We start from the raw sequence: 144,179 nt of genomic DNA on the forward strand, positions 1-144,179 counted from the left end.
AACAATACCCTAGAGACTGACCATAGGTACATATGATCAGCCCCAAAGCCCCCTCTCCTACCAAGCAAGGACCAAGGAGGGCCAGAGAAACACTGCTGAGGACTCAGCAGATAGGCCTAAAAGCCCCACCCCAAACCCCCTACCCTCCTTATCTTAAAAGGATATTGAGGTTGCTGCGACCAAAGGAACTAACGAGTTTGAGTGGAACTCGAACCCCAGTCTGGCCTTCACCAGTCAGGGACGTTACCACATCGGCCACCACAGCCCTAATAATAGAAAAAATGTAGTAGAAAAATATGACCGAAATTTAACCCCATAATAATGTTGAATAACATATGACTGATACCATGATTTACTGCAATCGAAATACTCGTATAGAAATAGTAAGGATCTGTTGTAATCATACATTAGTCAAACCCTACATTTCAGAAGTCTATATTTTCAGATCAACAAGATAAGATGTATCCCAATTTTCTTTGATGTGAATTGCAATATACTGTACAGTATATTGGATGATGAAAGATTTTGTATTTATTCATAAAAAAGGAGAATAATTTTCCATTAAAAGAACCATAACGTAAAATCGACATATAGAAATTAAATAATCCTCAACGAATCTCCGAAGAGCAATTGGCCGTCAAATATTGTGCAATTGATATGCTGAGTCTGGAAAGGATTCCAGGGAAGTAAGTAAGAGGCTGCGTTGGATCTTTATATCTTATTCACTGAAAATGTTCCTTTTTGCTCATTCCAAATGAGCATCATTCAGGATATTAAAATCCAGCGTGCCTTTGAGGCAAAGAATATTGGCTTTTTCGATGACCTTTGTTTCTCTCCTAATTAGTTGTTGAAAAAATAATCAGGATCTGAAAAAGGGAAGAAGCTGATGATCAGGCTACAGCCCAGATACATTGGATTTTGTTTACAATATTTCAAAAAAGCAGACAAAACGTTTTATTTCAAAACGTTACATGACATTTAAATTGTTTCTCTGCTCTAATAACCATAATTATTATAAATATGATGATATGCAAGATAAACTTATGTACATTTTCACTTCAGGAATCTGTATATTTTCATAAGGTTTCCTTCTTCCTTTAATCAGTACTTTATCATTCTTTGACTTAGATCATCCAAAGTGTTTACTTTTGTAGAATGACGTTTGACAATCGTTGTGACTCTGCCACTAACACCAGTCTCCTATGGGCTGTGATTATCATACTCATCAAATCAAAATAAGCCGCTTTGAGTTATTCATACGATATTTCCATTAATTTTCCGAAAAAGACAGAATCTTACCCACTTCAATTCATTAGTGATTGATTAAATATCATTAGATATTCCGAATAATAGAAAAAAAGCTGTAATTTATCACCCATTATGAATTGGCCACTTTTTGCGATGTTCATTTTCACATATTTACTTCTGTCTCTAAAATGTTAATAATAAACAAAGGTTATATGTTCAATGTGAAACAAAGGTTATATTTTCAATATGAAACAAAGGTTATATTTTCAATATGAAATGATCTACTTCATCCTCAATAACAACAAATCTTATCCAACACCTTTTGGACAGTTTGTTCAAAGTAATAGGTTTTGGGTTTATTGAATCAACCGCTGAAAATAAGAGAATTTGATTATGCTGACATTGAAGTAAAATGTAGTCCGCCTTCCTCAGTCAATCATGTTTTTTGGGATTACAAGGTCCAGTAAAAATTATAAAAAAAGGAGAGAGAGAGAGAGAGAGAGAGAGAGAGAGAGAGAGAGAGAGAGAGAGAGCAACAATGTCTCTGATACACTGGTCAAGACAGTGTTATATGATGATATGGAAATGCTATTGTTCTATTACAGATATAATTTTCTTTAGAAACGACGTTTGTTTATCATCGAATATGCTTTTTCATACACCAAACTACTTTTCTTTTCTTGCTTATAACTCTCTCCCTGCATTGGATGATGAATATTGAGCGAACATGAGCAAGGAATTAAAGATTATTTTGAAATGTGTTTCTCTATGAAGACTCTGGTCGAAGCCTTGTGGGATAGGAAGTAATATTTCTTTTGTAGATTGATTCAAATTCTCCTTCAGAAAGCAAAAGGATATTACATGCATTCCTAAATCTCCCAGATGCAAAGAACAGGCTTTTCTAGTTCCAACAACAATTCCAAATATTCCAAGAATACGAAAAAAAATTGATATTATACGTATAGTAACCATTTTATCCAATTCCTATCTTTGGACTTTTAAATAATGAAAATAAAACTCTTCTGTTAGAGAATGAAAACACAATGGGAGTATTATTTTCCATTACTTTCTCTTTTGTTTTCTTTCTTATTTCTTCTTTTGTTTTGATACATTTGCCAACACCATTTTTAATTGGTCATTCTTTGTGTTTCCCATTTCTTTCTTTCTTTTATCCAACATCAAACTTTCCTTCAAATATCTAAATCCCCCTTGGTTTCATTGTATATTATTACATCTCAATGTATCCTAGTATTCCAACACTTTTTCTTATAGGAAAAATTACGCTCCCTTCGAAAATAACACTCGTTCCCGTCGCAAATGAATAGTTACAGAAATATATATACATCTATATCCGACGATAATGGGGGACCCCCAGTGGGAACTCGGGGTTTTGGGTGGGGAAAACATACTGGGGAACCGATATATAACCGTAATTCAGTCCTTTTCTTCTCTATACATTTCTTTCTGGTATTTATTATAACCGTAGAAAAAGACAAATCAGTATACCTGGATATATTTGGGAGGAGCCGTTTCAAAGGTTATTTCTTGTAGTAATACAGTAACCAGTGCTGCCAACGCCTGATGTAGATTAAATGTTAGAATGCCATACCTGATGTAGATCAAATGTTAGCGTTTCATGCTAACATTAGCACCCATTTGTTCGTTTGTTCGTTCGCCCCACCTTCCGTCCTTCGCTTATATAACCCCCCTTCGCAGGAGTTTCTCTCCATTATTACTCTTTTTATTACCGTATTATTTTCTCATTTTATATTCCCATTCAATATAATTTATCATACATTCCATTTTACCTTCCTCTATTGGGTTTATTTGTTTTGTTATTTCCTTTCCCATTTGTACGTACGTTCGTTTCATCAGTTTCCGATCTGCGCATATATCCCCCCGCCCCCTGCGCAGGAGTTTCCGCTCCCCCTTTACTCTTTTTATTAGTGTTATTTTCTCATTTTTTATTCCCATTCAATATTATTTATCATTCATTCCATTTTACCTTCCTATATTGGTTTTATTTGTTGGGTTATTTCTTTATCCCATCCCGGTTTCACATAAATACTTACCCTGGACTAGTTTTTTTATCCAGTTAATTCTCGGTATGATCTCCTCATTTTATATTCCCATTCACTATTATTTACCGTTCATTCCATTTTATCTTCCTATATTGTTTGTATTTATTTTTGTTGGTTAGTTCCTTTTCTCTCCTCTGTGTCTTATAAAACTTTTCTCTCGTCTAGTTTCCGTATTTAGTTCATTCATGTTTTCCCTCTTTTGTTCGTTGTTTTTCCCTTAACTAATCATCACTCTAGGCCTATTCAGATATCTCCCTACCCCCCCTTCCTTTATCTCTGTATGCGCTGTTTTTCGACCCATTGTTCCCCTGCCTTTCCCGTTTTAACCTTTGACCTAGTTACTCGTCCTGCGTTACTAGTGCGTTTTTTTTCCCGTATTTTGAGATGGAACATATTATAGAAACTTGTACCGGTTGCAGCATTCCGTATCTAAAAGCAGTGGCTCAATTCCATGGTGATTTTGTTGATAATTCAGGTTATGTTGATCATTTTCTTAAATCTTACAATGTTATTGCTCAACGTTTAAACTGCCCCAAGTGTCGTGCGCTTTTATCTTATAGGGCAGACATTCACGGGTTTTATTGCTCTACTGTAACCACCATCCGTAAAACTAAGAAGAAACTTCGTTGTGGGTATACTGTTACGGCCTATAAAGGTACTTTTTTGGACCAAAGTCGGCTACCCCCATGGAAGATAATATTATGTGCCAACCAGTTTTTGCATAAACATTCGGACCATGAGACCCTCATGGATGGTATAGACATATCTTCAAAGACTAGTGTGGATTAGAGAAGTTTCTGTTCGGAAGTTACCGAATACTTCTTCGATAACCAAGAGGCGATTGGTGGTGATGGAGTTACTGTTGAAATAGACGAAACTCATTTTGGTAAATGTAAATACAACCGTGGTAGACCGTTAAGTGCCATATGGGTCTTTGGGGGTATTGAACGTGTGACCAAGAAATTTTTCATTATCCCTTTAGTTCCCCCCCTTTCTACTAAACGAGATACTGCTACTCTAATTCCCCTCATCCAGAAGTATATTAAACGTGGTAGTATTATTATGAGTGATAAGTGGGCTGCATACAACTCTTTATCGGAAATTGGTTACGTTCATAAGTCGATTAATCATTCGGAGAATTTCGTTGATCCCCTAGACCCAACCATCCATACTCAAAATATAGAACGTCTCTGGAGAGAAGTGAAGGAGTGGGTTCAGAGGCCTGGAATCAAGACTGAACATTTCAAGCAATATTTTTCCAGGTTCTTTTTCACCCACTACTATCCTCGTCATACGTTGCTGCACCACTTATTCATTACTGCCAGTTGCCTCTACCCTTCTTTACAGCATCAGACAATCGACCCCCCTACCCTCAAGACCCCGATGACCCCCAACCATCCACATCCCAGTCATAGAAGTTAATCCGTCAGTCTCTTCCTTCCGAGTCCAGCAAGTTTCGACGTTTCCTTCATAAAAGTAAGTCATTCCTCAATAGTCATTATTCGTGTTTTGTGACCGGGGTACTTCTAGGCAAGGTTAGGTGGGTTTGTTAGGTTCTGTGGCCTTTCTGTACTTTTTATTTATTTCGTACCAGTTATATGGAGAAATTATTGAATATATCTGAGGAGATATTTAGCAGTTCTAGCTCTAGTAATGCCATCGTGTCGTTGGTAGTTCTGTGTACCATTCGTCTCCGTTGGTAGTACTGTGTATCAAGGTAAGTCATTCCCCCATTCTTATTATATGTGTTTTGTGACCGGGGTACTCCTAGGCAAGGTTAGGTGGGTTTGTTAGGTTCTGTGGCCTTTTCGTACTCTTTATTTATTGTGTAATAGTTTTATGAAAGTATTATTTAGTTTACGTATGGAAAAATTTATTTCTACCTCTAGTAATGACATCGTGCCTTTGGTAACACTGTGTACCATTCGTCATCGTTGGTAGTTCTGTCAACCATTGGTAACGTTGCTAATGTTATCGTCCCCGACATCTGTGGTTTATATATTTTAACTCAGTATATATGTCCACAGTGTTAATATTTATATGGTTCATTTGTATTGTATTTCATTGTGTGATTTCGTACAGGAAATATATGATTTCCTATAGTAGATATCGTGATTTAACTGGTTTTCTCATTCCTTTCATCCGTAATAACATCAACCAATTCGTAAACTTATAACTAACCGAATTGGTTGATCTGTTTGATTGCGATTGAAATGGTCATCAAAATCGGTTAAATCTCGTTATTTGCTATAGGAAATCATATATTTCTAGTGCGTAGTCACACGATGTAATAATATACAAAATTACCAATCCCTTTACCATGCAAAGATTTTTTCTAATATTTTCTTCATGTAAATCTATCAGTAATAAAGAAAGTAAGAGAATGTAGAGAACTTTGGTTTCTTATTTTATAGGTTGTTGGATGAAGTTCGTGTTGGTATAAATCTTGGTAATACAATAATCTATTGGTAGGGTCAAAACCTCGGTCTGTCTACTTCGCTCACTTTGATAACATCATAGATACAACACAAGGTCAAGAAGGAAGCCTCAAATAGCATCAGTATCGTAAATCAGGGTCAAGGATGACCTTACATAATCCTTGGTGAAATCTTAACCATGAGGAGAGTGAGGTTTACGACATCATAATGTCTTGAAGTAAAATAGATTAAGGGCTTTTAAGGATCCATTTTGGAACCTGTAGAAATCCCAAGTTGCATTATTATGACCTCTCTCTCTCTCTCTCTCTCTCTCTCTCTCTCTCTCTCTCCAAACTATAATATTCTTAACACATCAGTCTTCTCTCTCTCTCTCTCTCTCTCTCTCTCTCTCTCATATTTCGTCTTTCACTCTCTCCAAATTATAATATTCTTAACACACCAGTCCTCTCTCTCTCTCTCTCTCTCTCTCTCTCTCTCTCACACACATTTCGTCTTTCACTCTCTTCATATTATAATATCCTCAACATCTCTCTCTCTCTCTCTCTCTCTCTCTCTCTCTCTCTCTCAAAGAGATTAGACAAATAACGAAAAACCAATCTAAAGAAAAATAAAAGTAGTAAATTGATCCTCCACAAGATTCTTTGAACTTCTGAAAAAAAATCTCAGCTGAGAAGTTCTGTAGTTCAGCAAAATGACTTTGACTTTTATTATCCTATGGACTCGTAGGATTTGCTCGCAATGATATAACTAATGTTTAATAATATGTTATGTACTAGTGTATCTGAAAAAGAAATAAATGAACATGTATAGTGGTACAGTCTGCGTATACAGTTCTTGTATTTTCAATACAGGAGAAGAGTATTTTATCTGTATATAATTCACTATAAGTAGTAATTGTAACGCGTTTAGCAGAAGTCAATTTTGGTCATAATACAGTTTGTAGCAGAATTCATCCAGGTCCCTAAACCTCTATTAGTAGCTGCCTCTGGGTCTCCATCTGTGACTAATCGTCTTTCCTCTTTGTAACTGTGGTTTACGTAATAACCATTTCTGACCCTTGACCGTTTACTGTACATGATTTATATTAGTGCAATTTGCTGTACATGATCCATATGAGCACCATTTATTGCATATGGTCTTTATAATACCAGTTTAATGCATATGTTCACTGTACATGGTCCATATAAGTACCATTTACTGTACATGGTCCAAATAAGTACTGTTTAGTTGTACATGGTCCATGTGAGTACCGTTTACTGTACAAGGTCTATATAAGTATCTTTCTTAGGGATTATGTACATCAGGTAATAACTGTCTGTGTGGAATTAGTCTTTCGCATCTAAGACTCCATTCACATGTATATGCAATTATTGTATATGGATATGCATATATGCTTTGCTGCTAATTATTTGTGTTTATATATATATATATATATATATACTGTGTATATATATATATATATATATACACGTATATATATGCATATATATATATATATATATATTTTATATATATATATATATATATATTTATATATATATATATATATATACATATATATATATATATATATGCATATATATATATATATATATTTATATATACATATATATGTATATATATATATATATATATGTATATATATATATATATATGTATATATATATATTTTTATATATATATATATATATATACATATATATATGTATATATATGTAAATATATATATATATATATATATACAGTATATATATATATATATATATGCATTGATATGTAAAGCATATACGAATATGTCTTTAATTATATGTTTATATTGATTATTTTGATAGGGTTATATGTACATTTCTAGTTCTTCCCTGTTCTTTGTTAAAAAGACTCTGTCATCTGCATAGAACAGATATCATTGTGTCTCGTTGGTGACAACCTCCATCAATACATTAAGGATAAAAGCAGAAATGACCTCAGAGTGGATCCCTGATTTAGCCCCAACAAAACTTGAATATCTCCTGTTATGACCTTACATACAATCAGTTACTTCCCGTAACGCTTTCATCTGGCTTGACCTCCTACCTTTGGGTAACTAGATGTTCTGGTCGCTTGATCAAAAAAGTACACGCACACACTCACGCACACAATATATATATGTATATATATATATATATATATGTGTGTGTGTGTGTGTGTGAGTGTGTATGTGACTGTGTTTATGATATATATATATATATATATATGTATATAAGCAACTATATATATATATATATATACATATATATATATATATATATAAACAACTAGGCCTATATATATATGTATATATATATATATATATATACATATATATATATATATATATACATACATATTACGATGCATATACTGAAGACTTTCTGATACTAAAAGATATACATGGAAGCAAATACTTGTATCATTATTATTAATATTATTATGATAAATTATTATTATTATTATTATTATTATTATTATCATTATTAAATGCTAAGCTACAACGCTAGACAGAAAAGCAGAATGCTATAAGCCCAGTGGCCCCAACAGGGAAAATAGCCCAGCGAGGAAAGGAAACAGGGAAAAATAACATTCTTAAGAACAGTAACAACATTAAACTAAATATTTCCTTTATAAACAATAAACACTTTAACAAAACAAGAGGAAGAGAAACCAGATGGAACAGAGTGCCCGAGTGTACCCTCAAGCAAGAGAACTCTAACCCAAGACAGTGGAAGACCTTAGGACAGAGGCTACACAAGACTATAGAACAATGGTTTGATTTGGGAGTGTCCTTCTCCTAGAAGAGCTTCTTACTATAGCTAAAGAGTCTCTTTTACCCTTACTAATAGGAAAGTAAAGCTACTGCACAGTTACAGTGCAGTAGTTAAGCCCTTGAGAGAAGAACGTTTATATTGACAGTCTCCATACCATTGATAAATTCCTTATTTGACTTCATGATTTTGGATGCCCAAAATTAAATTTCTTTTGACCTGTTGTACTTTTGTCCTGCAATCAAAATTTCTTTTCCTACATAGGGTATTCTGCTCATCCCAAAAATGGACCCAAAAGAATGACCACATTGTTTGTTTACATTTATTATCTATTGCTTCTATACGTGATTGGCTAACAAATATTGGTCGTCCAAATGCTGCACAGTTTTAGAAGTGTAGGATTGTCATAATTAATTCTATAAAAAATTCCAATGACAATTTGAGCAACCAATATTGTCCGTAATTCTACCAATACGTACTTATTGTGTGTTGTGTGTGTGTGTATGTGTGTGTGTGTACGCAAAATTAACTAAGCACAAACATGAAGACATGTGTTTTTTTTTTTTGTGGCGGAATAACTCTTTATGGAAATCTACATTAGTAGATCTCATTTAAGAACATTATATTATAGGCTTTGACCAAAAGGTGATTCTTTCGAATAGGATAACTGTCCCTCTCCTTCTACTGACTGAGACGTCCCGGAATTCTTTTAATGCTTCTGTTATTCCCATCGCTTCTAATACACGTCCATCCCATATGTGGTAGGAAAGTCTTCAGCTTCCTCCTTCCATTTCCTTTCCTTGTTTTCTTCTGGACTGGGAGAGAGAGAGAGAGAGAGAGAGAGAGAGAGAGAGAGAGAGATGAGAATAAAAGTGAGGGAGAAAGGGAACAATTGTATAGGATGTTATGGGATAGACGGAGAGTTTTGAGTCGCGGTGACGAGGATTGTGGGGGATCAAAGCTGCCTGAATTTAAGATAGTTCTTAGTAATGATACCCCATATATCAGCGTCCCTGACATTTTTCTCCGCCTATTGCAAGAGAAATAGAAGAGCAGTGTCAGGAGTTAGAACAAATGGGTGTAATAGAAAGGAGTGAGAGTGCCTGGAATAGCCCTATTGTACCTGTAAGAATGCCGGATGGAAGTTTACGTATGTGTATAGATTATAGGAAGGTGAATGAAGTAACTGTTAAAGAACGTTTTCCGATGAATGTAGTGTCTGATTAAAGAACGTTTTCCGATGAATGTAGTGTCTGACTGTGTGTATAAGATGCATGGTATGAAAGTTTTTACAAAGTTAGATTTAGTTAGGGGCTATTACCAGATGCCTCTGGCAGAGGGGAGGAGGCCCATTACGGCATTTTCAAGTAGAAATTGTCATTATCAGTTTAAAAGATTAAGTTTTGGCCTTGCTAATGCACCTGCTGCCTTCCAGAGGGCAATGAATGTAGTTTTGGCTAGGTTTGATAGACAGAAGGTGACTGTTTTTATTGATGATATTTTGATTGCTAGTGAGACTGTTGAGGAACACATGCAGTTGCTTGGAGCAGTATTAGAACGGTTGATAGAAGTTGGTGTGAAAGTTAAGCTTGAAAAGTGTACATGGTTGGCCGGGGAGGTGGAATTTCTTGGGCATGTGGTGAGTGAATCGGGTAAAAGGAAGAGTGAAAAGTTTGTGAGTAAGGTGAGAGAGTTTCCACGTCCTCATACGGTGCGTGAGTTGAGAGGTTTTCTTGGGTTAATTGAATTTGGTCGGAAGTTTGTCAGAGATTGTTCGGGAATAGGGAAGCCTTTGAATGAGTGGACAGGTAAGAGAAATAGTACGAGACTGAAATGGGATGAGCGTATGATTGAAGCATTTGAAAACTTGAAAGAAGAGGCTGCGAGAGACGTCATTTTGGCCTTTCCCGACTATAGTGAGCATGCGAGTATGCTAGAGTTATATACGGATGCTAGTGGGATTAGTATGGGTGGTTGCTTGGTTCAAATGCAAAGAATGAACGGAGATGAACAGTTGAGAGTGATAGCGTATGTAAGTAAAGCATTTAATAAGGCTGAGCGAAAGTATTCCATGATTGAAAGGGAGTTGGCTGCGATAAGGTTTTGCGTGGAAGCGTTGAAGGTATTTTTGTATGGTGTGAAATTTATTGTGCGTACTGACCATCGGCCCCTAGTGTACATGATTAGGAAAGAGTCTGTGAATTCTAGAGTTGCGAGGACAATAGAGGATTTGAATGAATTTGACTTTAAGCTAGAATATGTACCTGGGAGTAAGAACGTGATAACAGATGCGATGTCAAGAATGCATGGTAAGATAGAAGAGAGTAGCGAGAATGATAGTAATTTTGAAAGGTTGCCGGAAGATTTAGTGGTAGTAAAGAATTTTGAAGGGGATCACATGGTGTATAAATGTATTTTGTGTGGGTTAATTAAGTTTAAATTGAAGGGTTTGAATAGGGATATACCTGCTAGTGTAGATGAGCTTAGAATGAGTGTTAGGAATGAAGTATCGAAAGAAATGGCATATAAGGAAGAGGATAGTATGCTTGAGGGTGAATTGTTATCAAAAGTATTGTTGGTAGTAAGTATGTTATATAGTGTCACTGTTTATTTGTATTTTGGGTGGAATCGTCCGATGCAGTATCGAGCAAATAAAGAGACTGAAAGGGAGTATATATTGAGGTTACAATGTAATGAAAGATGTTGCAAGTTGTTGAGTGAGAAGGAGGAAAGTAAATCTGTGAGTGTAAGAACTGGAATGGAGGAAAGTGTGCCAGAATTTGTTAGTTTTAGAGATGCTGTTATGAGAGGACCGATGAGGGTAGCTGATAGTGTAGTAGATAGGAGTGTTAGGGCGAGTAATGTGGGATTACCTGTAAGGTCAAATGGAGGGTTTAGGCAAGGGAATCAGGTTTGGAGGGATAGGTGTGAAAGGTTCAATGAGCATAGCAGTAGGGATGTATATGATTTTTCCAAGGAGTATGAGAGGTATTGTCAGGATAAGTATGGTGATAGTAAAAGAGTTTGGGCTAGGGAGTTAGGAGAATATTTGACTGGGTATTTGTTGACGATGTATGGAGTGATAATGAGTGTAGGGGACGTTGATTATGAAAGTGTGAAAAAGAGAATAATTGAGCAGGTAAAACGTATGAAAGGGAGTGTTAAGTATAAGCGTAAGAATGATTTTGATGAAGCACGGATGAATGCAGGAGAAGCGATATCGATGTATGTATGTAGGTTGGAAACTTTAGCTAGGAAGAAGTATGGGGATGAAGGTATAAATGATTAAATAAGGTAAAATCCAGCATTCAAACACAACTGAATCGAGCAGCAGTCCAATAAAAAATAAGCATTCACCCAAGACATTCACCACTGTCGTAACCTAACTAAAAACATAAACAAACAATCTCATTTGTACCAACAGTCTTTCCCACAACAAACAATCATTTGCTAACTACCTCTCTCTCTCTCTCTCTCTCTCTCTCTCTCTCTCTCTCTCTCTCTCAGGATTTGGCAAAAAACAAAAATTAAAATAAAATAAAAATAAATCCTCCAGAGTCCCGTTAAGACTCGTTAGTGTTGTTCTGGTAACCAGTGACTTTGAACCATGAAAGCTTATTTCTTTCTAGCTACATCGATATTTTAGTCGATAGTAAAGGAATGCTGTGAATTAAAGGTTCAGGTGGAGAAACATTTATTTCAAGATCTATAAAGTAACTGTCTCATGATAGAAACAATAACTTCAAATAAGCTAAATGTTTAAAGAAATATGGAAATATAACGAGAGTTCACAAAAACAGATGGTACAAAATCTCTCTCTCTCTCTCTTTCTCTCTCTCTCTCTCTCTCTCTCTCTCTCTCTCTCTCTCTCTCTCATCCATTATCTATAACTAAAGAATCTTCATAGCACCTCAATTCGACGAAGCAGCAAAACCTTATTAATAAATAAACCAAAAATTAATTAATTTCATTAAAACGTTTCTCTCTATTTGGTGATTTTCCTCCAGAGCAAAGGACAGATCAGCCTTGAAGTATTTGACTGCACTCGCGTGGGGGTGGAATCGTAAAAGAATTTCATTATGATAGGGAAGGATAAATAGACTAAAAAGGAGAAGGAGAAGGTGGATAAAAATGGATAGCAAAATGTAGAGGAAAAGGGAGAATAATTAGTAGACAAAAGTGATAACCAGAGACACACAAACGCATAAAAAAGGCAAACCATTATTTCTGGGTCCACAAAATCTCTCTGTTTTTCTCTGGGTGTCTAATCTCATTACTGTCACATGTCCAACCTCACCTTATCAGATCACAGAATTCGAACATGATTCGCTTTATATGCAGACTGTGATAAATCTGATTCAGAAATTAGAATAATAGTAATGTTATGTTAACGTTGAAATGGGATTTAATACCTCCGAAGCAACTGAATTAATACAGGGAAACATATTGATAGTATTTATTCTCTGATTCCCAGAGATGTTGTATCATATGGAAGAATCTTTGGTCTGATGAACGGAGTTTGGTGACGGAAGCTTAAAAGAAGCATTAGCTTTCGATAATCAGTTGCTGAAGAGAAGGTAAGATCTATAAGAAAGGTTTCCTGATAAGATGAATTCTGCAAGGAAGATAGCGTAATAAATCTTATTTTTCGCATTTTGAAAGTCACTCGTCCCATGTAATATGAGAACACATGATATAATACATGATATCCATAACTGACTCGACCTATATCGCTTTGATTACAATATTCAGTGAGGAGAAACTTAAGCTGCATAAGATATTTGTGTGCATATTCATGAGTGCTGTGAGCGAGAGAAGTTCTTTGTGAAAGGATCATTAGTCTTCAAAGTCAGACAACCTTTCAAAGGATTGCACGTTGTTGGCTCAGCCTCCTCGAATATTTGATCATGTCATTAGATTAGAATTGCAAGAGAAGCTGACGGTAAATGTGTAATGTACTCATGATTCAGTTGGGTGGGTGGCAAGAGGCTGTTTTAAACATTTATTAATGTTATTACTTGTTTATCTCAGGTAAAAAGGTTTACCTGAAGGAAAGACTCATGTTTGTGTTTACTTTATTTTGTTACAGCTTTCATTGCATTAGAAACCTTCAATGTTTACCAAATATTATAAACATCTCGAAGTCGTTTGTTACTTTCATCCATTTGCAGGTCAACGCTGTTGACATAATTTCCATGTTGATATTTGCATAAAACGGAGTAGCATAACCAAATCACCCTTCGCTTAATCTAGCTGAAAGTTGGGCGGTTCCAACGACCTGTTTTTGCATATATGTAAACATCGCTATTACATCCATGAGTCCATGGGAGAAGCTCTACTTTGTGCTTAGCCAACAGGGGTACTACAATTTCCTAATTGAAGGTAACGTATATTATGTAATTGGTTGCACATTTAAGACTTGAAAGAAAAATGGCTTTGACGACATTCAAATGCAGAATTGCATCAGTATTTCATTTGAAATAAGTCTCTGTCTAAACAGAACGGGCTATATAAAAGACATCATGAAAAACGGACAGACAATTTTCGTTTTCTGATTCATTAATGGTCAAATTCTAATCATAAAAACTATTCATTTTTAATTTATTTTACCTTTTCTCAGGGTTGATTTTTTATTTAAGGTTTGAATGAATCATATATGAAAAATACAAAAGTCTATAAATAGCTAATCACTGCTCTTTCTTTTCTCTCGTATAAATGTGGTGGTGTTGAGATTGCATAGCAAGATGGATGTGCCCAAATAAGGACCTGCATTTATGGGAGAAAAAAGTGGAATTGGAACTCTGAAAAAACTGCTCGCTTTTTGGACATCTTCGCGAGACGAAATATTTTCATATTGACAAAAATCCACTGGTGTGTAGCCAGTCTTAAAGGTTGTTAGAAAAGACTGTCTAAAAAAATGTTCTGATGTTGTGTCTTACAACCGACTATGTATAATTGATCATTATCAAATTATCGTTGATTATAATAAACAATTGGTCCTTTGCATACAGATCTAACCAGACTACCATCCTGTACTTAATAATAGCAATGCAGTTAATTCTAATTGTCTTGCCTCAATATTACACAGTATTCTAAAAGTTTTATTCCAGCTGTGACCAGGTTGTGGATTGATCTTCCTAATCTCGCAGTTGAATCGGTAGAACTTCAGAGGCTCAAACTTGCAGCAAAGGTTTTCATGTTGAACAAAATGACATAAGTCTATCTTCGTAGTTTTTATATGACAGGTCTTTTTTTTTTTTTTTTTTGTTACTGATCTTATAACATTTCATACTTTTTTTTCAACACTTCTCATATACAGTTTGTTTATTCCCTTACTTCCTTCCTTTCCTCATTGGGATTATTTCCTGTTGGAACTGTTTGGCTTGTAGCATCTTGGTTTTTTAACTAGGGTTGAAGCTTAGATAATTACAACAACAATAATAATAATAATAATAATAATAATACACAAGCTTACTTTATTAAAGATATTACTGGAAATATTAAGGCGAAACTTAACCTTAGATGAACACAGGAATTCTAACTTTCTAAGAACGAGACTTACATAAGAAGGAACCTTTGGCCTCTTGAACAACATGATGGAACAAACTCTATACATCTCTCGTTCCTCTTTAATCCCCATGGTTAATAAAAAGGTCTAAATAATAAATGATCAACATCTCTCTCTCTCTCTCTCTCTCTCTCTCTCTCTCTCTCTCTCTAGAAACTTTCACAAGGTGACCCCTCTTTGGTACATAAATATTTGACCCTGCTCCATTCAAAATACTCTGGAGGGGAATATTCCATTACCATGTAGCATTTTTTCGCTTCGTATCTTAAATCCTTTATTAGACCTTTTAGTCTAAAAAATGATAAATTTCCACCCAAGAACAAATTGCTTCCTCAATTTCATTATCAATATTTTAGTGTAAAGATAAATGCTTTTACTGACTTATTTGTGCATTGAGAAATTCCATCAATTCTTTTTTTTTTCTTGATTTCATCTCATTTGGAGTCGAAAAACAGAACCAATATAAAAGCGGAAGACAACTTTACAAATGCAATCCATTTCACGATAATCACAAGAATAGTCAAACTCGAAAATATTTCCTTAAAAATTTTTTTCAAAAGTATTTTCCGTCTCCTATTCCAACGAAGAAATCTTGATAATTATGTTGAGTAATGTCGAGATGAATGTGTGTGTGTTTCTCTTCACTTGGTTTTTCGCTTTTTCTTGGTCCACCTGATGCTGTTGGTCACCTGGACTGAACGGATATCAAGGTGAGGTGTTGCTGCCATTGCTCTCATTGGTCTCTTCATAATTCAATTGCATTACTTGAGAAAACAATACACTAATTATACAATAACAAACATTCTCCTTTGTTCGTGATATCCCAATACATTGATACCAATTCCGTGCATTAAAAAACTTATGGGTTGACCATAGCAGACTGGTCATGAGGGGGAGGTCATAATAGAAGGGGACACAGTGTAAGGTCATATCTGCTTTTTATGTGAGTTGGAATATCTGAAAGAGGGAACCTTTGCCTTGGAGATTAACGACATTTGCAATTCATTGAACTCCGAGAGACTCTTACTGACTGTGTTGTACTTGGGACCATCTTAGTCACAAGTCGACAGAGCAGACGAAGGAGGGAAATAGAAACATATAAATAAAAGAGAAAAGGGACAAATCTCTTTAGTGCATCGTCAGGGATGACCAGAGAAAGTGAATCTCATTTTAGGTTGTCAACAAAACATTGTCTAAAGAGAAAATGAAGATGTCTCTCATGCAAAAGAAAAAAAATAAAAGAGAAGTAGAGGCAAGATAATAAGTGGAGAGAATCGATGTTTCTGTAAAGAAGCTAAAAGGTTAGACCGATAAATAATGCTTGATAAGGGGCCCTGTGAAGCAATATGGCCTTAATTATCGAAAGCCATCCAGGAAACTTCAATAAATGATGAGCATTACGAAATTTCTCTCTCTCTCTCTCTCTCTCTCTCTCTCTCTCTCTCTCTCTCTCTTATTCTAGAGTAGTCACCATTTCTGCGTTCATCCATTCCTATTCATCTTTGTCGTTATACTTGGTGCATGTGTTAGAAGTTATAGAATAATACCTCTCAAATTTAAATCTGGAGTAACTCCCTTCTAACAATATTTAGAACATGGTAAAATAGGAATAACATGTAAACGGTAAATACTAACATCCAGTTTGAAATAATGTTAGCACGTCACGTCACCTCATATCGAGCCATTAAAATCTAATGCAAGTAAAGTCAAAGCACAGCTTCCTATTGTCATTCTTTCCATTGGATTCAGAATAACATTGACTCACTGATTACGATGAGGAAATCAAACAGAACATTTTCTTTTTCAAATGCCTGAAATAACCGAACTATAAACTGGAAAGTACTGTTAATTTTTATTATTATTATTATTATTATTATTATTATTATTATTATTATTATTATTATTATTAATATTATTATTATTATTATTATTATTCCTAAAATAACAAATTATAGAATTAGTACCAAAGAGTTTAGGTTAATTTATTAGGCATTTTAGGCTTAAAGACAATACACGTAGAATGGATTGCATTTCTTATAGTGGATGGAATTAAAGTTGAAGGTTTGTGAAGCTGAATCTCTCTCTCTCTCTCTCTCTCTCTCTCTCTCTCTCTCTCTCTCTTTACAAACCCTGAGAAGAAAGCATGAGGTAAGAGGATCCTTTTTATAGTTTGATCACCATCACAGTTTGGCAGAAGCCGTGACCACATCATTACATATGGCCCTCAGGGCCAAAATCCATTTTCTGTAACTTGAAATGACCTTAAAAGCCTATTTCAATAGGCTATAATTAAGAAAAATAAGCAATGCAAGAATAGTGTACTAAAATGTAGTACTTTTAACAACAATATTCAAGTGTGTCTTTTTTCCGAAAGTGATTTATGATCTCGCTTGAAACTGAGCGAATTTAGTCCGAAAGGTTTGATTGAATTATTCTGCAAAATCGAAGTCTTGCAAAGCTACCCTTTTGCATCATAGTGCAATGAAAAGTTATATTTTGGTGAAAAGGAAATGGCAGTGACCCCGTTAAGGCTTAAGCATTCAAATAAGACGGACAAATGACGTAACAAGTGAACTGACTGACAGACTCGTTCAGCTTCCGGCCTTTAGTCTGATACGAGTGTTGAAGAAAAGCTTTGAAATTTGCATTGCGAAGAAAATACCTTTGTGGGCAAAGTCCAGAAGAAAAATAACAATGAATCCAAAACTAGAAAGATTATAAGCAAAATAGCTTAATGAGATTTATGATTCCGTACCAATATAAGAAAATAGTTTTACATAGACATCATTTATCAAAAAAAAAAAAAAAATCATATATTTCAAATATGTGTAGACTTAGCAAAGGCTGGTGCATCCTACGTTATACATTAGATTTGTTTTGTGAAGTATAATTTAACTTCCCAACGCTATAAATAATAACTCTAGTTTTTTTATTCATGCAACGTTAATTTTTGTAATCAAAAAGACGGTTTTGGGACAAACCTTCCTAACGATCGAACGCCTAAAAGTTCCACGTCTCTTATTTAGTGGCTGTTCAAAGGAGATTTTGAAGAGCAACTGGAATAGAAGTTGACAAACAATAGGCGATTTAATGATATTAAGTATTCCCATATTGTTAATTCACAAATAAGGAAACAAGTGTCGTTTAAGCCAAGAATTAAACCTTCTCGGTACTCTTGTTTGGAGTCATTGTAGGATTTTCGTTTTTTAACATAACAACATGTTCTTCAATCTTCAAGTAGGTTCAAAGGAAGGCGTCCAGGAGGTCCTTCCCCTCCTCCTCCTCCTCCTCCTCCCCCTCCTCCTCAATGAGAACGACACCCAAAGGACAGTTGCAACTTCTCTGTCTCTATTTTTATTCAATAAAGATGCATCTTTCATTTTCATTTCTTAGCTGTTGGTTCCTGTGATACTGTGTGATACAGTGCAGTCTCTCTCTCTCTCTCTCTCTCTCTCTCTCTCTCTCTCTCTCTCTCTCTCTCTCTCTCTCTGTAATTAAGCTTTGAATCTGAGGAGGCGCCTTTTAATTTCTGACCAGACATTAATAGCTGGTGTTAGTTATGGAGCATTAAATTTAACCCTAACAAAACTCTAAGTATAATTTTGTGTAAGTCGAGGACAGCGGCTCCTCGACATCAAGATCTCTGATTTCATAATGTTTTATTCACTATATGCGATTTTTTTAGAAGTTTGTGCGAGAGACAGAACTTGGGAAATATATATGATATGTTGGAGATAGAGAGAGAGAGAGAGAGAGAGAGAGAGAGAGAGAGAGAGAGAGAGAGGAGAGAGAGAGAGGGAGGGTTTCCACATTCTATGCCTACTCCCTAATATTAGTTGAATAATGTAAATTCTGATTTTTAAAGTGTAGAATCGACGTGCTTTTTCCCAAGAGTCATTTCAAAATCAAAACGGGAATTTCAATAACCATAATTCCATACTACACGAAAATAAATTGAAATATTAACCACCAAACCTATTGAATAATGCTATAATACATCTTTTAATTAATAGAACTAATCAATGTACGCGTAAAAAGGAGCTTTTGAAGCAATGTGAAGAAGCAACAGAAATTCCATGGAAACAATATTCTCATTTGATGTCCATTCCCTTGTTGTACTCTTTTTAGGGATATGACTCATCGAAAAGATCAAAGAGAGAGAGAGAGAGAGAGAGAGAGAGAGAGAGAGAGAGAGAGAGAGAGAGAGAGAGAGAGAGAGACCGGGGGGGGGGGGATTTAGGGTAGGTATGTAAGTGTGTGAAACAATACAAGAATTCCATATACCCTTACTATTACTAATATCACCAACATCTGAATCTTCATTCTTGAAGTATAGAGGGAAGTGTCTACAGTACGCCATCCTACAGTCTTTCCTCTTTATACAATCCTGTTAGATTTAGCCAAGTACCCCATTGAATATCTTTGCACTAATCTGATATATTCCTTTTAATGACCAGCCTTAGACATTAGGCAAGGCACTTTCCCTTCAGCTTTTCAAACGTCTTGGTAATATTGTGTTGTTTCTTGCACGGTCGTCTGCTTCACTCGTTCTTAGTTTTCAAATGCCAAGTGCTCAAAATGGCGTCTGCCAAATCATTTTTATGATACATGCAAAACTTATTAGTTGCTATTATTGTTTTGTTAGTGTTCTAAATGCGATCCTATGATGGTCATTGACTTTGTTATCATTAACTCATTCATCCAGGCATAATAAAACACTTAGTCAAAAACTCACAGATAGACAAAAACACCAGTTCAGAGTTAGATGTGAATAAAAATTCTTTGGGATGGAAAGTCTTCTCTACGAGTAATATCTCTATTCTTCTTCTGTAATGTGGTATATTAAACAAATCCTTACCTGCTGTTCCCCAAATGGTTACTCGTTATGCAGATCATTGTGTGAGATTCGTGTTGGAAGAAATGAGTCGACACTAATCCTACTTCATCACTTTGATCTCGGCGTAGATGTAGAGATACCATCTGGCCTAATGTAGAGAGAGAGAGAGAGAGAGAGAGAGAGAGAGAGAGAGAGAGAGAATGGCAACGATTAAATTAGCACTCTTCGTACTCTGTTCCATTTCCTTAGTGAGAATTTCTCTAATGAAACCAATACCAGAGAATCAAGGAGGAATTCCCTTATGGGTCCTTCAAATTCCTGTCTCAGTGAATGCTAATTGGGTTAGATTCCTTTTGGAATACAAAGACTCTTTCCAATGGGAATCTATCAAAGAATTGATCAGAAAAAGAAAATTCTATTTAAATCGTATAAACATTTATTACTAAACTTCTGTACGTAACCCAAAATTTGTCTTTGATAAAGGAATTTGGAGGTAGAATAATTGTAACAAGAATAAGTTTACTTTGAGATATTTCATTCACAAAGCTATCTACTATTGAAAAACACTACTTTGGATGTGAAGTTTTCCTCCAACTGATAAAATCTAAATTAAAATGATTTTCTTATCTTAATGTAAGCTGTTCAATGTGCTCATAAATCTCTGGTCTTGCAGACATGCAGTTTTACACAAACGCACACAATCCCCACTCAACATGAATGGCTTATAATTTATTTTTGAGTGCTTCTGTATATACCAGTACTTGTGTGAGTTCATGTTTGTACGAGCAGTTGAGAAACACTACTTTGGAAGTGAAGATTTCCTCCTGTGGATAAAATATAAATGAGAATAATTTTCTTATCTTAAGGCAAGCTATGTTTGCCGTTCTTTTCAATTTGCTTATAAATCAAGGAACTGGTCTTGTGCGCCTCTCGGTATGCACATTGGAAATGGGCGTAATGTTTTTGTGTTACTATATAAACAATCTGACATGCAATTTTACACACACACATACACGCACATATACACATACACAAAATCCCCACTTTGCATAAATGGCTTAGCGTTGATTTTTTAGTGTTTGTGCATGTGTCGACATTCGTGTGAGTTCATGTATGGATGGGAAAGATTTGAAATGTCACTAAGATTCTTCATAGTTTCTTTTTCTTAATTGATGTCTGGAAAAATATATCATTAGCAAGTAAAGGAAGAAGAAAACTCGTGAATATATTGAGGCATAGTTTGTTGATCCTTCATTATGTGTGCATGAGATAGTGAGACACCTCTGTCTGTGTGTCTTTCCCCTCTCAGATGATCTCATTACAAAAAAACTCATCTACGAAAATGTGATATAAAATTAGTTATGTCAATAACTAGAGATCATATAACTACTTATTATCACATTGTTGTCTCCAAAAGTAGAAACACTGTAGAGTTTATAGAGTTTATTCCCTTACTGCGGGTAACTATCTTTTGCAAGACACCCGCATCATTGATAAATGTCTTCTAAGACAAAACTGCTCACATTCCTAAAGGGAAAGAACTGCTCAATCACAAGAGCAGATTAAGGCCAGACGAAACCTGTTATTAAATGAAATGTTTAACTAAACTGAACTATAAACAGAGACTGCTCTTTACATTATCTATGAAGAAGAACAAAGTTGAGCTTTTATGACATTTTGATACTTATACATCGAGTTGCTATTGAGAAGAATACCAGTAGATTGTTTGAAAATGTTTTCATACAATCTTACTTACAGTAATGAAAAAGAGCTATGGCTGCTTTCAAAAAGACATTAACTCATTTATTGCCTAACTACTAAATAGATGAGAAAGAGAGAGAGAGAGAGAGAGAGAGAGAGAGAGAGAGAGAGAGAGAGAGAGAGAGAGAGAGAGAGAGAGAGAGAGAGGATCAATGCTTTTAGCTATAGGATGAGTTATAAGAATTCTGGTTTCCTTCAACCCTGAATAAAATACAACTCAGAAAATCCATGCATACAAAAAGCGAGAAAAGTTAACATAGATTTTGTCTCCTAATGATAAAATAAAAAAAAGATTCTTTAGTACCTCGTTTATTAAACATTAGATTCAAATGATCATGAAAGGAATATGGGAAAGGAATCCTTTGGAGAGTGTGAATGAATCTAAATGATTCCTTGAGGCTTTTGAAGTAGGACTGTAGAGAAAGCACGCAGGCAACTTATTCCAATGAATGAAGGAGAATAGAGTGAAGAAAAAAAAGAGTGTATATATATATATATATATATATATATATATATATATATATATATATATATATATATATATATATATATATATATATTTATGTGTGTATACATATATATATATATATATATATATATATATATATATATATATATATATATATATATATATATATATATATATATATATATATATATATATATATATATATATATATATATATATGTATATATATTCAACAAACAAAACATGATTTAGTAAACGTTATTGAAATTTTTGTGTTCAATCAGTATACACCATATAATACGATATATGATTCTTATGTCCTTAATTAAGGGAACGAAGAAAAAACATTTACATTTTAAAAGGAAGAGAGCTAATTATGATAAAACAATAACGACGAGAGTAAAAAAAGACATGTTATGAAAAAAAAAAACTTAAACCTTTTGATGTTTCTTAACCGACTTCAACGAAACCCTGAGATAAACGGAGCATTTTGTCTCAACAGAATCGAGTCCGTAGTTTTGGACAAACGCTCATCACTTGACATAGGAGATTTTGTCATTAGGAATTCCACATAAAACTTTTTTTTTTTTTTTTTTTTTTTTTTGTCGTATAATTTGAATCCAAATTTATGTCAATGGCCAGTTTCAAAAGTTTATCGATTTTCTAAGAATTATATCAGTTTTTCATTTCAACTCTAATTAATTTACTTTTATTATTAATATTATACAGATGATCCTCTCCTATCAACATTTATTCATATGGGTTCTACAATTGCATACAGCTCTCTCTCTCTCTCTCTCTCTCTCTCTCTCTCTCTCTCTCTCTCTCTCTCTCTCTCTCTCTCTCTCTCTCTCCCTTGGGTTATACAAAGGTCTATAGTTACTTATCTATTTTGAAATAGATACCGGTCCTAATATGTTTTATAATCAATATTCATTACTTCTCATATAATTTATTTATTTCTATATTTCCCATTCCCACTAAGCTATTTTTCCCTGCTGGGTTTCTTGAACTTATAGCATCCTACTTTTCCAACTAAGGTTGTAGCTTAGCTAGTAATAATGATGAAAATAATTCATTAGACACCCACAAACAAAATGTTCTGTCCCTTGGAGACTTTTCAAGGTCCTTCATAGCGTCAACTTCTCTTGCCAGTTTCGTCTTTTGCATTTTGCATTAAATCTTTCAAACTATGTCGGTAGTAGGCAGATTATAACTCTCCTTCACTTTTTCTCTCTTTCTTCAACCCACAATCCATTTGTGTTGGCTGACATCTTTGACTCTCATCCCCGAGTCCTTGAAGACTGTAGCAGTTTGTGGAAGTTTTTTTTCTACTAAAGTTTCGGAATAATTTTTATGAAGTTGTCCCAGATGAATATGAAATACTCCACCAACTGAGATAAGTTTTTCTCCCTATGTTTTGGTCCCTTGTGTTCCAGTGAGTCTCTTTTGCAGCACAATGTTGTGATTTGATAGAGGCACAGAAATGGCAGGTATTTAGTTTCTCTGACTTTTCTTTGCTTTGTCGAAACTCTTGCTATCTATAAGTTAGTGTTGTGTGTGGCCTATGTGTATGAGGGCGAATGTGTTTGTAGGTACAATATATAGTTGCAAATAAACTATAAATAAATTTGATAATCAAACATGCCTTCTATTAAATCATTAATGTCATTTTCAAGACCTCACATGAGCGAAAAATATCGTAAAATGTCAGAGATCGAACATACATACTTGCACTTCCCAAGTAAGGGCAAGAGAGTCCAGGCAGTACCTATCGATGTGCCACAATCCCTGTTATCTATTGCTCAAGGAGGACAGGGTTGTGTCCACTAATAAAAAAGAACATAAATACACGATTACATACAGTAATTTAGTAATTGAACCATAAACTTGCTTTTTGTGATCTAAAAAGACTACATCTAAACCCCGAATTGTCGAGCACTTTCATTAACACAAACATACTTGGGAAGATTAGACTTGTGTTTACTCTCACACCTTCTACACTATTTACTTGTAATCTATAGACATCCCGATACATAGAATACGAATAGTTAATTCAATCTTTTTATGTTATCAACTATTGAATAATATCAACATTGATCCATGAAATATAACTATGAAATCAAATAAATGTCTAAAGGACCCCGGTCCTTCTTGGAAGGAAATCTGCATCTATTGCTAAAGTTCTGAAGACTCTGGATCCTTCCAATGTTTAATGTCTGGAAGTAAAAGGGCGATAATTCTTCAGCTTTGTTGCCGGCATAAAGAAGTTTCCAGGTTATTGGGAATTCTGGAAACCTATGAAATCCAGTTCTGGTTATAAGGTTAATAATGACTTTTGTACTCAGTGGCTGACTACGATAGCCTTACTGACTATCTTTAACATTGCCTACTTTTGCATCAAGTTTGACATTTTCATCATCAAAATTTTCATTGGTAATTGTGAGGGCCCAGATGGCACTGTGATACTTAATAAAATACAAAATTTCAATTGAATTCTCTCTCTCTCTCTCTCTCTCTCTCTCTCTCTCTCTCTCTCTCTCTCTCTCTCTCTCTCTCTCTCTCTCTCTTCTATGAATACCCATGTCATCATAATAACCCACATCCTAAACCTTTATTATGATTCATGGAATAAATATTGTCCTCTAAACCTCGTGAAAACTCTTTAAGGATTTTTTTTTCAAATCTACATGGAAGACGAGAGATTTTTCTCCGTTAATCTAACAGTTAGTCTGATAACCTTTAAAGGTTTCAATGTCGCTCGTGAATGGCAGAGGCAAGGGATACTGATCATGCTCTAGTAGGACAATGCACTAGAGACATATGGTCTAGGCCATAGACCCCTCCCCATCAAGCTAGTACCAGAGAGTGCCAGATAATGGCCGCTGATTCCTCAGCAGATAGACCTAACCTATAGGTTCCCCTTAAACCGACCCCATCCTTAGCTCTCAAAGATAACGAGGTGTCTAACTACAAGAAATTATTGAGCTTAAGCGGGTCTCGAACCCCAGTCCAACAGATTGCCTAGCTGGACATTTTTGATAGGCCACAAAAACCCTTAATCTTCAAAATAGAAGAAACTGTCCTATATTTCCTTTATTATTCATTTTACTCAGTTGACTCTCTCACGATTCATTGACATAGTTATTCGTGACCACAATTATTGTGTTATCGACCCATTCAGGCCACCAGCTATGTTTAAGGTCTTAAAATGACTTGCTTAGGATAATGAGGTATCGTTCAGATTTTCTCTCCTAAGGTCCCAATTATAATGGATTACGAAAAAATTCTTGACGTAATCACTAATTCGATAAAACCACTACATTTACCATTATTATTATTATTATTATTATTATTATTATTATTATTATCATGTCACGTGTATATAAGATGAAAAGTAATGAGCCAAGAACACTGCCCTGAGGAACTCTAAATACCACATTCCTCTACTCACCATGGTGCCCATCAACAACAACTCTCTACGATCCATTACTTAAAATATCAATAATGATGCCATGTAAAGATCCATCCCCTTTGGGTTTCAATACAAGTGGCTCATGATTGACATGGTTAAGTGTGACGAATGCAACAAATATTATACAAAAATATTCTTTTACCCTTAGGTCAGGAGTAGTGTAGTATCAGAATAAGAGTTGTGTATAGGAGATGGCAAGATGGTGATATAGGCAGTGTTGCCAGATGCCCTTGGCAAAATTTCTCTATATTTTGTTCATATCTTCTGTAGATTTAATGAAATATCTGTAGATTACTCATATGTACTTTATTTGCTTTTTAACCCTGGATAGGTACGGTCCTCGGACACCCCTTTAAGGGTATACTCGGACGCGAACGACCCCGACGCCAAAAAAAATTCTTGAAAAATCAGTTTTTGCAGTAACCTCCTTTTTTCTTTTGCCAAAAAAAACTTCAATGAATGCTTAAAACAACTGTAAAGATAAATACTACTCATCTGCAGAAAAACTATTTATTATAAATATTTTAAAAAATTAAGTAGAAAAAAAAAAGACCTGACATAAAAATTCATAAAAAAAAAGTTTATACATATATACACAAATCCTTTTAGGAATTGATTCTTGAATGTTTAGGACACATCTTGATGTATTTTGGATGAAGTCAGACCCATGGAGGTGAAGATCTGAAATGAGAAAAAAAGGGTAACTTTTTTTGGCCAAAAAAAATTGTCCAAATTTCATGAATTTTTTGGGTACCCAAATGAAATAGGAAGTGGCTATTTTTTTTAGGGAATAAACATATGTTATCCTAAAATAGAAATATGTAAAAAAATCTTCATTATTTTGTAAATTACATTTATATCAGGGGCCATATCTGAAGGTAATTTTTTGAGTACTTGGAAATTTCGTAAAAAAATACATATATTTAATATATAATATGATATTTATGCAGGTAAAAATATACCAAAATATCACAAATTCTATAGGGAACAAGAATATATATAGATAGGGCAGCTTACGCTTCGGATATGTCCACAAAATGGCCGCCAACCACACTGACTCAGACTCCCTAATCTGCCACTTGAAATGTAGGAAGGGTATGTCAATTTCAAGGTGTTATTTACTAATCTAATTATTATTGGATATGCATAAAAATTGTATGGTGGGTTGCTGGATAATTGTCGATTATTTTACGACTATAAAATTAAAATTCTGACCCAAAAAATTTTTTTTGAAGGGAAATAAAATCGAAAAAAAAAAATGTAAAACAATATTTTAGCTAAAAAAATTTGATGATATTCAATCAAAAAAAAAGTAAACAAAATTTTCCGACAAATAAACATCTAGAGGAATCATTACTCTGTGATAGTTCCTTAGTACGTAGTAATTTTGAAAGAATTGGGAAAAAACGAAAAAATGGCAATCACCAGAAAATCGAACACATACCTATATATACGCCATATCTGGCTAAAAAAAAGATAGGCATGGGTAGCCAGATCATCTAGAAACACTTTCCAACACTATAAAAATATAAGTTTTGCGACACTACTTGCCAGTTCCTTACGGTAACATGACTAAGCAAAAAAATGCAAAACAAATAAAAAGGGGCACTCGTGGAAAAATGGCCATTCTAATATACGGCATTTCAGAAAAAAAAAATTTCAGCCACGTGCTAGGCAAACCATCAAGGCATATTTTCCGACTAATAAACATATAAATGAAATATTACTCTGTGATAGTTCCTTAGTACGTAGTAATTTTGAAAGAAATGGGAAAAAACAAAAAAATGGCAATCACAGGAAAATCGAACACATACTTATATATACGCCATATCTGGCTAAAAAAAAAATAGGCATGGGTAGCCAGATCATCTAGAAACACTTTCCAACACTATAAAAATATAAGTTTTGCGACACTACTTGCCAATTCCTTACGGTAACATGACTAAGCAAAAAAATGCAAAACAAATAAAAAGGGGCACTCGCGGAAAAATGCCCAACATTCTAATATACGGCATCTCAGATAAAAAAAAAAGACATGCACGTGTTAGCCCAACCATCAAGGCACACTTTCTAACACATAAACATGAAAAAAAAATCAATAATATACGGCAATTCCTTACTACGTAGTAAATTTTTACAAATATTGAAAAAAAACAGAAATTGGCAACCGCAGTTAAATACCCAATATACCAATAACTACGTCGTATCTGACAAAAACAAAATCACGCATGGGTAGCCAGATCATCTAGACACACTTTCCAACATTAAAAAAGCAAAAGTTTTACGACACTATTTCTCAATATCTTACGGAAAAATGACTTGGCAAAAAAATTTAAAAAAATTAAAAAGGGACACTCGCGGTAAAATGCCCGACATTCTAATATACGACATCTCAGATAAAAAAAAAAGACATGCACGTGTTAGCCCAACCATCAAGGCACACTTTCTAACACATAAACATGAAAAAAGAATGAATAATATACGGCAATTCCTTACTACGTAGTAATTTTTACAAATATTGAAAAAAAAACAGAAATTGGTAACCGCAGTTAAATACCCAATATACCAATAACTACGTCGTATATGACAAAAACAAAGTCATGCATGGGTAGCCAGATCATCTAGACACACTTTCCAACACTAAACAAGCAAAAGTTTTACGACGCTATTTGGCAATATCTTACGGAAAAATGACTTGGCAAAAAAATGAAAAAAAATGAAAAAGGGGTACTCGCGGTAAAATGGTCCTCGTGGTGATGAACGACATTTTAACTAAAAAAAAAAACATGCACATGGTAGCCAAACAATCCACCAAGACTTTCCACAACTGATAGCCTATACAAGTTGCACCATTCTACGACAATTTCATAATACGTAATAGCTTTGATAATTATGCAAACTACCTCAGAAGGGTAAACTCGGACGCGAACGACCCCGACGCGTCTCAGAAATCGGGGAAGGAGTACAGCTACAGCAATGCACATCTGGACACTACTAGAGCGTGTAGGGGAGACACCTCCTGCAGGTTGATCACCCACAAATTCAGTCACAGGGGTGAGTCACGTGAGAAAAACCTGTTTTTTTTTGACGCTCGGGGTCGCAAACGACCCACCGTACTTATCCAAGGTTAATACAAATATTTCAAGTTATTGATGCATAACTAAAAAAAAATAGCATAAATTTGATCCTTTTTCATGTACAGACAGGCTTTAACGTAATTTTGTAGAATTATGTTTTGATGTTTAAATTTACATAATTAATATAAATGTTAGTCCCTTTATATGTAGACACACTACCATAATTTTAGAGATTATTAAAGCGACAATGCAAAATTTTCTAGGACTACAAAGAATGACACTAATGAAAACAAAATGATATGTCATAATTAAAGCTTATGTACAATTCTGGCTTTACCCTTTAATGATAAAGGTACTTGGCAAGTTATTAGTAAAAAAAAAATATTAGTTCACCTATTGTACTCCTAATTACTACACTAGACTGGGAGATATGTTGTTGGAAATGACCATACTAATCCTCATCACTATTAACAGAAACGTTCCTGAGTAGCCCATCCAGTAAATAACACATATTAGTTGGTATGGAACGTGTCCGCTTCGAGACATCGAGTAATGCAATCGAATTGTCCCCCTAACACACAGTACGTCTAAGTTTATCATTCATATTCGATTTAACTTTTTTTTTTTTGATGTACAGATATTAGATTTTAAAGATTACTGCTCTATCAGGGCAAATTCTTGAGAATTTCTGGATCAGGTGCAACAAAATCCAGTAGATTTATGGTAAAAATGAAAAAAAAAATTCTGTATTTCTGTAGATTTGTGGGAATCCAGTAAAAATACAGAAATTTCAGTAGATCTGGCAACACTGGATCATATATATATAGGTAAATATGCAGTCTTGAACCAGCGAAGAGTTTCGTCATAGGAAAAAATTTCGTCTTAGGATTCATTAGTTATTTTCAACCCTTACTTCTTCAGGGTTTTCATTAATATTTAGTATTCAGTCTATATGGATGACAGCTTAGCAACCCCATAATGCTACCGGCACATAAACTTCGTCAGGCTCTTTCCAAAAATTTGATTTCTTTATCTACCACTATTTATGTAAATTATCACTAATTCTTCCTATAGGATATAAAAATTTTTATTCAAAGATATCAGAAATAATTAATAAAATAGAAACAAATTTTTAAATGGTCAAAAAGTCCAAACTTTCAAAATAAATCATTATGATGTTTCCATCTGATCCAAACTCGTTAGGAATTCATAGTGAGTAAACGTTCACTGAGATTAGAGGAAGCCTTTCCTGCTCCATCAGTAATCAATAAGAAAAGAAACTGAATGATAAAATACAGACGTGAAAACTTTATTCCCATTGACTATAATGAAGATAAATTAAAGCTAATTTTCAATAGATTTTGCAGAAAATAGAACTCACAAACCATTCTTCTTTCGTTTTCTGTCTTAACTTTCGAGGGGGACTAAATGAAATCTAATTCTATAAATGTTGCATTTTTAATCCTTCTTATTCTATATTGACCAATGGTCTCTTTTTTAATTAGGTTTGAGGGTAAACAGGAAGATCTGCTCTTCTGTTGTAAGAGAGAAAAGATAGCGAGTTGTGGAAAACTATAGTAATTATAGATTCTTTTCTTCCTTATTCACATTGGCAATTTAGTTAGATTGAGAGAGAGAGAGAGAGAGAGAGAGAGAGAGAGAGAGAGAGAGAGAGAGAGAGAGAGAGAGATTTTACTATCAAATAGCTGCATTTGGAAGCAAGCAAATTAAGGCAAAAAAATAATAGAAAGGAAACAAAGAAGTTAACTTGACTGACGTTAGCCCAGAAAGTCCCATATCGGACTGTGAGTCACCTACTGATCAGGCACAACTCTCCTGAACGTATAGTTCACCTGACATTTGCTCATTTATGAGGGTGTCTTATGGTATACTGGCATCGACATTCTGACATAGATGGAAAGACCAGTGTTCGATTCTCCCTAGAGACGAGGGAAAAAAGTTTTCTTGTTGCCCTTATTAATAATACTTTTATCATTAGCCAAGACCCCACATAGATTAGATGGAAATTCATTGAGTACACAGCTAAGTATAATAAATAATAAAATGAAAGTTTTGTAGCTTCATTTTGCCTGTATTCTTTATTACTGTTTTGATTCAGTTTAATCTTTACTTCTGCCATCCTTTTCAGCCTTCAGTTTTGCAATCTCCCTATTTTCCATATAATTGAATCTTTGCTCAAAACACGAATTGGTAACAATAATTACAAAATGAAACATTATAACATCCAAGTTTGAGCTTCCAAAGTATCAATTAGTAAATTCCAAGACTTAAGAAGAACATTCATAATGTGGTTACTATTTTCACTAAAACTTCTCTTAAAGTAAGTTAAGCAAAACCAAAGAAAACTGAACCGTTGAGGGCTTAATAGTATACTCTGCATCCCAACACAACAAAAAAAAAGTTTATCCTTATCATTCCTGTTTCTATGATTTTCTTTTAATTCTAGCGTATCTAACCTTGTTTTCATAATCATTACTGGCTTATTAGTCTTGACTTTTCCTATGTAATCTCTTCTGCCATTACTATTCACAAACCTCAGTTTGGTTATCTCTTCTTTCTTTTCTTCTATTTTTCTTTTAATTTAATTTGCTACTTTACTTTCTATATCTTTATTTTCTGCTTTTTACACTTTCATACTTCTTCAATTTTAATATCATATTTATTGCATATTTCTATGATACTTTTTTCCTAATATTCCCTGTATGGTTCTCTTATTTGGACAGCTATATGTACCTGGGAGTTGTCATAGGCAAACAACTAACCTCCAAGGAGTAAATCAAGTACCCAAAGTAAAGATCAAATGCAAGGGTGTCGGCCATGAGATATATGTCTTCTCTAAAGGACGGAGCATATGAGCATAAAGAGAAGTACAGCCTAGTCTGTACCAGGACACTTGCAAACTATACTGCATCTACCCTAATAAAGCTGAGAGAGGCCCAAAAAGTTACTTTAGAGGTAATACAAAATGAAGCCATGAGTCTCAGGGTACGAGCACCCATGTGGACAAGGCTGTGTAATATCAGGGTTGAAATCAACTTGCCGACCTTAGAAGACAGGATTACACAGAGAAACTCAAGCACAAAGCAAAAATGTTTCTCTCTGATAGAAACTCCATAGCAAAGAAGACCTAAAGCTCCTATGGCAAGGACCACAGTGATAACTTAAAGAGCCTGGGAATAGCTGAAGTAATACTACAACTGAGCCCAGACACAACCCAGGGCACACAGCCCATCCCACCCTGGAAAAGGGAAATTGCACCTTTCAGATATACAAAACTTCCAAAAGCATAAGAAGATTGCACAATGGAGGAACAAAGAACAGACGCCCAGATGGCAATCAGAAGCATAGAAATTGCCGGGGCACAGACCTATTATACCGATGGCACTGTGGATCCTGGAATTCATAAGACAGGAGCTGCAGTATACTCCAATAACTTTGTGGCTTGCTGGAGAATATTTAACAATGCCTCCACAATGCAGACAGAGCTTGTTGCAATAAAGCAAGCACTGATATATTCGTTTGAAAACGAAGAAAGACCAGTAGTCATCCACAGACTCAAAATCCTCAATGTAAACCTTGCAACATGCAAAGAACAAAGAAAAAAGGATCTACTAGCTGATATCAAGTCACTACTATATCAGCACAATTAAAGAGGCAGACCTATGACTCTCATCTGGATTCCCAGTCATATTGCAAAGCCAGGAAATGAGAAAGCAGATGAGCTAGCCAAAAGCTCAGACACATAGACAGGGTACAGGTGCACCTACAACCTGCGCTTCAACAGGTCAAGAGCAAAATAAAGCTACAGCTACAAAAAAAAAAAGAAAAAAATAATCAAGAACCTACACAAGTGGATAAAAAATAACTCCCCTTCTGCCACTTGGTGCAAGTGGGGCACAGATCTGGTGCCTACCCCTATTGACAGGCACACACCAAGAGAGCAAGCTTTATATATGCACAGGCTCAGGCTTGGGTACAAAGCTTGCTAGGAGACTGTAGAAAACAGTGTAAAACCATGTGAACACAGTGAAAAGATACCACAACAGGCCCTTCTGCACTACCTGCTAGAATGTAAGGAGACAGCGTATCTAAGGGCTAACTTACAACCAGACGCTACCTCACAGAACGCCAGGCAAACTGCAGCCACACTGGTAAAAGCAATTTTTGAGGATATTGAAACCCATAGACAATTACTTTCAAATCTACCTCGACCGAGGTAATATAACCTCTGGAAGTTCATTCAACTTCATCTCATCCCCTCACTGTAAGGCCCTCTACACATCATCTTCTGTATTCTTCCATAAATTTTTCTACTACTAAAATACTCTGCAAGGACTCTAGGGAGTGAAGGATTAGATAACTCCACCTCCAATATGTCTACATTTTCAAAGGACTTAAAGTTTTTTCAACTACCAGTATCCGTGACATGATGGCTCCCTTCCACTGCCACCATCATTCATCCTCTATTCATATCTGTCTCTGCAACTAAAAACCTTTCACATTTCCATTTTTAACATTTGACCTACTGAGTTTTTTTTTTCAGATCACCTACGGGCTGAACAAGGGAAAGTCCCATGCCAACAGGAATTGTTGGCTTTAATACCACCACAACAACAACAGATCTTCCACTGTTATGATGTTATGAAATAGCATCACCGTTTTATATTCCATTCTATTTTTAAGTGGCCATATTCCTGTTTCTGCTATTAGCCCCCAGTATGGTGTGGTAACAACCTGTTCAAAAATACCTTTCATGATTTTGTACTATATACTGTGTAGTTCTTTCATTCCTTTTTCTTTTATTATACCCCATATCTCAATATTTTGCAAACATTGTAGGTACTACTACTGTCTCGTAGATCTTTATTCTCATTAGCAATGCCATTAAATTTCCCACTCTGTTAATGTGTCCATACTTTCTATCTTCTCGTGCCATGTATTATATTTTAACTTCCCTTGTACTTATGCTGAGACTTTGGTTTCCTTTTTCTGAGTACCATTCTCCTAGGTATTTTTATTCCTAAACTGTTTCTATTCTTCCATTTCTAACCACTACATTCACCTTTTTAACCTCTTCTTTTTTGTGTCTAATTACTAACACCGCAGACTTCTGTTCTTCCAAACTGCGGCAGTTGCTAATGGCTCTTTCGACTTTGTAACGATTGTTGCTAGGGAACCTTATATCATCTACATAAATTAAGGTTTCTATTCTAATATTCCTAATCAGGGTTATCATGTTCTCACTTATTGAATTATCTTTGTCCGGTGACTATTGAACATAACTTTGGTCCAAATAATGTTCCCTATTATACGTTTCCTTCTATCCTAATTTCCTCTGTAGGCCTATATCCAACGGGGCTCTTGATAACTGCTTAGCCCATCTCATGGGAGAGGGAGGAGACACCAAAATGTCGTCACTTGCATAATCATCCTGGAACAGAATTGAAGATTAGCATCCTTTGCATTCAAGAAACCTCTTGCTTATAAATAGTGTTGTGCCTGGGATTTGAATAGCTCATCACTTTCGTTTGTAGCAGACGAAGCCTAAAAATGGGAAAACTTTAAGACTAGTTAAGAATGAAAAGACAACTGAGCATCATTTGGATAGTCGACAATACCATTGCATGAGAGAAGGTGGAGATATATCTATTGGAAAAGAAGAACAGCAAAAAGAAAATGAATAGAAAAAAACAATATTCGATGTATATATAAAAGGGAAATTCAGTGTCGGTAAAGAGCCAAAGATAAGCAGTTTGACCCATGATTACTGAAACCGCTAAGAAAACTTTGATAAATGCTGAATGATTAGGGCCTCTCTCTCTCTCTCTCTCTCTCTCTCTCTCTCTCTCTCTCTCTCTCTCTCTCTCTCTCTCTCTCTCTCTCTCTCTCGGAGGTTTCTTAAAACCTCGTCCCTTTAGGTCCATTGTTGATTTGTTGTCGGTGGAATTTGGGAGAAGCAAAAATCCATGAAAGGACTCATTCATATCTTATACACACAAAACAATACATCCCTCTGAAGTGCATAGAATGTATATAGATAATTGTGTATGTTTTGTGGTGCATATCTGTTTAAGCTGTTATTTAAAATTTTTGTTGTCATATAGAGAGGAAGAATGAGTCGACAATATGAAGACAAATGAGTTAAAAGATAACTTAATCAGGACAGATGGATGTGAATGGCCATTTCAAGTTGCTTCACTACAACGATGTTGTCAACACATTTTATATTGTCTGGTCGTTGAGAAATGATAACAAGTGAAGCAGATGTCGGCATTGACATTAATTATGCCATGCTGTTTTGAAACCCAAAAGATGATATACCATGTCTCATATGTCGTTAAAGTTTCCTTAACAACCAAGTACCAAAGCCAAATTTAGTTCACAGTGAACGCGTGGGGCTGACCAACCTCAAGGTCATCTCTGTCTTTATTTCCCCGTATAGCTGCCAAAATCCCATTTTATGAGAGATTCTACATTAACATTTATTTCTCACTACCATAGATAAACAAAAGACGTCTGCTTTCATTGTGGGGATTTTTATCCCAAAATTTTCCCCTTCCACACAATGCAAATAAACTCCTGAGCACAAGCCAGAACTACAGCCCTGCTTATATCTGTATGCATTAGATGTCAAGGTGGGACAAGGAATACACGGTGGTGGAAGCATGTGGTGTATTGCGTCCTAAGGTACAGACTGCCCACAGGTGCTCTCTGCAACCAGCACACTCACTTGGTGCCTGCCCACCATGGGAAAACATATCGTACTCATGCAGGTACTCCATCATCCCCACCCGAGATTAATACATGGGTATATATGGAGAGGCAATAATGAAAAATGATACATGGATATATGTGGATTAAATTGGATGCATGTGCAAGAATAGGGAGACAAATACATAGCTGTCGATTGTATAAAATGCAGTGTATAGGTAATACATGTTCGTGAAATAATATGAGGAGCATATACAATAAAAATATAAACAGATGCTGCTGCAATGTACGTGATTACACGAAAGACGGTATATGACAGTTAAATATGTCAAAAGTAGTCATTCATCCACGCTGGCCTTCTTGTACACTGTGAAGGGCGTGGCTCCCGTACTGCTTGTGGGTTGGGCATAAAGTGACTGATCAGTGGCTACCGAGCGTAAGCAGAGCTGGATGCGTAGCAGGTGTGGCCCGCCCTTTCTGGGGCCCCAATGATGTGAGTCGCAGGTGCTTTCTACTACGGATGGAGAGGCGCCTGTTGCCGTTCAGTCTGACTAGGTATTGTCGGTATGGGAGCGTTTCTGCCACGGTACCGTTATGGTCCCACAGCTTAGTAGCCTGATTTTGCACTCGCAATTGGGAGCCCGGGTTGATGACTGGAAGCGTTCTGGAGGGTCCGTTCTCAGTGAGGGCAGCACCGCTGTGAGCCATCTGACGTTCTCTTTGCCCGAGGGCTGCCCCCCAGTGTTTGTCTACCTTAAGGTTTCAGCGGGCCGTAGGTACACCGTCTCGGAGCTGCCTGCCCGCTGCTATCTAGGTGGGTGACTTATTTATTCCCCGGAGGGGGTTGTTGAGGTACTGAAACATAGCCATGAAGGACTTATCCGTGTCGAGGCTGCCGCCGTTGCCCGTGTTGGCCATTATTATCCGCTTCCCAACCTTGACTGCCGCCTCTGCCCTGCCAAGGACTGCGGGTACTAGGCGGATGATAGCCGCACGGACACGCCCCATAACTTGAAAAATTCCCCCATTTCCTCGGTTTACAGATTGGTGCCACATTCCATGGAGATTGGCTCCGGGGTCCTCCGCCTGGCAAAGTAGCAACGTAGCTGGTCTTGATGTGAGAGGAGGAGGTGCCGTGGCGGAAGTGGGCCAGCTCCAGCCAACCTGTGAGCCTGTCTGCTAAGGCCATGTACGAGTGTCAGTCGTGCTGGAACATATCCGCTACCGTAACCTAGACGGGGTAGTTGGGGTGGGCGGCGTGATGATAAGTTCCTCATCGGCCGTGGATGGTGCGTGTACGTCGCATTCATCTCACAAGGATCGGTGATACTGCAGTACCCCCTAGAGTCCAGGCCAGTACACCGTCAGGCACTCTCGTCTTTGCATCAAGTCCAGGCGTGTAGGTTGGCAGCCACTTGATGACAGAGAGGCTCCGGGATAACTAGGTGGACGTTGCCCTGTTCGAATGTGTATGTCACTAAGTCTTGGACGATGGCCAGCCTCTCCCTATCACCGTATAAGGGCCGAAGGCATGCAACTTCCTTGGACTTCCTGTCGGCCCATTCCCCGGCCAGGACCCTGGCCATGAGCAGCTAATACATGGGGTCGGTGACAGCAGCATTCCTGACACTCTCCTCATCCACGACACGGCTGTCGTGCTCTGCTGCTGCCAAGACAGCAGCCGCTATGGTGTCAGTGAGGTCTTCGTCGAGGTCCATGTCGTGGGCTCTGGGATCGGCTTTCAAGGCAGGGTATCATGACAGGAAGTCTGCCGCACTGTTACGCTTCCCCTACAGATACTTAACCCTGAATCGGTACTGCGGGGTTTTTTCCTTCAGCCTGAAGAGACGCGGATTGGACACTTCCATAAGGGCCCGATCCCCCAGCAACTTGGTTAACGGGCGGTGGCCCGTCACGACGGTGAGGTTGGGGCACCCCAGCAAGAACACCCTCGCCTTCTGGAGACACCAGGCTACCGCGTCGGTGAGATGGCGGCTGCTACATAGTGCCAGGCGGCCCCCACCCGTACAGCAGAAGGGTGTGGTGGCGGAACGTCATGCGCAATACTTCTGAAGGATTACAAACCCTATGAACTCTTTGCTCCAGTCGGTGATCGCTGATGTGGGGCGGCTCCTGTCATAGTAGACCAACCCGTCCTTTGCTAATTGGCAGATCGTGTCCTGGGGGTGATGGAATTTGGTGCGGAGGGCCTCCTCCCAGTACACTAACTTCCTCGTTGCTTTTTTGAGGTGCTCCCTGAATGGGTTCATGATTGGGGCTGTTGAGAGGAAGGGCGCTAGCTGGTTGACGAATCCATATCACGCCCTTATGTCAGTGATGGAGGGCTGTTTGACCTCCAAACATTCCTCTGTTGGCTTATAGGCCTCCCAGCCCAAGTTGAAGTCCACAAAGTCCACTTCTCTTCTTGCGAACTGGAATTTCTCTAGCTTAAGGGTGACACCCTCAACTGCGCATGTTTCGAGGAAGTCGTTGGAGTACAAGAAAGCCCCTTCAATGCTGTCGTCATAGAGCAGGGCGTCGTTTACGCACTTATATTTTCTCTGGATGTCGAATCATCGAGTATACGCATCGCCAGCGGAGCAGTGCCCCAGTGGGGTACGACGGTAACAAAATCCCCCCCAAGGGGTAATGAATGTGGTTTGGTCATGATTTTCTTTGTCTAGCTCCACCTGGTGGTATCCCCACTATTCGTCCACCATGGTCTTGAATGTGTGCTTAGGTACCCCAGACACCATGTCGAATGGGGCGGGGATGTGGTGTGTCTCCAACAGGCAGGATGCGTTGAGGCGCTGGTAGTCGACTGTACGGCGTGGCTGTCCTGACTTCTTGGCGACGACAACCTTACGGGCGCACCATTCGGTCGGCTGCCCGCCAGGTACCGGTTCTATGACGCCACGGGCAACATCCTCTTTGAGCTGGGCCTTCATATCCTCTTCCCAGTGTTTGGGCACCGATGCTGGGGTGTGGCATGCATAAGGCGTGGCTCCTGGGAGCAGGCGGATTTGGTGCAGTTCCCCCTGCATCACTGACAGTGGCTTTCTGGATATGTTAAATGTCATCGTGGTGAAATGTTGCAGGAGCCAGGCTTCCAACTGGGCCGCATGTTCTTCCTAGGGCAGCAGGGTCACCTCGGCGGGTTGGGGTGGTACCTGGGCAGCCCGTCTGGCCGTGCCATCAAACAGGCTCACATGTACCACCATGGGGGAGTGGTGCGGGAACTACTTTAGTACTAGCGTCAAGTCCCTGCAGGCGTCCAGCGACAGGAAGAGGTGCTTTGCCGAATGCATGAAGTACGCTTGCAGCTCTGTGGTGTGGCCTTGCAAGGTGACGTGGCACACAGCAAATCCAAGGCACTTCAGAGGGAGGTTTGCCACATCCCGGAAGCCGGCACATGTTGTAAGGGCTGCTGGGCGGACTTGGAGGTGCGACAGCAAGGAGGGGCCCGGTGGCTGCCACGGCGGCAACAGGCACTCGTACTCTTGTGCCGGTGTAAACGACTGTCACGTCCACTACTGGGTGGCAGGGGAGGTTGGCGCCTGCAATAAGCACAGCGCTAAACACAGCACTAGACACGTCTGTTGGGGGTCTGTTGTTTTTGCATGAGATTTTCTGCAGCATTTCTAGTGGTGGCCAAGCTTGCGGACTTAGCGGGGCATGAGGCTCTGCCTGGGGCGTGGCGGCCACCGTAGTTCCCGCAGGGTAGGGGTGGGGGACCCCTATCTGTGCCAGCGACAGTTGCATTCGGATGATCTGCCTCATGTGTCTTGCTGCAAGCCTCGCAATCAGTTTCCCTCCAATTGCATTGGCGTGCAGCGGCGTCGACGCGCGCCGCCTCTTAAGCACAGCACTGGCCCTAAGGGCACTAACACTATTAATGTCGTTGCTACATTGTTACACATGACGACGCATAGCCTCATCACTTATGCCCACCATTAACTTGAGTAATAACATATATTCAGCTAGATTACACTGACAATGAGGGCACTGGAAATTGCAGTCGGTGGCCTTTTGGGAACACATTAAATAATGATCACTAAAACATTCTCCTAGGCCTTTTACCACATTGGAAAAATCGGACCATAACAAAGCACGATTTGTAGAGCGTAACACAATATCGCGAATAAAATCCATGGCTTCCGTGGCGGTGAGGTTACTCCATTTCTTTGAGGTTAATCTGGCATCCAGAGCTCATTGCAGAGGGGAAGTGCAGTATAGCCTGATGTGGTGGACGACCTCGTGGGACGGTGGTCTGCACAATTCGATCCAATATTCCACCAACTTTCTCCAGGACCTGAATGCGGCGAGCTTCAGCTCAATTTCACACTTCTACGGGGCTGCAGACGCAGGGACATGAGGTGCAGGGGTAGCATGTGTCGTAATCCGGTCGCGGAGATCGTTGATCATTTGTTGCTCTGCCACCATAGCCTGTCTGGCTTCTTGCAGGGCAGGAACGAGCCCACGGGGGATGAAGGGGCATGCGGCCCTTGGGGTGGACTACGCTGAACGGCGCTGGAAGGGCATGTTGAGGTTCACGGAGGTCCTTGAGAATCACTGCGCTATATTAGATGTCAAGGTGGGACAAGAGATACACGGTTGTGGAGGCATGTGGTTTATTGCGTCCTAAGGTACAGACTGCCCACAGTTGCTCTCTGTAACCGGCACACTTACTTGGCGCCTGCCCGCCATGGGAAATCATATCGTACTCATGCAGATACTCCATCAGTATGTCCTTTTTTACTACTATTTTTTAAACTATTAACCATATGGGAAATAATGATGTTAGGATTTTATGCAGAATTTGCTATGGGTAATCATTCTTGATTGTGTATAAATCCAGTGAATAATCAAATTCACGCAACACCAAATAAACTAAGATTAAAAAAGACACTGGACAAAATACGAAGAAGAAGATTCCAATAGCAAAGGGTAGTTGGTAGATCTCGTCCAAGGACGCTATCAACACAACAGTGAACATACAGTATATGTCCCAGCCCAGGAGAGTAAGAACTGTAAGTTAAACTTCTCGAAGTTTGGGGTGCTTCTACCTGAGAGAGAGAGAGAGAGAGAGAGAGAGAGAGAGAGAGAGAGAGAGAGAGAGAGAGAGAGAGAGCATGAAACTGCCCTATGTATCCTTTTACTCGTAAAGAACATTATTAAACTGAACTTTGGTTTTTTATCGTTGAATCCCATTAACAGTCTCGATGAATACACATCTCCCTTATATCTCGACATCCTTGACATGATCAGGGTCACCACAGTGCATGCGCATGAATATGCATATATGGCTTTTGCCTTCAGATTATAAAAGAGCTGAATGAAGAGAGTCACATATTAGTTATGATTTCATGAAGAAAAGGACCGAGTGTCAATTGTTGCACTTCCTATGTCTCTCGGTGGAAAACAACATTTAAGAGCAGGCCTTGTGACACCATTAGGTTTGCAGTTTTACAAGTCAATTATCTGAAATACTCTAACTCAGAGTTCTTTCAAGAATACAACTTAAATAGTTTGAAGAGTAAATAATGAGCAGCCTTAAGGGGGTGACAGTTATAAAAACGGATTTTGACACAGGAAAAATCTACTTTTCGTATGAGATAGCCAAGTCGTCCTGGTAGAAGTTCTTCATTGGCAGTTTCTACTTGGGATATTTCTGAGAGTGATATACTAGAGATATTTTATCTTAGAGGTATCAATGTGAGACATGCATCCATTCTTGTAGCTTCTGGATGTAAGTTTGGTGCTACATACCCGGGAAGCTTCTTCCTAAAGCTTGTTGCAAAGAGATTGATTTACAGTTCTGGGCCTTGCTCTAGAATTAATTTCTTTGTTTATAAGATTTACCTTAATTAGGAGTATTGATAATTCATAAGCAGTGCATATATATATATATATATATATATATATATATATATATATATATATGAGGGAGTGTATGTATGTATGTCTGCATATATATCTATATATATATATATATATATATATATATATATATATATATATATATATATATATATATATATATATATATATATATATATATATATAATATATATATATATATATATATATATATATATATATATATATATATATATATATATATATATATATATATATATATATATATATATATGGAAAAGCAGATGTATATATTCGAAAGTGACGGCATGTCATTAGTGTGACAGCTTTATCCCTTTATTGGAAGACGAATTTCCGTCAGGGAAACCCCTTGCCAGGCAAAGCCTTGATACTTCGCTAAACATCAGGGAAGCCCTGTGCGAAGCTTTGCTCGCGGTTTCTGCATTTCTGACGTCACACCGAGCAAAGCTTACTAAGCAGTGCTCGCTCGTGTGGACGGGGCCTAAGATATATAATATTAATAGCCAAGCTGCAACCCTAGTTGGAAAAGCAAGATGGTATAAGACCAAGGGCTCCAATAGGGAAAAATAGCCCAGTGAGGAAAGGATATAAGGAAATAAATAAATGATGAGAGCAAATTAACAATGAATCATTCTAAAAACAGTAACAAAGTCAAAACAGATATATTATAACTATTATTATCATGACTTGCCAAGCCACTGCCCCAGTTGGAAAAGCAGGATGCTAAAAGCCCAGGGGGCCTTAACAGGGAAAACAGCCCAGCGATGAAAGGAAAAAAGGAAAAATAAAATAATTTAAGAGGAGTAACAACCTTCAAATAAATATTTCCTATATAAACTATAAAACTTTAACAAAATAAGGTGAAAAGAAAATAGATATAATAGTGTGCCCGAGTGTACCTTCAAGCAAGAGAACGCTAACCCAAGACAGTGGAAGACCATGGTACAAAGACTATGGCACTACCAAAGACTAAAGAATAATGGTTTAATTTCTATTTTATATAAACTATAAAAAGACTTATGTCCGCCTGTTCAACAAAAAAACATTTGCTACAACTTTGAACTTTTGAAGTTCTACTGATTCAACTACCCGATTAGGAAGATCGTTCCACAACTTGGTCGCAGCTGGAATAAAACTTCTAAAATACTGAGTAGTATTGAGCCTCAAGATGGAGAAGACCTGACTATTAGAATTAACTGCCTGCCTAGTATTACGAATAGGATGGAACTGTCTCGGAAGATCTGAATGAAAAGGATAGTCAGAATTATGAAAAATATTATGCAACATGCATAATGAACTAATTGAATGACGGTGCCAGAGATTAATATCTAGATCAGGAATAAGAAATATGATAGACCATGAGTTTGTGTCCAACATCTTAAGATGAGAATCAGCAGCTGAAGACCAGACAGGAGAACAATACTTAAAACCAGGTGGAATGAAAGAATTAAAACACTTCTCCAGAATAAATTGATCACCCAAAATCATAAAATACTTTCTTAATAAGCCAATTTTTTTTTTGGGGGGGGGGGAATTCAAGAAGACACTGACTTGACCTACTTACAACCATACTTTGAGTTTTAGTAGGATTGAGCTTTAGTCCCCATAATTTGCACCATGCACTAATTCTAGCAAGATCTCTATTAAGCGATTCAGAAACTCCAGATCTACATCCACGATATGGAATTGATGCAAAGACAGTAGCATCATGTGCATATATAACAAGCTTGTTTTCAAGGCTAAACTACATGTCATGTGTATATAAGATGAAAAGTAATGAGCCAAGAACACTGCCCTGAGGAACCCTAAATACCACATTCCTATACTCACCATGGTGCCCATCAACAACAACTCTGCGATCCATTACTTAAAATATCAATAATAATGCCATGTAAAGATCCATCCCCTTTGGGTTTCAATACAAGTGGCTCATGATTGACATGGTTAAGTGTGACGAATGCAACAAATATTATACAAAAATATTCTTTTACCCTTAGGTCAGGAGTAGTGTAGTATCAGAATAAGAGTTGTGTATAGGAGATGGCAAGATGGTGATATAGGCAGTGTTGCCAGATGCCCTTGGCAAAATTTCTCTATATTTTGTTCATATCTTCTGTAGATTTAATGAAATATCTGTAGATTACTCATATGTACTTTATTTGCTTTTTAATACAAATATTTCAAGTTATTGATGCATAACTAAAAAAAAATAGCATAAATTTGATCCTTTTTCATGTACAGACAGGCTTTAACGTAATTTTGTAGAATTATGTTTTGATGTTTAAATTTACATAATCAATATAAATGTTAGTCCCTTTATATGTAGACACACTACCATAATTTTAGAGATTATTAAAGCGACAATGCAAAATTTTCTAGGACTACAAAGAATGACACTAATGAAAACAAAATGATATGTCATAATTAAAGCTTATGTACAATTCTGGCTTTACCCTTTAATGATAAAGGTACTTGGCAAGTTATTAGTAAAAAAAAAATATTAGTTCACCTATTGTACTCCTAATTACTACACTAGACTGGGAGATATGTTGTTGGAAATGACCATACTAATCCTCATCACTATTAACAGAAACGTTCCCGAGTAGCCCATCCAGTAAATAACACATATTAGTTGATATGGAACGTGTCCGCTTCGAGACATCGAGTAATGCAATCGAACTGTCCCCGTAACACACAGTACGTCTAAGTTTATCTTTCATATTCGATTTAACTTTTTTTTTTTTTTTTTTGGATGTACAGATATTAGATTTTAAAGATTACTGCTCTATTATGGCAAATTCTTGAGAATTTCTGGGTCATGTGCAACAAAATCCAGTAGATTTTTGATGAAAATGAAAATAAATTCTGTATTTCTGTAGATTTGTGGGAAATCCAGTAAAACTACAGAAATTTCTGTAAATCTGGCAACACTGGATCATATAGGTAAATATGCAGTCTTGAACCAGCGACGAGTTTCGTCACAGGGAAAAATTTCGTCTTAGGATTCAATAGATATTTTCAACCCTTACTTCTTAAGGGTTTCCAAGAATAGTTAGTAATGTCGTAATGGAGAAAATGACCACTTAACGCCACCGGCACATAAACTTCATCAGGCTCTTTCCAAAAATTTGATTTCTTTATCTACCACTATTTATGTAAATTATCACTAATTCTTCCTATGTGATATAAAATTCTATTCAAAGATATCAGAAATAATTAATGAAATAGAAACAAATTTTTAAGTAGTCAAAAAGCCCAAACTTTTAAAATAAATCATTATGATGTTTCCATCTGATCCAAACTCGTTAGGAATTCATAGTGAGTAAACGTTCACTGAGATTGGAGGAAGCCTTTCCTGCTCCATCAGTAATCAATAAGAAAAGAAACTGAATGATAAAATACAGATGTGAAAACTTTATTCCCATTGACTATAATGAAGATTAATCAAAGCAAATTCTCAATAGATTTTGCAGAAAATAGAACTCGCAAAACATTTTTCTTTCGTTTTCTGTCTTAACTTTCGAGGGGGAGTAAATGAAATCTAATTCTATAAATGTTGCATTTTTAATCCTTCTTATTCTATATTGACCAATGGTCTCTTTTTTAATTAGGTTTGAGGGGAAACAGGAAGATCTGCTCTTCTGTTGCAAGCGAGAAAAGATAGCGAGTTGTGGAAAACTATAGTAATTATAGATTCTTTTCTTCCTTATTCACATTGGCAATTTAGTTAGATTGAGAGAGAGAGAGAGAGAGAGAGAGAGAGAGAGAGAGAGAGAGAGAGAGAGAGAGAGAGAGAGAGATTTTACTATCAAATAGCTGCATTTGGAAGCAAACAAATTCAGGCAAAAAAAAAAAACAATAAAAAAGGAAACAAAGAAGTTAACTTGACTGACGTTAGCCCAGAAAGTCCCATATCGGACTGTGAGTCACCTACTGATCAGGAACAACTCTCCTGAACGTATAGTTCACCTGACATTTGCTCATTTATGAGGGTGTCTTATGGTATACTGGCATCGACATTCTGACATAGATGGAAAGACCAGTGTTCGATTCTCCCTAGAGACGAGGGAAAAAAGTTTTCTTGTTCCTCTTATTAATAATACTATTATCATTAGCCAAGACCCAACATAGATTAGTTGGAAATTCACAGAGTACACAGCTAAGTATAATAAATAATAAAATGAAAGTTTTATACCTTTATTTTACCTGTATTCTTTGTTACTGTTTTGATTCAGTTTAATCTTTTCTTCTGCCATCCTTTTCAGCCTTCAGTTTTGCAATCTCCCTATTTTCCAGATAATTGAATCTTTGCTCAAAACACGAATTGGTAACGATAATTACAAAATGAAACATTATAACATCCAAGTTTGAGCTTCCAAAGTATCAATTAGTAAATTCCAAGACTTAAGAAGAACATTCATAATGTGGTTACTATTTTCACTAAAACTTCTCTTAAAGTAAGTTAAGCAAAACCAAAGAAAACTGAACCGTTGAGGGCTTGATAGTATACTCTGCATCCCAACACAACAACAAAAAAAGTTTATCCTTATCATTCCTGTTTCTATGATTTTCTTTTAATTCTAGCGTATCAAACCTTGTTTTCATAATCATTACTGGCTTATTAGTCTTGACTTCTCCTATGTAATCTCTTCTGCCATTACTATTCACAAACCTCAGTTTGGTTATCTCTTCTTTCTTTTCTTCTATTTTTCTTTTAATTTAATTTGTTACTTTACTTTTTATATCTTTATTTTCTGCTTTTTACACTTTCATACTTCTTCAATTTTAATATCATATTTATTGCATATTTCTATGATACTTTTTCCCTAATTTTCCATGTATGTTTCTCTTAATTGGACAGCTATATGTACCTGGGAGTTGTCATAGGCAAACAACTAACCTCCATGGAGTAAATCAAGTACCCAAAGTAAAGATCAAATGCAAGGGTGTCGGCCATGAGATATATGTCTTCTCTAAAGGACGGAGCAAATGAGCATATAAGAGAAGAAGTACAGCCTAGTCTGTACCAGGACACTTGCGGACTATACTGCTCCTACCCTAATAAAGCTGAGAGAGGCCCAAAGAGTTACTTTAGAGGTGAGACAAAATGATGCCATGAGTCTCATGCTACGAGCACCCATGTGGACAAGGCTGTGTAATATCAGGGTTGAAATCAACTTGCCGACCTTAGAAGACAGGATTACACAGAGAAACTCAAGCACAAGGAAAAAATGTTTCTCTCTGATAGAAACTCCATAGCAAAGAAGACATAAAGCTCCTATGGCAAGGACCACAGTGATAACCTAAAGAGCCTGGGAATAGCTGAAGTAATACTGCAACTGAGCCCAGACACAACACCATCCCACCCTGGAAAAGGGAAATTGCACCTTTCAGATATACAAAACTTCCAAAAGCATAAGAAGATTGCACATTGGAGGAACATAGAACAGCAGCCCAGAAAGCAACCAGAAGCATAGAAATTGCCGGGGCACAGACCTATTACACCGATGGCACTGTGGATCCTGGAATTCATACAAACGGAGCTGCAGTATACTCCAATAACTTTGTGGCTTGCTGGAGAATATTCAACAATGCCTCCACAATGCAGACAGAGCTTGTTGCAATAAAGCAAGCACTGATATATTCGTTTGAAAACGAAGAAAGACCAGTATTCATCCACAGACTCAAAATCCTCAATGTAAACCTTGCAACATGCAAAAAACAAAGAAAAAGGATATAGTAGCTGATATCAAGTCACTACTATATCGGCACAATTAAAGATGCAGACCTGTGACTTTCAACTGGATTCCCAGTCATATTGCAAAGCCAGGAAATGAGAAAGCAGATGAGCTAGCCAAAAGCTCAGACACATAGACAGGGTACAGGTGCACATACAACCTGTGCTTCAACAGGTCAAGAGCAAAATAAAGCTACAGCTCAAAAAAAAAAAAAATAAATAATCAAGGACCTACACAACTGGATAGAAAATAACTCCCCTTCTGCCACATGGTACAAGTGGGGCACAGATCTGGTGCCTACACCTATTGACAGGCACACACCAAGAGAGCAAGCTTTATATATACACAGACTCAGGCTTGGGTACAAAGCTTGCTGGGAGACTGTAGAAAACTGTGAAAAACCATGTGAACACAGTGAAAAGATACCACAACAGGCCCTTCTGCAGTACCTGCTAGAATGTAGGGAGACAGCGTATCTAAGGGCTAACTTACAATCAGATGCTACCTCACAAAACACCAGGCAAACTGCAGCCACACTGGTAAAACAATTTTTGAGGATATTGAAACCCATAGACAATTACTTTCAAATCTACCTCGACCGAGGTAATATAACCTCTGGAAGTTCATTCAACTTCATCTCATCCCCTCATTGTAAGGCCCTATACACAGCATCTTCTGTATTCTTCCATAAATTTTTCTACTTCTAAAATACTCTGCAAGGACCCTTGGGAGATAACCCCACCTGTGATATGTCTACATTTCCAAAGGACTTACAATTTTTCAAACTACCAGTATTCGTGACATGATGGCCCCCTTCCACTACCACCATCATTCCTCTTCTATTCATATCTGTCCCTGCAACTAAAAACCTTTCACATTTCCATTTTTAACGATTGACCTACTGAGTTTTTTCAGATCACCTACGGGCTGAACAAGGGAAAGGCCCATGCCAACAGGAATTTTTGGCTTTAATACCACCACAACAACAAAAGATCTTCCACTTTTATGATGTTTGAAAATAGCATCACCCTTTTATACTCTATTGTAGTTTCAACTGGCCATATTCCTGTTTATGCTATTAGCCCCTAGTATGGTGTGGTAGCAACCTGTTAAAAAATACCATTCATGATTTTTTACTGTATACTCTCTAGTTCTCTCATTCCTTTTTCTTTTATTACCCCCCATATCTCAATATTTTACAAACATTGTAGGTACTACTACTGTCTCGTAGATCTTTATTCTCATTGGCAATCCCATTAAATTTCCCACTCTGTTACTGTCTCCATACTTCCTATCTTCTTGTGCTATGTATTATATTTTAACTTCACTTGTGCTTATGTTGAGACTAGGGTTTCCTTTTTCTGAGTACCATTCTCCTAGGTATTTTTATTCCTAAATTGTTTCTATTCTTCCATTTCTAACCACTACATTCACCTTTTTAACATTTTGTTTTTTGTGTCTAATTGCTAACACCGCAGACTTCTGTTCTTCTAAAATGCGGCAGTTGCTAATGGCTCTTTCTACTTTGTAACGATTGTTGCTAGGGAACATTATATCATTTACATAAATTAAGCTTTCTATTCTAATATTCCTAATCAGGGTTATCATGTTCTCACTTATTGAATTATCTTTGTTCGGTGACTATTGAACATAACTTTGGTCCAAATACTGTTCCCTGTTATACGTTTCCTTCTATCCTAATTTCCTCTGTAGGCCTATTTCCAACGGGGCTCTTGATAACTGCTTAGCCCATCTCATGGGAGAGGGAGGAGACACCAAAATTTCGTCACTTGTATAATCATCCTGGAATAGAATTGAAGATTAGCATCCTTTGCATTCAAGAAACCTCTTAATTAGAAATAGTGTTGTGCCTGGGATTTGATTAGCTCATCACTTTCCTTTGTAGCATACGAAGCCTAAAAATGGGAAAACTTTAAGACTAGTTAAGAATGAAAAGACAACTGAGCATCATTTGGATAGTCGACAATACCATTGCATGAGAGAAGGTGGAGATATATCTATTGGAAAAGAAGAACAGCAAAAAGAAAATGAATTGAAAAAAAACAATATTCGATGTATTTATAAAAGGGAAATTCAGTGTCCGTAAAGAGCCAAAGATAAGCAGTTTGACCCATGATTACTGAAACCGCTAAGAAAACTTTGATAAATGCTGAATGATTAGGGCCTCTCTCTCTCTCTCTCTCTCTCTCTCTCTCTCTCTCTCTCTCTCTCTCTCTCTCTCTCTCTCTCTCTCTCGGAGGTTTCTTAAAACCTCGTCCCTTTAGGTCCATTGTTGATTTGTTGTCGGTGGAATTTGGGAGAAGCAAAAATCCATGAAAGGACTCATTCATATCTTATACACACAAAACAATACATATCTCTGAAGTGCAAAGAATGTACATAGATAATTGTGTATGTTTTGTGGTGCATATCTGTTTAAGCTGTTATTTAAACTTTTTGTTGTCATATAGAGAGGAAGAATGAGTCGACAATATGAAGACAAATGAGTTAAAAGATAACTTAATCAGGACAGATGGATGTGAATGGCCATTTCAAGTTGCTTCACCACGACGATGTTGTCAACACATTTTATATTGTCTGGTCGTTGAGAAATGATAACAAGTGAAGCAGATGTCGGCATTGACATTAATTATGCCATGCTGTTTTGAAACCCAAGAGATGATATACCATGTCTCATATGTCGTTAAAGTTTCCTTAACAACCAAGTACCAAAGCCAAATTTAGTTCACAGTGAACGCGTGGGGCTGACCAACCTCAAGGTCATCTCTGTCTTTATTTCCCCATATAGCTGCCAAAATCCCATTTTATGAGAGATTCTACATTAACATTTATTTCTCACTACCATAGATAAACAAAAGACGTCTGCTTTCATTGTGGGGATTTTTATCCCAAAATTTTCCCCTTCCACACAATGCAAATAAACTCCTGAGCACAAGCCAGAACTACAGCCCTGCTTATATCTGTATGCATTAGATGTCAAGGTGGGACAAGGAATACACGGTGGTGGAAGCATGTGGTGTATTGCGTCCTAAGGTACAGACTGCCCACAGGTGCTCTCTGCAACCAGCACACTCACTTGGTGCCTGCCCACCATGGGAAAACATATCGTACTCATGCAGGTACTCCATCATCCCCACCCGAGATTAATACATGGGTATATATGGAGAGGCAATAATGAAAAATGATACATGGATATATGTGGATTAAATTGGATGCATGTGCAAGAATAGGGAGACAGATACATAGCTGTCGATTGTATAAAATGCAGTGTATAGGTAATACATGTTCGTGAAATAATATGAGGAGCATATACAATAAAAATATAAACAGATGCTGCTGCAATGTACGTGATTACACGAAAGACGGTATATGACAGTTAAATATGTCAAAAGTAGTCATTCATCCACGCTGGCCTTCTTGTACACTGTGAGGGGCGTGGCTCCCGTACTGCTTGTGGGTTGGGCATAAAGTGACTGATCAGTGGCTACCGAGCGTAAGCAGAGCTGGATGCGTAGCAGGTGTGGCCCGCCCTTTCTGGGGCCCCAATGATGTGAGTCGCAGGTGCTTTCTACTACGGATGGAGAGGCGCCTGCTGCCGTTCAGTCTGACTAGGTATTGTCGGTATGGGAGCGTTTCTGCCACGGTACCGTTATGGTCCCACAGCTTAGTAGCCTGATTTTGCACTCGCAATTGGGAGCCCGGGTTGATGACTGGAAGCGTTCTGGAGGGTCCGTTCTCAGTGAGGGCAGCACCGCTGTGAGCCATCTGACGTTCTCTTTGCCCGAGGGCTGCCCCCCAGTGTTTGTCTACCTTAAGGTTTCAGCGGGCCGTAGGTACACCGTCTCGGAGCTGCCTGCCCGCTGCTATCTAGGTGGGTGACTTATTTATTCCCCGGAGGGGGTTGTTGAGGTACTGAAACATAGCCATGAAGGACTTATCCGTGTCGAGGCTGCCGCCGTTGCCCGTGTTGGCCATTATTATCCGCTTCCCAACCTTGACTGCCGCCTCTGCCCTGCCAAGGACTGCGGGTACTAGGCGGATGATAGCCGCACGGACACGCCCCATAACTTGAAAAATTCCCCCATTTCCTCGCTTTACAGATTGGTGCCACAGTCCATGGAGATTGGCTCCGGGGTCCTCCGCCTGGCAAAGTAGCGACGTAGCTGGTCTTGATGTGAGAGGAGGAGGTGCCGTGGCGGAAGTGGGCCAGCTCCAGCCAACCTGTGAGCCTGTCTGCGAAGGCCATGTACGAGTGTCAGTCGTGCTGGAACATATCCGCTACCGTAACCTAGACGGGGTACTTGGGGTGGTCGGCGTGATGATAAGTTCCTCATCGGCCGTGGATGGTGCGTGTACGTCGCATTCATCTCACAAGGATCGGTGATACTGCAGTACCCCCTAGAGTCCAGGCCAGTACACCGTCAGGCACTCTCGTCTTTGCATCAAGTCCAGGCGTGTAGGTTGGCAGCCACTTGATGACAGAGAGGCTCCGGGATAACTAGGTGGACGTTGCCCTGTTCGAATGTGTATGTCACTAAGTCTTGGACGATGGCCAGCCTCTCCCTATCACCGTATAAGGGCCGAAGGCATGCAACTTCCTTGGACTTCCTGTCGGCCCATTCCCCGGCCAGGACCCTGGCCATGAGCAGCTAATACACGGGGTCGGTGACAGCAGCATTCCTGACACTCTCCTCATCCACGACACGGCTGTCGTGCTCTGCTGCTGCCAAGACAGCAGCCGCTATGGTGTCAGTGAGGTCTTCGTCGAGGTCCATGTCGTGGGCTCTGGGATCGGCTTTCAAGGCAGGGTATCATGACAGGAAGTCTGCCGCACTGTTACGCTTCCCCTACAGATACTTAACCCAGAATCGGTACTGCGGGGTTTTTTCCTTCAGCCTGAAGAGACGCGGATTGGACACTTCCATAAGGGCCCGATCCCCCAGCAACTTGGTTAACGGGCGGTGGCCCGTCACGACGGTGAGGTTGGGGCACCCCAGCAAGAACACCCTCGCCTTCTGGAGACACCAGGCTACCGCGTCGGTGAGATGCCGGCTGCTACATAGTGCCAGGCGGCCCCCACCCGTACAGCAGAAGGGTGTGGTGGCGGAACGTCATGCGCAATACTTCTGAAGGATTACAAACCCTATGAACTCTTTGCTCCAGTCGGTGATCGCTGATGTGGGGCGGCTCCTGTCATAGTAGACCAACCCGTCCTTTGCTAATTGGCAGATCGTGTCCTGGGGGTGATGGAATTTGGTGCGGAGGGCCTCCTCCCAGTACACTAACTTCCTCGTTGCTTTTTTGAGGAGCTCCCTGAATGGGTTCATGATTGGGGCTGTTGAGAGGAAGGGCGCCAGCTGGTTGACGAATCTATATCACGCCCTTATGTCAGTGATGGAGGGCTGTTTGACCTCCAAACATTCCTCTGTTGGCTTATAGGCCTCCCAGCCCAAGTTGAAGTCCACAAAGTCCACTTCTCTTCTTGCGAACTGGAATTTCTCTAGCTTAAGGGTGACACCCTCAACTGCGCATGTTTCGAGGAAGTCGTTGGAGTACAAGAAAGTCCCTTCATTGCTGTCGTCATAGAGCAGGGCGTCGTTTACGCACTTATATTTTCTCTGGATGTCGAATCATCGAGTATACACATCGCCAGCGGAGCAGTGCCCCAGTGGGGTACGACGGTAACAAAATCCCCCCCAAGGGGTAATGAATGTGGTTTGGTCATGACTTTCTTTGTCTAGCTCCACCTGGTGGTATCCCCACTATTCGTCCACCATGGTCTTGAATGTGTGCTTAGGTACCCCAGACACCATGTCGAATGGGGCGGGGATGTGGTGTGTCTCCCACATGCAGGATGCGTTGAGGCGCTGGTAGTCGACTGTACGGCGTGGCTGTCCTGACTTCTTGGCGACGACAACCATACGGGCGCACCATTCGGTCGGCTGCCCGCCAGGTACCGGTTCTATGACGCCACGGGCAACATCCTCTTTGAGCTGGGCCTTCATATCCTCTTCCCAATGTTTGGGCACCGATGCTGGGGTGTGGCATGCATAAGGCGTGGCTCCTGGGAGCAGGCGGATGTGGTGCAGTTCCCCCTGCATCACTGACAGTGGCTTTCTGGATATGTTAAATGTCATCGTGGTGAAATGTTGCAGGAGCCAGGCTTCCAACTGGGCCGCATGTTCTTCCTAGGGCAGCAGGGTCACCTCGGCGGGTTGGGGTGGTACCTGGGCAGCCCGTCTGGCCGTGCCATCAAACAGGCTCACATGTACCACCATGGAGGAGTGGTGCGGGAACTACTTTAGTACCAGCGTCAAGTCCCTGCAGGCGTCCAGCGACAGGAAGAGGTGCTTTGCCGAATGCATGAAGTACGCGTGCAGCTCTGTGGTGTGGCCTTGCAAGGTGACGTGATAAAATAAAGATTAAAATACAGACGTGAAAACTTTATTCCCATTGACTATGATGAAGATTAATTAAAGCTAATTTTCAATAGATTTTGCAGAAAATAGAACTCACAAACCATTCTTCTTTCGTTTTCTGTCTTAACTTTCGAGGGGGACTAAATGAAATCTAATTCTATAAATGTTGCATTTTTAATCCTTCTTATTCTATATTGACCAATGGTCTCTTTTTTAATTAGGTTTGAGGGTAAACAGGAAGATCTGCTCTTCTGTTGTAAGAGAGAAAAGATAGCGAGTTGTGGAAAACTATAGTAATTATAGATTCTTTTCTTTCTTATTCACATTGGCAATTTAGTTAGATTGAGAGAGAGAGAGAGAGAGAGAGAGAGAGAGAGAGAGAGAGAGAGAGAGAGAGAGAGAGAGAGATTTTACTATCAAATAGCTGCATTTGGAAACAAACAAATTAAGGCAAAAAACAATAGAAAGGAAACAAAGAAGTTAACTTGACTGACGTTAGCCCAGAAAGTCCCATAACGGACTGTGAGTCACCTACTGATCAGGCACAACTCTCCTGAACGTATAGTTCACCTGACATTTGCTCATTTATGAGGGTGTCTTATGGTATACTGGCATCGACATTCTGACATAGAGGGAAAGACCAGTGTTCGATTCTCCCTAGAGATGAGGGAAAAAAGTTTTCTTGTTCCTCTTATTAATAATACTTTTATCATTAGCTAAGACCCAATATAGATTAGTTGGAAATTCATAGAGTACACAGCTAAGTATAATAAATAATAAAATGAAAGTTTTGTAGCTTCATTTTGCCTGTATTCTTTATTACTGTTTTGATTCAGTTTAATCTTTACTTCTGCCATCCTTTCCAGCCTTCAGTTTTGCAATCTCCCTATTTTCCAGATAATTGAATCTTTGCTCAAAACACGAATTGGTAACAATAATTACAAAATGAAACATTATAACATCCAAGTTTGAGCTTCCAAAGTATCAATTAGTAAATTCCAAGACTTAAGAAGAACATTCATTATGTGGTTACTATTTTCACTAAAACTTCTCTTAAAGTAAGTTAAGCAAAACCAAAGAAAACTGAACCGTTGAGGGCTTAATAGTATACTCTGCATCCCAACACAACAAAAAAAAGTTTATCCTTATCATTCCTGTTTCTATGATTTTCTTTTAATTCTAGCGTATCTAACCTTGTTTTCATAATCATTACTGGCTTATTAGTCTTGACTTCTCCTATGTAATCTCTTCTGCCATTACTATTCACAAACCTCAGTTTGGTTATCTCTGCTTTCTTTTCTTCTATTTTTCTTTTAATTTAATTTGTTACTTTACTTTTTATATCTTTATTTTCTGCTTTTTACACTTTCATACTTCTTCAATTTTAATATCATATTTATTGCATATTTCTATGATACTTTTTCCCTAATTTTCCATGTATGTTTCTCTTAATTGGACAGCTATATGTACCTGGGAGTTGTCATAGGCAAACAACTAACCTCCAAGGAGTAAATCAAGTACCCAAAGTAAAGATCAAATGCAAGGGTGTCGGCCATGAGATATATGTCTTCTCTAAAGGACGGAGCATATGAGCATAAAGAGAAGTACAGCCTAGTCTGTACCAGGACACTTGCACACTATACTGCTTCTACCCTATTAAAGCTGAGAGAGGCCCAAAAAGTTACTTTAGAGGTAATACAAAATGATGCCATGAGTCTCAGGGTACGAGCACCCATGTGGACAAGGCTGTGTAATATCAGGGTTGAAATCAACTTGCCGACCTTAGAAGACAGGATTACACAGAGAAACTCAAGCACAAAGCAAAAATGTTTCTCTCTGATAGAAACTCCATAGCAAAGAAGACCTAAAGCTCCTATGGCAAGGACCACAGTGATAACTTAAAGAGCCTGGGAATAGCTGAAGTAATACTGCAACTGAGCCCAGACACAACCCAGGGCACACAGCCCATCCCACCCTGGAAAAGGGAAATTGCACCTTTCAGATATACAAAACTTCCAAAAGCATAAGAAGATTGCACAATGGAGGAACAAAGAACAGACGCCCAGATGGCAATCAGAAGCATAGAAATTGCCGGGGCACAGACCTATTATACCGATGGCACTGTGGATCCTGGAATTCATAAAACAGGAGCTGCAGCATACTCCAATAACTTTGTGGCTTGCTGGAGAATATTTAACAATGCCTCCACAATGCAGACAGAGCTTGTTGCAATAAAGCAAGCACTGATATATTCGTTTGAAAACGAAGAAAGACCAGTAGTCATCCACAGACTCAAAATCCTCAATGTACACCTTGCAACATGCAAAGAACAAAGAAAAAAGGATCTACTAGCTGATATCAAGTCACTACTATATCAGCACAATTAAAGAGGCAGACCTATGACTCTCATCTGGATTCCCAGTCATATTGCAAAGCCAGGAAATGAGAAAGCAGATGAGCTAGCCAAAAGCTCAGACACATAGACAGGGTACAGGTGCACCTACAACCTGCGCTTCAACAGGTCAAGAGCAAAATAAAGCTACAGCTCCAAAAAAAAAGAAAAAAAAATAATCAAGAACCTACACAAGTGGATAAAAAATAACTCCCCTTCTGCCACATGGTGCAAGTGGGGCACAGATCTGGTGCCTACACCTATTGACAGGCACACACCAAGAGAGCAAGCTTTATATATGCACAAACTCAGGCTGGGGTACAAAGCTTGCTGGGAGACTGTAAAAAACAGTGTAAAACCATGTGAAGACAGTGAAAAGATACCACAACAGGCCCTTCTGCACTACCTGCTAGAATGTAGGGAGACAGCGTATCTAAGGGCTAACTTACAATCAGATGCTACCTCACAAAACACCAGGCAAACTGCAGCCACACTGGTAAAAGCAATTTTTGAGGATATTGAAACCCATAGACAATTACTTTCAAATCTACCTCGACCGAGGTAATATAACCTCTGGAAGTTCATTCAACTTCATCTCATCCCCTCACTGTAAGGCCCTCTACACATCATCTGTATTCTTCCATAAATTTTTCTACTACTAAAATACTCTGCAAGGACTCTAGGGAGTGAAGGATTAGATAACTCCACCTGCAATATGTCTACATTTTCAAAGGACTTAAAGTTTTTTCAACTACCAGTATCCTTGACATAATGGCTCCCTTCCACTGCCACCACCATTCATCCTCTATTCATATCTGTCTCTGCAACTAAAAACCTCTCACATTTCCATTTTTAACATTTGACCTACTGAGTTTTTTTTTCAGACCACCTACGGGCTGAACAAGGGAAAGGCCCGTCCCTTGTTCAGCCCGTAGGTGGTCTGAAAAAAAAACTCAGTAGGTCAAATGTTAAAAATGGAAATGTGAGAGGTTTTTAGTTGCAGAGACAGATATGAATAGAGGATGAATGGTGGTGGCAGTGGAAGGGAGCCATTATGTCAAGGATACTGGTAGTTTGAAAAACTTTAATACCACCACAACAACATCAGATCTTCCACTGTTATGATGTTATGAAATAGCATTACCGTTTTATATTCTATTCTATTTTTAACTGGCCATATTCCTGTTCTTGCTATTAGCCCCCAGTATGATGTGGAAACAACCTGTTCAAAAATACCTTTCATGATTTTGTACTGTATACTCTCTAGTTCTTTCATTCCTTTTTTCTTTTATTATACCCCAAATCTCAATATTTTGCAAACATTGTAGGTACTACTACTGTCTCGTAGATCTTTATTCTCATTAGCAATGCCATTAAATTTCCCACTCTGTTACTGTCTCCATACTTCCTATCTTCTTGTGCTATGTATTATATTTTAACTTCACTTGTGCTTATGTTGAGACTAGGGTTTCCTTTTTCTGAGTAACATTCTCCTAGGTATTTATATTCCTAAACTGTTTCTATTCTTCCATTTCTAACCACTACATTCACCTTTTTAACCTCTTCTTTTTTGTGTCAAATCACTAACACCGCAGACTTCTGTTCTTCCAAACTTCGGCAGTTGCTAATGGCTCTTTCCACTTTGTAACGATTGTTGCTAGGGAACATTATATCATGTACATAAATTAAAGTTTTTATTCTAATATTCCTAATCAGGGTTATCCTCTTCTCACTTATTGAATTATCTTTGCCCGCTGACTATTGAACATAACTTTGATTCAAATAATGTTACATTTTTTACGGTTCCTTCTATCCTAATCTCCTCTGCATATCCAACGGGGCTCTTGATAACTGCTTAGCCCTTCTCATGGAAGAGGGAGGAGACACACAAAATGTCGTCACCTGTATAATCGTCCTGAGTCAGACTTGAAGATTAGCATCCTTTGCATTCAAGAAACTCCTTGCTTATAGATAGTGTTGTGCCTGGGATTTGAATGGCTCATCACTTTCCTTTATAGCGGATGAAGCCTTAAAAAGGTAACATTTTAACACTAGTTAAGAATGAAAAGACAAATGATTATCACTTGAATAGTCAGCAATACCCTTGGATGAGAGAAGGTGGAGATATATCTATTGGATAAGAGGGACAGCAATAAGAAAATGAATAGAAAAAATCAATATTCGATGTATATATAAAAGGGGAATTCAATGTTCGTCAAGAGCCTAAAATAAGCACTTTAACCCATGATTACTGAAACCGCTAAGAAAACTTTAATAAATGCTGAATGATTAGGGCCTCTCTCTCTCTCTCTCTCTCTCTCTCTCTCTCTCTCTCTCTCTCTCTCTCTCTCTCTCCAGAGGATTCTTAAAACCTCGTCCTTTTAATTCAATGGTTGATTTGTTGTCGGTGGAATTAGGGAGAAGCAAAAATCCATGAAAGGACTCATTCATATCTTAAACACGCAAAACAATACATCTCTCTGAAGTGCAAAGAATGTACATATATAATTGTGTACGTTAGGTGGTGCATATCTGTTTTTTAAGCTAAATTTTTAAACTTTTTGTTGTTCTATAGAGAGGAAGAATGAGTCGATAAACTGAAGACAAATAAGTTGAAAAGAAAACTTAATCAGGACAGATGGATGTGAGTGGCCATTGCAAGTTGCTTCACCACGACAATGTTGTCAACACATTTTATATTGTCTGGTCTTTGAGAAATGATTAACAAGTGAAGCAGATGTTGGCATTGACATTAACAATGCCATATTGTTAAGAAACCCAAGAGATGATGTACCATGTCTCATATGTCGTTAAAGTTTCCTTAACAACCAAGTAACAAAGCCAAATTTGGTTCAGAGTGAACGCGTGGGGCTGACCAACCGCAAGGTCATCGCTATCTTTATTTCCCCAAAAAGCTGCCGAAATCCCATTTTATGAGGGATTTTATCTTAACATTTATCTCTCACTACCATAGATAAACAAAAGACGTCTGCTTTCAGTGTGGGGATTTTTATCACAAAAATGTTCCCCTTCCACAAAATGAAAATAAACTCCTGAGCACAAGCCAAGACTACAGCACTGCTTACGTCTGTATGTATTAGAAGTCAAAGTGGGACAAGGGATACACGGTGGTGGAAGCATGTGGTTTATTGTGTCCTAAGGTACAGACTACCCAAAGTTTCTCTCTGCAACCGGCACACTCACTTGGCACCTGCCCACCATGGGAAAACATATCGTACTCATGCAGGTACTCCATCATCCCCACCCGAGATTAATACATGGGTATACATGGAGAGGCAACAATAAAAAATGATACATGGATATATGTGGATTAAATTTGATGCATGTACAAGAATAAGGAGTCAGATGCATAGCTGTCGATAGTATAAAATGCATTGTATAGGTAATACATGTTCGTAAAATAATATGAGGAGCAGATACAATAAAAATGTAAACAGATGCTGCTGCAATGTACGTGATTACACGAAAGACGGTATATGACAGTTATTGATGTCATATGTAGTCATTCATCCACGCTGGTCTTCTTGTGCACCGTGATGGGCATGGCTCCCGTACTGCTTTTGGGCTGGACGTAAGGTGACTGACCGGTGGCTACTCGAGCGTAGGCAGAGCTGGATGCGTAGCAGGTGTGGCCCGCCCTAGCTGGGGCCCCGATGATGTGAGTCACAGGTGCTTCCTGTTACGGCCGGAGAGGTGCCTGCTGCCGTTCAGTCTGACTAGGTATTTTCGGTACGGGAGCGTTTCCGCCACGGTACCGTTATGGTCCTACAACTTAGTAGCCTGATTTTGCACTCGCACTTGGGAGCCCGGGTTGTTGACTGGAAGCATTCTGGAGGGTCCGTTCTCGGTGAGGGCAGCACCGCTGTCAGCCATTTGACGTTTTCTTTGCCAGAGGGCTGCCCCCCCCCCCCAGTGTTTGTATACCATAAGGTGCCAGCGAGCCGTAGCTACGCCGTCTTGGAGCTGCTTTCCCGCTGCCATCTGAGCGGGTGACTTATTTATTCCGCAGAGGGGGGTGTTGAGGTTCTGCAACATATCCATGGAGGACTTGTCCGTGTCGAGGCTGTCGCAGCTGCCCGTGTTGGCCACTATTATCCCTTTCCCGACCTTGACTGCGGCCTTTAACCTGCCATTGGACTGCGGGTACTAGGTATTAGGACAGAGTGTCGAAAGGCAGAGTGTCGAAGGACAGAGCGTCGAAGGACAAAGTATCGAATGGACGAAGTGTAGAATGGACAAAGTGTCGAATGGACAAAGTGTCGAATGGACAAAAGTTAAAAAGAGAGAGAGATAGATTGGATTTGATTATTGATTTTAGGCTTACGTCAAGCAAAGGGTCATTCAGCGCTTTTGAAAAAATAAAATGGATATAGGATCATAAATATACGCCATACATCAATGTAATCAATGAAAATTTACTTATGAGAAGATATAAAATATGAAAATACAAATGTATTTATGTATTAAAAAAACTTGTAACAATATTTATTTGAAGATTGTGAGCGATGGCTCGAAGATATTGTAACCCATCATTGACATCATATGTATCAAAAATACTATGGACACTGGAACATCGTTCGTGCACTGATTTATTATAGAAGATGGAATTTCTTCGGAATGTTTAGAATTAATTTTTATCTTATCTATAACTTTTATAGCATCAATCTGAGAACTGCCTTGCTGGTGTGAATGCTCAGTAGTTTTGGAAATTGTTTCACCTTGAGTTATTGCTCTGCCATTACAATAGTTTCGTTTTTCACATTTCAAATATATTCTTTCGTTAACCACTTTATGTATCACGTATGCATAGCCTTCATGTAGCAGTTTCTTTCCACCCATTTGAGTCTTGATTATTTCCATTATTATAGGCTAGGTAGAATGGAAATTTACATTGAAACTTGAATCTCGAAGGAAGTTAACTGGTGAGAAATCTCTAACAGACTGAATACCGTATATATAATCTCTCTATATATCTCTAGAATATGCATGTAAGAATATAACAATGTAAGAATTGTTATATGTAAGGATATATCATTGTAAACATTGTTATATAGTTATATGTAAGGATATACCAATGTGAACATTATTATGTAGTTAAAGGTTAATTAGGTCGTTAGTTAAATGGATACTGTATTCTTTCTCTTTTTATCCTTTATATTTTATCATTGTTATATAGTTATATGTAAGGATATACCAATGTAAACATTATCATATAGTTAAAGGTTAATTAGGTCGTTAGTTAAATGGATACTGTATTCTCTCTCTTTTTATCATTTATATTTTATCATTAATCATTTTTATAATTTCGACACATTGTCTGTTCGACACATTGTCTGTTCGACATTTTGTCTGTTCGACACTTTGTCTGTTCTACCTTTTGTCCATTCGACACTTTGTCCTTCGACGCTCTGTCCTTCGACACTCTGTCTTTCGACACTCTGTCCGCGCACGGGGTACTAGGCAGATGATAGCCGCACAGACACGCTCCAAAGCTTGAAAATTTCCCCATTTCCTCGCTTGCCAGATTGGTGCCACAGTCCGTCAAGATTTGCTCCGGGGCCCCCCACCTAGAAAAGTAGCGACGTAGCTGGTCTTCATGTGAGAGGAGGTGCCATGGTGGAAGTGGGCCATGTACGAATGTCCGTCCTGCTGGAACATATCCACTATCATCATCTGGATGGGGTACTCGGGGGGGGGGGGGTTGATGATGAGTTCATCCGCGGCCTGGGATGGTGCGAGTATGTAGCATTCTCGGCACAAGACTCAGTGATACTGTAGGTTCCCCTAGAGTCTAGGCCAGTACACTGTCTGGCGCTCTCATATTTGCATCAAGTCCTTGCCTTGGTGACCTGCTTGTAGGTTGGCAGCCACTTGCTGACGGAGAGGCTCCGGGATAACTAGGCGGACGTTGCCCTATTCGAATGTGTATTTCACTAAGTCTTGGACGATGGCCAGCCTCCCCATAACACTGTAGAAGGTCCAAAAACATGCAACTTCCTGGGACTTCCTGTTGGCCCAGTCCCTGGCCAGGACCTTGGCCATGAGCAGCTGATACCCGGGGTCGCTGACAGCGGCATGCCTGACACTCTCCTGGTCCACGACGCAACTGTCGTGCTCTACTGCTGCCAAGACAGCGGCCGCTATGGCGTCAGTGAGGTTTTCATCGAGGCTGGGATCGGCATTCAAGGTGCGGTATCATGACAGGAAGTCTGCCGCACTGTTACGCTTCCCCGGCAGATACTTTACCCTGAATTGGTACTGCGAGTTTTCTCCTTCAGCCTGAAGAGACGGGGATTTGAGGTTTCCGTAAGGGCCCGATCCCCCAGATATTTAGTTAACGGACGGTGAGGTTGAGGCACCCCAGCATGAACAGCCTCGCCTTCTGGAGATACCAGGCTACCACGAGGGCTCCCCCTCCACGGCTGTGTAGCCAGCTTAAGTGGCGGTGAGATGGCGGGTGCTGCACAGTGACAGGCTGCCCCCGCCCATGCAGCAGAAGGGTGTGGTGAAGGAGCTGCATGAGCAATACTGCTGAAGGATTACAAACCCTAAGCCCTCTTTGCTCCAGTCAGTGATCGCTGCTATGGAGAAGCTCCTGTCGTAGTAGGCTAACCCGTCCTTTGGTAATTGGTAGATCGTGTCCTGGGCGTGATGGAATTTGGTGCCGAGTGTCTTGTCCCAGTACACTAACTTCCTCGTTGGTTTCTTGAGGAGCTCCCTGAATGGGTTCATGATTGGGGCTGTTGCGAGGAAGGGCGCCAGCTGGTTGACGAATCCGTACCACGTCCTTATGTCGGTGATAGAGGGCTGATGCGGCATCGGGAATTTCTTGATGGCCGCCAAACGTTCTTCTGTTGGCTTGTAGGCCTCCCAGCCCAAGTTGAAGCCCACAAAGTCCACTTCTCTTCTTATGAACTTTGAATTTCTCCAGATTCAGGGTGACACCCTTAGCTGCGCATGTTTCAAGGAAGTCGTTGGCGTGCAAGAAAGCCCCTTCAATGCTGTCGTCATAGAGCAGGGTGTCATCTACACCCTTATATTTCCTCTGGATGTCCTGGATGGCGTCGTCGAATCGTCGAGTATCGCATCGCCGGCGGAGCAGTGCCCCAAGGGGGGTACGACAGTAACAAAATCTCCCCCAAGGGGCAATGAATATGGTTAGGTCGCGACTTTCTTCATCAAGCTCCATCTGGTGGTATACCCAGTACGCATCCGCCACGGTCTTGATTGTGTGCTTAGGTATCCCGGACACCATGACGAATAGGGCGGAGGTGTGGTGTGTCTCCCCCAGGCAGGATGCATTGAGGCGCTGGTAGTCAACTGTACGGCATGCTGTCCTGACTTCTTGGCGACGACCCCCATACGGGCGCACCATTCGGTCGGCTGCCCGGCAAGTACCGGTTCTATGATGCCACGGGCGATATTCTCTTCGAACTGGGCCATCACATCCTCTTGCAAGTGTTTTGGCACCGATGATGGGGTGTGGTATATGTAAGGCGTGGCTCCTGGGAGCAGGTGGATGTGGTGCAGTTCCTCCTGCATCACTGGCAGTGGCTTTCTGGATGCGTTGAATGTCGTCTTGGCGAAATGTTGCAGAAGCCAGGCTTCCAATTGGGCCACATATTCCTCCTGGGGTGGCAGGGGTACCTCAGCGGGTCAGGGTGGTACCTAGGGAGCCTGTATGGCCGTGCCATCAAATAGGCTTACGTGTGCCACCGCGGGGAGTGGTGCGGGAACTACTAAGGGTACCAGCATCAAGTCCCTGCAGGCGTCCAGCGACAGGAAGAGGTGCTTTGCCGATTGTACGTAGTACACGTCCTGCTCCGTGGTGCGGCGTTGTAAGGTGACGTGGCACACGGCAGATCCAACGCACTTCAGTGGGAGGTTTGCCACATCCCACAAGCCGGCATGGGGTCTAAGGGCTCCTGGGCAGACTTGGAGGAGCGACAGCAGGGAGGGGCCCGCCACACATACCTGTGCCCCGGTGTCCACCACGGCGGCTACAGGCACTTGTACTCCTGTGTTGGTGTAAACGACTGTCACCTCCACTACTGGGTGGTGAGGGAGGCTGGCACCTGCAACAAGCACAGCGCTAGACACAGCAATAGACACGTCCGTCTGGGATCCTGTTGTTTTTGCGTGGGATTTAATGCAGCATTTGTAGTAGTAGCCCTGCTTGCAGACTTACTGGGGCATGAGGCTCTGCCAAGGGCGTGGCGGCTGCCGAAGTTCCCGCAGGCAGGGGGTGGGGGGACCCCTACCTGTGCCAGCGACAGTTGCATTCGGATGATCTGCCTCAGATGTCTTGCTGCCAGCCTCGCAACAAGTTTCCCTCTAATTGCATTGGCGCGCAGCGGCGTCGATACGAGTCACCTCATAAGCACAGCATCTGGCCCTAAGGGCACTGACACTATTAATGTCGTTGCTACATTGGTACACATGACGACGCATAGCCTCATCACTTAGGCCCACCATTAACTTAGGTAATAACATATATTCGGCTAGATTATACTGACTCTGAGGGCACTGGAAATTGCAGTCGGTGGCCTTTTGGGAACACTTTAAATATATAATGATCACTAAAACTTCTTCCTGGGCCTTGTATCACATTGAAAAATTCCAACCATAACAAAGCCCGGTTTATAAGGCGTAACACAATATCTCGAATAAAATCCATGTCTTCCGTAGCAGTGAGGTTACTCCATTTCTGTGAGGTTAATCTGGTGTCCAGAGCTCATTGCAGAGGGGAAGTGCAGTGTAGCATGATGTGGTGGACGACCTCGTAGGACGTTAGGCTGAACAATTCGATCCAACATTCCATCGACCTCCCCCTGGACCTGAATGCGGCGGGCTTCAGCTCAATTTCACACTTCTCCGGGGCTCCAGACGCAGGGACACAAGGTGCAGGGGTAGCATGTGTCGTAATCCGGTCGCGGAGATCGTTGATCATTTGTTGCTGTGCCGTCATAGCTTGCCTGGCTTCTTGCAGAGCAGGAACGAGCCCACGGGGGATGACGGGGCATGCGGCGCTTGGGGTGGACTATGCCAAACAGCGCTGGAAGGGCATGGTGAGGGTCGGAGAGGTCCTTTACAATCACTGCGCTATATTAGATGTCAAGGTGGGACAAGAGATACACGGTGGTGGAGGCATGTTGTTTATTGCGTCTTAAGGTACAGACTGCCCACAGTTGCTCTCTGTAACCGGCACACTCACTTGGCGCCTGCCCGCCATGGGAAAACATATCATACTCATGCAGGTACTCCATCAGTATGTCTTTTTTTACTATTAATTTTTAAACTATTAGCCATATGGGAAATAATGAAGTTAGGATTTTCCGCAAAATTTTCTATGGGTAATCTTTCTTGATTGTGTATAAATCGAATGAATAATCAAATTCACGCTACAGCAAATAAACTAAGATTAAAAAAAAACACCCTAGACAAAATACGAAGAAGAAGATTCCAATAGCAAACGGTAGATGGTAGATCTCGTTCAAGGAAGCTATCAACACTACATTGAACATACAGTATATGTCCCAGCCCAGGAGAGTAAGAACTGTAAGTTACTCTTCTTGTAGTTTGGGGTGCTTATGCCAGAGAGAGAGAGAGAGAGAGAGAGAGAGAGAGAGAGAGAGAGAGCATGAAACTGCACTCTGTATCCATTTACTCGTAAAGAAGATTATTACATTGAACTTTTGTTTTCTGTGGTTGAGTCCCATTAACAGTCTCGATGAATACACATCTCCCTTATATCTCGACAACCTTGATATGATCAGGGTCACCACAGCGCATGCGCATGAATAGCCATACTGTATATGGCTTTTGCCTTCAGATTGTAAAACAGCAGAAAGAAAATTCACATCTTAGTTATGCTTTCATGAAGAAAAAGACCCAGTGCCAATTGTTCCACTTCCTGAGTCTCTCGGTGGCAAACAACATTTAAGAGCAGGCCTTGTGGCACCATTGTGTTTGTAGTTTTACAAGTTCAAGAATACAACTTAAATAGTTTAAAGAGTAAATAATGAGCAGACTTAAGAGGGTAACAGTTATAAAAAAGTATTTTGACACAGGAAAAATCTACTTTTTGTGTGAGATAGCCATGTCATCCTGGTGGAAGTTCTTCATTGGCAGTTTCTATTTGGGATATTACTGAGAGGGATATACCAGAGAAATTTTATCTTAGAGGTATCAATGTCAGACATGAAACCCTTTCTGTCGCTTCCGGATCTAAGTTTGGTGCTACATACTGGGGAAGCTTCTTCCTAAAGCTCGTTGCAAAGAGTTTGATTTACAGTCCTGGGACTTGCTCTAGAAGGGAACAGAATAATTTTGTGTCCAGAGACCATTCTGTTTCCTGAGGCTTAGATCTCGACAGGGCTTCCACCGTCACATTGCGAACCCCTTCGAGGTGAACTGATGAAAGATGAAATTTCCTCCTTTGCGGTAAAGAGAGAATGGCTAGGATTACATGGTTGATCTGAGGAGATCTGGAGCCCTGTCTGTTGACACAGTGTACTATTGCATTGTTGTCGATGACCAATTTGATGTGTGATTTCGTCATTGGGTATAGTCTCTTCAGAGTCAGAAATAATGCCATAGCCTTCAGAACATTGATGTGAAACTTCTGAAATGCGATCAAACACTGACCTTGAACTTTCTTGGAAGACGAGTGTCCCCCCCCCCCCAAACTCTTGTTCCTAGGCATCAATGTGAATAGTCACGGAAGGAGGAGGGTACTGTAGAGGGATGTAGTTCGATACCCTCTTGGCAGTTGACCACGGCTTGAGCTGCTTCTGCAGTAAGACTGGAGTTTTGTGGCGAAGATCTCTCTGAGCATTCGTTGCCTTTCTTCTTCAGACACTTTTGGCATCTTTGAGTCTTTCTTTCAGGGTTGGGTCTGTCACAGTAGCGAACTGTAACAAACCTAAGATCCTTTCCTGTTGTTGTCTGGTGAGTACTTCTGAACTAAGTAGTCACCTGATCGAGTTTGCGATTTCCTTTCTCTTGCCTTGTGGTAGAGAGAGGGTGTATGACTGTAAATTCCAGTGAATTCCTAGCCACTAGAATTTCCAAGCTGAAGATAACGTGGACTTCTTGAGGTTGATTCGGAAGACCAGATATTGTAGGAAGTTCATGGACTTTTGGGCTGTTTGAAGACATTCCGACTTCGTTGCAGCCCAGACTTACCAGTCGTCCAGGTACAAAATCACAGGAAGGCCTCTGTTCTGAAGTTATTGGACAACAGCCTCTACTAGATTAGTAAAAATCCTTAGAGTTATACTGAGTCCGAAAGGCAGAGCTTTCAATGCGTAGGCCTATCTTACCAGTTTGAAACCAAGATGGGGGAGAAGCGCTGACCTATTGGAAGAGGCCAAAAGATGTTTGTAAGTTCTACGGAGATGGTGTAGTGGGGTCCATATTCACGAGATAATCAGCATCTGGAACTTGTCTTTCAGGATGAATTTGTTTAGTGGCGACAAGTCCAGAATAGTTTAAAGAGTATTAGAATCTTTCTTGGGTATGCAGAATAGCAATCCTTGAAAGTTTTTTTATTTTTTGCAACGGATGACTCTCTTCCGGAGGTCCTGAAGATAATACTCTAAAATGGGGTTGTGAGTTGATAGAACCTCTTGAAGCCTAGCCCTTTTGAGACTGCTGTGAGCACAGGGATCAAACTATCATTGATCTCTGAACAGGTGAAATTGTTCCCCTACCGGAAGCTCCTCATTGTTGTTGTGAAAGACGTGCATCTTTAGTCATCTTGCCTCTACTTCCTCGGCCTCTAGTTTGACTGCCTCTTCTAGACCTTCCCCTATTACCGGAGCCCTTCTTATGAGCTTTGGCAGGGTAGAATATTGTGGTAGCTCTCTCATACACCAGTTTGAGGGCAGGAGACTGAAACATACTGCTGGGGGACCATGTACACAGTCTGAGGGATGGCGGCAACTGAGGCTGTTGCGACAGGAAAGGATTTCCTTCCCTTTAAGGGACTTCTGGGCATCTTGTCCTTGGGTTGAGGTCCTTCATTGGGGATAAATTTTGGTTTAGGGGACATAACCCACTTGTCTATAAGGCTCTTATTCTCCTGAGCTGCTTAATCCATGAATTTTTAAACTAATTTTTCAGGGAAGAGATCATTCCCCCAGATATTGGAGTAAATCAGTTTTCTAGGATCATGCCTGATCGTAGCAGTGGCTAGGACGTGTTCTCTACATGCTCTCCTGGCTAGGAAGAAAGCATGGAGATCCCTATCAAACATGATTATGTGAGTCTTCGCCGAAACTGGGAAGAGATCAGATATGAAATTGTTTCCAATAAGCATCTCTAGATAAGATTGGAAGGCTAAAGAGGCAGAAAGTCTCTCTTTAGCTTCCAATTCTCCATTTAATAGAGATTCTGCAATCCTAGTCAGTTTCTCGTTAAACTGTTTGCCTTCCGATGTCTTTATCTAGTTTTCCAACAGTGAAGATATTTTGGACATCCTTCAAGTTATTCGAATCATAAGGACTGGGAATGGCCTGCTCTCCACTATTGGTTTCATCATGGCCTCTAAGCTTTTAGAGCCAAAAGTGAAGACAATATCCTTGGGTGCCACAAAGGTGGCCAGTTTCCTGCCAAAGGCAGGAAGTTTGGTATTGGTGAATTCAGCAATATTTAACTCCCTAACCAAAAGGGATTGAGTCTTGCTATGGTCCAAAAGAATTGTTTGCTTAGGGATCATATCATCACTAATGGACGCTTCCGAGTTAAGCCTTATGTAGAAGTAAGGAAAAATATCGATTGATAGAAAGAATTCCAAGTCTGAAACTGGCTAGGAACCTAAAGTATCCTCAATATGGAGGAACCCTTCGGTTAAGGCCATAAGCTCGAAGCTGGGGAAGCCTTAGAAAAAGGTGCCTTTTTTCAGAGCTACTATCCACACTGTTAGGTATGCTTAACAGCGTTCATATTTGGCGGATAGGTTCTCCACAAAAGCTTTCATGAATGCCTTTAGTTCCAAGTTACTAGGAAGTGAAGGTTTGTCTAAAGTCTGAACTGGCATGGAGGTGGAAGCAGGGGCTTGAGCAGCAGTGATGGGGGAAAGTAAAGAGGCAATGGGAGCTGTACTCACATGATGTACATCCAATAATTCTTCTGAGGCTTCCGTGGTCAGCACGATCCTCTCCCTCTCTGATGGCACAGAAGTAGACGACATGTTGTCAGCGTCCAGACTCATAACTTGCAGAGGGTCTCGAACTTCCTCATCCGCATGATCTTTGGATACCGTCGGGAGTTGAACGGTTGGTAACTGATTACCAAACACAGAGGTGACCTCAGCCTTTGGAATGAGAAGGTCCTTCAGTTCCAGAGAAGGAAGATAAGATTATCTTGTTGAGAGCTCTTCTGGAAGCCTCTTACCCAGTGTCAGAGCATCATACGACTTTGATCTCGAACGTCCAAGGAGACGTCAGTGGCATAGATGCCGGTATGAAGGAGATCCATGAAAATATGACACTTCGTAGGTTCCCAGTTTGCAAATGATCCCTTGGAAAGATCTCTTGGAAACACAACAATCAGCATGTTTCCGGTAGGTCTTGTGGCAATATGGTGACTTGACCCGCCTGGTACAGGTGACCATTGAACACTCCATGTCATTAGCAACCTGTAAAGAAGAGACATTTCAATGAGTACATATCATTAAAAAATATATTTTCTGAAAATTAATTTCACAGACCTCATCCTAAATTAAATGAACCTACTACCTAAAATAATGGCTAAAGACCGAACATAATCAGAACACATGCCAAACAGCTCAGAAATCTAAAGAGATTTAAGAAGCAAAATATAATAACAATGTGATAGGAATATGGAGGAAAGGTTCCCATCAAAGGGACACCTGAACCTCCAGAGTAGGTCTATCGGAACAACCTAAGATGGCAAGTTCACTCATCATACTGTTTAGACCAGCAACAGCTGCCCCCAAGGTGGCAGCAGCTGCATTAAGGCGACAACTATTTCTAGTAGCCAATAAAAGACTGACCTGCCAATACCTCAGGCATGTCAACACAAGGCGTTAGTCACATTATAAAGTCAACAGGGGGAGAGTGAACAATCCCTTTAGGAAGGGTCCACATTCAGGGGAAGTACAGGAATGAAAGTCAGCTTATATATGAACCTGTCAAGACCTGCTCATCATCATTAACTTATGAAAAGTGGGGTGTAGCCCGTAAGATAGTGAGAACCGTACAAGACAGCCAGGGAGCTAAAAATTAGAAATTCAAAGGATGTCCTGACAACCAGGCAGGATCCAATTGACCAACTCTGGAGGACAATTTTCCTGATATGTGGGATAACGCTGTAGCTGAGGCAATAGATGGAATGACCTATAGCCAACACAGCCAGTGCTAGTAGAACTCAAGCTGACAATACAGGAAGCAGAGACAGAAGGCCACACCTCTGTCTAGATAGGTTAACCAGGCCAGAGAGTCAAGACTTCATAGCAAAAGGGACATAGCACACGAAGTGAGTCTGCAGACATAGAACGGGCTCTGGAAAGGCAGCAAAAGAGGACCCCATGGGGACCAACTCTACGCCGAGATAATGTTAGGCCATAGGGAGAACTGTGCAGGCAAGCCTAGTCTACCCAACGGGTGAGGGAAAGCTCAAAAGCTAGGGTAAGATGACTAGACAAGAGGAACATAGTTCTCGGTACGGTCAGGTTATGATCTAACTAGGAAGGGAAAGGGCCAGAGATAACACCCAAGGTTGGTCTCTAAGGCGGCAGAGAGATTTTTACAAGGGGAGGAGAAAATATCACCTACCTAGGGACAGGAAAGATAGCCTACAAGTAGGCATACTAACTGGCACAAGGATAAGGGAAGAAAGGGGTGGTGATGGGAGACTCAGAAAATGGTGAGGTGGCAGAACAGGAAGGTCCAACAGCGACATTAGAACAGCAATAGTGTTCCAGGGAGTCTGCCGTGATAGGTCACAGAGGACAAGTCCTCATAACCAGGCATACTAATGGTTAAGGCGGCACAAGAAGATTTAATTGTTAGCATGAGAACAGTCGGTAAAGCATTCCAATGGGTAAAACTAAGTAGACACAGGGAACAGCATCCCAAGACCTGTGCCACCTTGCTAAACATATAGGCTAAGTGGAAAATGAAAACAGCCACCCTAGGGCCACTGACAACACTAGCCAACTCCCGGAAGGACCTTCAAGATCACAGCTCCCCGCCGTGACGAATCGCCACATGGGAGGTAAGACAGCCTCACCCAACCAGTAAGGTTAGTTGAAAGAAGAAGGGGATGGTGCATGATTAAAAATTAACCAGGCATGGCAGCTAGCTAGCATATGATACCCCCAAGTCAATGCTGATAAAAACACCCAAGAAACACCAAGGAATGATGTGAGAATACCATAAACATACCACACCTTAAAAGAATAATGTAAAACATATTCTTCCAGTGATATGATAAGATGACTAAGCATTTCCGGGCAATTTTGTAACATGATGCAATGGCACTGACCGCATGCCGGCCTCGAAAAAATGAAAGCGTGCAAATCAAATAAAACACTGGATGGAGACGTGATATTCTCCAAGAAACGAAAAAGGGGTATTTAACTTGGTCGATGAGGAAGAAGCTGAAGCATCCATAATAGAAAATCATTAAAAAAAGCCAAGAAAAACAGGCAGAGTCTCTCCAAGCGACCGTCAAAGATGGCGACTGCGAAGGAGAATGGATCAACAGGAAACATGTTAGTTGTAGCACATTGAGATCGGGAGTTGTAACGGCTTTCTTGCCCACATATCCTACCCTTACCTTATCCTTCGAGACAAGGTTAACTCAATTTGGGGAGGGATAACTAGGGCTTGTTATTAACACGTCCCTGATTTATACACGATATCTCTCGGGATATTTGCTCTGAGGTTAAAATTCTGTTGATACCTCACAGGTAAAATATCTCTGGTATATCATCCACAGAAGTATATCAATTAGAAGGTTTAATGTTACGTTCAACTATTGTACACGATATAGATTATGTAAAATGTACAAATAAACTTCACTATATAATAAGCAAAACATTAGCGGCAATATGAAAATAATAGTCAGTAAACAGAAAATAAAACTATAAGATTTATCATATTGTACAAATTTACAGCATTACACAAAAATCCACCGAATGCTCACAGCACACCAAAACTAATGGATAAATATACAAAGATGTTACCAAGTAGGATGAGTTGACTTTCCAAACTTTTATAAAGCAAGGGACAGATGGCATGGAGTAGTTTCAGATATATAATGTTGACAGAAAAAAATATGGCTTCTGCTTCTAATGATGAATATTGATTCAGTCTTTTTTGTCTTCTTCAAAATACTTTATTGGTGTGTGTCTCACTAAAGTCCAGGGTCACAGAGAGTGTAGCTGAAGAATTTCTCCAAACACGAGCAGTGTTCAGTCAGGTTTCTCTCGTTTCTTCCTCCCCTTGTCCTATTATTCATCAGTCGCAACTGAGCTCCCGCGCCGTCAACAGCTCTTCTCTCTCTCTCGGTGATCCGCTCCAAGTAAAATTCTCATTGCGGTCACTGTAGAGTATCGCCACCATGTCCGTCTTCTACCTTGGAGACTGGGCATGGGACTTATATTCAGAAGCTGACCGACACTGCAGGGACCGTTACAACGATCCTGAATGTGACTGCAACTGTTGTAAATCATATCAGAATCGACATGTAGGCCTTCGAACAACTAACGTGGAAGCCAAAACCCTGATTAACCATCATGTCAGATGCAGTTGCAAGAGGTGCAAAGTCGCCTCTACCAATGTCCTAAAGCATGTCAGGACCGCGAAATCAGGTACCAGGGAAGTGACTACACCCCCTCCCAAAAGAAGGAAGAGCCCTGAACGTCCTTCACCAGAGCCAGTACCAGCCCCACCATAGCCACTTGTGACTCCAATGACTAAGAGATCTTCCTTGTCAGTCCCTACAACTCCACAACAGTCAGTTGCAGCAGCAGCCACCCCTCCTACCTCTGTGCCTGAGCCCTCCAATAGCATGGAGACTGAACCTGTTGCGACCCTGGGAACCATTCAGCGGACTGCAACTGCACAGACTTCCTTACCAAACTCCTACAAGAAGCCTCAACCATTGCTACAAGCATTCCAGTTTCACAGCCCAAGAAACCTCTGCCAAAGTTTCGACTTTTACAGACGGACAGCTCCGTCCCTTACGCCTCAATTGCTGCCATGGCTGCAAAGTCTGGCATGCAGCTCACTGCCAGACCAAAGAGGAAAGGGGATTTAATAATCATTCCAAAAGACCAAAAGACCTCGAGACAGCCAGATCCTTCCAGGAAGAGCCATCTTTAACACTTCTGGAGGAAAGTAGTGATTGCTAGGTATCCTATAACAATGCCTATCTCCATAGCCACATCATGCAGCAATATCGAGTGTGCGGTACGCTGTATGAGTAAAGACGACGTCCCTGAGAGAAGACTCATAGCCACCTTCATCGGTCCAGTGCTCTTCTCACTGGATCTTGGAGTCTGGGGGACGTTCCCCATCGAAGAGAATACACCGGAGCCTCTTAGATGCTACAGGCATGGCAATCTGCACCGAACCGAACCTGTCTATTATAGAGGGAACAAAACTCTAAAGAATTCTGAAGCATTAAGACAAACATTACGCTATAGCCAGGTGCCAGGAACCTACTCTACAATCATCCGGTTGACCTCACATTCGTCAGACGACTGGCACCAAGTACAGTAGTTATGAGAAGTATCTAAAACTCCCAATGAACACCAAAAACCTCAGGGCCAAATAGCCAGTCACATTGAAGATCTATATAATGCAAGGGGACACTAAGATTGGCACCAACCCCATGAACGGGAGCATACTTCTCAATAAACAAATGCTCATTCACAGGGACAACATCCTCTAAACGAGTGATTGGCCACAACCAGTATCACACATGATACAAACAGGGTGCAGTGAACCAACAAACCCCTTAGCAGTGTATGGCTTGTAAAACTTGTCAACAGGTCTGGTACAAACACTGGAATTAACAGGCTTCCTGTCAAAAAACGTGGTCATTTATAGTGTTAACCTCTACTGGTAGCACACCATAACGAGACTTTGGTGGGTTATAAGAGCCACACTTTTATCTTCTTTCCTTTTCAACTTAGAACCTTCAGACTCTATGTGACCTGGTTACTTACAATAATTACATACTACAGAACTGGTAGTAATAGAATTGTTATTAAAAGTACTGCTTTGAGACTTGACATGCGAATCAGAATTAGACCTTTGATCTATATCATCAGTACCTGTATGCTTATCTGTATCCCTATAGTCTTTTAATGTATTAAACCTTTTATCATTAGACCTAGACTCTTCGTGGGCCAGTACATAACCATCAGCACATACAGCTGTTTCGCAAAGTGTAGATATCTTTCTTTCATTTGAGTAAACCTTAATGTTCTCACTAACACGATCCTTAAACTGTTCAATTAAAACAGTTTCCTCAATCTATCAAAATCATCCCTACACGCTGCTGCTTTACATCATTTATGAAACCAATCTGATTGTTCTCTACTAAATTCTACATATGTCTACTTATCTTGTTTTGTCAAACTCCTAAACTTCATCCCATAAGCTCACTCAAATAAAAGACATCTGCGTAAAGAGATGCCAATAATGATAAGAATTGGGAAGTGGGGAATATGGGGAAAGGAAGAGCACCCCTAGATACAATCCTATAAGCTTTGGGCGTTAATTCATATGGCTTGTAAAAAAAAAATCAAGATATAATCATATACTCTATAGGCTACTCAGGAATAGAAACGTAAAATTTTGTGCCATACCAAACAAAACTCCTTAAAACATAGGAGCCCAAAATTCTGCTGACCACTGGTTGGCTGTAATACAATTGCATTTCTTAGCTTTTGTCTTAAAACAGACTAAATATTCATCTAAATCCTTTTCATTAAAAGGAGGTACAACTCGATCTTCAATAAAAATGACTTACCTAGATTTATCAGGATCACTAGAACTAGTCTGCTTAATTTTTTCTAGTCCTAACACTTTTTGAACTTTAAGCCCATGAAGCTTTATCTGAGCTTCCCTATCTATGGCTCTCTCCTCGCTTGTAATTGTTCACCTTTCAATTCTGCTTCTAATAGCCCACGTTTTGACCGGCTTCTCTTACCTCACGCTCAGCCTGAACTTCTACTTCTTTTTCTCTTAAACAAGCTTTTATTTTAAGCCTTTCAAGTTCCACATCAGGTAAATCAGAACACGCTGATTCTCTATTCATCGTATCTAACCCATTCTGGGGTAACACATCGTCTCTAACGTAAGGTTTAACTAACACATGTTTAATATCCTCTTTCTTCATTGAATTCTTAACATTAAGCTCAAGATGTTTGCCTAAACTTACTAAGCTAGATTTCTTGAGATCGCTTAATTTCTCAACTTGGGGATCCTCACAAAATTCGCCAAAAAACCAGATTGTAATAAACTCTGACATGTTTGCTGGCTATTTTATACAAGTAACAAAATACGTTTACTTCACGAACGATGTTGGAATTACAAACAGAATAACAATTCCGATCCCACCCAGGCCGCCAATTGTGTTACGTTCATCTATTATGCAAAATCTACTCATAAAGTTTTTTAAACAATAGCAAAAAATTAACAGCCATATGAAAAGGATACTCAACAAACAGAAAATAGAACTATAATTAAGATTTAACATAAATATTTACACACACACGGATACATGTCCCTATGCACTGCCGACGCAAGAGCCCGTGTCCAGCAAAAGGCTGGGCAATCTATCAAGCAAGGATAAATATATGAACTGCACAATGGAGGAACTAAGAACTGTAGCCCAGGAAGCAATCAGGAGTACAAAAACGGCAGGGGCGCAGACCTACTACACTGATAGTACCGTAGATCCTGGTATTCAGACAACAGGAGCTGCAGTATAGTCCAATAATTTTCTGCCTGTTGGTGAACATCCAACAATGCCTCCACCATGTAGACAGAGCTTGTTGCAGTAAAGCAAGCACTAAAACACTATAATGAAAATGAAGGACCTGTAGTCATTCTTACTGACTCAAGATCCTCAATGCATGCCATGCAATAGGAAAACAACGAAGAAACCAAGGCTCTACTATCTGATATCAAAGCATTTCTATATCAGCGCAATTAAAGAGGCAGACCTGTGACTCTCAACTGGATTCTCAGTCACATTTGAATACCAGGGAATGAAAAAGCAGATGAGCTAGCCAAGAGCACCAGACACATAGATAGAGTATAGGTACACATGGGTCACGGACCTAGTGCTTCCCCCCATTGACAGACACATGCCAAGAGAGCAGGGCTATATGCACCCACAGACTCAGGCTGGGGTATAAAGCAAATTGGGAAATGAAGGAAAATAAGAATGAAAGACCCGTGAATATTGTGACGTCAGCTAAGAGCATGATCGCAGTGACAGGAGTGGGGGTGACTGGGTCAGGATCAGAGGAAGTCTGACATGGAGGCCTGTAACGTGGAGGTCTTTGGGGCTTAGGTGGCTCTGGTGTTGCAGCTGCAGCAGTGGTAGTTGGGATGGTCTGTAATGCTGCCAATCTTCTAAATTGCTCTGGACACCTCCTGTTCTAGGCGTGGTGAGATCCACCATAATTGGGCCTCTATTTTTTTATTTTCTTAAACGAGCTTCTATTTTAAGCCTTTCAAGTTCCACAGCAGGTAAAGCAGAACACACTGATTCTCTATCCATCGTATTTAACACATTCTGAGGTAACATTGTCTTTAACGTAAGGTTTAACTAACACATGCTTAATATTCCCTTTCTTCATTGAATTTTTAACCTTAAGCTTAAGATGTTTGCCTAAACTCACTAAGCTAGATTTCTTGAGATCACTTAACTTCTCAACTTGTGGATCCTCACAAAATTCGTCAAAAAACTCTACTGTATTAAACCCTGACATGTTTGCTGACTATTTCATACAAGTAACAAAATACGTTTACTTCATGAACGATGTTTGAATTAAAAACAGAATAACAACAACAACAATAATAACATTAGGGAAGTCGGGAATATGGGGAAAGGAAGAGTACCCCTGGATACAATTCAGTTTATAGCTCAAAGGCAGGTACTCGGGATAGGAAAGATTAAGGAAATAGGGAGAAAGACAAGTACAGGAGAAAAATAAAAGAGAGGGGCAGACCCTCTTGCGATATTAAGTCATTGGTATTATTTTATTGGTTAGCTTTTCCAATACAGAATAACAATTCAGATCCCAGCCAGCCGCCCAATTCTGTTACGTTCATCTACTGCACAAGACGTAGATTATGCAAAATCTACTCATAAATTTTCCTTAAACAATAGTAAAAAACTAACTGTAATATGAAAATAATATCCAACAAACAGAAAATAAAACTATATTTAAGATTTAACATAAATATATACAGCATTACTCAAAATATCACCGAATACTCACATCACACCAAAACTAACCTGTACCTGCATTTACACTCTCTCTCTTACTCAAGAGACTGTCTATCAACAAATTTTCCTTTCGTGGACTAAAAGAGGAGTCTCCCTACTGGCCCTGGGGCCTTTTTTCCATTGTCATGCCAGTAAACCTACCCCTTTTTACCCCTGTTGTTTTGCTTAGTGGTAGCAAGAGGGACCTGTCCCTCATTCAGTTATACGGGCATTGACTTGGAATCTGCTATGCAAATTCCAGCCCGTGGGATGCTTAGTATATTACCATTACCCCACCTGAGAACCAAATTTTAAGCTGCTGAATGAGGTTAAGCAGTTCATTCGAAACTACCACTATTTTTTGGCCTTATATCATTAGCTTTGGCTATCTAGATTCAATGTAGTTTAAACCATTACCCTGAAAAGTAATATATCTCATTGATTTTTTTAACCCTTTAAGCATTAACATAAACTACTTTAACCCTGTTCAGATTGTAAATCCCCTTTTACAAATTTAATTTAGTCATTTCAGATAACCTCTCTTACGGGCTGCCAACGCAAGAGCCCGCGTCTTACACAAGGTAAGGCAATCTACACACACACACACACGGATACATGTCCCTATGCACTGATGATGCAAGAGCCCGTGTCCAGTAAAAGGCTGGGCAATCTATCAAGCAAGCAAGCAAGGATAAATATATGAACTGCACAATAGAGGAACTGAGAACTGCAGCGCAGGAAGTAATCAGGAGTACAAAAACAGCAGGGGCGCAGACCTACTACACTGATAGTACTATAGATCCTAGTATTTAGACAACAGGAGCTGCAGTATATTACAATAACTTTTCGGCCTGCTGGAAAACATCCAACTGGATTCCCAGTCACATTGGAATATTACGGAATGAGAGAGCAGATGAGCTAGCCAAATGCACCAGACGCATAGACATAGTATAGGTACACAAGGGCCACGGACATAGTGCCTCCCCCATTGACAGATGCACGTCAAGAAAGGTTATATGCATCCACAGACTCTGGCTGGGGAATAAAGCAAATTGGGAGATGATGGAAAATAATAATGAAAGTCCCTGTGAATATTGTGATGTCACACAACAACAGGCTCCCATGCACTACCTGCTAGAATGTAGCTAAAAAGCATAACTGAGAGATAACCTTCAAGCGGACATCAACTCGTAACACGCCAGGCAGACTGCAGTCACATTGGTAAAAGCAATTGTCGAAAACATAGAAATCCACAGACAACTGCTGTCAAACCTACCTCCGCTGAAGTAACAACCTCTGAAACCCTCATCAGAATCCATCTCATCCCATCGCCGTAAGCCCCTAGACACATCATCCCCTGTATTTTTCCCTAACTTTATCTACTAATAAGATATTCCGCAGGGTTGGACAACCCTACCTGCAACATTTTTCTACGTTTCAAAGGCCTTACAAACCCTTCAACCTATCACTATCCCGTGACATAATAGACCCCTTCCACTACCACCATCATCCTTCCTCTCTTTGCATCTGTCTCTACAACTAAAAACCTTTCAAATTTCCTATTGTTTAACAACCAACCTGTATTTTATAGGTTACCTACGGAGCGAACAAGGGAAAGGCCCGTACCAAAAAGAATTGTTGGCTACAATACAACGAACGAACGAAAGTTGTTACTAAGTAAGACGAGTTAACTTTCCAAACTTTTATAAAGCAAGGGACAAATAGTGTTGTATAGTTTCAGATATAAACTGTTGACAGGAAGAATTATGGCTCCTGATTCTAATAATGAATACTAATTCAGTCTTCTTTGTCTTCTTCAAAATACTTAATCGGTTTGTGTAGTCACTAAAGTCCAGAGTCAGAGAGGGTGTAGCTGAAGAGTGTCTCCAACAAAAAGAGTTTTCAGTCAGGTCTCTCTTGTTTCTGCCTCCCCCTAATCTCTAAAATGGGCTGCCAATATACGATCCCATGTCCAGCACAAGGCTGTACACTCTAAAAAGCAAGCAATGATCTTTCCGCCAGCTCAAGAACTCTCCTATCCGGCACAAGGGACACCCAGCTCCCTGCCAGTTTGGTGGCAGAAATTTTCAGCTCTGACATACACTGTCGACTTTCCAATAAGCTATTATAGCGGAACCTTCATCTGTTGTTACTGCTATAGTAAGGAGCACCAGCTATATCAAGACTTCTGTTATGTTGACAGGAAAAAATGCAAGGAATACACTGCTTACTATGATCAGAAGGGAAAAGTTGTGTTCCTTGCTCTCAAGGTGGCTTCAGAGCTTGGTTTGCAGCTTGATTGGGACTGTGTCCAGCACAAGATATTGTGCAGATGCAATGATTGTAATCTGTACCACGACATTGTATATCAACTTGTCAATAAAAGGAATAGTGAGCCTCCGTTGCACAAGAAACCACTACCACTGAAGCTCATCAACATTGAGATCCCACATTTCCATACCCCAGGAGTTCTCCAGAAGATACTGAAGACCCTGGCAGGCCACCTAGCTCAGTTTTAAATTGAATCCACATATCGACTGCACGAAAGCTACACCTAATAGATATTATCAAGAATGTGGTCTAACTGTTCTTGACCCCTCTCCTCAACCAGTGAGGATGCCACCTGCCAAGAAGAAAATGAGTGGAACAACAGTGAAACCACCTACTACCACCCCCACTGCCACACTACCTACTAACACTCTTTTTTGAGCAATATACTTGAAAAGATTGTCGTGAGCCGAGATCTGGCCAGACCCTCACCGCACTGGTTGGGTCTTCCACCTTGGGGGCTATGACTGACTGTCTGAGAGCCCCATCCGTGAATAATGTCCGGGCAATCTATGCACGCACGCACCTGTCCTTTTATATTTGGATCAATACTCTAGAGAATTCTGGATCGTTCAAGGCTAACATTGCGCAATAGCGACACTCCAGGAACCCACTCTCGAATCATCTTGTTGAACTCACGTTCGTCAGGTGGCCAGCGCCGAAGTACAGTAGTTATGAGAAGTGTCTGGAACACCTGTTCCAGACACAATGATATTTTGAGTTACAAATACATTAACATTTATAACAATTAATCATTTATCTTTTTTTATTTTTACATCAACATATATAAAATAAAACGAACTATTTAATTTTTACATCAATATACATGAAAAATAAGCAATTTTCAGAAGTTTAGTAATCCAATGTACATAAATTTACTGTAAAATATAACACTTAAGAGTACAAATTTGTTACAAAATAATAAAGAGCGTTTGCTTACATTCTGGATTTATTATCAGTCCTAAAAAGGAAGTTGGTAGCAATGCCTTGATTTTTGTTTTGAACTTTGTTTTTATTGTTTTTTTGGGTTGACAGACGGAGAATGTCTTGACACAAATGCAGTTCTTGAAAGATTGTTTTCCAGATCAATTACTAAGGTTTTACCAGAAAACGTCATTTGAAAGATGATTTATAATCTTCCCGAATCTTCCAGTACTCCAGGCAAAAAGTAAAATGCTCTGACGCGAGGAGAATTGTGAAGGAAAAGATTCGTTCTGTGTAAAGTCAATTAGGAGGAAAACATGAATTTTCTTTTAAGGTGTCTCAGACAATAAAGTTGTTAAAGGATACTTATTATGGGTTTGATGATGACGTGATTATTAATTAGGGTGTGCAGGGGGGATCTAGAAGAGGAAGGGAAGAGCCTTAGGGCGTTAATTTTCCCTCTGGAGTCAACTTGAAGGTTTCAAGAGACTGAGAGGAAAGAAAAGATTAATAGTTTATTACCAATTGTGAACAAGAAAGAAAGAGAAAGAATTTTCATCTATTACTAATAGGGAAGTTATGAAGTAACTGACTACATCGATGTAGGCGAGAGGTTTCATTCAAGAATTATCTTAACAATGTTTCCAGTGCGGGGTGTTCTTTATTATACCTCAAAGTAGATGTCGGGAGTTTCGAACTGATCATTCGAAATCCTCGCCATTTAACTCCACAAACGTTGCGTTAAATTAGGGTAAGACTGGAAGATCTCGCGGGTGTTTCTATGAATGAGTGCTGTCCAATACGTGTCGGTATTGTGGCGTAAATTTCAACCACCTGGTTGGGAAGGAGTGGGTGTCAGAGAAACAAAGTCTTTATTATTTACAATTTACAAAAATGATATTGTATTGTTTTATGCCAGCAAAAATATCGATGTATATGTTTAGAGCCAAGGACTCTCTAGTTTGTTAGATTCTGGCAAATTATGGCCTTCAGCCGAAGTATTGAGTTTACCCTTTGATCTGACGTAAGACTTTGACCATTTCTCTGTCTTATAGTTGATAAAGAAACTCGATCAAACCCCTTATTGATTAAATAAAGTAAGAGTTCCCACGCATTTCACAAGGACATGTTAGTTAGAGCGGGAGACAGTAGTTTTCCTCTGAGCTGTCCTGAACGACGCTCGTGCATTTCTGCCTAAAGCTCCATCCAACTAAGTTTGTACGGTACGCCTATGAGTTAGTGTGTCTCTCTGTCTCTGGCTCCTATATACCGCGATACCAGGCCGGTTCCTTTGTGAGTAAGAATTATGTACAGTTGTATCGGTCTGTAAATTTGTCATCCCTGGGGTTAGGGATTTGTTTTATGCATCAAATAATGTCTGTAGGCACTGGTATGTGATTTACACTATATTCAATAGTGTATTCTCGAAACTTCGTCCTATTTAGTCCAACGAGGACTCAGTGTTTCATGAGCACATGTTGCAAATCCCCTAAGGGTGACAAATCTAACTTTCATTTGCCTGACTTGTTATTGTGGTTTTTTTTTTAAATTAAATTGTATTTTCTGTAATAAACTTAAAATTGTGATCATATTCCATTGAAACTCTCCTGAATTTTTTTGGAAAGCAAACCTCTTCAAGGCCTTATCATCGGCCTATTCCATCGGGCCTAGAATCATTAGTTTTCAATAGGTCGGAGAAAAATTTACGACAATAGATATCATTACTTGCAAGGAAGAATATAATTAGAGAGACGAATCATACACTGATGCCAGATTGAAGGAACTCAATTAAGGTTTAAAGGACGTTCATAAGTGACAGAGGCAAAGGAAATTGAATTTGCCCTCGCAAGCAGGACAGACACTGCTTTAGAGACTGACCATATACATATATGATCAGCACCCAAACACCTCTCCACCTAACCTAGGACCAGGCAATGGTTGCTGATGACTCAGCAAGGAAGGTGAGGTTTCAGACACTAAAGAAAGTATTCTGTTTGAGTGGGACTTGAACCCCAGTCCTGTGAGTGCCTGGCAAGGACACTTCCAATAGGCCACCACAACTTATAATTACTGGGATTGGATTCCAGCCAAATGAAATAACCAATTAATTCTGGATCTCTTTGGAAGATGCAATAAAGAACAAAGGAATGTGCAAGTTACAAAAAAATTTAATTATCTAAATTCAACATTGGTTTCAAAATATCAATCAACCCCTCTGTAAGAGAACCAAGCATTGTTACGGTTGTTACAAATAAAGTAAGAAATGTAACATTACTTATCAGTCATTTTCTCACAATCAATTAAGATGATTTACATTAGGTGATGAATTGAATAATTATTATAATTTGTAGAATATTTATTACTTCTCTTATCGCAAGATCAGAGGCAATGTATTTTCAAAGTTAAAGTAAAGTAGTGAACACAGCCAAGCTATGAGAGCCCACTGTAGCCCAGTATTTACAAATACATTATATAATTTTAACTCGATCTGATAAAAAGTAGAAACCCTGGTATGATGGTTAGAAGTATTAGTTGATGTCTAACCCCAGACTTGGGGGTATTCAATAATAATAATAAGTGCGCTATTAATTCCACTCCCGTACCACAAGTTGTCAATCACAATGACCATCCTCTTTAAAATTCTGATTTCTTGTTCTTTCACTGTATATGTAAATTTTCACTAAATCTTACATACAATATTAAAATTTTCACTTACAATTATGAAAGATAATTAAAAACACAAAAACAAATTAGTTAGAATTTCAAAGTCTAAACAACTAAGTATAATGCATAATAAAATGAATAATTTATTGTTTCATTTTACTTAGATTCTGTTACTATTTTGGTTTAGTTTAATCTTTACTTCTGTTATCCTTGCTGCCAGTTATGCCTCGGTGCTGACTGACTGTACATCCTTTCTAAGGGCCTGTCTTGGCTCTGCATGCTCTTGAGTAAGCTGATTTTCTTACATATTTGTCTAGTTACTCTGAAATATAAGCTTGCTCTGGGCAGAGCAATACTCTTGAGCAGAGTCTTTTGAGCCAAGATCTGGCAAGACCATGACCACACGATTGGGTCTTTCACCTATGCCTGACTGTCTAAGAGCCCCGTCCGGGAATAATGTCCAGGCAATCTACGCACGCATGCACATGTACTTTTATATCAGTATCAACAGGATACTCTAGTGGATTCTGGATCATTCAAGACTAACACTATGCAATAGCGACGCTCCAGGAACCCACTCTCGAATATTTCTGTTGAACTCACGTTTGTCAGACGCCAGCGCCAAAGTACAGTAGTTTTGAAAAGTATCTAGAACTCCCGTTCCAGAACATAATGATATTTTGAGTTACAAACACATTACCATATATAAAAATCATATGTCTTATTTTTATATAAACATATATGAAATAAAACGAATTATTTTATTTTTACATCAACATACATGAAAAAAATAAGCCATTTTCTCAAGTTTTGTAATACAATGTACATAAATTTAACGTAACATATAACACTTAGGAGTATAAATTCATTACAGATTAATAAATAGCCTTGGCTTACGGTCTGGATCTGTAATTAGTCCTGAAAAGGAAGTTGGGAGTGATGCCTCGAATTTTGTTTTTGTTGTTGTTTTTTTTTTTTGATGGAGGTAAACTCTGTCTTGAGAAAATTGCAGTTCTTGAAAGATTGTTTTCCAGATCATTTATTAAGGTTTGACAAGAAAATGCTCTTGTTCAATCAGGGCCCTCGCATACCTAGCTGCCACCCCAGGGCAAGGTTCCTAGTGACAACCCCCACCCCCTCCCCCGCTCCCACATCTACATTCAGCCCTAACCCACCAGTTCCAAATCCACCCCCCTTTTAAATTACTTTGCTGCCCAATGCCCTTTATATAGGAACCTAACTATATTGCAAGGCCTAGTAACATGATATCAAAATATATAATAACATTAATTACACTGGTGAAAAACTATTTTATTTCAAGTGACTTACAAAATTACAAAGTAAACAGCTCTTAATTTTTGCTTCATAAATACACATTAACAGCAGTGAAGACTTTAAAGTAAACGAAAATAAATTGATTTCAAAACAAAGTTCCATCAGCAGTACAGAAATATTCAACCATAACATAATAAATTTCATTATCAAGCACTCATAAGATTTATTTACATATCAGCGTTAAGAAGAAAATACATAAATACTTTTCATTATTTGGTAGAAAATAGAATATACTATATATATATATATATATATATATATATATATATATATATATATATATATATATATATATATATATATATATATATATATATATATATATATATATATATATATATATATATATATATATATATATATATATTCTTCCTTACCACGAAGATAACTCAATATATGGTAGTCTACATAGGGAAACTTGAAAGAAGTGTATATGTAGAAATGCTCAACAGTTTCGTCCGCCAATGGACCTCCTTTTGGAGCGTTTATTATGCAAAGAAAATATACACACTTTTGTACATACAGGAAAGGTTTCAAATCGTAAAAAAAAGGAAAAATAAAAGATAAAGATAAACTATTACGACCCAACTTTTGCCTGTCGGGTAGTAATAGTATATTTTTATCCTTTTTTCCTTTTTTTTTGACAATTTGAAGCCTTTCCTGTATGTACAAACGTGTGTATTATTGTTTTGCATAATAAACGCCCCAAGAAGAGGTCCATTGGAAGACGAAACTAAACAGCATTTCTACATATACACTTCTTTTCATTTTCCTTAGCGTGTTGCGAGTTGGTGTCCGCTTGAAGGTTATCTCTCAGTTAGGCTTTTCCTGTTCATTCTTGCAGTTAATGCAGGAGGGCTTTTTGTGGTGTGAGGTCACAATATTCACAGGGTCTTTCAACATTATTTTCTTTCATCACCCAATTTGCTTTATACCCCAGCCTGAGTCTGTGGATGAATATAGCCTGCTCTCCTGGCATGTGTCTGTCAATGGGGGAGGCACTAGGTCCGTGACCCATGTGTACCTATGCTCTGTGTATGTGTCTGGTGCTTTTGGCTAGCTCAACTGATTTCTTATTCCCTGGTATTCCAATGTGACTGGGAATCCAATTGAGAGTCACAGGTCTGCCTCTTTAACCCTGGATAGGTACGGTCCTCGGACACCCCTTTAAGGGTATACTCGGACGCGAACGACCCCGACGCCAAAAAAAATTCTTGAAAAATCAGTTTTTGCAGTAACCTCCTTTTTTCTTTTGCCAAAAAAAACTTCAATGAATGCTTAAAACAACTGTAAAGATAAATACTACTCATCTGCAGAAAAACTATTTATTATAAACATTTTAAAAAATTAAGTAGAAAAAAAAAAGACCTGACATAAAAATTCATAAAAAAAAAGTTTATACATATATACACAAATCCTTTTAGGAATTGATTCTTGAATGTTTAGGACACATCTTGATGTATTTTGGATGAAGTCAGACCCATGGAGGTGAAGATCTGAAATGAGAAAAAAAGGGTAACTTTTTTTGGCCAAAAAAAATTGTCCAAATTTCATGAATTTTTTTGGGTACCCAAATGAAATAGGAAGTGGCTAATTTTTTTAGGGAATAAACATATGTTATCCTAAAATAGAAATATGTAAAAAAATCTTCATTATTTTGTAAATTACATTTATATCAGGGGCCATATCTAAAGGTAATTTTTTGAGTACTTGGAAATTTCGTAAAAAAATACATATATTTAATATATAATATGATATTTATGCAGGTAAAAATATACCAAAATATCACAAATTCTATAGGGAACAAGAATATATATAGATAGGGCAGCTTACGCTTCGGATATGTCCACAAAATGGCCGCCAACCACACTGACTCAGACTCCCTAATCTGCCACTTGAAATGTAGGAAGGGTATGTCAATTTCAAGGTGTTATTTACTAATCTAATTATTATTGGATATGCATAAAAATTGTATGGTGGGTTGCTGGATAATTGTCGATTATTGTACGACTATAAAATTAAAATTCTGACCCAAAAAATTTTTTTTGAAGGGAAATAAAATCGAAAAAAAAAATGTAAAACAATATTTTAGCTAAAAAAATTTGATGATATTCAATCAAAAAAAAGTAAACAAAATTTTCCGAAAAATAAACATCTAGAGGAATCATTACTCTGTGATAGTTCCTTAGTACGTAGTAATTTTGAAAGAATTGGGAAAAAACGAAAAAATGGCAATCACCGGAAAATCGAACACATACCTATATATACGCCATATCTGGCTAAAAAAAAGATAGGCATGGGTAGCCAGATCATCTAGAAACACTTTCCAACACTATAAAAATATAAGTTTTGCGACACTACTTGCCAATTCCTTACGGTAACATGACTAAGCCAAAAAATGCAAAACAAATAAAAAGGGGCACTCGTGGAAAAATGGCCATTCTAATATACGGCATTTCAGAAAAAAAAAAAATTTCAGCCACGTGCTAGGCAAACCATCAAGGCATATTTTCCGACAAATAAACATATAAATGAAATATTACTCTGTGATAGTTCCTTAGTACGTAGTAATTTTGAAAGAAATGGGAAAAAACGAAAAAATGGCAATCACAGGAAAATCGAACACATTCTTATATATACGCCATATCTGGCTAAAAAAAAAATAGGCATGGGTAGCCAGATCATCTAGAAACACTTTCCAACAATATAAAAATATAAGTTTTGCGACACTACTTGCCAATTCCTTACGGTAACATGACTAAGCAAAAAAATGCAAAACAAATAAAAAGGGGCACTCGCGGAAAAATGCCCAACATTCTAATATACGGCATCTCAGATAAAAAAAAAAGACATGCACGTGTTAGCCCAACCATCAAGGCACACTTTCTAACACATAAACATGAAAAAAAAATCAATAATATACGGCAATTCCTTACTACGTAGTAAATTTTTACAAATATTGAAAAAAAAACAGAAATTGGCAACCGCAGTTAAATACCCAATATACCAATAACTACGTCGTATCTGACAAAAACAAAATCACGCATGGGTAGCCAGATCATCTAGACACACTTTCCAACATTAAAAAAGCAAAAGTTTTACGACACTATTTCGCAATATCTTATGGAAAAATGACTTGGCAAAAAAAATTAAAAAAATTAAAAAGGGACACTCGCGGTAAAATGCCCGACATTCTAATATACGACATCTCAGATAAAAAAAAACACATGCACGTGTTAGCCCAACCATCAAGGCACACTTTCTAACACATAAACATGAAAAAAGAATGAATAATATACGGCAATTCCTTACTACGTAGTAATTTTTACAAATATTGAAAAAAAAACAGAAATTGGTAACCGCAGTTAAATACCCAATATACCAATAACTACGTCGTATCTGACAAAAACAAAGTCATGCATGGGTAGCCAGATCATCTAGACACACTTTCCAACACTAAACAAGCAAAAGTTTTACGACACTATTTGGCAATATCTTACGGAAAAATGACTTGGCAAAAAAATGAAAAAAAATGAAAAAGGGGCACTCGCGGTAAAATGGTCCTCGTGGTGATGAACGACATTTTAACTAAAAAAAAAAACATGCACATGGTAGCCAAACAATCCACCAAGACTTTCCACAACTGATAACCTATACAAGTTGCACCATTCTACGACAATTTCATAATACGTAATAACTTTGATAATTATGCAAACTACCTCAGAAGGGTAAACTCGGACGCGAACGACCCCGACGCGTCTCAGAAATCGGGGAAGGAGTACAGCTACAGCAATGCACATCTGGACACTACTAGAGCGTGTAGGGGAGACACCTCCTGCAGGTCGATCACCCACAAATTCAGTCACAGGGGTGAGTCACGTGAGAAAAACCTGTTTTTTTTTGACGCTCGGGGTCGCAAACGACCCACCGTACCTATCCAGGGTTAATTCCGCTGATGTAGGAGTGCTTTGATATCAGCTAGTAGAGCCTTGGTTTCTTTGTTCTTTTCCTATTGCAAGGCATGCATTGAGGATCTTGAGTCAGTATGAATGACTACAGGTTCTTCATTTTCAATCGAGTGTTTTAGTGCTTGTTTTATTACAACAAACTCTGTCTGCATGGTGGAGGCATTGTTGAATGCTCTCCAGCAGGCCAAAAAGTTATTGAAATATACTGCAGCTCCTGTTTTCCGAATACCAGGATCTACGGTACTGTCAGTGTAGTAGGTGTGCGCCCCTGCCGGTTTTGTACTCCTGACTGTTTCCTGGGCTAGAGTTCCTAGTTCCTCCATTGTGCAGTTCATATACTTATCCTTGCTTGATAGATTGCCCAGCCTTTTGCTGGACACGGGCTCTTGCGATGGCAGTGCATAGGGACATGTATCCGTGTGTGTGTGTAAATATTTATGTTAAATCTTGATTATAGTCTCATTTTCTCTTTGTTGAATATTATTTTCATAATGCTGTTAATTTTTTCCCATTGTTTATAAAACTTTATGAGTAGATTATGCATAATCTACGTTGTGTACAATAAATAAACGTAACAGAATTTGGGGCCTGGCTGGGAGCTAAATTTTAGTCTTCAGGAAGCGTTTTATACGTTATAGATATATTCTGAGTGATGATCTGTCTGTAGTTTCAGTCTTCTTGAAGTCTTTTAAATGTTAAAGATATATTCAGAGCAATAATCGTTCTTTAATTTTAGTCTTCCGGAAGGGTTATTAACATGATAGATGCATTCTGAGCGATGATCTTTCTAAAATTTTTGTCTTCTGGAAGCATTTTGAACATTATAGATGCATTCTGAACAATTATCTTTTTGTTATTCTAGTTTTCTTGGAGCATTTTAAATGTTACGCATGTATTCTGAGTAATGATCTTTCTGTTATTTTAGTCTTTTGTTCAGAATGATTATGTTTTTGTAATTTTAGTTTTTTAGAGCGTTTTCAACATATTAGATGCATTCTGAACAATGATCTTTTTGTAATTTTTGTCTTCCGGATGCATTGAAACATTATAGATGGAATCAGAGCAAGGTTTGTAATTCCAATATCGTATTTTGTCACTTGTATAATATAGCCAGCGAACATGTCAGAAATTAATACCATCGGGTTTTTTGAAGAATTTTGTGAGGATCCACATGTTGAGAAATTAAGTGATCTCAAGAAATCTAGCTTAGTGAGTTTAGACAAACATCTTAAGCTTAATGTTAAAAATTCAATGAAGAAAGGGGATATTGAACATCTGTTAGTTAAACCTTACGTTAAAGATGATGTGCTATCTCAGAATGTGTTAGATACAATGGATAGAGAATCAGTGTGTTCTGATTTACCCGCTGTGGAACTTGAAAGGCTTAGAATAGAAGCTCGTTTAAGAGAAAAAGAATTAAAAGCACAGACTGAGCGTGAGAGAAGAAAAGTAGAGTTAAAACGTGAGCAATAAGAAGCAGAATTAAAACTTGAACAATTACAAGGGAGGAGAGAGCCAAAGATAGGGGAGCTCAGATAAAGCTTCATGAGCCTGATGCTCAAAAAGAGTTAGAACTTGAAAAATCTAAGCTGACTAGTTCTAGTTATCCTCACAAATAAAGGTAAGTCATTTTCTCATGAAGATAGAGTTGTACCTCCTTTTAATGAAAAGGATTTTGATGAATATCTAGCCTGTTTTGAGAAAAAATCTAAGTAATGTAAATAGCCAGCAGAAAGTTGGGCTTAGATTTTATCTGCGGTTTTGTGTGGTAGGGCACAAAAAGTTTATGCTACTATTCTTGAGTATAGTTTACAATATTATGAAATCTTGGAAAATGTTTTTTTTTTTTTTCACAAGCCTATGAATTAACATCCAAAGCTTAAAAGATGAAGTTTAGGAGTTGGACAAAGCAAGAAAAGCAGACATTTGTAGAATTTAGTAAAAAACAATCAGATTGGTATGATAAATGGTGTAAAACAGCAGTGTAGGGATGATTTTGTAGGAAAATGCAAATCCCTGTGCATTTTACTTTTTTGTAAATGATATGAATTGTTTGGTTGTGGTAAATTTCGATGTTTAAGTTGTTTGCTCAGGAATGGTTTGATTCTTTTTTTTTTTTTTTTTGAAAAAGCAAATGCATTTACTTAGCATACTTTAAACTACCTCTTGGGACAATTTTATAGAAAGAAACAAGCCATTCTTGAGCGATGTATTTAACTTTTACCTGGTTGTTCTCTGCTTGATGCAAGGCTGGGAAAACCGTTGTCGGCGGTGAATGATCTGAAGAAGGGAATATGGAGAGGCCAGCTTGAGAAGCGCAGCAAGGCAGTCTTCTCCTGAATTTGAAGAAATTTTCTTGAAGCCAAGAGACAATGGCTGTCATTCATTAGTGGGAGATCGGTGGCTCTGGACTTAGCCGCTCATGGATCACGTCATCGTCTGACCACTTAATACTACTCATGAGCTCAAATAGAGAGAAGAAAAGTAGAGTTAAAACATGAGCAATTAGAAGCAGAATTAAAACGTGAACAATTACAAAGGAGGATGAAGCCAAAGATAAGGGAGCTCAGATAAAGCTTCATGAGCCTGATGTTTAAAAAGAGTTAGAACTTGAAAAATCTAAGCTGACTAGTTCTAATTATCCTCATAGATATAGGTATGCTAACCCATGGAGATATGCCGAGCATATGCCAATCACGACTGGAAAAATCAACATCAGTGAAAGGGTTGGCTCTATCTTGCTGGAATAAGTGGAATTCTTCCCGAATTTCGAGGCTTATCCGGACTGTTACGTCCGGCTCAAGTCCAAACCAGCCTCAAAGGAAGAGACCGAACCGAAGGAGGTTATCGTGTTCGATCTCGCGAAGGCCCAGGCTATGTTAGCCCAGGCGGTGAAGAGTAGGGGTTTCACCAACTCCAAGATGCCGGCGCTTAGCAAGAAGCATCCAACCTTCGTTGCGCCGAATGCTGTGACTTTCCCCTTCATCGGAAAGGCCTTCACAGCAGTCTTAAAGGCAATGGAGGAAGGGAAACCTTGCCCTGCACTGGAGGAGTGCAGACCCTTCTCCCTTACTATTCCTCCCGATGATAGGCACTGGAAAGACGTCCAGTCAACCTTCACGGTAGGGAATCTAGAGCCGGACGTAGCCGGTCGTCAATTTAATGAGGACCTCCCAAGGGTAAATGATCACCTCCTTTGTAGGGAACAGGATACGAAGGAGAGGCTTACCGCGTCTCTGTCCCACCAGGTACAGCTAGAACTTATGGCCGGGGATACTAGAGTCCCGGACTTTTATATGGTCCTAGCCAAATCGCACTTGGCAACGGTGACGAAGGACTTATTATAGCTTCACCAGGGCTCGCAGAGCCTGTCGTGAATTCGTGTTCACCAACGCGACGGTGAAACACGAACCCCGGAGGCTGATTTCCTCCAATATCTGGGGTAAGTATCTCTTTCCTTCCTCTCTGGTGAAAGAGATTGTAGACAAAGCCGCCACGGAGAATAGGAACCTTCTCCAAAAGTGGGGCCTGTCAAGGAAGAGGAAATCCTCTCAGGACGATGGCCCTCAGCCTAAGAGGAAACTTCAGAAGCCGAAGCCCCAGCAACGTCAACAGAGACGACAGTTTCCGGGTAGCCTACCGCTACTCCCTAAGTGGCCACACAGCCACAACAGACCTTTCAGTTGGTCCCCCAACCAGTGGTGTCGCAGTCACCGGTCTTTACCCCTGCGTATGAGCAACACTCTACTACCTTTCATCCCAGAGGTAGGGGCTCAAGCAGAGGTTCCAGCAGAGATTCTTCTCGCCGTCCCTCCAGAGGCAGAGGAGGAAGGGGAGCTAGTGGCCGAGGTGGCAAACCCTCGGGACACCAGAAGCAATGAAGTGCTTCCGGTGGGAGGAAGACTCCGCCAATTCCAGGATCGTTGGACCTTCGGTCCCTGGGCGCAAAGCATCGTCAAGAAAGGACTAGGCTGGAGCTGAACTCAACCACCCCCAGCCTTCCAGCAATTCTTCCAACAGTCAACCCCCCTCCTGGAAGAATATGTCCTAGAACTCTTGAACAAGAAGGTGATCAGGAGGGTAAAGTCAACCAGGTTCCAAGGGAGACTATTTTGCGTTCCCAAGAAGGACTCCGACAAACTCAGTGTCATTCTAGACTTATCCCCTCTCAACAAGCTCATTGCGAACAACAAGTTCAAGATGCTGACTCTGCAACAAATAAGGACCATTCTGCCTCAAAGGGCCTACACGGTCTCCATAGACCTGGCGGACGCCTACTGGCACGTTCCAATGTATCATTACGCTTCCTCCTACCTAGGATTTCGACTCCAAAGGAAAAGTTACGCCTTCAGGGCCATGCCCTTCGGGCTCAACGTGTCTCTACGGATCTTCACCAAGCTGGCAGACGCCATCGTCCAACAACTCCGTCTTCAGGGCGTCCAAGTGATGGCCTACCTAGACGACTGGCTAGTCTGGGTGACATCGCCCAAAGATTGTGTAAGAGCCTGCAACAAAGTCACCCAGTTCCTAGAGCATCTGGGATTCAATATAAACACCAAGAAATCTCGCCTCTCTCCAGCTTAGAAGTTCCAATGGTTGGGAATCCATTGGGATCTTCAGTCACACCGCCTTTCCATCCTACAGAAGAAAAGGAAGGAAATAGCCGGGTCTGTCAGAAGACTTCCAAAATCCAAACGGATCTCAAGAAGACAGCAGGAACAAGTTCTCGGCTCTCTACAGTTCGCCTCTCCGACAAACCCAGTGCTTCGCGCACAGCTAAAGGATGCCGCGGGAGTCTGGAGACGTTTCGCATCCATCGCTCGAAGAGACCTCAAGAGACGGCTTCCAAACAGACTTCGCTCGCTTTTAAAGCCTTGGTCGGGAGCAAAGGCCCAGAAAAGGTCCATTCCTCTTCAACACCCGCCTCCATCGATCAACATCCACACGGACGCTTCGCTGGAGGGTTGGGGAGGTCACTCCCACCAACGACAGGTTCAAGGAACATGGTCTCCCCTATTCAAGACATTTCACATCAACATCTTGGAGGCCATGGCGGTTCTTTTCACCCTGAAGAGACTCTCCCCGCCTCCCTCGATCCACATTCGTCTGACTCTGGACAACTCAGTGGTGGTCAGATGTCTCAATCGTCAGGGCTCGAGATCGCCCCAGATAAATCAGGTACTTCTTCCGATCTTTCGTTTGGCAAAAAAGAAGAAATGGCACCTGTCTGCAGTTCACCTACAAGGATTCCGCAACGTGATGGCGGACGCTCTATCAAGGACAAGCCCAATAGAGTCGGAATGGTCTCTAGACACAAGGTCATTCTCTTTCATCTCTCACCAAGTCCCGGAACTTCAGATCGATCTCTTCGCGACGAGCGACAACAATCAACTTCCTCGATATGTGGCCCCGTACGAGGACCCCAAGGCAGAAGCAGTGGATGCCATGTCACTGGATTGGAACAGATGGTCCAGGATATACCTGTTTCCTCCCCCCAACCTTCTGCTGAAAGTCCTCTCCAAACTGAGAACCTTCAAAGGGACAGCGGCCCTAGTGGCTCCCAAGTGGCCCTAGAGCAATTGGTACCCTCTGGTTCTGGAGCTGCAGCCCACGCTGATCCCCCTACTGGGCCCAGTTCTCTCTCAATAAATACAGAAGTCGACTGTCTTTGCTTCATCACTGAAAGTCAGGGACCTCCATCTCATGATTTTCTCTCCTTAGCCGCAAAGAAAAGGTTTGGAATCTCGAAGAAAAGTTTAGACTTCCTCGAGGAATACAAGACTGAATCTACTAGACGGCAATACAAATCTTCCTGGAGAAAGTGGGTCTCTTTCGTCAAGGCAAAAAATCTTACGGAAATCACCATTGATTTTTGTATGTCCTTCTTCATTCACCTTCATGGACAAGGCTTAGCAGCCAACACGATTTCCACATGCAAATCGGCTCCGACTAGACCACTCCTGTATGCCTTCCAGATTGATCTGTCCAGTGATATCTTCAATAAATTGCCAAAGGCATGTGCTAGACTACGCCCAGCACCTCCGCCAAAACCTATCTCCTGGTCCCTGGACAAGGTGCTCCATTTTACCTCTAACCTGGACAACGATTCATGCCCTCTAAAGGACTTGACTCAAAAATTTATCTTCCTTTTTGCTCTCGCCTCGGGAGCCCGAGTCAGTAAAATAGTGGCATTTTCAAGAGAAGATGGTCATGTCCTATTCGCAGATACAGGAGAACTTACCCTCTTCCCTGATCCGACGTTTCTCGCTAAGAATGAACTACCCACCAAGAGATGGGTCCCTTGGAGAATCTGCCCCCTGAAGGCAGATGTCTCTCTATGCCCAGTGGAGAGTCTTAAGGTCTATCTTCAAAGAACTTCAGACTTCGGTGGAGGACAACTCTTCAAAGGAGAAACATCGGGTAGCGACCTGTCACTGAAACAACTAAGAGCGGATCCTGACAGTACACCCGCAGGTCACGATCCTAGGAAAGTCGCTTCTTCTCTGAATTTCTTCCAGAGTATGGATTTCGAAAGCCTCAAGAGCTTCACAGGATGGAAATCATCGCGCGTTTTCTTCAAGCACTACGCAAAGCAAGTGCACGAAGTCAAACATTTCGTGGTAGCCGCAGGTAGTGTTATGAAACCTGCTGTTTAACTCTGCATAGAACAGCGAGTTACTTGGGACTGTAACTCTCCGGGTGTCTGTGTTGACCCTATGGTGATACATAGTGATTTCATGGACACTTAGTGTTTCTAATAGACTGTTCTTACCAAGGTGAAAATGTCATAGACTTTACATGAGTGCCACATGCTTTAGAGCATGATGTGTTTTCTTTGAAAAAGACTGACGTTCCTCTGGAACTTGTGTTTCTGGAAGTGAAAATTCTTTTCAGATTCAAGATTGAAGTCTTTATTTCCTATGTACATTATTCTTTATTATTGTTAATAAACTTTACATTTACTATTGCAAATGTTATCACAATAATCTGCAATTCTCGAAATAAAATTTCTATTTTATTACATGTGCGTCTCTCTCCGCTCCTATTATTTATTATGAAATATATGATTGTCATAGTTTCGTTTACCCCTTTCTTTCTGAAAGAGAAAAATAATACATATATAACTGTATTATATTCTCACTCATGCTTTGATAATATTCCTACCTGAATATTAACCTAAGTCCTACCTTCGAGACCAGATTGATCTCTCCTCCAGGGAGTGTAGTAATTGTTAATCACTTACCTATGAATGATAATATTCCTACCCAAATATCAACCTTATGTCTTGTCTCCGAGTCCTGCACGAACTCTCTGTAGAGTGAGTAGCTCTTCAATGATCGCTTTGAGATATTAGTATGGTCCACCAGGACTTCTCTGTCAGGGGGGCAGGGAGCTAGTTCTTCACGGAATCTCTAGTAGGACATGTTTCATACCTCTATTCGAAGCCCTTGGCACGTGCATAAAAAGGGGGGAAATTTCCACGATACATTAATTCTCTGGTACACTTCCATCAGGACGTCATGGCTTGAGCCCAAAAAACGGATTTTGAGCGAAGCGAAAAATCTATTTTTGGGTGAGATAGCCATGACGTCCTGATGGACCCTCCCGTCTATTCTAGTCCAGCCTTTCAGGCTCCGCCCTGACCTGCTGTATCATGGATATTAGCAAGAAGCTGGCATCAGGATGAGGACAGACGTGACGCCAATTAGCAATGGCGCCTGTTTGTCTACGTCTCGAGTACCAAAAGCAGCCACGGATGAGTGTAACTGTGGAACGGCTCACCAGTTATTCTCCACCTTTCCACATCGAAGTGTTAACTCTATATGGGGTGCAGATAGCTATTTGGCGTGTTATTACATGCGTCCCCTGTTGATATACGATATCCTAGAGGGAAACCTTTAGGGTACTCGCACCAGAAGTTAGAATTCTGTGATATCCTTTAGTTTAATTCTCTGGGAATATCCACTGTAGTTAAATATACTTTAGGAAGCTACTGAAGGAACCTTTCATCAGGATGTTATGGCTTGAGCCCAAATATATATATATATATATATATATATATATATATATATATATATATATATATATATATATATATATATATATATATATATATATATATATATATATATATATATATATATATATATATATATATATATATATATATATATATATATGAAACCGTGTTGTGTGTACATACCACGAATCTATATCTTGTGCACAATCATATCCATTTTGATGTATCTATATCTTTGCCAATGTAAAAAATATTCATACTCAGTTACTAATGAACAGTAATATCAATTATAATATATCTGTATCTTTAACAAAAGTAACAACTATTTTTTAACAATTTACCAATTTGTGTAAACATGTTTTTTTTTTTTTTGTGGTACCTCATAATCATTTACTAGCATTATGCCATATATAGCATACATGGATCTGTATTTTCCAAGCATTTTTCTTTGTTTATGACTATGTCTGTTAGGTATGTGTTATTTTTTTTACATATACTTTTTTGCATATTATTCCTTAATCACTTGTTTATGGCTATGACTAAATATACATCCAGTCACACTCCGAGGAAACATATTTTAACGTAACTTTCAATGTTTAATGCTTGAATGGTAGCTGACCACGCTAATGTAATGTATACATTAATAAACCCATGACCCAAGGGGTCATTGGCAAATTAGGAGTGTAACAACAAGTCATAACAGGGTGTGAAACTAGACCCTGCTAAACAATGCTTGGAAAGCATTGCATGAATAAACATTTATATATGTCTTTTAAACAAGTCACAACGCCTCCCGTGGGAAGCAGTTGACCTATTGAGCCCTACCGGAATCACCTGACTTCCGGCCTTAAGGCTACGTGATCATTTCACTTGGTATTTATATAAAACGCTGAGAGAGCTAGTGTTATGTTATCGACGCGAACCTATTGTATATCAGTTCTATTCATATTTTCATACGGAATGTTCATCCGACCAAACCATCCATACTCCAGTGATGGAGCTATCAATAAATTGTTTAAAGTTAACCTAAAACTTTGACTTATTCTAAGAGAACACGTACAAGTCTAATATTTCTATATCACATTGAGGAGACATGAGGATTGAACCACAATGTGTACGTACAACATTCGTACACTAACATATGTCATAGGTTGGCCAGAAAACCATCCACCCATCGAGATACTACCACTAGATAGTTATTGAGCCCTTTGACTGGCCAGAGAGTAGCCTTATACATTGGATCCCTATATCTGGTTACAACTAATTTTATTCCTTTGCCTACTCATACTTCTCTGTCATCATTCATCTGACAACACCGAGATTACCAAACCATTCTTCTTCTATGAAGGGTTTAACTACTGCATTGCAATTGTTCAGTAGCTAATTTCCTCTTGGTAAGGGTAGAAGAAACTCTTTAGCTATGGTAAGCAGTTCTTCTAGGAGAACGACACTCCAAAATCAAACCATTGTTCTCTAGTCTTGGGTAGTGCCATAGCCCCTGTACCATAGCCTTCCACTGTCTTGTATTAGAGCTCTCTTTTTTGAGAGTACACTCAGGTACGCTGTTCTATCTTATTTCTCTTCCTCTTGTATTTTTTTATATTTTTTGAAGTTTTTATAGTTAATATATGAAAGATCTAATTTAACATTGTTACTGTTCTTAGAATATTTTATTCTCATTGTATATTATTTCTCTTGCTGTTTAATTGTATCCTACTTTCCTTTCCTCACTGGGCTTTTTTCCTTATTGGAGTTGTACCAACCATGTGTCACACGATAGTACATAGTAACGGCATTTAATTTTGTGTATATATTATGCTCGTATCTTCCCTCTTCCCTCGCACTAAAAAGAACCTGAAATAACATGCATGTATCTCCTACCATTAACTGTTAGCTGATGCGGTGTCAGTTGAACAGGAAATTTCCTGTTGTATTGAACCTGAAATAATGTGTCTATTTTTCTCACCGTTAACTGAAACCGGTGCCGTGTTGGCTGAACAGGAAATTTCCTGTTGTATTGAGTTTTTATATATAAAGGAGAGTGTTCTGTAGTAAAGTTACTCAGTTGCTTTCATCCTGCCTTTGATTCACAACCTTCTCTCAGCACGTCATATTGGTGACCCCGGAAGTCGACTCGCTCCTCCCGCCTTCCTCCCCCCTCACCCCTCTGTTGATGGTACTATGGCGGACTCTAAGGAAGTTGGCGCTGTGGCTGCCCCATTGAAAGTTTCGTCATTCGCCAGCGGAGAGGCATTTGCTTGGTTTCAGAATGCAGAAGTCCAGTTTCACATCAAGGGTGTGACCTGTTTAACCACCAAAGCAGATTATGTTCTTACGGCGATACCCGAGGATACCTTCCTGGAAATATCCGACTGGCTTTGGGAAAAAGGAGACACCCAAATAACGTATGACACCCTCAAAACATACCTTCTGCAGCAGTACTCGCAGTCGCCAGCCGCCCGTGTAGCAAAGCTTTTTCAGCTCTCACAGCATCCTTTGAGGGACCAAAGGGCTTTGCTCAACCTCAGGGAATTGACCAGTATTGCTCGCCTGCAACCTGCTGCAGACGGCTCTCCTCGTAGGGTGAACCTACTTCGTGCCCTTTGAATACACCGTTTACCCAAACCTGTACATGCTGCCGTACCCGATGTCGATAGTTTACCCATAAGGGACTTGATGACCAAAGCCGATTCCCTTATGGACAGCCACTTCAAGACCTCCATCAACGCCTCCACTCCTGACGAAGAGGACGCCTATTCAACGTCAAGCGAAGCTGACGTGAATGCCGTAAGACATACACGCCTACCCCGGGACGTGCCGAAGCGGTGACAAAGCCACCCACCACTTACTCGCACCCCAACCAACGACTTCTACAGCCACTTACTACCTCCCACCCGCCGAAGTTTTGCTATTACCACACCAGATTGGGAGCAACCGCAAAGAAAAGTGCCAAGGATTGACAGTGGCCAAAAAAACGTGTAAGTAGGCCATCGATTGTGGCGGTGGCCTCCCGTGTTTCTAATCTTTTTTTTTTTACATGATGCAGGAACGGGCGTGCGGTTTTTGGAAGACACGGGTGCTTGTCATTTTCTCTTGCCAAGGGACTTCTTCATGACATGACGAAGTCTGTCTACATTTGCTGACGTTGCCTTGGTAGCTGCTAACGGATCTGCGATACCCACCTACGATTACGAGAACGTCACATTATCATTTGGAAACCGTAAATATAATTGGAAGTTTCTCGTTGCTGACGTAACATTGCTAGTCCTCGGTGCAGATTTCCTTTCTCATTTCCACTTTCTGGTCGATGTCGCCACCATTGATTGGTCGACGGAGACTCATACTTGTTGACACCTCTTCAACCCGGCCCCTCCAACTTTGCTCTCCACATCAGCGTGCCCACGGATGCCTAAGCCCACCTCTTCACGTTGTACACGGACGTTTTATGTCCAGAACTTCTCCAAACGCCCACGGCTCCTCCCAAGCATGGTATTTATCACCATATCAAGACAACAGGACCCCCAGTATTCGCAAAATTAAGACGTCTGACACCGGAACGATTGGCAGCCGCCAAACAGACGTTTGCCGAAATGGAGAAAATGTGCCTTTGCCAAAAGGCCTCCAGCCCATGATCGTCACCCTTACACATCGTTCTAAAGAAAGACAGCTCCCTCCGTCCGTGTGGGTATTACAGGCGCCTGAACATGCAAACAGAACTGGATCACTACCCGCTCTCAAACATCGCCGACGTAACCTTCTACCGGCACAAAGCGATGGTTTTCTTTACGCTCGACATCCTGAAAGGGTATTATCAGGTGCCTATGAACCCAGAAGACATCCCCAAGACCGCCATCACCACTCTATTTGGTACATACACATTCAATTACTCCTGTTTTTGCCTTTGTAATGCTGGGGCCTCGTTTCAACGTCTCATGGATAGCATATTAGGGGACCTGCCCTTCTGTGTAGGTTATGTGGACGACATACTTGTGTCGTCCTCCTCAAAAGAGGAACACCTCCGTCACCTGCGCATCGTGCTCGACCGCCTGCAACAAAACGGCCTTGTAGTCCGGTACGACAAGTGTACCTTTGGCACCAACGAAGTGTCGTTCTTAAGTCACCGCATCACTCCTGAAAGAGTCCTTCCCCTCCCTGAGAAGGTAGCAGCTGTTCAGAACTTCCCCGCGCCCTCGACTGTCAAAGCTCTGCAGGAATTCTTGGGCATGATCAACTATTATCACCATTTTCTGCCAGCCATTGCCGCCATTCTTGGTTCCCTCTATGCCTCCCTCAAGGGAAAGCCAAGGGACCTGAAGTGGGGTTCCCTTCAAGAAGCAGCTTCTGCAATGCAAAGAAGGCCCTATCATCCGCTGCGGCTCTCACTTTTCCTATCCCACATGCCCCTCTCCTTCTCTCCACCGATGCCAGCGACATCACTATTGGTACAATATTTGAGCAGGTGGTCAACAGTTCGCCCCGCCCATTGGCCTTCTTCAGCAGAAAACTGACCAAGGCAGAATCAGGTTATTCTACCTTCAATCGCGAATTGCTGGCAGTGCAATTGGCTGTCTGTCACTTTCGCCATTTCTTAGAAGGTATGTCCTTCGTCATTCGCACAGACCACATGCCTCTGGTGCACGCCTTCACTCGACAGTCTGACGCCTGGTCCGCCCGTCAACGCCGACATCTCTCCGCCGTGGCTGAATACAATTGTACCCTTCAATACGTCCCTGTGAAAATTAATCCCGTTGCCGTTCAACTGGGATTAAATTACAATGCCTTAGCTGAAGCCGAATGACAGGATCAAGCATGTAGGACATCCTGCACGTCCCTGCGCTGGGAAGACTTCCCGCTCGAAGAGTCCAACACCACCCTCCTCTGTGACGTCAGTACTGGTAGACCGCGACCTTTCATTCCTGCTCCCATGCGCCAGCAGGTGTTTGATTTCATTCATGGCCTTTCACATCCCTTGTGCCGTTCTACTGCTCAGCTGCTGAAGATGAAGTTCAATTGGCACGGCATTTCTAAGGATGCTAAGGATTCGGCCCACACCTGTACTTCTTGCCAAACTTCCAAAGTACATTGACACATCACAAGGACATTGTTACCTGTTTACCATCATCGACCGCTCCACTCGTTGGCCTGATGCTATTCCCATGGAAATTGCAACGTCCGCCTCATGTACATCTGCTTTACTTTCAGGATGGATTGCAAGATTTGGTATCCCTGAGCATATTACTTCTGACAGGGGTACCACTTTCACCTCTCAATTATAGACATAATTAGCGAATCGCCTGGGCATCACCCTATATCAGACAACTGCCTACAACCCTGCTGCCAATAGAATGGTTTAATGTTTTCATCATACCCTCAAAGCAGCTTTGAATTCCCGCTGCATGGATTTCAACTGGTTTACTCAGCTTCCCTGGGTCCTCCCGGGACTAAGAACCACTCTTAAAGATGCCCTCGACGTCTCGGCAGCTGAAATGGTGTATGGCGACCTGTTGGTCATTTCTGCCAATTTTTTTCCTTCTACAACCTCCTCTGCCAATCTCCAGCACTTACGTCACGTTGTGGGAAAATTTACTCCATGCCGCCAGACTTAAAGCCCCCAGCGAAGCATCACATACTGACAGACTTGCACTCTTCAAGACATCTTCCTGCGCAATGACACTAGCAAGCCACCGCTAACGCCCCCTTACACGGGCTCTTTCCTTGTGATCCGATGCAGTCTGAAAGCATTCCTACTAAACATGCGTGACAAAGAAGACTGGGTCTCCATTGATCGTCTAAAATCTGCTTATCTCTTGCCAGATGACCGTCCTACAGTTCGCCTCTCTAGATCAGGGCGCCCTATTTAACATGTACAGTTTGTAATTTTTAGGGGGGGAGCCTTGTACCAACCGTGTTTCACACGATCCTACATAGTAACGACATTTCATTTTGTGTATATATTATGCTTAAATCTTTGCTCTTCCCTCGCACTAAAAAGAACCTGAAATGCCATGCATGTCTTTCCCACAGTTAACTGTTAACCAATGCAGTGTCGGTAGAACAGGAAATTTCTTGCTGCATTGAACCTGAGATAAGGTGTCTGTTTTTCGCACCGTTAACTGTTTTGGTGCGATGTCGGTTGAACAGGAAATTTCCTGTTGCGTAGGGTTTTTGTATATAAAGGAGAGTGTTCTGTAATAAAGTTTCCCAGTTGCTTTCATCCTGCCTTTGAGTCACAACCTTCTCTCAGCACGTCACAGAGTCCTTGGAATTATAGCACCTTGCTTTTACAACTAGGACTATGGATTAGCTTTCAATAATAATGAAAATAATAATAATAATAGTAATGATAATAATAATAATAATAATAATTATAATAATAGAGGTTGAGTGTCAGTTGACTGAGTGGTGCAGCACTTGGCTTATGTACTGTAGGTCTATGATCTTCTCGTATCACTCTCCACCCAGTCTACCCAATTGTATACAATATACGCATGTACCATTATTAATTGGGGTGATAATAAAGGTGTAAGTGATGCAGTCTCACCCTTATAAAGCTTTCATGTTATGATATTAAAATCTTTGCTTATCTACAGTTTTACAATATTGCAAAGTTGATTCCACTGAAAGAAAAGAAAGTATTGCACAGTTTTGGATGGTGGAGAAGTATTGGACTGGTGGGATAAGAAGAAATTAGCTGACCTAGAGTATGCTGATGACGCTGTCCTTACTAGCAGAACACCACAGGATTATTAAATCTTGCTTACCAGAATGCATGAAATATCACATATGGCTGGGTTTAACATAAGTAGAAGAAAGATAGATGATAAGAACGGAATATTCAATGGAAGATGAGATACTGTGGAAGGAGAAAGGATTAATGAGGTGGAATCATTTTAACATTATGGAACTATAATCTTTAATAAAGGATCTTTTGAAATTGAGGTTAATGAAAGATTGAAAAAAAGCAAATCAGACAACGGCTTGATTAAGTAAAATTTGGAAATCAAATTACCTGAAATTACAAATAGAAATCAGTCTATATATCAGTTTAGTGAGTATGATGTTAATGTATGGACATGAGACTTGGTACGGCAATAAAACAATATCCAACAGATTTTGTAGATTTGAGAACAAAACCCTCTGAAGAAGATTGGGAGGTAAATGGCAGGGCAGGATTAGAAACAAAACTATAATAGAGATTACTCAAATGCCATATGTGGATAAAATACTGCTGAGGGGTAGTTGGAGATTGCTTGGGCATGCTCTTCGCACGCCCCAGGGGAGAGTAGGTCACCAAACTTTCAGCTGGGTTCCAAAGGGTACTAGAAGAGTTAAAAGACCCAGGCCTACATTGCTGAGAACTATGAAGCGTGAAGTAGATGATAAATAGAAAGGTATTGATTTAAAAGCTCAAGATAGAGACGACTGGGGAAATCTAACCGAGGCCCTTTGCGTCAAAAGGGTAGGGGATGATAATGATGCTAATGATGATGATGATAATGATATATATATATATATATATATATATATATATATATATATATATATATATATATATATATATATATATATATATATATATATATATATATATATATATATATTTGGGCTTAGGCCATGTCATCCTGATGGAAGTTCCTAAAGGGTAGCTTCTTAGGGTATATTTGACTACAGTGATATTCCCAGAGAATTTTACTTAAGGTATCCAGAATTCTAACTCCTGGAGCGAATATCCCTAATTAAATCTAACAGGGATATCACATAATATCAGAGGACGTATTCTTGACACGCCACAAAGCTATCTTCACCACAAACAGTATTAACGCTTCGAGGGGTTACATGGGCAAGAATGTAAAAACGAGAATGAAAGGAGAGCCGTTCATAAGGTATCTCTCCTATCTTATTTCGAGTGTGTATATGACGATGACAGCAGCGCCATCTTTATTCCTTTTCGTGTAGCTCTACTACTCGGTGTTTTCCCTTGTGATCTCTCGTAATTTTGGATATTATTCAACATTTTGATGTTTTCTCCGGCCTCTTTTGCCTCTAGAAAGTTGAGTATTATCTTTACTTCGTATAAATGTAAGCTCTAGTTGTTTTGAATGAAATCAAAAGTGATATTAATGTAAACAAGAGCTGTTGCCTACTGGAGGCATCCTTGATGCTGTCGCTCCCTATGCATGAGTCATTTAGTTAGCCAGAGCGACGTTCCTGGTTATTATGCATTAATAAATCTAGCTATTTAGCTCCTCTAGGAATTCTTATATAATGCCGTTAGTTTTCAGTTTCGGCGATTTAGGTAACCGATCCTGCCTTTCGCAAGGCTTAGTAGCCTAGGTGTCTGGCCCTAGTATTTTCATGCATGATATAAGTTTTCTGAGTGTTATATTATTGAAGCTATAGGCAAAAATTTTATACAATATAAGATATTGTTGAATTTTTTTCTCCAAGATTGTATACGAGAGAGTTTCGGTGATGTAGGTAATCGATTCTCACCTCACCTAGGTTAGTAGCCTATGGGGCTTTATTATACTTTCACACACATCCCGGGTTGTTCTTTTCTCCTCTGGAGACTAAGTTCAATCCCTTCTCTTTCTGAGTAAGCCTTAAGCTTAGTCCTAGTGGTTATATCTGAATAGTATTCAGTTACAACTATACTAGGACATGTCTGCCCTAACCCAGTAACCAGAGTGGCTGGTTTTTGGGTTTGGGGCAGAATAACAGATTATTTAGTCTATATTCTGCATCTTCCTAGCATAGAGAATGAGTTTCCTTTGCTAGGATAGGTGCAGACACAGGAGGTTTTGCTTCCCTAGCCCACATCTGAAGGAGTCTGTACGAGATGATTCATTCTACTAGTGGTCTAGCAGACTGTCCTGTGTTGTTATTCTCGGGCTGGAGAATGAGTTTTCTCCGTTGCCTGGCAAAATAACTACATCAAACTTTGTTTTGGTATGGAGGAAGGTAGCAAGTATTGCCAACCTCTCTCTCTAATAGACAAACCCTAGGTTAGGATGAGCTTTCTTAACTGCTGAATATGTCTCATACTAGAGCAAAGTTTACAGGACCCTTATCCCTTTCCCACCTTGTTTCTTAGTGATGGACTAGCCATCACATCTCTTGGCCGCAGTCCTACATCTGTACCTAGTGTAGGTTAGGATGTGGAACCGGCTCAGCTCTCTGCCGGCCGGCAGAGGCCCTTTTTTCTTCTGCAGAGTGAACCCCAGACCTCCCTTGGTCTCCCTTCCATGTCTGCTGGTAGAGCCCAGCGGGCTTTGCATATATAGGAAGCCTGAATGCTACATTCTCCCCTTCCATATGTTCACTCTTTCTGGGTGGAAGGTTGTACGGCAAGGCCGCCTCATAACCTTACATCCATACTGTTTCTCTTGTTAGTGTATTGTAGCCCTAGCCCGGCTGCCGGCTTAAACGGCTGGCAGCGGGGTAGGTAGAGGCTCTCTGGTTCGTAGTCACTGCCGGCTAGCATGGGTATCGCTACCTATGCCGGCCGGCAGTAGAAACACATCCCGAGATCTGCCGGCCACTACGATTAGCGGCCGGCAGCCGGGTGCTAGTGTTTTCAGTTGCCGGCCAGCAGTGATTGCTGGCCGGCACATATTTACGAGCCAGTGTTCTGCCGCCCATTAGTTAAAGGTAGCCTACTTTTATACTATACAAGGGTGAATGCCGGCCGACATGGCAGCATGCGATGTACATTAGTTACTATATTTGTGGTGTAGTACACACTGCATTGATAAAACTACAGTATAGAGTTTGTTGTAACACTAAAGTTCTTCCAACATCCTTAATGTTATCTTGTACAGCCTTTTGTTGAGACCATACAGTATGTAGAAAGTGAGTTTTTTTTTTATTCATTCTATCCCGTATATTAACACTTTATTTCAAGGTGTGAGTTACACCTTAACTTTCCGCTTATGAAAATATATAAGGTATTCTAGAATAAGAATTAACCTTAGTTTTAATATCTTGGGAAGTTACAGCAATTGTATGGGCAGGAAATACAAGTATGTGTCTTTCCTTCTTTCCTTTCTAGCTTTACTGTATAAGCTATATGTATTAATAAGTGAAAAGCCTTCACTTGAAACTCATGGATTTTCTTCTCTTTACAGGAGGACCATACGAAGTGCGGGAGTATGTTCTGCAATGTCCGCAGCAAGAATTTCTGTGGACATGAGTTATGCAGGAGGCATGCAGCATGCGCAGTCTCCAAAGGTGATCTCCGGTATTGGGACCCTCAGGTATGCACTATATGTTCTAACCTGATTACCGAGGCATTTGACACCCCTAAGTCGGCGGAGTCAAGGGATGCTGCTAGGGAAAATCTATAAACCTGGGTGAGGGGTTTTCAGATAAACACTCCAGAACCCTACCTTCCAAACGAGAAGATGAGGGCCTACCTTTTCCGTAAGCCTCATGAGTAGATACCAACCGTCCAGATTCCGGTATATTCTGAAGTCTCGGCCACCCTTCAAGACATCCAATTGAAAGATAAGATGTCAGAAGTGTCGGATTATACAGAGAAGGACCTTTTGGAAGAAGGTCAGGAGGAGGAGCTGACCCAAGCTCCAGAAATAGAAGAGGAAGAAATCGATGAGGTGTTGGTTACATCGGTTCCGGCGCCAGAACCTGTTCCCTCTACATCGTCTGTTATCCCAGGTGATATGGGTAGGACTCTTTCTTCTATTGTTGAAATGGTTCAACAAATACAAAAGAATAATGATGAAAAGGGAGCTGCGATGAAACTTGAAATACGTAGACTCGCAGCATCACGTGGGCCCCAGAAGCGACTCAACGTGAAGGATCTTTCTTTGTGCTCAGATACCAATCCTTGGAGGTATGCCGAACACATGCCAATGAAAACCGGGAAGATTGTTATATTGGAGAAGTTGGGCTCAATTCCCCTGGAAGATGTGGAATTTTGGCCCAACAAAGACTCTTGCCCGGACTGCTATGTCCGTCTTAGGAAGGAGCCAGCCTCTAAGGAGGAAACGGAGACAAAGGAGGTCATAGTCCTTGACCATAGTGAAGCACAGGCGCTACTAACGAGCTCGATGAAAGAGAGGGGTTTCACGAACTCAAAAGTGCCTTTGAGGCCTCTCCAATCAGAGCCTTTCCCTTCATGGAAAAGGGATATAAGGCCGCCTTGAAGGCGGCGGAGGCAGGGAAACCATGCCCCTCCTTGGAGGAATGCAAGCCGTTATCCCTGACCTTACCCTTGGACCAAAAAGACTGGAAAGACGTCCACCTTACCTTCTCAGTCGGGAAGTTCGAAGCTGATATTGCTGAACGTCAGTTTGGTGAGGTACTTCCAAAGTTGTCGGAGTTTCTCTTGCGCAGAGAGCAAGAGACGAAAGAAAGACTTGTGGTATCGATGTTGTTGCAAACGACGTTAGAAACGATGGCAAGTGACCCCAAGAACCAGGACATGTTCATGGTAGTGACCAAAACCCATCAGGCCACAGTTACAAAGGATCTCTATAGCTTTGTTAAAGCTAGGAGAGCCTGTAGAGAGTTTGTGTTCGCCTCGGATGCGCTGAAGCACGAACCGAGGAAACTGATCTCCTCTTGCTTCTCGGGTAAAGACCTCTTTCCCAACGAAGTAGTTAAAGAGGTAGTAGACAAGGCCGCCACGGAGAATAGGAACCTTCTCCAAAAGAGGGGCTTAAATCTTAAGATAAAGTCTTCTCCTGATGAGGGTCCCAAGCCAAGAAGAAGACAAAAAGGCTTAGGCTATCCTCTCGGCCGTTATCGACCATGGTGCCTCAGATAGTGGCACAACCTCCAACCACGTACCAGTTGGCACCTCAACAAGTGGCGACAGTCGCCGGTTTTTAACCCAGATTTCTAAAGGCAGACTTCTTCCTTTCACTCAAAAGCTAGAGGAACAGCCAGAGGTTCTCCTAGACGCCCTTCAAGGGGAAGGGGACTCAGGGGAGGACGTGGTCAAGGAGGTAAGACCTCAGGTCCACAACAGCAGCAGTGAGATGCTACCAGTAGGAGGGAGACTACATCTATTTATAGATTGTTGGACCTTCAATCCCTGGGCCCACAGCCTAATAAAGAATGGACTTGGTTGGAGCTGGAGCAGTCCTCCACCTCCATTTCCTCAGTTCTTCCAACACTCTATCCCCGTTCTGGAAGAATATGTCCAAGAATTCTTAGAGAAAAGAGTAATCCGAAAAGTAAAGTCCATCAAGTTCCAAGGAAGGTTGCTGTGTGTTCCAAAGAAGGACTCGGAAAACAAGTTCATAGTGAACTACAAGTTCAGGATGCTCACACTTCAACACAGGAGGACCCTACTGCCCAAAAGGGCATACACCATCTCCATAGACTTATCAGACGCTTATTGGCACGTTCCAGTTAATCGTCACCTCTCCTCCTACCTAGGCTTCAAGTTATAAAGAAGTCTTTACGCCTTCAGAGCCATGCCATTCAGGCTAAACATAGCCCCAAGGATTTTCACGAAGCTTGCGAACGCAGCCATCCATCAATTACGCCTAAAAAGGATCCAAGTAGTGGCCTACTTGGATGACTGGCTGGTGTGGGCAGCAACCAAGACAGAATTCATGCAAGCCTCCAAGAGAGTGATCCAGTTCCTGGAACATCTTGGATTCAAGATCAACATCAAAAAGTCTAGACTATCTCCAGCTTGAAAATTTCAGTGGTTGGGAATCCACTGGAATTTAGAGTCACATCGACTTTCCATTCCTGGAAAGACGAGGAAAGAAATAGCAGGATCTGTCAAGAGACTATTGAAATCTAAACGGATATCAAGACGCAAACAGGAGAGAGTGCTGGGCTCTCTACAGTTTGCTTCAATAACAGAGCCAGTGCTAAGAGCACAGCTAAAGGATGCAACTGTTTTCTGGAGAAAATACGCATCAAAAGCGCGAAGAGATCTGATGAGACCTCTACCGACTCGACTGCGAACGCTTCTCAAGCCTTGGTCCAACGCCAAGCAACTGAGGAAGTCGATACCTCTTCAACCTCCTTCCCCATCAGTTACTATCCACACAGACGCTTCAAAGGAAGGCTGGGGAGGCCACTCTCACCAGAAGAGAGTCCAGGGAGCTTGGTCCAATCTTTTCAAGTCATTTCACATAAAGTTTCTAGAAGCCATGGCAGTACTTCCTACACTAAAGAAAGTATCTCCTCACCACTCGACCCACATAAGATTGGTTCTAGACAGCGAGGTGATAGTGAGATGCCTGAATCGGTATGGGTCGAGATCGCCTCAAATCAACCAAGTGATGTTGGCCATATTCCGTTTGGCGGAAAGAAAGAACTGGCACCTGTCAGCAGTTCACATTCAAGGGTTCTGCAACGTGACAGCGGACGATCTATCCATGTTCACACTGATAGGGTCAGAATGGTCCCTAGACGCAGGATCCTTCTCCTTCATCTTAAGTCAAGTCCCGGAACTGCAGATAGACCTCTTTGCGACAAAAGATAACAAAGAAATACATCGTTATGTGTCCCCGTACGAGGATCCGCTAGCGGAGGCAGTGGACGCTATGTCCCTAGACTGGAACAGATGGTCCAGGATTTACCTGTTCCCTCCGGACAACCTTCTTTTGAAGGTCCTCGACAAATTTAGATCCTTCAAAGGGAAAGTGGCAATAGTGGCCCACAAGTGGCCAAAGAGCGTTTGGTTCCCTCTGGCATTGGAATACGACTGAAGTTTGTACTGCTACTGGATCCATCCCTATCTCAGCGAGTACAGAAGTCGACTGTCTTCGCTTCATGACAGAAAACCTGGAACCTGCATCTCATGATTTTCTCTCCTTAGCAATGAGAAAAAGATTCAGGGTATCAGGAGACAGTATAGACTTTTTGGAGGAATATAAGTCCAAATCTACCAGAAGACAATATGAGTCATCATTGAAGAAGTGGGTGTCCTTTGTCAAGGCGAAGAAACCAAAAGAAATCTCGACAGATTTTTGTTCATTTTTCTTCATTCACTTTCATGAGCAAGGTTTAGCAGCCAACACAATATCAACGTGCAAGTCTGCCTTGACAAGACCGATACTATATACCTTTCAGGTAAACCTTTCTAACGATAATTTTAATAAAATTCCGAAGGCCTGTGTTAAGCTTAGACCTTCAGCGCCTCCAAGACCCATTTCATGGACACTAGATAAGGTTCCTCATTATGCCTCAATAATGAACAATAAGGAATGTGCCTTGAAGGATTTGACTCCAAAAGTTATATTTCTATTTGCACTCACTTTGGGGGTAGAGTTAGTGAAATAGTGGCGCTCTCGAGAGAGGAAGGCCACATTCAGTTCTTGAAAGGGGGAGAACTGAATCCGTTTCCAGACCCGACGTTTCTTGCCAAGAACGAGCTACCCACCAACAGGTGGGACCCTTAGAGAATCTGCCCTCTGAAGGAAGATGCATTTCTATGTCTAGTGGAGTGCTTAAAGGTCTATATTCATAGAACTTCAGACTTTAGAGGAGGACAGCTGTTCAGAGGAGAAACCTTGGGCTCAAATTTATCTCTGAAACAACTAAGGGTGAAACTCACCTATTTTATTTGCAGAGCGGATCCAGACTATACACCCGCAAGAAATGATCCGAGGAAAGTTGCCTATTCTATAAATTTCTTTAATAATATAGAATTTGAACATCTTCGTTCGTACACCGGCTGGTAGTCATCCAAGGTGTTCTTTATGCACTATGCGAAGCAAATGGAGCAACTCAAGAGGTCTGTGGTAGCAGCAGGTAGAGTTCTTGAACCTGCTGTTTAAATCTGCGAGGAACAGTGAAATTAATTTGGGACGATTAGTTAAGAGGATGGGTGTGGAGTCACAGACTGTTACTACAAACTGAGTGATAGGCCACTAATGTATCCTTACGAACTGTTCCATTGACTTTGGTGAACTAAGCATAATACGGACACATGTGCCAAGCGTTTTTTACGCTAATGTAAATAAACAGTAATACAGACTGTATCAACATTATTAATAATTCGATTAAAGTGGCAAATTTGTTTCCTTTTAGACGAAACAATATTTTCTGTTTACTGTTCTTTATGATTTATTGGATATCATCCGCATTTTATGAATTTTATAAATGCTGACTGATATATATGTTTATTAAATTTTTAATAAACTAGTTCTTAGTGAACCTTGCGTCTTATTCGCCCACACTCATTTTATTAGAAATGTATTGAGCATTAAGTTTAAAATATGGATAATTTTAACATGGAATGTCTTTTAAGGCTATTCCTCTCTTCAAGCAGAAATCCACTTGCTTTAACCCTTCCTTAGGAAAGATTAACGTTGTACCCTAAGGGGATGGTGGTAGAGTTGCAAAATTTGTTCCAAGTGTTGTCTGATAATTTATTAAGAGTAGACATGCTGGGGGAGAAGTCAGGAATTCATAATGGCATTGGTAACTCTTATACAAACTTTGCTTTATAAAGTAAAGGGCGAGACCACTATACAAGCTTGTCATTTTGTCATCCATAGATAATATGTACTCCTCTACACTTTTTCCAGAGTCTAGTAAGACTCTTCTCTGTAGGGGGCAGGAAGCACTAACATAGTTCATGCTTAGATGAAATGATGTATGACGGTAACATCATATGTCTTTAGGTCAAGACGGACCAGGAAAATACTTTCTTGAGGGTATGGTACCAGTTAAGAATCCACAGATACAGTAATGCTCTGGTAGATTTCCATCAGGATGACATGGCCTGAGCCCATAAAACAGATTTTGAGCGAAGCGAAAAATCTATTTTTGGGTGAGGTAGCCATGTCGTCCTGATGGACCCACCCTTCCTTTTAATTTAAAAAAAGGGCTTATTGACCCCTTCCTATAATACAGTATCTGTAGTACCTCGTGTATCGCTACAAGGAATAAAGTTGGCGCTGCCGTTATCGTCATATACACACTCGAAATGGGATCGGAGAGATACCTTATGAATGGCTCTCCTTTCATTTTCGTTTTTAGATTCTTGCCACTGTAACCCCTCGAAGCGTTAATACTGTTCGGGGTGAAGATAGCTATGTGGCGTGTCAAGAATACGTCCTCTGATATTATGCGATATCCCTGTTAGATTTAATTAGGGATATTCGCTCCAGGAGTTAGAATTCTGGATACCTTAAGGTAAAATTCTCTGGGAATATCACTGTAGTCAAATATACCTTAGGAAGCTATGCTTTAGGAACTTCCATCAGGACGACATGGCTACCTCACACAAAAATAGATTTTTCGCTTCACTCAAAATCCATTATATATACATATATATATATATATATATATATATATATATATATATATATATATATATATATATATATATATATATATATATATTGATTATTATAAATATATGAAAAATATTGGAAAATTTAATATTGCTAGTGTTTGATAGTTATATTCAGTATCTATATATGGTTCTTAATTTGATATTTTGTCTTCAGGTTTGTTGATACATAGATTCTTATGGGTCTTTCTTCTTATTCTACGGGCTGACCAAGGGAAAGGCAACAACAAGAGTTGGTTATAATACTCCAACAACAACAACAATTATTATTATTATAGTCATGGCGCCCGTGCCTATATGAAGAGTTGGCTGTAATACACTATCACCTTTCATGGCGTCTAAGAAAATTGTCCCCAAATTTGGAACAATCTGGTAAATTTAGGGAAGAGTTTGGTTTAATCAGTATGTTGCAATAACCCAAATCTTGGTGTTATAGTTACAGAAAAAAATGAAATCAATAGTATGTATAAAACATATTTTACATTGTCTTGAAGTTTGCTAAGGAAAAATTTGCTTTTAATTTTTGGGAAAATTAGATGGTTCTTAAATTCAGAGATTACGCAAAGTAGTGAGCTGATCATTAAGAATACATACTCTGGAATGATAATATATTTAACATCACCATCAATTTCCCCTATGCAAGAGAGAAAGAGACAATCACGTTTAGAATTAATGTTTTTCAACCCTTCAATTAAGAGGGTTTTCAATAATATTAATCTTCATTATTTTTGGTGATTTATTCATACAGCAGCTTCCAAGCAACTTGATCACGCTCTTTTTGAAATTCTGATTTCTTTTTCTATAATTATATATGTCAATTTTTACTGAATCTTCCACCATGATATAAAATTTTCATTTAAATTTATTGAAAATAATTATAAACACAAAAAACAATTTTTTAAAAAGTTGAATAGCCCGAAATATTTGAAAATACATCATTAGGATGATAGAATATTTTTCCATCCGACCCAATCTCGTCAGGAATTTGCTTAATATTGAGAGTTCACTGAGATTGGAGGAAGCCTTTCCTGCTCCATCAGTAATCAATATGTAAAGAAACTGAATGACAGAATACAATCGTGAAAACTTTATTTCCGTTGACTATAATGAAGATTAATTAATGCAATTTTCTATAGATTTTGCAGAAAAAAAGTAGAACTCGCAACGCAGTTTTCTATCGTTACTGTCTTGATTTTCGAGGGGGACTAAATGAAATCTAATTCTATATCATCCCTTTATCTAAGTCTATATGTTAAAAAATGTTCCATTTTTATTCCTTCTTATCCTATGATGATCTTTGATCTTTTTCAAATTAGGTTTGAGAGGATAGAGAAAGATCTGCTCTTCTTTCCTGTCATAAGATTTCATAAAAAAAAAATTATATTTACGAATACTATCTCATATTTCTAATATTAGATTTAGGGGAAGAAAGAAAAGATAGCGAGTAGTTGAAAACTATAGCAATTATCGAATCTTTTCTTCCTTATATACAGTGGCAATTTAATGAGAGAGAGAGAGAGAGAGAGAGAGAGAGAGAGAGAGAGAGAGAGAGAGAGAGAGAGAGAGAGAGAGAGAGAGAGAGAGAGAGAGAGAGAGAGAGAGAGTGGAAATTATGAATAGCAAATGGTTCTGTTTGCTAATTTTGTTTTTCCGTAGGTTCTGAATGATGCTTATATAAGTACCAACAGTATCCTTGCAGCTCCAGGTAAAACCTATTTCAAAGAAATACACCTCTTTGTCTATCAAATTAGGGACTTAATCATTCTCCAAAATGGCCAGTTTTCTAGTTTTATGGATGACATGACCAAATGCTCAGTAGTATCCTCTGCCTCCCTGTACAAAACACAAAGGGTATCCTTATCATTCCTGTTTCCATAATTTTCTTTTAATTCTCGCACATTTAACCTTGTTTTCATGAATATTACTGTTGCATCATCAATGCCATGCTATTATGAAACCCAAGAGACGATATACCATGTCCCATATTCATTGTTAAAGTTTCCTTAACAATCAAGTAACGAAGCCAGATTTGGTTTACAGTGAACGCTGTTATGTATTATTGTAATAATGTACTGTATTACCTCAAATGTTACGTGTATTGAGCGCAACATTGCATCATATTGCATTGATAAAACATGTTTAAGATTGTACATAACTGAAATAATGTATTTTGATGATAGGGTTCAAACATTTATTGATTACCTCGACGATAGGATGTGATTCTTTCTACTTTTGTACTGCAGTAGGATTTAAGTCTTTTGAGAACGATGCTCTTATATTTGTTATGAGGTTTTGGTTTTTAAGATTGTTTACCAGAAGCTTGACGCTCAGTTGGGAGTTGGTTGTTGGAAGTCCAGAGCCAAAAGTAATGTAGCCTCTTATTATACATTAAAGGGTTATGTACATGCCTGCGTTTGATTCAACATATCAACAATAAAAAATGACAATACAGATGGGATACCCCTGGATAATTACTAATAATTATTCATTCATTCACAGGTGAGTAATATGCTGAAATCAACAAACAATCAACCAACATAAATATAAAATTGGGGATGACCCGATGATGAATGCACGCAGAGATCATAGAGCAGCAGAAGAAAAATTTATTGCAAGAGAAGCAGAAGAAAAAGGCCAATGAGTATTTCCTATGCAGCCGACCAGAAGAATTTCATCAAACGCTAGCAAACAAAACAAGAAAACGAAGTGAATTTTTAAGTTGTGTAGGATACAAAAAAGGTAGGAAGTTACAAAGTGACTTTAGAACAGTAGCCTGACCTATTCAAGGTATCAAGGTATGCAGTCAAAATGCCTCTTGCCATTGAACATCCTGAATGATTTAGCATCACAGCTGAACCCAATTCTGTTGCAACACGATGGCAACAGTGGTGTGAGGAATTTAAGATTTATCTAGAAGCATTTGGGAATATGAAGGATGCCCAAAAGAAGGCATTGTTACTTCATACAGCAGGTAGAGAAGTTCGGGAAGTGTTTAAGACATTGCAGCCTAGAGATGACACAAGTGAAGCTGCAATTAAGGCTCTTACCAAATATTTTGCTCATCAGGTCAATAAATTTTTTGAAAGGTATCAATTTACAGCACAGGCATATCAGAAAGAAAATGAAAGTTTAGATGCATTTTTGACTAGACTAAAGAATTTAGCTGTTTCATGTGAATTTCTAGAATTAGAATATGTTATCATAGATCAAGTTATTGCACATTGCACATCACAAGAGCTAAGAAAGAAATTATTGCAAGACAGAGATTTAACATTCGAAAAGGTATTGATAATAGGCGGAGCTTTAGAAACCTCGGATAGGCAAAAAAACATAATAGGTAGTTCTACAAGTAATAGAATGGAATATTCTAAAATTAGTACAAGAGGTTCAAAATGGGAAAACAATGAGAATCAGAGAAGAAATATATCAAAGCCTAGTCATAGAAAAGTGCCTAACACAAATGTTCATAAATATCTGAATCCGGCCTATACACAGAAACAACAGGAAAATCTCAAGTTTTAGAGGTGTGGTAAAACTGATCATCTTACATACAGAGCAAAGAAATGCTCTGCTATTGGACAAACATGCCAAAATTTTAGAAATAAGGGTCATTTTGACAAGGCTTGTAGATTCCCTAAACAGTACGCAAAGAAAATAAATGCTACAGTTGATATTATTGGTCAAGAGAATAATGCGGAAAATGTTCATGACAATCAGGATAAGTCAGATTCTGATACAAGTTGACACAGCAGCCGATGTATCAATTATGTCTGAGAAAACAATAGCTTTCCTAGTTTGTTATTAGAAGGTACAAATAGAGTTTTGAAAGGTTATATTGGTTTTTATATTCAGGTAATAGGTGATAAGAATGGTATAAAGAACAGAAATTAGAGAGAATGTCATTAACAGTAGTATAAGGTAAAGGACAAACTTTGCTAGGTTTGGATTGACTACTTACTTACTTACTTACTTCCACTCCCAGGTAGGCTTTCCGCCTGTCAGTGGAATCAGTTGTTTTCTCCACTCAATTCTGTTTTCAAAATTTCCATCTCTTCTCAGCTGTAGGCTACAATTATTGGCATGTTGTTCTTTGTCAGAATCTCTTCAATTCCATCCCTCCAGCGTTTACGTGGTCTACCTCTTGATTGGCTACAGTATTTGAAATTAGATTGGCCTGGTATTTTGAAGGTTACAGGTTGATAAGATGAACACAAAAAAGAAATGTCTGTGGATAACATCATATCAGATTTTCAAGACGTATTTGAAGATAAAGTAGGTACAATAAAGAATGCAAAGGCAATTTTAGTTTTGAAACCTGACAGAGCTCCTATATTTTGTGCTCCCAGAATAGTACCGTATGCATTGAAAAGTGCAGTTGAAACAGAAATCAGGAGATTAGAAAATGAAGGTTCATGGGAAAAGATTACATATTCAGATTGGGCTACTCCATTAGTACCTATTGTGAAGGAAAATGGTCGGGTTAGGTTATGTGGAGATTACAAAGTAACGTTGAATCCACAACTGAAAGTTGCTCAACATTCATTACCAAATCCGAAAGACATGTTTGCAACTATGTCAGGATTCAAGGTTTTTTATAAGTTACATTTAAAACAAGCATTTTAACAGCTTCCCATGGATGAAAGTTCACAAGAATTATGTACAGTAAATACATCCTTAGATTTGTTTAGGGCAAAGAGATTACCTTATGGAGTTGCAAGTAGTCCAGCTTTATGGCAACAAACTATGGGTATGATTTTTTCAAGAATGCAAGGAGTATTCATTTTTATAGATGATATTTTCATTACTGGTAAAGACACAAGAGAACATAAAGAATGATTGCGAACAGTTCTGAAGAAGTTGAAAGAACATAATATTGAAGTAAATAAGAGCAAAGGTATTTTTGAAGTTGATTCAGTGGAATACTTAGGTTTTGTAATAAATGGCAAGTGCATTCACAAAACTAAAGAGAAGATTAAAGCTGTACAGTCAACAAAAGTACCAGAAAGTGTTAATGAATTACAATTATTTTTAGGTTTAGTACCATTTTATGGGAATTTTATTCAGAATTTGTCTACAATTGCACATCCATTGTGTAATTTCTTGAATAAGGGTGTAAAATGGAAGTGAACAAAAGAGTGTCAGGAATCTTTTGAAAGAATCAAACAGGAAATAACATCACCCACATTCCTAGTACATTATCAAACGATATACCATTTAAATTAGTATGTGATGCATCACACTTAGGTTTAGGTGCAGTATTATCTCATGTAATGCCAGATGGAACAAAAAACCAATTGCATTCACTTCTAGAGTATTGAACAAGGCAGAAAGGAATTACTATCATATAGAAAAAGAAGGTTTAGCATTAGTGCATGGAGTTAAGAAATTTCATAGGTATCTTTGTAGTAGGTAGAAGTTCGCACTTGTTACAGATCACAGACCTTTATTAGCAATATTGGGTCCAAAAGCAAGTTTACCTACGTTGGTATCTACAAGACTACAACGTTGGGCAATTACGTTAGCCCCGTACCACTATGATATAGAATACCGTCCAACATCTAACATGGGTAATGCAGATGCTTTATCCAGATTACCAGTAGACAAAGCTCCAGAAGAATATGATGACAGTATTCTGCTAATTTCTGTATATGATGTACCCATTATAACAAAGGATGTAGCACACAGTACCGAGAGAGATCCAGTACTTAGTAAGGCTTTAGAGAGTTTAATGACAGGTAGGGACTTATGTGGAAAAAAGGAAAATTGTAAACCCTATAAAGATATATGGTATGAACTGAGTGTAACAAAAGGAATAGTGATGAGAGGTTCTAGGGTAGCTATTCCTAATTCACTGAGGAATAAGGTTTTGTCTGAAATACATGCTGATCACCAAGGTATTGTAAGATCAAAGTCAATTACAAGAACTTTTTTATGGTGGCCAGGTGTAGATAAAGATGTGGAATCTTATATAAGGAATTGTATGAATTGTGTTATGCAACAGAACAATCCTCATTTTGTTAGAATGCACCCATGGGAGTTACCCAGGTATCCATGGTAAAGAGTGCATATAGATTTTGCAGGTCCTTTTTTAAATCATTTGTTTATGATAGTAGTAGATGCTTAGATTAAGTGGTCAGAAGTCCTTCCTTTGAAAACAACAACGTCTTACACCACAACAAAAGAGTTGATGCAAATTTTTTCTACAGAAAGAATTGTTGGAGATAATGGTCAACAATTTACCTCACAAGAGTATAAAGAAGTAGAGAATCTCCCAAAAGTAAGAACTTTTTTTATCTTTATCTGATGTCATGGTAAGATCATACAACATTCCAGAGAAGTGGATACCAGGAGAGATTGTAAGAGAGATAGGAAATTTACATTATGATGTTCAAGTTAGTGGAAATATTGTAAAACGTCATGTTGATCAATTACAGCCATTAAACTGAAATACAATAGAGCATGTAAATGTTAGAGATGGAAAACTTTCAGAAGTAGATACATCAAATGAGTCAAATATTAGCCAAGATGCTACAACATCAAATGTAGATTCAGAACCAATTCATGTACTAGTACAAGATGAGGTTAGAGTGCTTCCCAATAGGATTAATAGAGAAAAGCCCCCTTAGAGATTGGATTTTTAAAGATTTTTACAATGTCAAGTTAAGGGGGAGGATAGTGTTTTTATTAGTGTAATAATGTACTGTATTACCTCAAATGTTACATCTATTGAGCGCAACATTGCATCATATTGCATTGATAAAACCTGTTTAAGATTATACATAACTGAAATAATGTATTTTGATATTAGGGTTCAAGCATTTATTGATTACCTCAAAGATGGGATGTGATTCTTTCTACTTTTATACTGCAGCAGGATTCAAGTCTTTTGAGAGCGATGCTCTTATGTTTGTTATGAGATTTTGGTTTTTGAGATTGTTTACGAGACGCTCGACGCTCGGTTGGGAGTTGGTTGTTGGAAGCCCAGAGCCAAGAGCAATGTAGCCTCTTATTATACATTAAAGGGTTATGTATACACCTGCATTTGATTCAACATATCATCAATAAAAATTGACAACGCAGATGGGATACCCCTGGATAATTACTAATAATTATTCACTCATTTACAGGTGAGTAATATACTGAAATCACCAGTCAATCAACCAACATAAAATATAAAAAACGCGTGGGGCTGACCAACCTTAAGGTCCTCATTGTCTTTATTACCCCATAAAGGTGCCAAATTCCCATTTTATGAGAGATTTAACATTGACATTTTTCTCTCACCACCATAGATAAACAAAAAACGTTTGTTTTCATAGTGGGGATTTTTATTACAAACCTTCCCCTACCCACAATGAAAATAAGCTTCTAAGCAAAACCTGAAACTACAGCCCTGATTATGTCTGTCTGTCTTTTTTTTACTAGCATTTTTTAAACTATTAAACATATGGGAAAGAACAAAGTGAGGATTTTATGCACAATTTGCTATGGGTAATCTTTCGTGGATTTTCATATATCCAATGAATAATCAGATCCACGCTACAGCAAATAAACTACGATCAATAAAGTCCCTGAACAATATATGAAGAAGAAGATACCAATATCAAAGGGTAGTTGGTAGATCTCGTCCATGGACGCTCTCAACGCCGAATTGAACATACAGTAGATGTCCTAGCCCAGGGGAGAAAGAACTGTAAGTTACACTTCTCATAGTTTGGGGTGCTTATGCCAGAGAGAGAGAGAGAGAGAGAGAGAGAGAGAGAGAGAGAGAATCTGGCCTATGTATCCATTTACTTGTAAAGAGGAATATTATATTCAACTTTTGTTTTTATAGTTGATTCTTATTAAAAGTCTCCATGAATATACATCTCCCTTATATCTTAACAACATTGACATGATCAAGCTTTCGTCTTCAGATTTGTAAAACAGCGAAAAGAAAAGAGTCACATCTTAATTTTGCTTTCATGAAGAAAATTACCAAGTGTCAATTGTTTCACTTCCCAAGTCTCTCAGTGGCAAACAACCTTTAAGTTTAGGTCTTGTGGCACCATTAGGTTTGTTGTTTTATAAGTTAATTATCTGAAATACTCTAACTCACAGTTCTTTCAAAAATACAACTTGAATAGTTTAAAGAGTAAATAATGAGTAGGGTTAAGGGGGTGACAGTTATAGAAAACGGATTTTGACACAGGAAAAATCATTTGTTTTTGTGTGAGATAGCTATGTCGTCCTGATGGAAGTTCCTCATTGGCCGCTTCTACTTGGGATATTTCTACGTGTGATATACCAGAGAAATTTTATCTTAGAGGTATCAATGTGAGACATCGGATTCATTTCTGTCACTTCCGGATCTAAGTTTGCTGCTACATACCAGTTAAGCTTCTTGTTGAAGCTCATGGTAAAGATATTGATTTGCTGTTCCGGGACTTGCTCTAGAATGAAATAGAATGATTTTGTGTCCAGAGACCATTCTGTTTCATGATGATTGGATCTCGACAGGGCGTCCACCGTCACATTGCGAATCCCATCGAGGTCAACTGCTGAAAGATGAAATTTCCTCCTTTTTGCTAAAGAGAGAAGGGCTAGGATTACATGGTTGATCTGAGGAGACCTGGAGCCCTGTCTGTTGACGCAGTGTACTATTGTATTGTTGTTGATGACTAATTTGATGTGATTTCGTCTTTGGGCATGGTCTCTTCAGAGTCAGACACAATGCTATAGCCTCACGAACATTGATGGGAAATTTATGAAATGCAATCAAACACTGACCCTACACTTTTTTGGAAGAAACATACTGCTGGGGAACCGTGTACACAGTCTGAGGGATGGCGGCAACTGAGGCAAAGCAACAGGAGGGGTTTTCCTTCCCTTAAAGTGACTTCTGGGCTTCTTGCCCTAAAAGGTTGAGGTCCTTCATTGGGGATAAATTTTGGTTTAGAGAACATAACCCACTTGTCTATAAAGCTCTTATTCTCTTGAGCTGCTTGGTTCATGACTTCTTCAACCAATTTTTCAGGGAAGAGATCCTTCTCCCAGATATTAGAGTTGATCAGTTTTCTAGGTTCATGTCTGATTGTAGCAGCGGCTAGGACGTGTTTTCTACATTCTCTCCTGGCTAGGAAGAAAGCATGTTGAACCCTATGAAAACATGATTATGTGAGTCTTCACCAAGACAGGGAAGAGATCAGATTTGGAATAGTTTCCAAGAAGCATCTCTAGATAAGATTGGAAGGCTAAGAAGGCAGAAAGTTTTTTTTTTAGCTCCCACTTCTCCATTTAATAGGGATTTGAGATTTCTATGCAGTTTTTCATTAAGTAGTTTGCCTCCGATGTCTTTATATAGTTTTCCAACAGTGAAGGTATGTTGGACATCCTTCCAGTTTTTCCAATCATAAGGAAGGGCTAGAGAGACAGGTTTACATTCCTGTAGCACTGGGAATGGCCTGCTCTCCACTATTGCTTTCATCACGCCCTCTAAGCGTTTAGAGGCAAAAGGGAAGACAATATCCTTGGGTGGCACAAAGGTGGCCTGTTTCCTGCCAAAGGCAAGAAGTTGGGCATTGTTGAATTCAACAGTCTTTAACTAACTAAAAAAAAAAAAAAGATTGAGCGTTGCTATGGTCTAGAATGATAGCTTCCTTAGAAATTGTATCATCACTAATGGACGCTTTCGAGTGCCTAGCAGTAAGGATAACTATCGATCGATGTAAAGCATTCCAAGTCCGAAACTGGCTTAGAACCCAAGCCATCCCCAATATGGAGGAACCCTTCAGTTAAGGCCATATGCTCAGCCAAGGGTTCTTAACTGTGCATTTTGGTAGGCTTGAAGCTGGGATTCATTAGAAAAAGGTGCCTTTTGTAACGCTTCTATCCTCACTATTAGTTCCGTTTGAGAACGTTCATTTTTGGCGGTTAGGTTCTCCATGAAAGCTTTCTTGAATGCCATTAATTCCATGTTACTAGGAAGGGAAAGTTTGTCTAAAGTTGGAATCATGGTGGAGGCCGAAGCTGGTGCTTGAGCAGCAGTGATGGGAGAAAGTAAAGAGGTTCTAGGAGCTGTATTCACATGATGTACAGCCAATAACTCTTCTGAGGCTTCCGTGGTCAGCAGGATCCTCTTCCTCTCTGATGACACAGAGGAAATAGTCGACATGTTTTCAGCATCCAGGCTCATGACTTGCAGAGCGTCACGGATTTCATCATATGCATGATCTGCTGGTACCGTCGGGAGTTGAACCGTAGGTAATTGATTACCAAACGCAGAGGTCACCTCAGCCTTGGGAAAGAAAAGGTCCTTCAGTTCCAGGGAAGGAAGATAAGGGGCATTTTGTTGAGAGTTCTTCCAGAAGACTCCTACTCAGTGTCGGAGCATCCTCCGACTTTGATCTCGAACGTCCAAGGAGACGTCAGTGGCATAGATGGTGGTGTTAAGGAGATCCGTGCAAACCTGGCATTTGGTAGGTTCCTAGAATGCAATGGATCCCTTGGAAACAAGAAAATCAGCCTGTTTATGGCAGGTCTTGTGGCTGCAGGGTGACTTGACCAACCTGGTACAGGTGACCTGTAAAGAATAAGCATTGCAATGAGTACATATCATTAAAAATCATATTTTCTTAAACAGAACCTATCCTAACTTAAATAAACATACCGCCTAAAAAATGGCTAAAGATTGAACATAATCAGAGCACATGCAAAACTGCTCAGATATCAATAGAGATTTATGAAGCAAAATATAATAATAGTGTTGTAGGAAAATGGAGAAAAGGTTCAAATCAAAGGGACACCAGAACCTCCAGAGTAAGTCTATTGGAACAAGGTAAGAAGGCAAGTTCACACATCATACTATCTAGACCTGCAACAGCTGTCCCCAACCAAAGCTGGGTCAAGGCAGCAACTATTTATAGTAGCCAATAAACGACTGACCAGTCAATATCACAGGCATGTCGACATAAGGTGGCAGACCCATTATGAAGTCAACAGGGGGAGAGTGAACAATCACATAGGGAAGGGTCGACACTCAGGAAAGTACAGAAATGAAAGGCAGCTAATAAATGAACCTTCCAAGACCTGATCATTAGCATTAACTTATAAAAAGTGGGGTGTAGCCCATAAGATAATGAGACCCGTACAAGACAGCCAGGACCCTAAGACTTAGAAATTCAAAGGATTTCCTGACAACCAGGCAGGATATAATTGACCAGCTTCAGAGAATAATATTCCTCAGGTGTGTGATAGGAAAGACCAGATGATTAGTCTAAGGCTGCACTCAAGGTGGCAGAGAGAATGACCCATAGCCAACACACAGGCAGTGCTAGAAGAACTCAAGCTGACAAGCCAAGAAGCAGAGACAGAAGGCAGCACCTCTGTCTAGATAGGCTAACCAGGCAAGGGAGTCAAGACTCAATGGCAAGAGGGACAGCACAAGAAGTGAGGCTGCAGACATAGAACAGGCTCTGCAAGGCGGCAGAAGAGGACCCCAAGGGGTACCAACTCTACACCTATATAGGGTTAGGCTATAGGGAGAACTGTGCAGGCAAACCTAGCCTACTGAGTGGGTTAGGGAAAACTCAAAAGCTAGGGTAAGATGACTAGACAAGAGGAACATAGTTCCCAGTACAGTCAGGTTATGGCCTAACTAGGAAGGGGAAGGGGCAGAGAAAATACCCAAGGGTGATCTCTAAAGCAGCAGAGAGATTTTGACCAGGGGAGGTGAAAATCTTGCCTACCTAGGGCAAGGAAAGAGCTTAAAAGTAGGCACACTAACAGGCACAAGGATAAGGGAAGAAAGGGGTGGTGATGGGAGACTTAGTAAATGGTGAGGCAGCATAAGAAGAAGGCCCAGCAGCAACATTAAAGCAGCAATATTTTTCCAAGGGGCTGCCGTGATAGGGCACTGAAGAGAAGTCCTCATAACCATGCATAGCCTACCAAAGTGTTATGGGTTCTGATTGATAAGCTGAGGGTAATTAACCTTAGTTCATTATACAAGTTATACAGCAAGTTATACAGCATTTCCGGGCCAACATTTATAGAGCGGGGGAGAATGCGGAAGACTGTGTGGTCACGTGACTTACCCAAACATAAACAACAGATATCATTTACAAACTTAGACAGCGTACCAACAATATTCATACACTGTTATATACGAAATCCAACAAAATCTTGAAAGAACTTTTCTTCTACATAAATGGTCCCTGCAACATACATTTAATCCTAAATCCCTAATTGGCTCTTTAAATTTATTACAAATAATCCTCAAGATATTGAGGTTTCCTTACAACACGACCACTTCTGATTCTTTGTGGTTCCAAGTTATCAGCTTAAAGAATTATAAAAGATTTATTTGCAACATCATTTGTATTTACATCAGTTTAAAGTTCAATACCAGAATCGATATAATTATCAGTTACTGTCTCTGATGTCTTTCTCAAAAATTTACGATTTCTAAAATATACTTTGCCTTCTACTTCTATTTTGTATTTCCTTTTTGCAACCTCTTTTATTGCCTTACCTTTCTTTCATTCCTTTTTTCCTGGAACTGGTTGTACACGGATGACATCACCTGGTTTTAATGAGACTAAATTCTTACATGATCTGTTATAATATTTAGCTTGCCTAACCAATTTTTTAGTTTGAACTTCTGGTACCCCATCAACAATCTTGGGTTTAAGTAAATTTTCTGTTATAGGTAATTAAATTTTAGTTCTTCTACCAAAAAATATTTGAGCAGGTGAAGAGTTAAATCCCTCAGTTGGAGAGTTTTTCCATTCAAGAAGTGCTAATAAAGGATCATGGCCATCCTCCTTTCATTTTGTGAACAACTGTTTCATTATTTTTACTGCATTTTCAGCTTTGCCATTTGACTGGTGGTGGTAAGGGGATGATTTTACATGTTTAAATGACCATTTCTTTACAAAAGTTTGAAATTCACTTGATGTAAATTGTGAGCCACAGTCACTTACTACAATGTCTGGTATACCATAGCGTGAAAAAAGACTCCTTAACTTGCTTACAACATTTGACGCTAACATATTTTCCAATGAATTTATCTCAAAATATGATGGATAATAATCTACCAAAATCAAATAGTTACAATTGCCAACACTAAAAATATCCATTCCAATTTTAGACCAAGGCCTAGAAGGAAAATCATGTGAATTTAAGGATTCCTTGGTTTGTTTACTACCATACTTATTACACACCACACAAGAAGAAACATAATTCTTTATATCTGCACTCATGCCAGGCCAGAACAATATATCTCTACCATATCTAACAGTAGCTTCAATCCCATTGTGAGCATAATGAATTTGTTTCAGCATGTAAGACCTTAAACATGATGGGACTACAATGCAATTACCTCTAAATATTATATCATTATCTATAGTAAGTTCATTCCTAAATTTAAAAAAAGATCTTATGGTTTCAGTAACCTCTATACAATGAGTGGGCCAACCTTTTAGAGTTGTTTCTTGCTGATTTACAGTCATGGTTACATACTGCTTTCTTTCATGAGACATAGAAATGTTTCCTATCGATTCATTTATTGTGCTAATTTGCTGAAGGTCACTATCACTGTCCTCATTCTCTTCACAAGTTTTCACTTTTTCAGAGTTCCAATTACTATTACACTGTTTAGCATAATGATTCTTTCTCTTACATTTGGCACACACTTGACCATATGCTGGGCACATCCTAATTTTATGAGTCCTGCCACAATACCTGCAATCTTTTATTTCCTTGGCACAATTGTACTTAGGCTTAATTTGAGGATTTGTGTACTTATTTTTCTTCTTCCACACGACAATAACTTCCTCTTCTTCAGTATTGCTACTAGTCATCTGCTGCTTTTGCTGAATTCGCATTTCATAATTTTTTACAAAATTTACAGTCCTTTCCAAGGTCATTGGCTTTGTATCCATCTGCACATGATCCAGTAATTTCTCCCTAGCCTTATCATCATGTAAATTGAGGATGAATTGATCCCTGATCATTTCTTCTTCATTATCATAATTGCAAGTTTTGCATACAATTCTTAACTGAGTTATGGGTTCTGATTGATAAGCTGAGGGTAATTAACCTTAGTTTATTATACAAGTTATACAGTAGGTTATACAGCATTGCCGAGCCAACATGTGGAGAGCGGGGGAGAATGCGGAAGACTCTGTGGTCACGTGACTTACCCAAACATAAACAACAGATATCATTTACAATCTTAGACAGCGTACCAAACAATATTCATACACTGATTACATACGAAATCCTGACCACAACATTCACATATTGTTACAAAGACAAAGAAATATCTTTCGAGTGCAGTTTTCCTTTTCTATTTACCAATAAAGCATATTTTCTTCAAGTAGCTTTTTCCTTATTATCTCCCCGTTATTCATTTTCTTATATTTATTTATATGAGACATTCCATTGGGAAGGAGAATGTTTAAAAAGTTAAAAAATGAATGGCTTTTTCAGTTTGCTGTCTATAATTGTTCACGTAACATGAGAATTTTTTCTTTTTCAGAAAGAAAGAAAGACTGGATGATAATGGTACAGGTGTTGGCAATAAAAAGAAACTAAAACTAATTGTCACAGTTAATGGTATCCATATGAAAGACGCAATTGAAGAAAAGTCTTCCCTTCAGTGAATATGAATGAAGTTCATTCAGGTTACAAAAATGAGTGATGGAAATTAAAATTTATTAAGCAAAGCTGAAAAAAGAATAAATAAATTGGATTATCAATGAGGGATGGTAAAATTCCAAGACAGAGAGAGAGAGAGAGAGAGAGAGAGAGAGAGAGAGAGAGAGAGAGAGAGCTTTGTGTAGTTACAGTGTAACGTTAGAAGGACGTCTGTCTCAGGGGCCAAACTCGTGTTATAATATATTTCCTCTGTTTGGGGCGAACAATGAATGGTGTAAACACGTTTGCAAGAAAGACTCCATCGTTTGCATAGGATTGTTATGAAGCCTGAGATTGTAACTGGCTCTGTTTCGCAATATGTCGTAAGTCTTGTTCCATGAGGACACAACAGAAAGTAGTTTTGCTGATGACCCTTTTAGGATCCTTTAGTTTGACATTGCCTCTCGCATGACGCTCCTATGCTCTGTTGTTCAAATATGAGAATATTAGATTTGGCCTCAACAGATGGCTATTAGAGCTCACTCTCCAAAGGCGTTAGATAGCTATTGCTCTTATCTAACCAACAAGGTTTTTACCAAACTAGTCGACGATTACTTAAAGTAAACACAAACAATTGAACTTTAATATCCATTTCGCCAATTATAAATTCTTTTTAATTTTCCTTTAGAAAAAAAAATTAAGCCTCACTGACTTAATAATTTACTTTATGGTTATTGATTATTATTTTCAAGAAAAATCAAAGGAACGAGACTTAACCAGAGGAAATGGTCATGAAAATCAAGTAATATACCAATGAAATATTATTCTCTATTACAGTCTTTCTGGTACTCATGATTGGAATTGAATCAAAAAGGAAACTGAAGAGGTAATTTTCAAGGTATTTGAATTATTGCTAATCATAATTCTCTGTAAATATTGGGGATTGGTTAATCAACACAAGGATGAATAATACACACAAAAACTCAGTGCCACAAATAAACGATATTCTCTCTCTCTCTCTCTCTCTCTCTCTCTCTCTCTCTCTCTCTCTCTCTCTCTCTCTCTCTCTCTACCAAAGGTTCCCTACAACACCTTTATTCCAGCAAGTGTCAAAATCGATTAAGATATAAACCAGCAACGGAATGATTTAATTCTCCTTTTGTTTGGTCGTAGAGGAATTACATTTCAAGAGGAAATAATAAATAGAATAAACAGAAGAAGAGTAAGATGAATACAAAATAGATGAAAGTAAATCGTAGAGAAATGTAAAAATAATTAACGGGAAAAAGTGATAACCAGAAACACGCCAACACACATGAAAAAGGACACCGTCATTCTGGGTCCACCAATTCCCACTGTTTTTCTCTGGATGTCTAACCTCATTATTGTCACTTGTCAAACCTCACATTCATTATTAGATCCCAGACTTCGAATATGATTCACTTTATATGCAGACTGTAATGAATCTGATTCATAAATCATATTAATATTAATTGTGTCTAAAAGTTGAAAGGATAATTAATACGATCAATGTAACTGAATTAATCCACTACCATTTTCTTTAAAGGAAAGATTATCAAATATTGTAAGAGAACCTTTTGAAATAAAGAGAGATGTGCTTCTATCCAGAGATTCATGCGCACATCCATAAAAAAAGGGGTTTCTAATACACAGAATTAGAAAAAAAATTATTACTGCAACATAGTTAAAGTTTACTTAACGAACGAAGAAAAATACTGCAAAAATAATTTTACATGAATATATATTCGTATGATATGATATATAAACTTTGACTTTAAACTGAAGTTTATAAATATTAGAAATAAACACCATTCTTAATATAAATAAAGAACAAAAAATTCAGTACAAAGCTGAAATATTTTGAAGTTTTAAAAATGGCTGACAGGTATTTGGTGTGCAACCTGAATATGTCAGTCAGAGGCGAACTGGGTGAAAGAGAATATTGCTTGCTTGCAATACGTGTTTTGTTGCAGGTTCACTAAACAGATAAAGGTTATGGCTTAGTGACTGCAGTTGCTTTCAACATTTCCTGAACATTTTGCAGAACAATATACTCCGAGTGATCTTGCCGTGCACTTGTACGGGAATTCCGAAGGGAGGCACGTGTCTTTGGTCGTACGTGCACGAGTTTAGACAGTTTGTTTGCACGTAAACCTGTTTGTAGGCCTCATTTTTATGCATAAATAGTGAAAGATCGATAGATGGTGGATCGATTTCTTTACATATCAATTAATTTTATGAAATGAGAGAGAGAGAGAGAGAGAGAGAGAGAGAGAGAGAGAGAGAGAGAGAGAGAGAGAGAGAGAGAGAGAGAGAGAGAGAGAGAGAGAGTCCAGTTTTTTGTCATAGGGTGAGTTACAAGAATTCTTTTCTGCAATCCTGAATAAAACCTAACACATGAAATATATTCAAACAGCAAATGAGAAAAGTTGAAATAGATTTCACCTCCTGATAAAAAAACTTTCTTTAGTACCTCGTATTTGAACTCAAGGGAATATGAGAGAACATCCTATGCAGAAAGGATCCTTTGGAGGTTGAAGTCATCTTAGTGATTCCTTGAGGCTTTTGGGAGCCGGGATTTCAAGAGGGATCATGAAGGAGTTGGACAGCTAAATTGTCTGATAAAAAAAAAACTCAGATTTGAACATTTTAAAACTTCGAGAGAATTCAGAGTTTGCGGTCTCGTTTTATTTGGAAAGGGAGCAATTTATTCTAGTCCCAGATAGAATATAGATCTTGAGAGAGGAAGGGACAGAAAGACAGACAGTCAGACAGAAAGAATGAGAAAAGGAACAAAAGAGAAATTTGATCTAAAATAAAAAACTGGACTTTTATAAAAGATGTCTTAATCAAATCAATCAATCAACGCAATTGGAGAGAAATGATAATATGCTTGGATACAAACACGCACGCACTCAATATCTGGTGCAAGCAGTAATCTGGCCCACCTTGTCCAAGGTTAGAAATAGTAAAGCTTTAGATAAATTGCTGGTCAGTGCATGGATGGGTGACCACTAATACCTGTATCATGGAAAAGGCAATATGTCCCAATGAGGTCTGAGAGTCAACACAGCAAGAGGCTACTTCATCCCTTCAAGCAGAAGGAATGGGCTCTGACCCCGCCAGAGGGGAGAGAACCACTGCCGATGTAACAGGGAAATCCCCAGACTACAGTAATTGAAGAAAACACAAGAACAGAAAAAGTAATGATGAATTTCATTCTAAATGCAAGACATGTTCAGACTATCAAAACTGAAGCGAGGTAATCACATTTTATTTTTCATCTTCCTTTCTCTTCATTTACCAAAATAATTCTAAATCATATAAATATGTTTCGATGTTTATTTAGGTTTCTTGATTTAGAGATGACGCTCATAATTAGTTGTTCTTTGCATCACCTTTTCTCTCATTCAATGAAACTAAGTAAGATATCTACAATATTTCTTCCTTATTTCCACATATGTGTGACGGTGCCGAGAGAGGGTGTGAACTCAAAGGCAGGTTGGAAACGACTGAGTTATATATTAAGGAACACTCTTCTTTATATACAAAAACTCAAGGCAACAGGACATAACATGTTCGGTAGACAGACAATGTTCAGAGCAAAACAGCAGACATGAATTTTCATGTTCGTTTGAGTGCGAGGGAAGAGCGAAGATACAAGCATATTATATACAAAAGGAATTATGTACAATTGTGTGACACACGGTTGGTACATGGCTCCCCCTCTAAAAATGACATACTGAACATGTTAAATAGGTGCCCTGAATATGGAGAGGTAGTAGTAAAAACTGCGCCGATTAGCGACAGTGAGTGGCTGTAGATGTCGTTGGTTTGGGTACGAGCGAATGGTGGATGATGGGTGGCTGTTGCCGCTCCGGCTCGTCACGGGGTAGGCGAGTGTGTCCTACGGCATTCATAGGCGAGTGTGTCCTACGGCATTCATAGGCGTGTGTGTCCTACGGCATTCATAGGCGTGTCCTACGGCATTCATAGGCGAGTGTGTCCTACGGCATTCATAGGCGTGTGTGTCCTACGGCATTCATAGGCGTATGTCCTACGGCATTCATAGGCGTGTGTGTCCTACGGCATTCATAGGCGTGTGTCCTACGGCATTCATAGGCGTGTCCTACGGCATTCATAGGCCTACGGCGTTTATAGGCGTGTGTGTCCTACGGCATTCATAGGCGTGTCCTACGGCATTCACGTCAGCTTCGGTTGAAGTTGATTAGATGTCCTCTTCGTCACGAGTGGAGGCGTTGATGGAGGCTTGAAAGTCATGAAGTGGGTTTACATCACGAGGAAAGCCGTCTGCGGCAGGTTGCAGGCGAGTGATACTGGTCATTTTCCTGAGAGAAAGCGAAGCCCTTTGGTCCCCCAACGGTTGTTGCGAGAGCTGAAAAAGCTTTGCTATACAGGCGGCTGGTGACGGCGAGTACTGCTGCAGAAGGTATGATTTGAGGGCGTCTTACGCTATTGGGGTGTCTCCTTGTTCACAAAGCCAGTCGGATATTTCTGGAAAGTGTCCTCGGGTATCGCTGCGAGAACATAATCCGCTTTGGTGGTTGAGCGAGTCACGCCCCTGATACAAAAGTGGACTTCAGCGCGTTGAAACCAAGGAAACGCCTCTCCGGTGGCGAACAGTGAAAGTTTCAATGGGGCGGCGCCAACTGATGCAGTCTCCGTCATAGTACCAACGATGGAGGGGCGAGGGAGGTGGGGGTGGAAGGCAGTGGGAGCGAGTCGACTTCCGGGGTCACCAATGTGACGGCGCCGAGTAAGGGTGTGAACTCAAAGGCAGGTTGGAAACGACTGAGTTATATATTAAGGAACACTCTTCTTTATATAAATTTCTACCTCATACTTGGGATCGAACGCTAGCCCGGGAAATTGGGTAAAACTCGCTGGTAAGAGACTGACGTCTCGCCAGGTAAATCCTCGGACAGCTGGTAGCGTCAGGTTCCAATTTCTTTTATGGGCTCTCGTGACATGGTTGGTTTCGACCTGGCCTTTCATTAGAAGGGGCTAGCGTTCGATCCCAAGTATGAGGTAGAAATTTATTTCTATTTGAACACGATGTTGTGTTGATATTTATCCATATTGACTCATTAGGGGTAATTTGAATTAATTACTACCAATTGTGTCACGTGGTGGCCCGGGAAATTGGGTAAAACTCGCTGGTAAGAGACTGACGTCTCGCCAGGTAAATCCTCGGACAGCTGGTAGCGTCAGGTTCCAATTTCTTTTATGGGCTCTCGTGACATGGTTGGTTTCGACCTGGCCTTTCATTAGAAGGGGCTAGCGTTCGATCCCAAGTATGAGGTAGAAATTTATATATACATATATATGTATATATATATATATATATACTGTATATACTGTATATGTATATATACTGTATACATATACTGTATATATATATATATATATATATACTGTATATATATATATATATATATATATATATATATATATATATATATATATATATATATATATATATATATATATATATATATATATATATATATATATATATATATATATTATACTTATTTGTTTTTTGGAGAAGTCTTTGCAGAAAAGTACAAATTCAAAATGATTATAAAAGATAATTTTTTTTTATGAAAGAATGTATGAAATTTGAAGGTGAATAAAGAAACAGTCAGTGAGTCTCTTAGCTTGGTCCAACAAGAAAAAAAGAAGAATATTTCGTTGTTCGTAAATTGGTTTGATGAAAAACACACAACTCTTATTAATCTCAAGGGCTAGTAGCCATGACACTAAATCATCCTCCAGGATGAAGGAAGGTGAATTCTTTATTTCTTATTCATCATTATGATACATCATTCACGAATTTTAGTGACATATCTAATTATTACCAATTCATGAATTGCCTCTACGAATTAGTATTTGACAGATTTATATAGTCTGCATCTAGCTGTCTTTGACACTATGATAATTAGACATAGAAATGCTTCGTAAATGAGAGAATATATCCTTTAAATAGTAATGGATCTCTCTCTCTCTCTCTCTCTCTCTCTCTCTCTCTCTCTCTCTCTCTCTCTCTCTCTCTCTCTCTCTCTCTCTCTCTCTCTCAATAAATAAATAATATAAAAAAATTAAAAACAACCTATAATATATCAATCAACAATGTCGTTTGACCAATTATCGAAGAACTGCCGTGTAAGTTCGGTGAAAATATTCAAAGGTTAAAACATTCCGTTAATCCTCATTATCCTAACCAATATTAATGACTTCGTTATGCTAATGACTATTGTCATTCACAAATATTATTCTGATTAGGGAAACAAAGGAGTTTTGTTTTACTTAAAATTCCCTCAATCGTTGCTCTAATGGACAAGTGTCAGTGCATATGACGTTTGGGGGGGTGGGTTTAATGTGAGTGTGGGCACTTCATCAACCGTAGTGTCGTTTTGACCATATTGATATTGAGGTCATTGCTAAACCTCCCCCACCCTCCCCCAGCATATACCCTGTCCACATCACAAAGACACCGATACCATTTCACAGTCGTAGACAACAAAGTATGATAATTCAGTTGTATTGCTTATCCAAATGTCTTTACGGATGAAAGTAATATTACGTAAACAAGATTTAGATAATATGAGACACTGGGATGCAAACAAATATCTAAATAGAAAAGTGAAGTGGTTTTACCAAATGATGAAAAGATCGGTTGATTTGATATACCTTAGCAGATATTATGCTCTGAATTATAATATTACTAATGAGTGAAAATGAAGCACTATTGAAAAATTCAAACTGAATTTGGAATGTGCTCCAAAATAGAGGGTAAAGTGCCTCTAACATCAACATTTATCAGAGATACTAAATAAATTCGAATGTATGTCAATGTGGAATGTTGACTACATTAGAATTTATTAGAAATTCTGTTTAATGGTGAACAGTTAGAATAGCAGATATGAGTCTTAAATCATTTGCATTATCTGAAATTATTCAAATTTAATCATTTTGATATTGATGCAGCTGATAGAGAGAGAGAGAGAGAGAGAGAGAGAGAGAGAGAGAGAGAGAGAGAGAGAGAGAGAGAGAGAGAGAGAGAGAGAGAATTACTGATATCTGCTATAATGAAAGAGGAAGGATTAGTGGAATGATAATTGAGATCTTGCAGATGGAAAGTAAATTAAGTGCTGAATTACATCAATGGATTTTCCATTAAGATTTGAAAATATTCACAAATAGATTTATGGTTTTTCATTCCTTCCGCGCAACATTGAATATCAAATGATACATATTATTTCCCTTAAAAGATATTATCATAATTCCAGACTCCTCCTATGATAGATACTCAGGCATAATTGTTGCAACTATAATATGTCTCTTACCATTATTATATAAAAGAAAGATTATCCCGTTTTTTACTTTTTGTCAATAATCCCCGTCTAAGATATATTTCTTAAAATCATATTATAAAAAGCTTCAGTTTCAAGAGAAAAAGAATAATGTTTGTACCTTCCTTTAATCTTTTATCCTTCTTCCATCGTCTCGAACGACATCAGAACACATCAGGAAGGAGAGAAGGAAAGGAAGAAGAAAATTTTATTCCTGATAATTTTATTCCTAATATCATCCACAAATGATCCACTGAAATAATAATGAGCCATTTGTGCAAGACCTTCATTAGCTGGTCTTCCATTTCTTAATGAATACTTGAGAATATAATTCTGCTAATTTCCCTCTGGATTTGATGAAATCAAACAGGAGGATTACGAAGTCAATGTTGTGATAATTACAAAGATAAAAAACTTAGAATCATTATTGATTTGGTTAATAATTTTAAACCATATTATTATAATCATTTCTATTACTGATTGACTTAATAACATCAACAGTAAACAATTTTTCATATAACTTACCCACATTACTTACCCACCCAATTGATGCCGTTTGAAGGTTTAAAAGTTTACCAGCAAACAACTGTCATCAGCCGATGGCTTTATTTCCTGGGATGTCGAGGGTGTGCTGTACTATGTACCTTACAGTACAATACAGCAAAATGATCAGATATTTCCAAGAGGATTCTGTTCCCCAATGAGCAGTTTCTTCTTATTTCCTCCTCTCTCGCACAGAATGGTTCTGGCGTAAGAAGTGAATTTTATTTCTATTGCACGAGACTGACATTTCATATAAGCCTTATTCTACAACTTACATATTTAATGAGATGTGTTTTAGATAAATCCATTGAATGGAGATTTTTTATTAGGGCATCTAGGATTTCAATGATATGTCTACATCAAATATGTTTTTATAGTTCCCTCTTTTATTAGGTATTAAAGAAAACACTCAACTGGATATGAGTAATCAATGGAAATTGTCAGTCTTCCTTCTCTCTCTCTCTCTCGCCTCTCTCTCTCTCTCTCTCTCTCTCTCTCTCCATCGTAACAAAGCAGTCAAAAGAAAAACGAAGGCTGATATAACCAAAAGAAATTTGTGCCCAAAGTCTTCCCGAAGGTCAACAAAAGTCAGCTAAAAAACGAGGATTAATTTTTGTCTTTTCTTCTATGTGTTGGGAAAGAAGAAACATCAGCTGTTTTGGAATGTGAAGTCATATGAGGTAGGTATGCAGACACCCTCCTTCTCCTCCTACTTTGGGTAAGGGGGCGTCCTAGATTGGTGCCATACCCTCCCGCACCCAGGCTTCTGGCCAGTTGGGGTCATTTATTGAAACCTACGGGTAAGATGGTCCGGAGCTTCTTGATTGAAGTTATTAAATAAAATATTTTGTAAAAGGCTCATCCTAATGACCCCTGATGACCCAATTGGGCTAATTAGACCTGCTTTCAATAAAATCCCCCATTAATAAGAAATGACTTATTCAGGTATCTACTCTTGGTCACTATAAGAGAGAGTTGGGAATCAACCTCATTTCGTAGTTAATCAAATCCAGAGGGAAATCTGCTCAGTTGATTTTGTTATAAACAATAAAGAAATGAAGGTCTCAGGAGAGAGAGAGAGAGAGAGAGAGAGAGAGAGAGAGAGAGAGAGAGAGAAGAGAAAAAATCATAGTTATTAGATAGAAACACATGATTATCGTGGTTCTTTTTTTCCTCTATTTATCAACTCATGTTATTACTATTTTTGTTGTTGATACTCACATCAACTTCTCTTGAAGAATATTTTTTATCACTCGCTCATATTTACCACAAAAGCTATGACTAAGCAATTCCCATTCTTTGTAATGTCAGGTTTTCGTCAACATCATAATTGCTCGTAACTGGATCCCAACATCTAAAGTTCTGGAATAAAACTGACATGAACTTTGAAGGCAAAAAGACTATTTGTTTCAAATTATTCTTCTTTCCATGTCATGAATTTCCTTGTGATAGACAAGAACATTTTTTGTTGTCATCTCATTACCAAATGGTCAGGAGTTCCAGAGCTGATTTTTCTTTTTTGGGAAATGGAGTTCAGGGAAATTTTCTTGATCTAAATCACCAAAGTTATGGAAATAAATACTGGTTGGTTCTTTGCAAGAAAATGGTGAGGAGGAATTATAAGGATGCCTTTTCTTGAGCAAGGCTATTTTTTTATTTATCTATTTTTTTAAAGTAGGATTTTTTTTGGTAACTTCCATTGACATCTTTTTTACGGAAATCATTAATCCTCTTTATTAAAACTAATTTCTATTCTTTTTGTTCTTAATAAAGGGGGCTATCGTCAACCAGCCTTGTGAATTCAGGTTCTGCATTTAGTGTTCTATTAATGAATGAATGATTTTTTAATTATCAGGGCTCATAACATCAGTGGTCATTGGTGCGGGATTAAACAATTAATAGCTTAAGATAAAATACATGATAATAGAAAAAATGTGCATGATATACAAATAATAGCTTAAGACAAAATAATATGAAATAAGTTTAATAACAGTCAATAGCTTAAGATAAAATACTAAAATAATATGAATATATTTTCAATACACCATAATAGCTTAAGATAGAATACTAAAATAATAGAAATTATGCATAATATATAAATAATAGCTTAAGACTAAATACTGAAATTATATAATATGTGCTTAGTATAAAATTAATACTTATGAAAAAATACCAAAATAAAAGAAAATATATAAATGAATTAGCAATGAAACTTTTAAAATTTGATATATGATTTAAAACGAGTAAGAAGGCCAGCTTCCCATAGATGGACTTGAAGCGGTGTTATCTAGACATACCTTACCAGTATGTTTTGGAGTCTCTTTTATTGTTATTTACAAACTATGCTGCAAAACACACGCACACATACAGAGAGAGAGAGAGAGAGAGAGAGAGAGAGAGAGAGAGAGAGATGAAATCCTCTATATATTGGGTTGACATTATACTTCCAAATTAAATCTAATTTTTTTTTTCTAATGTAGCCTTTTTAATAACATTGATTAAAGCTTTTTTTTCAATTATTCAATTCCCAGTTAACTAAACCCAGGTCCTCTCCATCGTATATATATTACTTAAGCCTCAGCTTTGCCTCTCTTGATTTCATAAATAATCTACAGTATTTTCTCTGACATAAGATTACGAACAGACTTCTTAAGACTGGGTCGCTTTAAGAAGGACAATCCTTTTTAGAAGTCAAATCCTTCTTTTGAGCCATGTGCAAGAAATCCATAAATAAAAAAAGGATATGAGCAGGATCTGTTTTTATCTTTTTGGTGACGCAGCAAAAGGTCGCCGAACACACACTTAAGTCTCACCGATCTTAGGAATTAACATTTTTATTTTGAGATGAACTTTGGAAGTGAAATGGGTGAATTTTGACAGAAGTGTTTAATGTTACTCTCATAATTAAGGTCATGTTTTAGGTCACATTTAACGATGTAGTGTTGATAGAAAACACTTTCATCTTTGTCAAGTCTATTAAGACTTTGACAATTATACAAGAAAGTAGACAAAGACTGAATGAGTAAGATAAGGAAGAGATCAGAAATACACAAAAAACATATCACGTATTTTATGATAAAAGAAACTGGGAAGTGAAGATCGATATTTGGAGAGAGGATATTAATAAATGTTTCTTATTATTACAAAAATATATTATTCGCTTTAATCACAAAAGAATCTCCTTCTGATGAAAAGAAAAATATTGTGTTCTAATAAAAGGAAATTAATAATTCATTAAAACAAATTGTAATTGAAACTAGTAATTAGAATGGATGATTGTATGGTAAGGTTTGAATGACCGATCACTATCTTATTCTAATCTTAAGATAATCTTAAGATTCTAGGTAAGAAGGACCAATGTCAAATGAATCAATTTTAGTTAATGTTTTCAAATAGATTCACATTCTGTATTCAATCTTATAACTATGGTAAGCAGCTCCTCTAGAAGAAGGACACTCCAAAATCAAACTATTGTTCTCTAGTTTTGGGTAGTGCCCTACCTCTACCATGGTCTTTTACTGTCTTTGGTTAGAGTTCTCTTGCTTGAGGGTGCAATCGACACACTATTCTATCTTAGTTCTCTTCTTCTTGTTTTTCTCTGAAGTTTTTATAGTTATATAGGAAATATTTATTTCAATGTTGTTACTGTTCTTGGGAATATTTTATTTTTCCCTGTTTCCTTTCCTCACTGGGCTATTTTCCATGTTGGAGCCGGTGGGCTTACAGCATTCTGTTTTTCCAACTGGGGTTGTAGCTTGGCAAGTAATAGTAATAATAGTGGTGTGTCACAAGTACTGAAATAGAAATTGAAAATATGTGGTAAGAAGAGTTCCAATATAATTCAGTGAAAAACCAAATTTAAGAAAGAAATGGGTTTATCGATCGCAAAGGAATTAAAGATTTTTGTATCCAGTGAATCTCTAAGGGGAGACAAAGGGCAGTCAAGGAATCTTAGAAGGGATGAGGAAGAAGGAATAATTAGAGGTAAGGTACAGAAAAAATATTATTCCATTATCGGGAAGGATAATTACATTGCATAAAAGTAACCTAATGTAATCAGTCTCCATTTCATGATAGATAAAAAGAAATGTGTTTCATAGAAGATAAAGAAAAGAACAAAGTGGAGTTTTTATTACATTTGAGAAAAATATTCTGGATCTGCTGGAGAAGTTGGGACAGGACTTTTCATTTCCAATGCTGATTAAAATTACAAAAGAATCATAGTTTTGAAAGTAATAATTCGATAATGCTCTTCGTCTTATGGATGCATCTATGTCAGTGGAAACAAATTAAGCAAACTTTTGAAGTAAAGACATTTCAAGTCTTTTCCCAATATCTGAGGAAGTAATTTTACATTAATGTGAAATAAAGTCTAAAACAGTACCCATAGTAATCGGATATATCTTTACAGAATTTTCATTTTGTCTCTATAACTAAATAAAGCCCATACTTCTTTTATTCACAACAAATACCATATAGTATAGACAAAGACAAAGACGTCCAATGAAGGGTGTCTTCAGAGAGAGTCACAATAACAGTCGTTGATAAGAACTGTTTAGTCTTCCTCTTGTCTTCTTCTATCAACCTTGATTCTAATTGTTTTCGTTTTAAAATATATACTTTGAATGTTGCTACGGACCAGGAAGCAAGAAGGAAGGAATGGTATTGGTATAGCCAAGAGAGAGAGAGAGAGAGAGAGAGATGAGAGAGAGAGAGAGAGAGAGAGAGGTAATTACCTATAGTTTATTTAATGAGATTAAATTTTCTGAGATGGATTTAATAAAGAGAACATGTGACTGAGAAACGTCTCTCTTCAGTGATTCCTTCATGACCAATGAAGGAATACCATAATTGACAATTGGTGTCAAAGTTTGATTATTGCACATCAAAGGAATCAGGAAACACTTCGTAAAATTCGAGGAATTGCAAGAGGGGATATAACATCTTTTGCTTTTGATATTGTTATGCAAAGTCGTTTCAGAAATATTGGTTAATAATCTTTTTTTTTTTTTTGGTTCATTAGAAATGTTTTATCTGTTTCAGTAACTATCCTTTTGATTTGGAAAAGAGAGGCTTCAGAAAATGAATGTATTCTATCTGCACAAAGGATGAGGTTGCAACCTCACCAACATACCTTCATTGCCCTCTTTCCATCCAAGACAAGGATTAAGTCATCATCAGTTGTTTCTGTTTATTTCAATAAGTTTCCCTTAGAATATTTATGTTAAACTTGTAAACACGTAACAGGTTCATTCACTTATTTCCTTTGGAGTCGTGTCTATGTGGAATACTGCAAGCAGAAAATGGGTTCATAACAACTCAGCACAGGCCCCCCCCCCCCCCCCCCCCCCCTCAGCCCCGACCACCAGTCACACAATAACCCACAGGAAGTATCAAATTAAGCTTATATGAAATAATTTCACTCTAAAGCAGCTACTTCTCTCTCTCTCTCTCTCTCTCTCTCTCTCTCTCGCTGTCAGCCAGTGTGTCTGTCTGTCTGTCTGTCTGTCTCTCTCTCTCTCTCTCTCTCTCTCTCTCTCTCTCTTGGAAGTGAAGCGTAAATTCTAAGAGCAAATGAAAGAAACGACCGTTATAAAATGTCATATCTCTCTGTTTTATATATAAATTATAAAATAAATATATAATACACCCGTTCATACATAAATCAATATGTACGTGTATAAAATATACATCTATAAAATAAAAGAAGGGATACATGGATGCATCAATTGAAGTCGAGTGCATGCAATCCGTTAGCCTTGAGAAGTTGTTGTTGTTAAGAAAGAGATTGTTGACGTTTTCTTCGGGTTGACTTGCAACGAACTTTGACACCTCGAAGAAGAAGAAGAAGAAGAAGAAGAAGAAAAGAAGAAGAAGAGAGAGAGAGAGAGAGAGAGAGAGAGAGAGAGAGAGAGAGACCCACGGGGGTTATATCAGTCACACAGATGTCATATTAGTTATTTAGCAACGATTGCATTGACATAACTTTAAGCTGCTGATAAAAGATATTGAAAAATTCCATGTGCTGAAAGAACTATAATTTCTCAATGAAGTATCTACTAAAAAGCTTGCTGGTTGCACACTATGGAGAGAGAGAGAGAGAGAGAGAGAGAGAGAGAGAGAGAGAGAGAGAGAGATAAAATTAAAGAATGTATATTATTGATCATTCCTAAAAGCAAAGGAAGATCTGTCGAGGGAATTTTGGTTGAAAAACTGTTAAGAGGCAATTTGCCTCAACACCCAAAACTTGAGTGAGTCCTGAGGACAGTTGTAGTCAGCAGAAGAGTCATCTTTTACAAACTTCTATTTACAGAAACACAAGAAACAATATAGATATAGAATTTTGTGTCTGTTTCTGCATTGCGGTATATTCTTGAGATTGGTGTTATTTTTGTTGTTGTTGTTATTGTTTATGCACCTAACACATAATTAAAGAGAAAAACCCAACAACGATAGGGGGGACGGTAGAGACTGTGAGTACCAAATCGCTATGATGCTCAGACAGGGACACTATTAATGAGGCTGGGCTGATGACGGTGAAACTGAGCATTGATTTTATCACCCGGGAGCCTAATAGTATAATTAGGCTATATGTGCAACAAAAAAAGATATGTATAAAAATGTCTTCTATAACAAATATTATCATTTTATCACAAAGATTCTTCTTATTGACATATTCTTTTCTTGCTTCTTTGCCAAAAGCGAATTTTGGTTTCACCAAAAGATTGTCATCTTTTTCAATGCATTTTTATGATAGCGTAGTTCCGGGTACTTGGAGAGAGAGAGAGAGAGAGAGAGAGAGAGAGAGAGAGAGATGGGACGAATAAGTATTTATAAGGAAGTGTCAAAAGGAGAGAGCGAGAAAAAAGAAGGAAGGATAAGGACATCATAGTATTTTCTTCTACCCTCCTTTACTATCATTTTTGTTATTCAGTTAGATTGCCCCTACCGTCTGACTGCGCACTGTTAAAATATTTCGACTTGTTTTTATTTAGTCACTTAATGTCATCATTAAATGCGTCACAAGTTTGTTGAAAACTAACCAATCTTTTATCTGAAGGGGGAAGAACTTAGCCACAATCAGTTACTCTGTGCCTGTCATGACAGAAATAAAAAGAAAAAGAAAAAAAAAAGGAACAGCATTAGCGTAAACATCCTCATAATATAAACATGATATTTATTCAAAATGTATTTGATATCCATCACTGATCGATTGATTCGTTGATTCCATTACAAAAACCGAAATATGGATTGAATGAGGCATTGTTGGCAATGAATGTCGTCTGTGATAATGAAATGAACCAAGTAATTCAGGGAGACTAATGAGTCTTCATTACCTTCACATTGAACAATACGACGCTATTTTGGGATCTCATAATCCAATACTGATCATCTGACTTGATAAGAGAGAGAGAGAGAGAGAGAGAGGAGAGAGAGAGAGAGAGAGAGAGAGGTTTAATGTTTGACTGACGCGTGTTCGAGGACCCATTCACTGCAGTCTGAAACTTCATATCTGAGAATATTATTATTACTCTTCCATAACATTCAAATCTATGGCGTCGTCGTCCTTATGAAGCTTTTAACATAAACATTGTCCTTCGGTAACTCGTGAGAATCATATTCGTTGCATGTTTAATTTGACTTGATCGTTAATAGCCCGCACTGTTTACTTGTTTACTTGTTTTGGGTTTAAATCCAACCCTCCACTGAAGTCGAGTGAACTACTTCTCGGGCGGGTCCATATCAATCATCTAACGAAACATTTTCATTATAACTTATACAATTCTTTGATTGTAGCATCTTCCAAATCATATGATCTTGTGAAAAGTAATGTCTTTAGTTTCTTCTTAAATTCAATTGCTCCCTTTAGGTCCTTCATTTCAGTTGGCAGTTTATTATAGTGGTCTAGGCGCACAGTAGCTAAAAGCCCTTTCACCAAATTTACTATTTGTTCTTGGTTCAGATAGCCTATGTTTGTCACTCATGTGTCTTGTGTTAACATTTGTTCCTAGTTCTAGTTTATTCAGGCATTCTTTTAGATATTTTGGTTCATTTTGGTTCAGTATCTTAACGTTAGTAAGAGTAGCTTGTATTCAATTCTCGCTTTTACCGGTAGCCAGTGTGTAACTTAATTAGTGCAGGGGTAACTCTTTCCCTATTGTGTAGTCCTTTTATTAATCTGGCGGCTCTGTTTTGTACTCTCTGAATTTTCTTCAGCTGATAATTTGGTAAGCCATAGAACAGTGAGTTGTAGTAATCAATTCTTGAAAATATGTGGTGATAAATGAGTATGGCAATAGATTTTTCAATCTAAGTATTTACTAATAAATGCTATGTTTCTAATATGATAGTTACATATGATGGAAGTTGGAAGGAGATTAATGGGCTAGGACGTCGTTGCTTTGGTTTTCTTATGCAATTCGGATAATGATGATATGACGTAAAAAAAAAGACAACAGAAGAATAATGACCTTTTCCTGATGGCGTTGAGGGAAGCGAATGGATGAGTGGTGTGAAAATCTCTGAAGTGTAACTTAGTTAAATGGAGAATCGTATAAAAGGTGTGGTAAAAATATGCATATTTAGAGAGAGAGAGAGAGAGAGAGAGAGAGAGAGAGAGAGCACGCGCTTTGTGCAGTTACAATG

This window comes from Palaemon carinicauda, chromosome 25, assembly GCF_036898095.1.
Source record: "Palaemon carinicauda isolate YSFRI2023 chromosome 25, ASM3689809v2, whole genome shotgun sequence".
NCBI classification, from domain to species: Eukaryota; Metazoa; Arthropoda; class Malacostraca; order Decapoda; family Palaemonidae; genus Palaemon; species Palaemon carinicauda.